This window comes from Microtus oregoni, unplaced genomic scaffold, assembly GCF_018167655.1.
Source record: "Microtus oregoni isolate MIOR12 unplaced genomic scaffold, Mior012 000022F_ref0000154, whole genome shotgun sequence".
In the NCBI taxonomy this organism is placed as follows: Eukaryota; Metazoa; Chordata; class Mammalia; order Rodentia; family Cricetidae; genus Microtus; species Microtus oregoni.
In genome coordinates, this window is record NW_024543081.1 from 12,657,291 (window position 1) to 12,798,331 (window position 141,041).

The 141,041-nt window shown below is 52.5% G+C and overlaps 4 protein-coding genes and 1 long non-coding RNA gene across 7 annotated transcripts; 1 reads left to right on the plus strand and 4 right to left on the minus strand.

Annotated features, from left to right (window-relative positions):
- Positions 1–13,521: 13,521 nt before the first annotated feature.
- Positions 13,522–20,008, minus strand: C1qtnf6 (C1q and TNF related 6). Its single transcript, XM_041672347.1, has 3 exons — positions 19,890–20,008; positions 17,516–17,765; positions 13,522–15,559 (listed from the first exon to the last, which is right to left on the minus strand). Exons 2-3 carry the CDS (start codon positions 17,757–17,759, stop codon positions 15,015–15,017), a joined length of 789 nt encoding a protein of 262 aa, XP_041528281.1. The 5' UTR covers positions 17,760–17,765; positions 19,890–20,008; the 3' UTR covers positions 13,522–15,014.
- Positions 20,009–27,542: 7,534 nt separating this feature from the next.
- On the minus strand, positions 27,543–35,012 carry Sstr3 (somatostatin receptor 3). 2 transcript variants are annotated; one of them, XM_041672613.1, is made up of 3 exons: positions 34,362–35,012; positions 33,789–33,952; positions 27,543–31,065 (listed from the first exon to the last, which is right to left on the minus strand). In XM_041672613.1, exon 3 carries the CDS (start codon positions 31,024–31,026, stop codon positions 29,746–29,748), a length of 1,281 nt encoding a protein of 426 aa, XP_041528547.1. In that variant the 5' UTR covers positions 31,027–31,065; positions 33,789–33,952; positions 34,362–35,012; the 3' UTR covers positions 27,543–29,745. The 2 variants fall into 2 exon arrangements, with proteins under 2 accessions (XP_041528547.1, XP_041528546.1); XM_041672612.1 differs by having other exon boundaries at positions 34,154–35,012.
- Positions 35,013–48,138: 13,126 nt separating this feature from the next.
- On the minus strand, positions 48,139–60,529 carry Rac2 (Rac family small GTPase 2). The gene is made up of 7 exons (XM_041672205.1): positions 60,376–60,529; positions 58,305–58,376; positions 52,854–52,971; positions 52,311–52,373; positions 51,755–51,914; positions 49,193–49,325; positions 48,139–48,811 (listed from the first exon to the last, which is right to left on the minus strand). The coding sequence occupies exons 1-6, from the start codon at positions 60,408–60,410 to the stop codon at positions 49,195–49,197; spliced, it is 579 nt and encodes a 192-aa protein (XP_041528139.1). The 5' UTR covers positions 60,411–60,529; the 3' UTR covers positions 48,139–48,811; positions 49,193–49,194.
- A 22,696-nt stretch (positions 60,530–83,225) lies between these two features.
- Positions 83,226–107,047, plus strand: Cyth4 (cytohesin 4). Its single transcript, XM_041671990.1, has 13 exons — positions 83,226–83,343; positions 88,991–89,073; positions 89,390–89,454; positions 90,537–90,603; positions 91,849–91,967; positions 92,840–92,920; positions 94,218–94,330; positions 95,858–96,006; positions 101,301–101,412; positions 103,430–103,506; positions 104,325–104,396; positions 104,763–104,917; positions 105,578–107,047. Exons 1-13 carry the CDS (start codon positions 83,325–83,327, stop codon positions 105,648–105,650), a joined length of 1,185 nt encoding a protein of 394 aa, XP_041527924.1. The 5' UTR covers positions 83,226–83,324; the 3' UTR covers positions 105,651–107,047.
- Positions 107,048–116,859: 9,812 nt separating this feature from the next.
- On the minus strand, positions 116,860–119,333 carry LOC121461141. Of its 2 annotated transcripts, none has more exons than XR_005976162.1 (3): positions 118,845–119,333; positions 118,537–118,683; positions 116,860–117,002 (listed from the first exon to the last, which is right to left on the minus strand). It is a non-coding gene; the product is annotated as an uncharacterized LOC121461141 (long non-coding RNA). The 2 variants fall into 2 exon arrangements; XR_005976163.1 differs by having other exon boundaries at positions 118,537–118,687.
- Between the last annotated feature and the right edge of the window lie 21,708 nt (positions 119,334–141,041).

The window sequence follows — 141,041 nt, forward strand, 5'->3', positions numbered from 1 at the left end:
CACCTTCTGATTGGCAAGTCCACCCTAGGCTTTGTCCAACCCTCACGGGCGATGGGGCTACAGAGAGGGATTCAATGTGCTTTGAACCCCATTCCCTGAACCCCTACTTAGGAAAAACTCAAGCATTATTAGGCCTGTGTAGAAGCTCTCCTCCACTGATGTGTGAGACTTGACCTCAGTAAACCTTGACACCAAGGACCTGCCAGAGCTCACAACACAGCAGAGAGTGCTAGCTAGGCTCCAGGCTGCTTGTTATCCCCTTGTTCATCAAGATTGCTGCAACCAGCTCACTCTTTGGGCTCAGGTACTATGAAGTGGCATGAGCCAGGAGTCCTGGAGCCCCAGACTCAAGTTTTTCTCCCAGAGATACTTGCAATAACCCTGGAACCGGCCTGGATTATCCCCCATGTTGAGGACAAGGCTATGCAAGGACATGTAGTTCACAGGGAGAGAACTGCAATGCTCTGCTCTGTCTGCACTCCAACCCCTCTATCTTATAAAAGTCAGGGGTCAAAGCTAAACTGGGCCTGGCCTACACTCACAGGGGCCAGAAGACGGGCCAGAGTAAACTGGCCTTGGACACTCTGTTGGGGAGGATGTGGCCGAGGCTTTGGGCCTGTGGTTTCAGCCTGATAGCCTGATTGCAGCCACCTGCACCTTTCTTGCAGGAAGCAGGGGGTGGCAGGTGCAAGGGGCAGGGGCGTGGGAGGGAGTGGAGAGGCTGTGGTTTGGGCTGTGAAGGCTCACCAAGCTAGCGTGGTCACTTGAGGAGGTGTTCTGTGGGCCCGAACCACCAGACCCTCTTCCTGTGTCTCTCTCAGCATTCCCCTGTCCAATGCCTGTCCCTCCTCAAGGCCTAGAGCATAGACTTACCCAGGGTCCCAGAACAGCCGTCCCAAAGATACAAGAGACAACAGTATTGCTGATCCAAGCAGAGCACTGTGACAGACATAAAGGCAGTATGTCCCGAGACAGAATATTCTAGAAGCCATAGCCTCCCTATGTAAAAGCAACTGATGTTTCCTCCACCCTTGACATTAATTCCTAACTGTGTCAAGTTTTCGTGCCTAGAGTGTGTCAGAATCTCAGACCCCACCCAGACCTGCTGAGTCAGAATCCATTATGTAGTGAGACCCCAAGTGATCTATAAACACACAGAAATTCAATCATTTAGTACTGACAACAATCTTTCAGATAGGACTCCTCATGCTGCTGCTTGGATGAGGAAACTGAGGCACAGAGATGTTAAATGACTAGCCCAAAACCCCATAGGTGGAAAGTATCAGGGCTGGGATTAGAACCAGGGCTGTCTGGCTTCAGTATGCATGGCCCTCTCTGCTTAGCCATTGCACCTTTGGAACAAGAAAACCAACGGATATTTGAGGGACCACCGGTCATGTTGGGTCTGGCCAGGCTGCTTAGCCCTGGCCTTGCACGGCTCGCTGTGGCTTTCCCACTGTTTCTCTTGCCCGTGCTTATCAAGTGAGAGTCTGACTGCGCAGACCATCAGTATTAGTGATTAACTCTGAGTTACCAATAATGCATCACATGAAAGAAAGAAAGAAAGAAAGAAAGAAAGAAAGAAATGCACTTTGCCTTGTAGTCGTTAAACCGAGAGCAAGTTCAAATTCGAACTCTGCTTCATGCTTCCTGTGTCTTCCATCCTGTCTGTCTATTGTCTGAGTCTGAACCTTTGCCTGCCTGAAGGCCATCTCATGAATCTCTTCATTCCTATGCCTATATCTGTCCCTGTGTGTCTGTGTGTCTGTCCTGTGTGATTGTGTCTTCCATGTGTTCTGTGTGTCTGTTCCTCATGCTTGCCTCTGCATTTACGGAACAGCACAGAAAACACCATGTGGGTTAGAAACGAGACTCTTTACGGAAATTTTTTTTTATTTATTTATTATGTATACAATATTCTGTCTGTGTGTATGTCTGCAGGCCAGAAGAAGGCACCAGACCCCATTACAGATGGTTGTGAGCCACCATGTGGTTGCTGGGAATTGAACTCAGGACCTTTGGAAGAGGAGGCAATGCTCTTAACCTCTGAGCCATCTCTCCAGCCCCTTTACGGAAATTTTTAACGGTTTTACAAGACATTAAGTCATTAAGACTCCAACTGACTCTCAGACAACAGACACTACTGCAAACTCACCGCTGTTTACCAACCAATATCCATGAATGGATGCATTCAACCTTTATGGTAGATTGTCGAATGTTGCTTTCAATCTCTGCACTTACTGCTATCAGAAAATGATTCACGTGCCTTGTTCTGGGATGGGGACTGGGGGCGGGGCAAGGTGTGGACAAGTGTATAACTTAAGGTCACAGCTATGCATTAGCTTAGGTTATAAAAGTTGATTGCAAAAAAAAAAGTTGATTGCATGAGAAATCCAAGGCAATCCAGGTTGTTTGTTACTTAGTCCTCTTAGAGGCAGGTTAAGCAAGCAGGCTGAGCACACAGTAGATGCAGTCTTAAGTGACTGTAAGATGTGTCACAACCTCTGGTTGTGAGGTCCAGCAAAAGTGCCAGTCTCTTAATATGTAAGAAGTATTTTTATGATATCAAATTGCCATACTGGATACTATTTTTCCTGGACACTAAAGGAAAACCTGCCTCCGGTCAGTGAGGAACCATCCATTAAGCCCCAGGACTGATGGCATAGATGGTCACGGAAGAGACCCAGGCCACCGGACCATCTAGGAGTCCTGAACTCACGTGTGCGGTCAGACAACAGATACATCAATAAATGACCACACTGGAGTTTGTATGTCCCCCAGAGGGGGCCTGGCTCATGGACAGTCAGGAAGACCCTAAGCCCTTAGGGTCTTCAGGAGAGGAGACAGAGTGACACCCGGTCTGGCTAAGTTTGATGCCTGGAGCTCCCTTCTTTCCCAGGACCAGTCCTGATCCAACACCAAACTTCCAGGGAAGACCATGCTGCTGTAAATTACACCAGTGTAAGAAGGTCATGGTGTGTGTGTGTTCTTTGTGTATAGAAGGAGGAGGCCTCTTTTGTACAAATCATTTCCATATACCCAGCCTGCAGAGGACCGCTGTGCATGGCAGCCGGCCCCCACATTCTTAGGTTCCTGGAGTCCTGCATTCTCATAATGCTGCCGCCGCTGCTGAAGAACCCTCCTCTGTTCCAAACTGGAAGGGGGTCTCTTGACTGTCCCGGCTGGGAGGAAGGCTATGGTTTACACACACAGTCACAGCAGTGTGTTCCAGGTGCATGCAGTGGGCCGTGTGTGCTATACCCAGACCCTGTGCTTCCTGCCCAGACAGTGAGGCTACCAAATGTCCCCTAACTCTACTGTCCCTTCTTACCCCAAATGCACACCTGTGATAATTCTGCCTGAGGACCTTGGGCACTAAAGGCCCTCAATAACTCCTTTAAGCAAAACTCACAGACAGGGTGGTACCAGTAGTTGTCACCAGGGGGCAGTGTGGGCACCACCCTCCTTTCCAAGCAGCACCAGTCTGCAAGAAGGAAGTGACCAGAACCCAAAGACCAGCAAGTCTATGGGGAATCTCATGGGCTAGATATAGGCCTGGGCCCAGAGAGGACAACCATCATTCTAGTTCACATAGCAGGGCAACGTGTGACCTCTGACCTTCCAAATACCTTGTCAAACCTCCCTGTCTACCCCTGCACCCAACCTCATCCCAGCCCTGAGTTCTCCCAATCCTGTTAACATCAACAGCTCCCTGATTGGTTCCACTTGCCTTTTACTAAGCACCCAGTTGGTCAGGTACTGGTAGGTGGGTCTGCTCGGTGTCTTCTTGGCTGCAGTGCCTCAAGTTCATAAGGTCTATGGATTTTCAGGTACCGAAAGCCAGGTGTAGCTCTACGTGGGTGCTCAGATTGTCCCAGCTGAAAGAATGGGTAGGCCGGAGGAAGGAGAGAAGGAAGGAAGAAAGATAAAAAGAAAGAGGGAAGGATGGATAGATGGACAGATGTAAAGACAGGCAGGTGGACCAAAGGATGGATAAATAAATGGGTAGGTAGATGAGTAGGTAGGCGGGTGGATGGATGGATGGATGGATGGACGGGCAGATGGATGGATGGATGGACAGATGGATGGACAGGTAGGCGAGTAGACAGATGAACGTACAACCTCCGTGTAAGCTGAAGAGGAATCCTTCCCTCATCCCAGGAAGAGCCTGCTGGTCCCCCTGGCAACTCCGTGCTGAGTCCTGTGGAAGGGCTAGGGGCTGACAGATTTGCAGTCTGCCTAACCAAGGCGTTCTCTTAGCGATGGGGGAGAACACATATGGAAGTTATAATGAAAACAATGTCAGTGCGGCGTCCCTTGGCCTAGATTTTTGTGACAATCCTAGTAGCAAGAAATATTAAATCCATATTGCTTGACTCTAAACCTCTCAAGACTTTAAATGAGCTAAAGTGACAGGGGAAAAAAAAAACATTTTTTAGGTCACATCTACAGTTTGGTCCTTAGAAAAATGTGGCTATCATAAGTATTAGGGACCTGGACCGTGTCTGGTTTAAAATGCATGCAAAAGCCAAAAAAATAAAATAAAGACAAATTTTAAAAAATTTAAAAAAAAAACAGAGCCTATCTGTGATGCGAGCTCATCCGGAACTGGACTGAAGCTATTCATGTCACGGTGAGAAAGAATTCGTCCGCGTGTTCACCGTGTCCTGAGCCCCAAAGTGGAGCTGAATTCAAAAGCAATGGATTGGTTAATTTGGAGAAGGGAGTTCAAGGAGGTTGGCATTTAGACTGTGGTGCAGATGTTGATGGCTGGTTTTAGGCAGCTTTGATCTAAGAAACCTGCGACAAAGAGCAGAGTAGAAAAATCACACCACCTGGCCAGAAAAGGGGGGCATTTAAAGTCCAGACAAGGAAGGGGTGCATGTTAAGAAAATCAGAGCCAGGGGCTGGAGAGATGGCTTAGTGGTTAAGAGCATTGCCTGCTCTTCCAAAGGTCCTGAGTTCAATTCCCAGCAACCACATGGTGGCTCACAACCATCTGTAATGAGATCTGGTGCCCTCTTCAGGCTTGCAGACATACACACAGACAGAATACTGTATACATAATACATACATAAATAAATATTTTTTTAAAAAAAGAAAATCAGAGCCATTAAAATGAAAACAAGTTTGGGGGTTTAAAAAATAATAACTTCTTTTTTGAAATGATAATATAATTACTTTAATTTCTCACCTTCCCTTCCCTCCCTCCAACCCCATTCATGCACCCCCACCTTGCTCTCTCTCAAATTCGCGACCTCTTTTTTTTAAAATTGTTGTTACACACACACACACACACACACTCACACACACACTCCTAAATATGTAAATGCAATTTGATTGGTCCATGTAATGTAACCTGTATGCGCAGGCTCTCAGGGCAGACCACTTGGTATTGGATAAACAGCTGGAGAGGCTCTTCCCTGGGGACGAGGATCTCTCTCTCTCTCTCTCTCTCTCTCTCTCTCTCAGGGTTCTCTGGTTGCCTGGGGACGAGGATCTCTCTCTCTCTCTCTCTCTCTCTCTCTCTCTCAGGGTTCTCTAGTTGCCTGGGGACGAGGATCTCTCTCTCTCTCTCTCTCTCTCTCTCTCTCTCAGGGTTCTCTACTTGCCTGGGGATGAGGATCTCTCTCTCTCTCTCTCTCTCTCTCTCTCTCTCTCTCAGGGTTCTCTAGTTGCCTGGGGATGAGGATCTCTCTCTCTCTCTCTCTCTCTCTCTCTCTCTCAGGGTTCTCTAGTTGCCTGGGGACGAGGATCTCTCTCTCTCTCTCTCTCTCAGGGTTCTCTAGTTGCCTGGGGACGAGGATCTCTCTCTCTCTCTCTCTCTCTCTCTCTCAGGGTTCTCTACTTGCCTGGGGACGAGGATCTCTCTCTCTCTCTCTCTCTCTCTCTCTCTCTCTCTCAGGGTTCTCTAGTTGCCTGGGGACGAGGATCTCTCTCTCTCTCTCTCTCTCTCTCTCTCTCTCTCTCAGGGTTCTCTACTTGCCTGGGGATGAGGATCTCTCTCTCTCTCTCTCTCTCTCTCTCTCTCTCTCTCTCAGGGTTCTCTAGTTGCCTGGGGACGAGGATCTCTCTCTCTCTCTCTCTCTCTCTCGGTTCTCTACTTGCCTGGGGACGAGGATCTCTCTCTCTCTCTCTCTCTCTCTCTCTCTCTCAGGGTTCTCTAGTTGCCTGGGGACGAGGATCTCTCTCTCTCTCTCAGGGTTCTCTACTTGCCTGGGGATGAGGATCGATCTCTCTCTCTCTCTCTCTCTCTCTCTCTCTCTCTCTCTCTCTCAGGGTTCTCTAGTTGCCTGGGGACGAGGATCTCTCTCTCTCTCTCTCTCTCTCTCTCTCTCTCTCTCTCTCAGGGTTCTCTACTTGCCTGGGGATGAGGCCCCGCCAGCCTTTCCCTTTCCATTTTAGCATGTCCACTGCTGTGTCTTTGTTCAGGTCATGTTTAAGCAGCCATGTTGATTTCATGGGTGTAGCTACTCTGAGGATCATGTGTGGGCCCTATCCTTCGTCTTCTCTTTGAAGGCGTGGTTGCTGATGTGGCACCTTCTGTCTCCCCCCCTCCCCCCGCAGGCTGGACCACACATGCCCCTGATCCTCGGCACAGATGCCTGTGGCTTTTCAGACTTCACTGCTGGTCTTCTGGAAGGGGAAGTGATCACAGGGACATGCCACATCCAATGAAGTCCTGCAGAGTTCTAGAAGCTTTTTTCCTGTGGGTCAAGGGGCTGGATAGCTATCGCCAGGTTTTCTTTATTGTTACACACACACACACACACACACACACACACACACACACACACCGAAATACATAAATACAATATGCTTAGTCCATATAATGTAACTTGTGTGTACATGATCTCAGGGGCTTTCTGCGGTTGGGATGGATTATGAGCACTTCCTCCTCCTTCCCTCCCCAATCCTTGGACCCCTCCTGCCTTGTTCAGCAAGTATTTACTGATGTTAAACAAAAACAGTTCCCACCTCAAAGGGAGGAAGAGCGAACTCTGGTGAGTGGAAGCACAAGTCTATAGGTGGTCAGCGTGACTTAATGGCACAGAAAGAGGAAGGTGGGAAGGAAGGAGGGGCACTGGAAAAGCAGGAGGAAGGACAGAGGTGTGGGGTGCCTCCTGAATGTGCAAGACCATTTCTAGCTCTCCGAGTGAGCCCCGTCTCCCAGCCCACCCTCTCACCCACATTAGTCTATGAGTCCCACAAAACTGGCCCTCAAAAGCGTTTGTAGGATTTCCGGACTCATCATACAGATCGGAATGCTGCTTGAACTTGCTTCCTACCCTTCCTTCCGAAAAATTCCTGCTCATCCTTCACGACTCAAATATGCGGGTGAAGGTTGGTTGCTCCCACCTTTAGCGACCCACTCTCACACCTCACACACACTTCACAGCCCTTTTGCGCCTTCCCCCGGACCTGAAGCTCTCAAGGGGCTCTGACCCACCCTGGTGTCTGGGGATGCCCAAAATGTCTTCTGGGAAATTCCAGGCTAATGGTAGCAGAGTTGAAATGACCTACTGTTCCTTCAAAGCCTCCTATCACGTAAGTGGCTTACATTTGTTGGGGTGCGGGGGGACTACAGTGTATTAATTAAGGTTATTTAAGCTGTGAATGAGAGTGGTCAACTCCCATTAGTTCAAGAGGAGAAAAAAAAACCAGTCTTGTTGGAAATGGGGGTCAAAGGGGCAGCCCCAGGGCCTTTGCCTGAGTGACAGCACCTAGCCTCCCTTCCTGGCCACAGTTCCATCAGGCCTTGCACTCAGCCCGCTAGGTGCCGGGAGCAGAGTCCCAGCTGGCTCTGTGAGCCTTAAGGTCTCTGTTAAAACCATCAGCCTCACTCTGTTCTCTGCTCGTCACATCGTCCAGCTGTCCTCTAAGGAAGGACAGCCCAGAGCATGGAGGCTTGGCTGAGAGGCCCAGGGAGAGGCCCAGCCGTGTACCTCTTCCCAGCAGCCTATAATTCCTCTAACACTGCCCCGGGGAAGATGTGTGCCCAGGAGCCACTGTATGTGTGTACAGTTGATGCAATTTAAAGGAAGCGGGGCTTCTTTCAGGTGATGGTTGCAGAGGGCTTTGGTCCATCATGGTGGAAAGCCATGGTGGAGAAGATCAGGTCATGGTGGGGAATCCGAGGTGGAGGGTCTGGGGGCAGTGGCAGGAGTGCCTGGCACTTACTTCACAGAAGACCAGGAAAGCAGAGAACATACCAGAAACGCAGGTCTTGTGACACCTGCAAAGGACCACCCTTAACGACCCACTTCTGTCATCTTACCCCCTCCCCACTGAGAGGCTCCATAACCTTGAAGAACAGCGCCACATTCTGGGGAACAAGCTTGTAAAAACTTGAGCCTGTGGGGGCCACTCAGATTCCAATCCTAGCAGCGCCAACCATACTGCTTTCTTCCACAGGCTCCTCCTAACTCCCTGCTCCTCGTTTTGACCCTGAATGCCCCGGAAGTAATCTGCTGTCTCCCTTGCCTTTCTGGAGCCTGTGTGAGCTCCTTGCTCCCACCAGCCCTCCACACTGCCTTCAACCCTTATTTCTTGTTTGTGCACAAAGGGTATTGTGAGGACCCACTTGGTGTCCCCCTGCTGCTGACCGCGGGCACCAGAGGAAGGACATTGGGTTTTGCACACTGCCAGCCCCTGTCATAAGGTCCCACAGGGGCCCCCTGACAGGTGTAGACTGTGACTGCAGACTCAGTGGACACCGTGTTTCCAGAGGACAGCACGGACCAGTCTATGGCGTCACAGTGGCTCCCTCTGTAAAATGACGATGCCTGCCTCAGAGTATGTTTCCACAGAGGGCCTCCCCAGGCTCTGTGCTTGACTTTAACCGCTGCCAGTTTCTTGTGTAGATCCTGTCGTACGGATGGGGAAACTGAGGCACAGAGCGCTCAGGAGATGCTATCAAATGCTCAGACTTAAACCCTTACAGAGCCGGGTGATGGTGGCGCACGCCTTTAATCCCAGCACTCGGGAGGCAGAGGCAGGCGGATCTCTGTGAGTTCGAGACCAGCCTGGTCTACAGAGCTAGTTCCAGGACAGGCTCCAAAGCTGCAGAGAAACCCTGTCTCGAAAAAAAAAAAAAAAAAACCTTGCAGAGCCTCGGCAACTTCATCTTAACCAGAGGTGGGTGTGTTGGGGGCAGGGTGGTTAATCACATCACTCTGCTGGGAAGGGTCGGTCAGGGGCTCCAAGGCTGGGGCAATGCCGCCTACTAAAGCTAGACTCAAGGTGGCTTCTCCCAGGTCTCCATCCCTTGGTGAGACTTTGATTTTGTTGGGGGCTCAGAGGTAAATTGTATCTTTACAATCCTATTATCTTTCCCTGCCGTTGGATTAAGTCATGTGACCAGTTCTAGCCAATGACAAGTGAGGAGCTGCTTCTGGCCCAAGCTCTTGCACAAGCCCTTGTCATGCCTGGATGAGAGCCCAGGCAAGTGTCAGGCACGCGGGAGATGACCCTTGGCCCTCAGTGTAGCCATGGAGCTGCCCTGTCTCTCAACTCAAGGCTGTTTTTGTTTTCTCTGTGTTGTGCCGGGCTTGCCTTCTTTGTACCCCCAACAAATACAGGGGTACGAAGCAAAAAACATAAAGAAAAAAGGGGTGGTCTTTGGGTATGCTCAGATTTTAATCCAAGCAGAGCCCATGGCCTAGAGGAAGGATGCGATGTCCACCCTTACAATGCCACCTACACACACACACACACACACACACACACACACACACACACCATGGAATCTAAATGCCCTGAGGTGGGGCACAGGGGAAGCAGGGCATGTCAGTGGGGGCTCCTGTCCAAGCGATCTTGTCCTCTCTCCCCAGGCTGAGCCTGGTGGGGGTTCAAGGAGAACACACACAACGTGTGCACACAGGTCTTACTTCTGAGATTCGGTGTCACTATCGGTCTTGATCAAGCCCCAGAGGAGGTGAGTAGTCGCCTAGGAAAGCATTGGCAGCACAGTGGACCTGGCTGGGGGTGGAACTGGCTCAGATTGCTCTTCAAGGATACAGTGTGGTACAGAGAAGACCTAGGTATCTCATGAGAGCTGACAACCTGAAACCGGGGCCAGCTATAAGGCAAGTGGGGGGAGAGGGGGGTGACGGCAGCCTGGAGCCAGTATTGACAGTATTGACTGGTCACTGAGCAACACATGGGTAGATCTAGCAGTTGGCACTAGGGCACTAAGGCTGCTTCTTGAGGGGCCAGGGAGAGGCAGTGTGGGAAGACAGGAGGTCAGCATGGACGACGTCGCCCGTCTTCAGTTTCACCCATGAATGCTGTCCTTAAGATGAAGATTAGCCCTTCAGAGAACACAAGCCCTGCTCCACCTGTATCAGAATCTGAGGTATCAGTACTGCCCTTGGACTAACTAACAGTCCCTGGGAAGAGGTCAGCCACCTGCGGGAACACAGGGACCCGCATCTATCCTGACCTCATCCTGCCTCTGACATGCCTGAGGGTTACTGCAGGTCTTCATCTAAGGCCTTCCTGCCACCCTGGGCCCTCTCTAGTCTCTGGTCCTTTCGGGGCTCAGAGGCCAAGCCTGCCCAGCCCCATGAACTCTTGTCCTGGAATCCGTCTTTCCTTTCTGGCTCCCTCCGCGTGCCCCACCCTTAATGTCCTCCCCATCTGCTTCTGTTCCTGGTGAGTGTCTCTGGCTCTCTCCCTTCCCTGCAGCTGTACACGTGGCAGCGTGGGGCCCACAGCGAGGGGCCTGCAGGACCAAGCAGGAGGAGCACGCTCAGCCAAAGTCATTCATCCAACAGGCATATGCTCTTCAATCAGAGCGGAGCCCCCCAACTCCCCTCAATCAGAGCGGAGCCCCCTGCCCCCCTCCACTATTGCGTGGACACAATGGGAGCAAAGCTCACACTGAGGGAAGAACTAGTCCAGACCCTGTGACAGGGAACACTGAGGCGATGGGCTCTGGACAGAGTGGTTCTCAAGGGGAAGCTGCTCCCTCAGAGCCCCGAGTCTGGCTCCAGAGCCCACAGGAGCTGGGACCCATGCCTGCCGCTTCTCATAAGCCACTCAAATGTGCTTTGTATTTTCTGGAACAATAAGCCCTCATTCCATGACCCCCTCACTGTGCACCCTCGTGAGTTCGGAAGTGGGTTTCCACTGCCGATCCCATGTGTACCTTGAGTCAAAGTCCTCAGTAGAGCAAGAAGATTTGGGATCAGATGGTAGGAAGACAATGTGGGGTCCAAAAAGACTATAAACAAATTACCCTGCATTCTCCATTCCTCCAGCCAAACAAAAGACTGTCCTGTGCAAAGCCAGGACAGACAGCCACCAGGTCACTTAGATAAAAGCCTTTAGGAATTGGGGAGCCTGGTGTACTTTGTCTGAGCTGGGCACCTGCCCGCTTTCGCTTTCTGCTTCCAGTCTTCCCACCTCCTTCAAAGTCTTGTGGGAACTTTTGTTCCTCCTCATGGCATTTGACATTCTCCTCGTTTCTGGGACTCACATACACTCTGGACCACAGTACAGGCCTCCTCCCTCAGCTGTGGATCTCTCTGCATCACCTGGCCCCAGTGAGCCGCCTGCTAAAGGTCTGAGCACCAAGGTGTACCCCAAGCCGGGCTTCACACACAGCCCCTCTCATGTCCAATCCCATCCCGTTCACTGGTTTTCTGTCTATCTGTCTATCTCTGTGCGTTTTTATTTTATTTCATTGAGACAGTGTCTGTGTAGCCCTGGTTAGCCTGGAACTCTCTTTATAGACCAGGGTGGCTTTCAACCATAGATATCCCCCTGCCTCTGCCAAGTGCTACAGGTTAAAGGCATGCACCATCATGCCCAGCTCTCTCCACTTTTACAAACACAGATCTGTCCGCAGTCCTGGCTTGAGAAGCCTACAATTTTATGAAGCCCCTACCCAAACCCCACTATGCCTACCCAGTTGGGAAAGTCTGTCACAAAGATCTAGGGGCTCCTGGAACTATACCACTGAGTCAGGGATACTAGTGTGAACATTGTTGGAGACAATCTCAAGGCCACCTCTGAACTGGGGCTGGGAGGAAGTGGGCATGGTAGTGGGACAGGAGAGTGAGGCAGGGTGCTGGCTTAGGACTGCCTGGAAATGCCTGTGGCTTTGGCTTCAGTAAGCAAGTTCCGCAGGTGCCTGGCACGAAGTTTCCACAGCTGCCGTCAGCTGACCACAAATCCTGCTGACACAGACAGCTGATCCCGGCCTTCTTTGTGTTAAAGCACATTAAACAAGCAAGGGCTTGACCAGAGCATGTTGTGAGGCCAGCTCTTTGCAGATTCCTGGGAAGCATGCAGGTATCATGGAAAGCCTCCCTTCAGAGCACTCACGGGTCCCAAGGACACAGAGCCCACTCTGCCACTGAGTGGACTTGGGTCCCAAGCAGGAGCAGATGGTGAACTCTTTGCAGGATGCAGCTTCCATGAGGTGCACAGAGAGCCACCAAACAGTGATGGTCGTACAGAATAGGGCACAAACTCCTGTCCTTCCATCCACAGCAGCAGACAAGAAGAGGTGAGGCCGGTCACTTTAACAGTACAGGCAAGGGACTGCGCTAGTCAACATAGCTGCCCCCAACAGAATATTCTCTATGGGGCAGGATGAGTGTTTTCAGCTGTTTTCTCTATAAGCATGAGACAGAGGTGTGGGACTCCGAGGTCCCTCAAACAGGATAGGTACTGTGGTTGGTACATGGTGATTATCGCCGATCGGACATGATCTAGAATCACCTAAGGCAAGTGTCTGGGCGTGTCCATGAAGTGGTTTCTAAACTAGCCTAGAAGGAAGGATGATGCCCCTTACCTGTGGGGGGCACCACTCCATGACTGGGGTCCAGGATAACGCAAGGTGAGCACCGGGCACATCTCTCTGCTTCCTGACTGCGAATATGGTGATCTGCCGCCTCCCACCCTGGCTGTCCTCTTGCCCCCCACCCTGGCTACCCTCTGCCCCCCACCCTGGCTGTCCTGTCATTCACGCCATGGCAGACTGTACCCTCCAGCCATAATAAGCCCTTTGTTCCTTGAATTGCTTCTGTCACTCTATCAAGACAGTAGCTAATACAATTGGTGCAGCACTGGGGAGTTCCGGGCTGGAACGTGAGCTTCGGGATGGTCTCTATGGAAATGACCATTGTGCTGCGGCTGCTACAGGGAGCCACACTGCAGGTGACCGACAGATGTTGTCCAAGAGGAACATGGCAACTGCCAGGCTACATGCCATCTAAACCATTGCCACCTCCACTGTGCAGGCAGTGAAGTTGAGGCTCAGAGATGGGACTTACCCAGACCCTAGCTGACTCTCAGCGGGTCCCCACTAACTCCAGGACCCTGGCTCCGGCTGTGTGAGCGACTAGAGCTGATATTTCTTTGTAGGCAGAGGACACAGAGAGTGAAGCCCTTAGCAAGGCTTTGTTTCTGTGAAGCCCTCTATCTGCCCCCAGCTGGGCCTGAGTGGCTGTCTTCCAAGGCAGGGGAAGGGCATAGGGAAAAAAGTACCAGGTTAAATTGCCAAGAGAATCCAGTAATTTTATTCACACTGGCCAAGCAGGCAAGGACAGTCAGGCTGAGTGTGGTTTATCAAACCAGCCTTCAAGCACGTGGCAGGCCTTGCCTTTGCCACCCTGCCATGGCTCCCTTGACTGTAAGCACCAGAGATGCCTGCCCAGGGCCAGTCGTGCCCTGGGTCTGCAGAAGCACCAATGGACGGAGGCCACCTTCCCCTGAGAAGCTTGGGAAGCCTACAGTGGAAGAGGGGAAGGTTAGAGGGGCCACCAGGCCATACGCTCTGGGAAAGGCATGGGGGTCTCGGTGTTCCTGCTTCTCCATGACCTTCCCCAGGGCCTGCCTTGGCAGCATGGCTCAGAGAAGGCCCCCAGGTAACCTGAATATCACTGGCTTCAGTCCCCAGACCTGCTTTGGGCTGAAACCTACCACCTCTGTCCTGCCTGAGTCCCCATGATGTCTGCTAGGGCAATACAGGCAGGTGAAGTCCTGAAACGGGAGCCACCTCCTGGGTGTCCTTAGCATCCTCATCAACCCAGTGTGACACTGGGCTTTTGAGGGGCCAAGAGGGCCAGAGAGCACCTAGTACGTGGTCTGGCCATTGCTAAAGTCCTGGGGAATCAGGCAAGGAGGGAAGAAGGAGTCTTCAAAGATCAGGGAGGAGAATGGGCTCCAATTCACGCCCAGGCACCCATTTACCCTGGGTGCCTCCAAATTCCTGGGTCTCCCCCTAAGCAAGACTATATCTGGGTTTGCTTTAACGCTGGGCATCTGGCAAGAAGGTAGAGAATCTGAAAGGGATATCATCCCTACTCCAGCACCCGGGCCACCTCGGGAGCAGTGAAGAACGGCCCATGCTGCCTAAGCACCTAGTTTAGAGGAGCACCCAAGAAGTGCTCAAGTCTTTGTACCCACTTGAGCAAACTGCAACCTCTGTCCAGGTTCCTGGGCATTCGCCAGGGGAGGGGCAGGACCTAGGTCTGATTAGCCTAGGTTTTCCTCAGGCCTGGGACTAAGTGAGCAGTCAGCATTTGATGAATGCATACGTGAACAGTGGCTAGAAAAGAGGCTGGGGGAGGGGTTGGGCCCAGGGTGAGGAGAAAACCTGAGGATGCAAGAATACAAGAGTTTTCAGCATGGTGGGGGGGAATTCCAGAATGTTTGGGAAGTCCCTAGAATGCTAGGAACGTTCTAGGGAGCCCAATTCCTCAAGCGTCGTCCATAGACCCGCGGCATCAGCATTACGGAGAAAATTGCTAGAAATGCAGAATCCTGGGTCCACCCCCAAATGCCAAGCCAGAATCTACCATACAATAAAGTCCCCGGGGATGAATAGCAGGGTGGTGTGTGAGGAGAGTCACTCTAAGTCTCTGAAAAATGCAGCCAGGAGGGGAGGGGGCAGAGACAGACTGTGATGCTAATAATCCAGCCCTGGGGGAACCTACAGGACCTGCCCTAGCCACCAGCCCTCCCCCAAGCTGCCCAGCGGCGAAACTGGTCAGGGAAGGTCAGTCCTCCGCCTTGATCAGATGGCCGCTGAAGGTAATGTAGGTGTCCACGTCGTCGCTGTAGATGGCGTTCTCCCGCTCCCGCTTGAAGAGCCGCACCCACACGTGGTCACCGGGCTCCAGAGGTAGCATCACACTCTGGCTCTGCATGATGCTGCGCTCACTGGGCTGTGCATAGAGGATCACAGCCGCCTGCTCGTTGTGGACGATGTGCACGTAGGTCTCCTTGTAATTCCAGCTGTGCACGTTGAGGCTGAAGAAGTAGAGGCCGCGCAGGGGAGCCGTGAAGCGGCCAGTGGTCATGTCGAAGTGGCCGTCAGTGTTCACAAAGACCCTGTCGAACAGCAGTGGGAGGAAGTCCTCGCTGCTGTGCAGGGCTGTCTTGCGACCCACAGAGAAGGCCGAGTAGTGCACCTGGCACGCGCTGCCAGGGTTGCCTGCCTGCCCCTTGTCGCCTTTGATACCCTGAGAGCCACGGTCCCCTCGGGGACCATCCTTGCCTGGCTTCCCTGGTGTTCCTAAAGGACCTCTGTCCCCTTTATCACCTGTGAGGACATGAAGGGGAGAAGTTAGGACAGGCACCCTGGCCTATGCTAAGCACTCACTTTTGGAAGTCACTGCTTTTGCCTGGATCCAGAAAAGGACCTGGTGTTTAGTAAGAATCTACTCCTGCCAGGCGTTTACCACCCCCTAACATCCCTCTGCAGAAGTGAAAACTGAGGCCATTTCCAAAACCCAGACTGTGTTTTGTCCAGCTCAGCCTGGGTCCTCTTTCTGCCAAGGAGGGCACAGCAGGCTTCCAGGAGGCTGCCTGCCGAGACCAGCAGGGAGGTGGGGCAAGGTAAGACACACTTTTCACCTCTAGTTAAGAATAAAACTACCTTTGCCATGGCCTGGGAATTTGGGGGTCTTGAGTGTCTGGGGTATACCTTAAAAGGACAATGTCCACCTCATAGGTGCACAGGAGTCCTCATTGGCAGGAGAGGGCAGGAATCCCCTCAGCATGGCCCAGTCCATCTCCACCATCCCTGGCAGTGGTGACCTGGTTACTTTTCCAGCCCTGGCTCCAGTCTGAATCTGAGCACAGACAGTCCCGTCCCACCCCAAAACACACCCAGTGTGCACTGAAGAGACCTGGCTCCACGTATTTCCCTGGTGAGGCTGTGGACTTCCTCAGGTTCCCTGGACCAGGTCGGTGGTGAAGCCAGTAGAGAAGAGAGTAGAGAGAGAAAGGAAGGCACAGGTCCTTGAAGGCAGTCCAAAGGAAAGGGAGTGGAGGTGCCCATGACTATGGGATGGCACCACAGATGCCACCTCCCAGCAAAAGCACCTCTCTGAGTACAGAGCTTTCAGAGCGCCCGCTCTGCCCTGCCTAAGGCCAGGGTGGCTGTGAGGAGGGGACTATTTTCCTTCTACCCAGATGCTGGCAAGAGGTCAGCCTGACCCACAAGGCTTAGGCACGGCTCCAGATGCTACCCAAGCACCTTTGGTGCTACAAGGAACCGTCTTCTTCAGAAACCTGTCCAAGGGCAACGCAGGGCTGAAGATGGACCGTCACAGCAAAGGGTCACCAGGCCTGGGCCCCTCTGCCTCCAGAGGCTAAGCTACCTGAAGTTGCACTAAGTAAGGCCATCAGGCAAGGAGACCAGGAAGTGACCTCCCCCAGGTCTAGAATGAGCGTGAGCGGGAGTCTCAGGTGTGGACTGGCTATCAGAGGGGAGTGCCCTGCTCTGTCCCTGACATGGAGGTGACTCCAGAAGACACCTACTGGACACTACTTTCCCTATCTGCATGTGGGAGGAGCGACCCAGTCACCCCCTCACATTGGGGGGTGGGGTATGGTGAGCATAGCTGGATGTCAATGGTGTGGCCATGGCCATCATGGGTCCCATCACCGGAGTGGAACTAATTCCCTCACATCTGAGGCTATATATCAGGGGGTTGCCACCCCCACTTTCACCAGTACAGCTCCCACAAGCCTTTACACTTTCACCTCTCTCCCTATCATGTGCCCCACAGGACACCAATGGAGGCCAGGTCCTCTTTCTGCTCAACCCCCCCACCCCCATCCCACAGAGAGAAACCCATATCCTGGTGGTAGCTGGTGACCCTGTGGGCCCACACCTTTCTCCCTGTGCCATCTCCTTCCACACCCCTGCTGGGAAGCCCCTTACCCTGTGAGCCTAGGCTTGCAATTCACCCTGCCAGGAGCCCCATGAACCTGCCCGGCTGGCTCTGCTGCCTGTGCCCCACACTTCACCCCAGTACCTCTCTGCTCACATTTTGGATCCCAAGGCCTTTCCCACTGAGTCCTTCACTCTGAACTCAGAACAGCACATGCACATTCTAGGTGCTATGCATATGCAGACCAAAGGCAGGCAGGGCCCAGGTAAGGCCTGCCCTGGTTTCTCCTGTCTTTCCCTCCCTCCTTCCCTCCCTCCCTCCTTTTTTTCCCTCCCTTTCTCCCTATCCCATACCAATTCCGCCAGACCACGACTCACCCTTCAGGATAGTAATGTTGATGTAGGGCCTGACCTCGGGCAGAACATAGGGGAAGTGGGGGGAAGCAGGGCCTTGGACAGGGTCAGCAGAGGACAGCGGTTCCTCAGGGTCACAGCATCGTCGGCAGCCTTTGCTGAGATGGGAGGCCACAGAGTCCCCAAAGGTGGGCTCCTCTGTGGGGACTCCAAACACAAGGGGAAGCAGGAGTACTGCCCAGAAGGAACCCAGGCTGTCTGTCCCCATGGTGACCTGGACAGAGAGACACATTTGACTCAGCGTATCCGGCATGTCAATGCCCAGTGGTAATATTATCTCCTGTAGCCAGGGCAGACCCAGTGTTATTAGCGGGAGTAGGTAGGTTCTCCTGTAACAGGCAAGTCCGGGGCCACCAGAGGAAGCAAGGCTGAGGGCACCAGACTGGCCACCGAGCCTCCTGACGTCTTTCTATTGTGACCATGGACACACGGCCTGAGAAGAACAGAGCCCCTATGGAGACCCTCAGAGGGCACACACCAGGCTCCCAGGCCTTTACTGGGGCACAAAAGAAGATGCCAAATGTCCACGTGGCTAACCAAGGAGGTGGAGAATGTTTCTTTGCCCCCTCATCTCTAAAGGCCATGGCTCTCACCACCACCTGCAGGCACCACAGGCAGTGGCTAGAGCTGGGGTTCCTGAGGATCAAGGCATTGGCTCCTGCACGCCTCTTCTGTGCAGAAGCAGGAGAAGTCTTGAAGAAGTCGGAAAATGAGACATCCTCTTTGGAATAACACAAGTTCGAGGATATGCAGCTTAGTAGGACTCACAGTTCTGGTATCTTTGTGCCCTCCACAACCCACCGATAGCCAGGAACCGCCCTGTCCTCTGCTCCTCCCCACAGAGAAAGCTCGGCGTTTAATCATTGGAAGATGGTTGTATCAATCACACAGGCCTACCAATCGGCATCTAAGGTGGTAAATTGAAATTAAGGGGTTGGGGGATCAAAAGCACTGAAAATTCAGAGGGACCAGAATTAGTGACGTTTCATCTTGGGCCTTGAACATGAAGGGGTCCAGAGTTTCCAGAGTGGGGCAGGAAGTAGGCCGGACACTAAAAAAAGAGCTTGGACGGGTGGGCAGGAAGCCCACAGTGGGCCTTTGAGGTGGTGACAGCCTCGGGGACTGGCGCCGCCTGATTATCACAGATCAGAAACTGCTATTGAAACCAGACTGGTTTTTACACCTCTGGCGTCTCTTTGTTTATTTCCTTTTTGTTCCCCGTTAACGTTTAGTACAATTCAAAAATATTTTTCTGTGGTTAATACAGGCTGAGAAGGTAAAATGATTCTTCTAGAAAGGTTTGAAAAGGGAGTAGGAGTTAAAGAGACAGAAGCTCTTGGGGCTTCTCCCCAGCGGCCAGGGTGATGACAGGAGGCATCTTAGGAGACACCCCGGTTCTAGAATGATCCTGTCCACACTTCTGGGCTTTGCTGGTTCTGCTCCACCAGGCAGGCAAACCTCTCAAGAGACCAACCACCCCTATTTTCCTTAACTCCAGGTTGTAGCAAACTCCCCACCCCTGCCTTATTTGGTCCAGAGATGTGCCCCCCCCCCTCGTGGGGGACATCTGAATAACACAAACCGTGTGACCGAGGCTTGTGGCTTAGCCCTTCTGGTCTTCACGCTCCCTCATTTGCATGAGATGCCAGCGTGTCTTCCTTGCCAGGCTATATGGATGACTGACACACAGGGAAGCTGCCTAGCTTGTCATATACTTCCAAGAGTTCATTCCTTCCTCTGCCTGGTAGCGACCTCATCCTGGTGTCTATGACTTGAAAGGCACAGAACTTTCTGGAATGTCATCATGGTTTGGAGACATTTCTGTTTCTTATTGGTCTCGCCCCTGGGGAGTCAGAGGCTCAGAGACACAGACCGGGTGGCGGGGAGGAGGCTTAGGGACGGAAGCAGGAAGCAACTCTGGCTCCCTGGAAGCAGCACTGGCAGCTCTAACTACAGCAAAGATCCCTGGCTGGCTCCTGGGATGGGGCCAGTAGGACTGTGGTGGGAAGGGAAGCTCACACTAACTGCAGAGTGATCTTGAGGGTCCCCACCATCTCTACTAAAAAGCCAGAGCCTCTTGGAGGTGGCTGAGCTCCCACTGGCATCACCCAGTAAGTCAGGGCTGAGCTGAGTGGCGAGGGGGAGCAGGAGTCACTGCAGGGGGTAGATAAAAGCCAGGAGCAGTGCGGGGTGGCAGAGAGGAGGAGATCCTCCAAGGAGCTGGCTAGGCCCAAGGGAAAGAGCTATGTGCTTGTCAGAAAGAGGGGAACAGAGAAATCTCAGACTCTGACCGCAGCCCCCAGCCCAGACAGAAGCAGAGAGGCTTCCAGCCACTCACCCTGGTCCTGCAGCCTCAAGCTCAACTCACAGACCCCGGGCGGCCTCTGGCTCCTTGGCCCATGTCTGTGATAAAAGCTTGTTGCTGGCCCGACCCCCAAGGCCTACGACTGAGCTGGGAGGGCGGAGGGATGGAGGGAAGGAGGAGGGAGCACGCTGAGCTGGCTTCCCATTCTCCACCTCCTGTTCCCGCCCCTCCAGCCTGGGGCTTGGCCTCAGAGATACTGGGATATGTTTGAACTTCCTTGGGCATCTGTAGCCCAGTCCCAGCCGTGGGACCCTGTTTGAGTCAAAGGTCCTGAGAGTTTAGACCGGACGGACAAGGGCAGGGGCCTAGAAATACTTGGGCGTGGAAATCAGAGGCAACAAGAGAGGGGGGCAGGGTTTTCCATTACTCAGGAAAAGGGAGGCAGCACAGGGAACTCCCGCAGCCCTGGTCTAGTCGGAGCCCAAGAGCCATCTGCCAAGAGCTACAGAGACAGGGAGGGTGGCATGAGGGCACTAGTGCCCATCCTCCATAGGCATAAATCCTGGTCAGTCTAACACCTAGCAGCCAGCAACACAGCCAAGCATTGCCTCTCCTACCCTAGGTGGTCTGGTCACACCCCCAGCCCAGAAGCGCTAGACTGAGATGACTTGCTCCCCTTCCTCCACCTGGAATCCTGCCTTTATTGATTAGACCTCTGGTCTCCTAAAGCCCCTGCCTCACAGAAGTAACCCCCAAGAAGCTCATAGGGGTCCTGCCTCAGTTTCCTCCTAGGCAGGCTAGGGGAATTTTAGCAAGGGCCACAGATCAGAGGCCTAGTCCTAGCTTCCTGGGGCCAGAGCCCCTGTGCAGATGATTTCAAATGTCCCTCACTCTTGGCTACCTTAATATTTTAATTTCACTATTTCCCACCTGAGTTAGATGTCACCTCTCTCGGGGACCTTGATCCTCAAAAAGTGTTTAGACCCACGATCCCCCCCCCCCCCCCCGCTCCTCCAGCCCTGGGAGAGCAAGCAAGTTAGCAGCTAGAGGGTCTTGGTAGTAATACTGCTCTCCAGATCACTACTTATAAGACAGATTGAGGTCTGGGACTTCCTGGCCCCATTAAAGCCTCCATGCTTTGGGTCCCTGACAGGGCTGTCTCTGGGCCCAGGCTTCCTGCGTGTTTAAGCAGACAATCCAACAGCATATCAGGCCTGGAAGGAGTCTCCCAGATGATCTAATCCCATCCCTTAATCAGGGACATCGTGGCCCAGGGAGCTCAAGGCTTTGATACAAGGTCACATAGCAGAGCTGAATCCAAGTTGGGAGAATGCCAGATTCTTCTAGGCTGCCCTCCCAAAATGACTCAGAGTCCTTGGGTCCAGTCAGGAGCACCGGGGTTAGGGGGCAGAAGACAGCAGACAGAGGGATGGTGGCCATATAGGGACCACCACCAGGCCCACACTGGCATGGCCTCTGTGTGGCCTTGCCTGAACAGCATTCCCAGGGCATTGAGCCAGCCCTGCAAAGAGGCTCCCCCTTCAAGCTGCAGCCACCAGAGCAAAGGGCTGAGTCAGCAGCCCTGGAGGTGGGGACAGGACCAGGCAGTCTCGGTTTTCTGGTGTAGAAAGCTGGAAAGAATGGACAAAAGAAAAGATGGATGGAATAGAGAAGGGCGGGGGGAGGCACGGTTCTGTTGGAGGCCAGCTGTGTGCCTAGCACTGGGCACCCCACTATGCTCGGCACCCCACTTATAGGGCAACACTGCCCACTCCACCTTAACAGTTGAGGTGGCTCCAAGCCACTGACTTCAGCCATGAGGATGTCCCAGGCAGGTCAGATAGATTTGAGACCGCACTCCAGTCCTGGAGTAGACAGACAGACAGACTCTGTTTAATGTCCTTCTTCAAGTTGTGAGACGTTGGGTAAGTTTTCTTCCTTCTCTGAGTATTTTGTTTGTTTTGTTTCTCAAGACAGGATTTCACTGTGTAGCCCAGGCTGGCCTGGAACTCACAGAGATCTGCCTGACTCTGCCTCCTGAGTGCTAGGGGTCAAAGGCATACACCACCACCACCTGGCACTTGTCTGAGTCTTAATGATCCTGGGCCAGACGATCTTGACTCCAGGATTGTATGAGTGTCTGGGAATAGTCAAAGGGTGTTTCCTCCTGGCTACTTCGGTTAAGCCCTGTATGCTGAGGCACGCACTCACTTTTCTCAGCACACCTGCCAGTATACCCCTGGGCTCATGCTGCCCTCCATCCTCTTTCATAAGCCTCTATGAGCAAATTTGTACCAGATCACCAAGGGCAGAGTCTCACGGTGTGAGTCTGTTTCTCTGCTCACTCCCACCCTTTCTGACTTCCAGGAGCCAGGACGATTTGCTGACTCGAGAAGTCAGCTGGGTCACTGGCAATTCACAGAGTTCAAGGTCACCGCCGAGTCAGCGGTTGAACTACTGGAGAGGAGGGCGCCACCTCCTGGGGAGAGCCAGCGTGCGGCCCAGCAGCCAGCACCCCGCCAATCCAACCTGGTTGGAGAGCTGAGGTCCTCCAAAACTCAGAAAGTAGGCAGGGCTCCTCTGACATACAGCCCCGTGAGGACAGCTCCAAATTGGCTTTACTGGGTGCCCATCTATTGAGCGATCCAGGTTAGACCCTCCAGGCCCAGTCAAAAGTGGGCAAAAAGATGACTTCAAGATCCCTAGGACCCCAGCCTGGTCTACAAGAGCTAGTTCCAGGACAGGAACCAAAAACTACGGAGAAACCCTGTCTCGAAAAATAAAAATAAATAAAAAATCCCTAGGATCCTCAACAAGGAAGCCGAAACCGGAGAGGAGCCGAGCAGAACCGAAAAGGGCCGACCAGAGCCGAGTCCAGCGGAGCAAAGCAGAGTAGAGCCGAACAAAGTCGATTTTTCCCGAGCCCAAACGAACAGATTCGGGTCCAGCCGGTTGGGATCCGACAAAGGCCGAATAAAACCGAATCTGCGCGAAGAGAGACGTGAGTGCGCTGAGGTCCAGAGACGCCCCCTGGCGGACGCAGGAACACTGAGTTGATTTGAGCGGGACTCTTTGGGAGTCCTGTGATAGTCCTGTAAAATGGGATTGTGGGGTGCACTTCAGGAATAAGGAAACTGAGGCTCCCCTTAGGCCCGAGACTGCCTCACAGGCCTCTGAGCTGGGAAGTGAAGGCTCTGAAGTTCCTTTGATGGTGTTTGGCCAAGAACACCCCTGCCACTTAAAACTTACGTATAAATTTGATTGTGTTTGCCGATTTATTGCAGCCAAAGGCCCACAGAGATCTCCCTTGTGGAGGGCTAGCAGAGTTCAGATACAACCATGATGGTCTCACAGATGGAGAAACCAAGCCAGCTTCGGAGGTGTTGACCGAGGGCGGTGGGGCGGCAGTTCCCATGAGCAAATATTGACACATTTCCTGGCCATTAGAGCAGAAAGCCAGACTGAAAAGAGGATGTTCTGTCCCTTCTCTGCAAAGCTTAAAGCACCCTGCCCCCACTCCAGGCCTCAGTTTCCCCACCTGCCGCAAGATAGTAGCAGAGGATGTGGCCAGGATCCCCGGTACCTGGATCCTAAGAGAATGAGGCATTCCCTGGAGCAAGGGAGAAAGAAAAAGCTGTTTATACGCATGTACAATTCACCCCAATTAACCCTCATGCTACAGCACTCTGGAGTGCCTGCCCAAGGCTGCAGGGTTTGGGGTGCTGGGCCTCTGGAAAGCAAATGAGGCCCTGTATGGCCTGGGTATCTCCTCTGCTATATACACTTCCCAGGGGCACTGCGTGCCACCAGGCAGCTGGCACAGGTGGTCTCAGAGCACCCCAATTCCCAGCATCACTTTTTCCACCCAGCACCGGGGAGGCTGAGGCAGGAAGATGACCCCTGTTCTCAGTCTTCTTTCTGATCATGACATTGGGCAACAACTGTGACATCCCAGATCTCCAGAGAAGGTCTTGCACGCCTGTTCTGTGAGCACACTTCTGGATATGCTTGTGCAGTCCCTGTGGGCACCAGGCACTGGCCTAAGGCCTAAGCTCTGCAAATGTTAACTCTTTAACGACCTAAACCACAACTTACCCCCGTGAGGAAGAAACTGAGGCAAGGAGAAGTTAGTCTGCTGGCTCAAGGTCAGACAGCTAGTGAATGCAGGAGCAGGGACTTAACCACAGGCAGCCCGAGTCCACACACAGCCACTCTCCTCTGCTGTCCCCTTCTTGGCTCCTAGACAAACCATCTGGCCTCTGGGTTGAGCCTTAAGCAGTTAACAGGGTCCACAAACCACATACTGCATGAGGGATGAGCAGGTTGGTTTGACAGACCTTCTAGGGACCCGGGAGGGAAGAGGCCACTAACACCATAAGGCAAATGGGCAGTGGTCTTAACCAGTACCACAGCTGGGAGCTTCAGAAACGAAAGCTTATCGTGTTGGCAGGGATAATGGTGCATGCCTGTCATACCCGCACTTGGGAAACTGAGGTAGGATTGCCATGGGGTCCAGGCCAGACTGCTCTACAAAGTGAGACTTTACCTTGAAAAAGAAAAATCAAAGACTGAAAAGATGGCATAGCTGGTAAAGTGCCCACTTTGCAAGTGTGAGGACCTGAGTTCGGATCCCTGGGGACCTGCATTAAAAAGTAGCTCGTGGTCACACGTACCTTTAGCCCTAGCAAGGGCTCCAGTGAGAGACCTTGTCTCAAAAGATAAACAAGGCAGGGCGGTGGTGGCACACGCCTTTAATCCCAGCACTCGGGAGGCAGAGACAGGCAGATCTCTGTGAGTTCGAGGCCAGCCTGGTCTACAAGAGCTAGTTCCAGGACAGGCACCAAAAAGCTACGGAGAAACCCTGTCTCGAAGAAAAAAAAAAGATAAACAGGAGCCAGGTGGTGGTGGCGCGTGCCTTTAATCCCAGCACTTGGGAGGCAGAGGCAGATCTCTGTGAGTTCAAGACCAGCCTGGTCTACCAAGTGAGTTCCAGGACAGCCAGGGCTGTTCACAGAGGAAACCCTGACCCTCTCCCCCTTAAAAAAATCAGGGAGAAATTGGGGAAGACACCCAACATGGCTTTGGCCTACACATATGATACACACACACACACACACACACAAAATCATGCACACAACATGGCCTTTGGCCTATACATATGATGCACACACACACACACACACAAGCATGCACACAAGTTTATTGTGACCCAGTTCTGAAGTCCAGAAGACCAGGACCAAGGCATCAGTCTGGTAGCTCTGCTGGGGACTATGGGTCTGTTCCAAGCCTCCTCCTGGTTTTGGGGAGTTTGGTGGCACTCTCAGTATCCCTTGTCTTAGAGAATTACCTCCTACTCTTTGTGGGAGCAGGGGACTGGGTTAAGGCAGAGTCTCACTCTGGAATAAAAACTGACCTTGAGCTTACGGCAATGATCACAGGTGTGTGCCGCCCCACCCCATCACCCTGATGACACCTCGGTGTTATCCTTGTGTGTGTCTGTGTCCAAAGCTCTTTTCCTGGGGACACACACTCTATTGAGTCCACCCTGGTTGAGCATGACTCCCTCCCCACTTACATCTGCAAAGACCTTGTTCCCAGAAGAAAGGAAACAGAGGTTAAAGGGCTGCAAGGGGCACAATCCAGCCTCCAACTCCAACAGGAGCCGACTCCCCAGGACACATGACTTTACCCTCGGCTCAGCATGGGATGTCACCTCTACCCTTCCCTCCCATGACCTTGCTGGCTCAACACACACCAGCCCCTCTGTCTGGCACACTCAGGCTCTGGCACCAGCCTCTGTGCCCACCCACTATGCTCTCCCAGTATACACATGTTCTCTCCTTCCCCACCACGCCCAAATGGTAGCATTCACAAGTGGCCACCTGGGAAAGTCCAGATGCAGGAGCCATGCCCATGGACCCCAGCCACCTTCCCTCCATAACAGCCCAGTGGTGGGCTGGCCCTCTGAAAACTCTCTGTTAAGTGAACTATGTCCGGAGAAGCGAAAAAAAGTGAAAAATGCTACACAGTAGGTTCACAGTGAAGCCTAAGGCCCAGGACACCTAATGTTGGATCTCATTTTATCTGTGCGTGCGTGCGTGCATGCGTGCGTGCATGCGTGCGTGCGTGCATGCGTGCGTGCGTGTGTGTGTGTGTGTGTGTATTATGGCACACAAGTGGAGGTCTTAGGACAACTTAGAGTCAGTTCGATCCACATGCCTCTGGAGGCCAGAAGAGGGTCTCAGATCCCCGGGACTGGTTACAGGTGGCTGTGAGCTGCCATGGCTTCCAGGCTTCTGGCAAAGAAGCAGGTACTCTCCTTAACCTGAGTCATCTCTCCAGCCACTCTCATGCCTTTTAGGTCATGCAATCTCCCACACACACAGACAACTTTATGTGGGCTCTCCGAGAGCCTGAGGGTTACCAGTAGCAGGAAGAACTGAAGGCTTTGTCAGGACCACACTTTGCTCACCTCTAAGAGCCCCCTTACAACACAGCCCTGGGTCCCTCAACTCAAGACTTTTCTTCTGAGGTTCTATGGAGCCCAGTTGTCACCTCCCTTTGGGACAGTGGCCTCCATCATCTTCGGATGAGGGGGTTTCCCATCAATCTGTAGCCTTGTCCTCTCCAGCCTCAGGCTCTCCAGACTCCAAGCTCTCCTCGCATCAGGCTGTTGCTGATGCAAGTCCCAATCCAGAAGCTGGTGGCCATGGGCTGTTGCCTGGCAACCGTCTCTGAGCGACAAGATCAAGGTAAGTCAGCAACTTCTGAAGAGGAGGACGGAGGCAGGCTTGACAGTCACTGCCTTTCTTTCTCTGCTCAGGACCAAGTCACAGGTTCTAGTCCCCCAACCCAAAACAAGCTCCTTCAGTTCCCCTCGCCTGCCCCTGGTGCATATGTTCCCAAACACAGCTCTAAAGCAGATTCCTCATGTGTGGCTCCATGACTCCCCAATGACTCCGCTCATGTGTTCATTCCAGAGACTCATGGGAAGGGCCATAGCTGCCCTGCCAGGCCCTGGAGACACAGCCCTGCAAAGTCAAGGTTTTCAGATGCAAGCGGACCCACGCGCATGCACTTCAGCATGCCCCATCAGTAGCTCCCAGTGTCAGTATGTTTGGAATCGTGGGTGCAGAAGAGAAACTCCGGCCCCTGTGGACACTTCCAGGTAACTCCCAGGCACTGGCGGGTGTTTGTACCTGCATACACCTGGTTGATAGAACACTTGGGACATATGTCTTACAACACACCATGCGCTGAAAAAAGCTACACACACACACACACACACACACACACACACACACACACTACTGCTGCTATCTGGCCTTTCCTTCCATGTGCCTGCCCCTCCGACTATCCTACTGGCCAGATTATATTGTCCATCACACTGCCTCACTTCTGGCTGGCTGGAAAGATAGACATTGACCAATTATCACCCCCATGACCTGCCTTGTTGATTGGCCCAGGAGGCCATCATGTGACTTAGTTGTAGCCAATCACCTTTCTGCTTTGAGAGTTTGCTGCTTGGATAAGAAGAGGTGTCTATTGTTTCAGGGGCTAATCTTCAGGGTTATAGACTCAAACTTTTAAGGCCATCTTATGACCCCTGAGGGACTACGAAACCATATGAAAAGAGCCACACAACTGCACAGTCACCCATCAGGACACACAGTGGAAATGACTCAATCACTATCTTTATTGACGGGAGCTGGGGTCAGAAGCAGCAGAGGATTTCCCAGTTGGCCATCCAGCTCCATCTGCAAGACGCAGCTCCCCTGCCTCATCCAGGAAGGTTGGATTGCTTGCTTCCCACCCTAGCTCCTCCTCAGAGGAACCCCAGGGCTGGGCCTCAGGCTCCACTCAGGCCTGAGTTTGCCAACTTCCTCCTCCTGGGGTGGCCTGCATTCTCTCTGACCCTTGACCTTTGACCTTCTACAACCCAGTTCTCATGAATACCTTCACCCTGGTCGCTGACACAGAGACCACTCACAGAAGGGGCAGGATGTGGGCTGAGTCTGAGCTGAGGGTACCTGTACTTTGTATCCCGTAGGTAGGCCCATTGTGGTGAACAGTGGCTTACCCAGCGTGGTTCAGTTTCCTCCTGGATTCCAGCGGACTGGTGGGCTGGGGAACCACATCCACACCGTGGTGAGGACTCTGAGGCCCAGAGAAGGAGGGCCAGGCCAAGCGGCTTGAGGTGAATAGAAGATCCAGTTTCTCAGCTTCTGGATTTGTGGGTTCCCTGAGGACCCTACCTTTGCAGAGTAGGGCGGGGGTTTAGGCAGAAACTCCAACCTCTCAAGGACCAGCTTGGTTAGGACCAAAAGGGTCATTTCTGGGAGGGTGAGGGTGGGGTCCTGGGTCAGCTTGGGGCACTGGCTACTCCCTGTGACAGTCCTTTAGCCTCTTGTCATCATCGGGAACCCTGGGAACACAGAGGAAGGGGAGGTCTGACCCTACCAGGGGCTTACCACCCCTCCCTGGTGTCCTGAGGAGCCACACCCCCTCCCAAGATCAACACTGTGGCCTGTGCCCCTCTCACCAGCGCCACAGACTTTCCAGGGGCCCCTTGCTGCAGACTCTTCCTAACACCACGGCTGCAAGGGGCGAAGCCTGCTCAAGATCACAGCCCAGTTCTGTTCTGTTCTCTCCTCTCCTCTCCTCTCCTCTCCTCTCCTCTCCCCCTCCCCTTCCTACTGTCTCGGCTTCCTCTCCTTCATCTTGACCACCTTCTTCCTTTGTCTCTTCCTCTCAGGCTGCCTGCCACATAGTCTCTGCCCTGGAGACCAGGTACCTGACCTAAATAGGGTGAGTCAGACTGTGGGTGGCCTGAGCCTGTGCCGTGTGTGGTCCCTCCCCCAGAAAAGGAATACAAAATTAGAAGCATCAGTCAGATGCAGGCCCTAGAGGGAACCAAGCAGTGAGAAACCCTGAAGCTTGGATTCTTCTTCTTCTTCTTCTTCTTCTTCTTCTTCTTCTTCTTCCTCTTCCTCTTCCTCTTCCTCTTCCTCTTCTTCTTTTTCTTCTTCTTCTTCTTTTTGGTTTTTCGAGATAGGGTTTTTCTGTAGCTTTGGAGCCTGTCCTGAGACTAGCTCTTATAAACCAGGCTGGCCTCGAACTCACAGAGATCCACCTGCCTCTGCCTCCTGAGTGCTGGGATTAAAGGTGTGCACCTCCACTGCCCGGCTCATCTGTCTCCTAAAAACTTTTTCTCTCACATGCAGGTGCACAGGAGGCCCAGCACTGAAACACTGGGGTGAGGGCCTGGAGGACATTGGGCTGTCCAGCAGGAGAGGTAGAAGCCTAGGCAGGAACAGAGTGGCCAAGGCCACACAGCAGCATGGGAAGGGCTGACCTGGGTCCTAAGCACATTCGTCCTACCATCTTACACTCCTTTGGGCTTCAGTCAAACCCCAGCTTATCCGCATCCCTGATTCCTCAAGCCCTGTTCTATCTCCCTAAGGGTCAAGATACAGACTGACCCCCCCCCCAAAGATACCTTGTTTCTTGGTCAGCCTGCTCACATCATTTTAACTTGGGCTCGGGAGAGTAATGCCCTAGTAATGATGCCCTCCAGACCCCTCTTATGACAGGGCCCATCCAGGCCTCATTATGCCAATCCCTGAATCGAAAGTAGAAAACAAGGCCCAGAGAGGGCAAATGACCTGCTAAGGGACACACAGCAAGTCCTAGAACAGTGGGGCAGAACCCAGGCCTCTGAACATTCCATCACTGGACCCGGCGTCCTCAGCGGCCCAAAGACAGCTGGAAGAGCTGCGCAAATGAAGTCACCTCAGCTTGCTCAGACCACTGCAAGTGGCTGGTACTCATGTCCCTGGACCAGGCACAGCCTCTGCCCTTCTCAGGCCCTGCTGGTCCTTTGAAGTCCTTACAGGTGGCTCAGGGTGCTAGACCTGTCCCCAATTGTGGCCTCCCGGGGTAGAAGCTGCTGCTCCTTGGCAGCCCCTGTGCTGGGCTCCTGCCCACTGGTGCCAGGCTGTGCAACCTGACTGCCTTTTCCATTCGTCTCCTTCCTCCTCTGAGCCCTCCGCTCCTCCTCTTCTCTTCTCTCTTCCTCCTCTTCATCCTCCTCCTCCTCAGTCTTCTCTGGAGGGCCAGACCCTGGCTCCTGACTCCGTATGCGACGGGACGGTCTCAGCAGGACCCTGCGGAAGCCCTGCTTGAAGCGGTAGGAGAGGAAGCCATACAGGATGGGGTTGGCACAGCTGTTGGCGTAGGGCAGTGCCACCACCAGGAAGTAGAGCCCAAAGAAGGCGGGCTCCTCGGGCAGTGGGCACACCACATTAATGATGTTGAGCAGATAGAAGGGCATCCAGCAGAGGACAAAGAGCGCCACCACAGCCACCACCATGCGTGTGACCCTGCGCTCAGAACGCCGCCGCCGCTGGCATGAAGGTGCCTGGACCCACTGGCAGGATGGTGCCCGCACACGCCGTGTGGTCGACCGCACCTTCACCACGATGAGCAGGTAGCATAAGCAGATGACCAGCAGGGGCCCGAAGAAGCCCAGTGCCGCTGTGTAGATGATGAACGCCGCTCGCCAAGCAGCCGCTGGCTCTGGCCACTGCATGTGGCATGTGCTCATTCCCCGGGGCACTCCTGAGAAGACGACCACGGGCAGCACGACCACGGCTGAGGCCACCCAGACAGCGGCACTGACTGTGCGAGCCACAGGTGCCGTGCGCCAGCGGGCCGAGCGTGTGGGATGCACCACGGCCAGGTAGCGGTCCACGCTCATGACGGTGAGGCAGAAGATGCTGGTGAACTGGTTGATGCCGTCCACGGCCATGACCAGACGGCACATGAGAGAGCCAAAGGGCCAATAGGATAGGGCATTCTGAGCAGCCAGGAAGGGTAGCCCTAGCATGAAGAGCTCATCAGCCAGGGCCAGGTTGAGGATGTAGACACTGGTCACGGAGGGGCTGGCTGTGTGTCGCAGTACTACGTAGATCACCAGAGAGTTCCCCAGCAGGCCCACCACACACACCACCAGGTACACCAGAGAGATCAAGATGCCACTGACAGCCAGCCCTGCCAGGCTAGCGCCAGCAGATGCATTGCCCAGAGTAGTGTCCAACGGCCAGGCAGAGGATGTGTTCCCAGGGTCCAAGGTTATGGGCACCAATGAAGGATAGGCAGCAGTGGCCATGGCCACGGAGAGGCTGGTCAGCAATCAACTAGTCCTGGCCTACAGGAGGAAGAACACAATGTCACTGTGCTGAGAACACTTCCTTTGTGCCACTCCACCACCGCGACCTAGAACGTGGAGACCTACTATGTGCCTGCTCAGCACTTGATGAGCATCTTGTAAACTCTGCAGTAACGTGAGGACCGTCTCTGTGCCTGGACCTCGGGGATTCTGCTGGGCTCCCCTGCTGGACTCCTGCATCACTGAGATTCATCTGACCTTGGACCATTTCCAGTGTCCCCCACCTCTCACTCCATCATCTCCTGCACCAGTGAATGAGGCATCAAATGAGTCAGAGGAGCCCAGAGTGGGTAGTCTTGTGAAGGAGTGGGCTGCAGCCTGGGAACCGGGCCTGGTCAGCAGGTTGCTGCTTCCAGAACTCCTGGTAAGAGGCTAAGAGCAGCCATTGGCTTGACCGCCCATCACTTTCCAGCCATTGAACCTTTCTGCCTGCCCCTAGCAGCTCCGTTGGATCTTGGACCCTGAGTGCTCCCACCTCCGTGCTGCAGAGTGGAACTAAGTGGAAGTCTCTAAGCTAAGAAGCTTCCCTTCTCAATTCCGTGTTGACCCACTCTGGGTCTAGACCCCTCCACTGGAAACAGAGTGCTTCGGGTATCCCAGTGGGACTCCGAAAGTAGGAGATTCCTGGGAAGGGGAAGCACCTAGCTTCCAGCATGCTCCTGAGTAGGGAGCATGTGCAACAGCTCTAAGTGCCAGGTTGTTGATGCCAAGGATGGAAAAAGACCCCTGGCGGAGGGCCTAGGCTCTTTTCTGCTACACTCCAGATTGGCCAGGCTTCCAGCAGCCTCTAAGCTCCAGGCTCAGGGAGCCCCCACGTGGTTCTCAACCTGCTGTACCCTCAGTTCTCTTGAGCTGGGTCTGGTGAATCTGGGCACTAAGCTGTGGGATCCTGTAGGGTCTTCACAGAACTGGCTCTTCCTTGCTGAACCCTGACTAGGAAAAGTTGTAGTCTCAGAAGTGACACGACCCCTGTGTCCGAGCACAAAGCATACCTGCTGTCCTCACCAACAGGAGCTAAGGAAAGTCCCAAGACTCTGGCCGTAGCTAGGAAGGAGCATGTATAGGACCTATGACTTGTCGTCCCTTTTTACAGGCTGGCAGACTGAGGGCAGGCTAGCACAGTCTCCTACCTCACTATCCTGCCGGCCTAGGCAGAACTTGCCTGGCTGATGTCTGTGCTCTTGAACTCGGGGCCATGAGCCCAAAGCCTCAGACCCATAGGAGCCTGGAGATGGGAATTTAAATTCTTGGAACACAGCCACGGCTCTCAGAGTCAGGTTTTCAGGCCTCGTGACTTTTAATCAGAGAATGTCGCAACTCCAGACAGCTGGAGTCCAACCATCCTAGGCCGGGAACTGTGGGTTCTAGGACCTCACATTTCTGCTCCCAGGGTGGAGGTGGGGTGCCCTACGTCACCCGGCCACCCTGCCCACTTGGTGTGCGCAGTGCCTCTCTCTAGCTTTCCCACAGGGTGGCGAATCAAAGACACTCAGGACTGCAGGAGAAAAGAGAGTGCCAGGCACAGTGAAGAGCTGAGAGCCAGGCAAACCTCATTTCCAGGTTTCCAGCACAGATGCCCTTGGGGAAGCCCAGGGTGTGCTCCAAGGATGGCCCCTCCAGCCTCACACAGGAACATTCATGAACCTGCAGAAGCACATGCACACATACCACACAACACACACACACACACACACACACTCGGAGAGAGGAATACAGCTACCCAGCCAAACCCTCCCCAGACTCGGGGGTGGAGCATCCCTCCTGGTACCCTGGCCTCCCTCCAAGACACCCTCCTTGCTGTCAAAGTTGACAGGCCAGGCAGGTGCCAGAACACAGAAATCACATCCTTTCACCCGGGAAGACAGACCTGCAATTTCGGTGCCGTCTTTTCTTCAAGGATCTGGGATCCTATGCCTGATCTAATTCTCCCTTGGAAGGGAGGGAGGGACTTTGCCTCTCTGTCTGGTTTATCTTTGGCACAAGCTTGCCCGAAAGCTGGGGGTGGAATCTCCTCAGGGGACTGTTCAGGAGAGGAGAGACCCACAGAGAGGATGAGTATTGTTCCCAAGCCCCGCAGCAACTATGGCTGCCCCCTCAGGCAGGGAAGATACTCCAGTTGCTCTTATTTCCCTCTCTTTCAACTCCCACCCCCTCCAGAGTACTTTCACTGAGCACTTAGTCCAGCACCCAGAGCTCGGTAAGTACTAACAGAAACAAGCATGCTAGAAAGTAGACCTCACAAGTGCAAGATGTCCCTGGGCCGAGACTTCAAACTCACATCCTGAGACCCTAGCAGAGCCCAGAAAGGAGGGATGAAGGAAGAATTTGAAGATTGGAGAGAGGTTAAGTGACTTCCGCAAGATTATCCAACTGGTGAGTGAGAAATCAGATCCAAATTCTATCCTTCTACTGAGCCTTGCTGGGTTTCCTTAAAGGCTTCCAGCTTAGAGTTGTCAAAAGTCAATGCAGACTGAGGACCCCTGGCTCTGTCATCTGTCTGCCCTCTGCACCTCTGAAGTTGGGGTTTTGTTAGTCAGCAGTGACTGACAGATGCCCTAGGCCCGGAGCCTGGCTCCCAGGAGCAGCCCCTAAGGCCCTGAGCTGGGACTCGTCCTCTGCCGACGGAAAACTGCTATGTGACCTTGGACAACTCACTTCCTTCTCGTTCTAGTCTCCTCCCACCACAATGGAGTCACGCTTACCCAGTCCCAGGGTGCTGCAAGGGTGAAGGGGGTGTGTCAGATGCTCCGCTCCCAGCATGAAGGGGAGCTCAGGAGCGCCACCACGAAGGCCCAGGAGGCTGGACAGCAGTGTGCATCTGGTTTGGTCCAGTTCCGACATTCTGCTGTACGGAGGCTTCAAGGTTCTGGAATGACGGCACAAGATGCTAGGATTAATAACCCTTCCTACCTTACAGCCCACACAGAGTTCACCAAAAGCCTCCCTCACTGCTTCCTAGAACTCTCCACCCTCTGCTAGCCCTAGTCTCAGCCCTAAATTCAACCTGGTCAGAGAAAGGGCTTAGGTATCCCACCCTCCAAGATCCCCGTGAGCCCAGCCTCCTTACCTGCCCACAGGGCAAGAGCTCCCTTTGTAGTCGCCAGGCTGGGTAACATTCTGCAGCCAGGCACCACTAGCAGACAAGCAGCTGGTGTCCCACACAGTGCCCACTCCTCCAGCGCTCGTGGACTCGGGCCCTTTCTAGGCCCTCAGCGGCCACATCAGCCCACATTGCCTCTCCCATCTGGTCCCCAGCCCTGACTTCCCACCTTCACCTCGTCCGTCCGTCATCCCCCATCTCCAGGACTCGTGGAGGGTGCAGGACACAGAATGGGGTCTTCTGACAGCACCCAGTCAGGGGAGGCAGGAGTCACTTCCCAAGGTGACAGGAATGTGGAGAGAGCAGGGGACATAAGAAGCCAATAGAAAATAAGGAAAGGGGGGGTGGGTCGGAGGTGGAGAGAGGGAGGCGAGAGAGAGAAGACAGTGTGTGGGTGGAAAGGCAGAATGAGGGGGAGTGAGGAGAGATGCTTGGCAAGGAGAAGGGACAGAGGAGAAAAAAGGAGAGGAGAGAATGGACGGATGGAGGAGCAGGGAGAGATGCAGAAAACGGCAGGGACAGAGGGAGGCAGGAGGAAGGAGAAAGAGGGGGTGGTAGGGACAGTGACAGAGAAGGATTGTGCCACAGATGGTGACATGGAGAGCCAGCAGAGGGGGGAGCAGGAGGGTGCAGGAGGGGCCAGGAGGAGGGGCTGAGGGCCGGACAGTAGGTGCCAGACTGAGAGGGGCAGCAGGTTAAGGGCGGAGGCCGGTAGAGGGAGAGGCAGATCCCGTTACCGAGGAGATTTCAGCCACCCACGCTGGCCTTGGCTCCCGCAGGGACTTGGAAAAAAGAGGGGAGCAGCGGAGAGGGGGAGCTGCCTGCCAGAGGCAGGACAGCCCCAGATCCCCAGGATATACTCTGTGAGGGAGGGGGCTGTGCAGCAGATGAGGAGGGAGGAGGCAGGATGGGCACTGAGATGCAGGCTCCGAGCCCACAGCTTTACTGTTGGGAATCCCAAGGGCAATGGGACAGGTCCAGAAGAAGGCAGCTAGGGGCTGTGGTCCTGGGGTCAGTTGGATCTGGACAGAGGAGCAGAGAGATGGAATAGGAAGGAGGTATTTTGGGCTTTGAGAACCAAGAGGCAAAAGTCAAAGATATACAGTGGGAAAACAAATTCCTGCTCTTTGAACTGATACAATTTGAAATATAACAAGTGGACTTGAAGACAATTGTTCTTATCGACAATAGACATATCGCCTAATGAGCTCCATGGGAGGGGGATATCTGACTCTGTTGGAGCATAAAGGTGGTGGTCCCCAGCGTCAGGTTGTTCACCTGACTAAGCCATTTGTTCTCGATTGGTGAAGTGGACAGACCCAAGCAGTAAATGGTGGCAATCTGTGGCCACTGCTGCTCTAAAGTGGACACAGGCTCTGAGCAGCTCCGGATATGTCCTCAGAGTCCAGGGTGAGCCTCCCGAAGAAGCTGTCTTTCTCCGCTCACAGTTCCCCATGGCTCTTCAGTGCCGTCACCCACAGCCTACTCCCCCTGTTGCCTGCTAACTACAACTTCCCCTTGGCTCCCTGAGCTCTGAGCTTATCAACCTCATTCATCCATCCATCCATCCATCCATCCATCCATCCTCAGACACTGTTGTCTCCAGTCTTGTTCCAGTCTCTAGGAAGGAAAAGGAAGAGGTTAGCCCTAAGCAGACAGTCCACACCCCACCACTAAAGGATAAATCCAACTTCCCAACCTTGGCTAGGACCAAAAGGAAATGGGGCAGGGACAGAGCTAGGAACCACGAGGGTGGGTGAGGAGCTGGCATCTCACCAAGCAAGGATCTAGGCAGGCAGTCATAGTGAAACCTGGGGAACTTATGGTCAGCTTGGGATATGGTCCTCTCAAACCTGATGAGCCAGGAGCTTCTGAGAATGGAAGAGAGGGGCTGTGCCTTGATTGAGATTTCCACACTTCTTTATCTGTTGCCCTGAGCCACATCCATGGCAAGGGTAGGAGCAGGAGGCCAGTCAGAAGCCTCGGTGTCTTCACACAGGCTGTACCTGCAGCTGAAGTACTGATTTTACCCCATCCCCATGAGTGGGGAAAAAATGGTCATTAAGTTGATAGTTCTCATCCAGGACAGGGAGTCTCACTCCCCAGACTTCCAGACTCTGTCCTCATAGCCGTGATATACTTCATGATGACTCATCTGAGGATGGGGCATGAATGTTTTCTGTACTGGACTGTCAGTTCCCCCAAGGGACACTTCTATCCAGGTCCCCAAGGTGGCCCTGGGCTGGCACCAGCCTGGCACACAGTAGGTATTCATCCCATGACTAGTGAAAGAGGATGGAAGATGGACGCATGTATGGACACATGAATGAATGGATGCATGCATGCATGCATGTATGAATGGATAGATGATGGTGAATACATGAATGGATGATGGATGAATGGATGGATGATGGATGGATTCTTTCATGGATGCATGAATGGATAAATGATGGGTGGATACATGAATGGATGATGGATGGATGGATGATGAATGGATGGATACATGCATGCATGGATGCATGAATGGATAGATGACAGTGGATACATGAATGAATGAATGAATGATGGATGGATGGATGGATGGATGAATGGATAATGGATGAACTCAAGTTCATGGGTGAATGAGGGGGAATGAATGGATAGTGAGTAGCAGAGGGACAAGGGACACCTGTTTTCTGAGAGTACACTGGAATAACGAGAGGGGGTAAAAGGCATCCTATACAGCAGAGTGGGGTCAACCCTTCTCTAGGAGACTCCTGCCAGCAAAAGTGACCTGGGGCTCCCATTGAGCCCAGAGAGGGGAAAATACAAGTCAATGCCTAGAGTTCTGGGAGCAGGGGACACTGGGAACCCAGAGACACTCCAGAGGGATGGTCCTCCCCTGGGGGATTGAGGTTCTGGAAGCCTGTGACTCCAAGTCCCAAATTCCTGACCCCAGGCTGGACCTGACCTCCAGGGCTGTCAGGGTGTAGAAGCTTCCTGGCTGAATTTCCCAAAGAAAGGGCAGCGCCAGGCACCCCCATGTGATTTTGGCCTTGGCAAAAACCATGGTGGTGTCTCCACCCTCACACTAGAGGGCTCCCATGGCCAGCAATAGTGCCTCTTCCATCAGACAAGGGAGCCCAGATCCAGGCTCTTCTCCCTGGGAGCCAGAGAAAACCCTCCCCTCTCCTCCCTGACGGTGCCTAGGCAGGAACTGACCATGGGGCCAGGAAGATACCTAGCTACCAAAACAGGCCCGTCTTCTAAAACATGAGATGCCTTCCTGGCCCTATTTTCACTTCTTCACTAATATCCCCATCTAGGGTGTCTTTGAGTTTGTCACCTGCTGCTGGGTCCTTACTGGCTGTGTGACCGACCATCCCTGAGCCTCCTCCCCAGCTCCTATGTCACAGGGCTATGCAGATAGCAGGATGAGCCACCCCTCCCACCCCCAAGATTGCAGCAGTTCTTGGGAACCTGTCACTTCTGACTTCTGACCTCCTCCGTGTCAGGGACCTGAGGACTGTGGCACTGGACAGCGGGGTTTCAGTCCCAGCTCTGTCCCCAGCTACATGACTGCAAAATCCCTCTTGGAACTTCAGTGTTCTCCTCCAGTAGAGGCCACTGCACCACCCAGCTTCAGGGGATCTGACCATGATTGGCCGGAGTCTGTCTGTCTCTCTCTCTCTCTCTCTCTCTCTCTCTCTCTCTCACACACACACACACACACACACACAATCTGTCTCTCCTCTCTCACCTGGCTGACTCTCCAGCATCCTTCTACACCAGCCTTCGTGGGATTCTAAGCGTGCACCCCCCCCCCAGCCCCGCTGGTATTTCACGTCGACTCTTTTTTTTTTTTTAACTAAAGGCACTTGAAAATCAAGGACACCATGACCTTCCCTTCTCCCTTTGAAAGCAGGGCCTGAAGGCCACGAGAGGCACCTCCCAGCACCAGGAGGAGGGTAACTGGCTTATTACCAGGCACAGCTGGGGAGGGGAGGGTCTACAGAGCTCACCTTCTATTTAACCCTCATCTTCCCATGCCACAGTTGCCACACTCTCTACCCAGCCCATGAGCACATGAACTTGAACTTTATTGCCCGTGGGAGAAGTGAGACGGGGGACGCTCCTATACCACGCACATTGGTACCACTCACATGCCTGTCTCCTCTTAATCTGTCGCGTGTCTATTTCATTCTTGGCATGGTCGAAGACCCTTAGACAGCAGAGTGATATCAGTCTGCTCAGGAGGGACGGTGAATCTGTGAAAATTCTGAGTCACAGACTGACTCCTCATGGCCACCTGTCACTCACTGAACAAGTCCCTGCCTCCGTGTTTAGTGCTAACCTGCCTCTGCTGACCTGTTCTTTCATTTCACCCCTCCTCTTGTTGCTAGTGCAACTGAACCTCATGAGGGCCCTGGGGCCTTTGCCCAGGCTGCTCCCCATGTCTCCCCTGCTCTGAGGCATGCTTCCTCCCCTGGGCCTCCTTTTCATCTGTAATGCAACTATTTTTCATTTCTAATTAGTTCTTGCATTCTTCAAGCATTATCTGCAAGCATGTTTCTGAATCCTGTTGTACTAAAAGGTTATAAATGACAAGATGTAGCCGCCCTCCAGTGGCCCCCTTACCGCTCCCCAGTCTGTCTCAGAGGCAGCGCTGACATTTAGTTATGTTTAAACACCCACACTTCCTAAGCGTCATTGTACTCTTTCTCCAACACCCCCCCCACCAACACACATGTTGCATTTTTGAGATAGGGTCTTACTATGGAGCCCAGATTAATGCTGCATCCTCCTGCCTCAACCTTCCAAGTTTGGGACTCCTAAGTATGGGTCATCCCACACAACAGAGTTGTTTGTTTGTTTGTTTGTTTGTTTGGCTTGTTTATTTTTTGAGTCAGGGTTTCTTTGTAGCTTTGGGGCCTGTCCTGGAACTAGCTCTTGTAGCCTAGGCTGGCCTTAAACTCACAGAGATCTTCCTGCCTCTGCCTCCGGATTGCTGGTATTAAAAGTGTGCGCCACCACTGCCTGGATCAGGTTTTTTTTTTTTTTAATGTGCTTTATGTGCTTGAGTTTTTGCCTGAAAATGTCTGTGTACGATGTGCATGTCTGATACCAAATGGGGCCAGATGGTTGCTAGCCACCGTGTGTGTGTGTGTGTGTGTGTGTGTGTGTGTGTGTGTGTGTGTCTAAACTCCAGTCCTCTGGGAGAGCAACCATTGTTCTTTACAGTTGAGCCATCTCTCCAGCTCCCTACGCAACAGAGATCTTGATTTCTTCCTCTTGTTCTTGCTTCCCACCCTCTCAACAATCTTCACTCTTTCAGTTGCTTACTTAAAAAAAAGAAACAACAACATACTTTTCAGAGGCTTATTATTTCCACATGACCCTGCAGTGCCCCGAAAGCCACGCAGCAGAAGCCCCAGAGTCCAGCTGTAGTGAGAATTTTCTTGGAGATCACCAAGTTGTTTCCCCCAGTGCTAGCTGTCCCCTGGGCTAACCCCCTGGGACTGTGTCTTCATCAGAGTGGGTTGTTTCAGCTTTTCCCCAGATTTTGTCTGCTTTCTGGAGTTCCAGGCTTCCCCTCTGGTGATCTCTTACTTAGGAGGAGTGTAGCCCCTGGAAGACGCGCCTGCCTGGAACGCTAACACCTTACGATCACAGACAGCCAGGGTGAGTGTTGTTTTTGAGGCCTGGCTCATGGATGCCACCTCTGGGTGGGCTCTGACTTCTGCACTGCACCCATTCCCACTCCACAGCACATGCATTTCTATGTGTGGTCTTTCCCCTTAGTTCCTCTTTGTCTTTGACTGTTATGAGGCACCAGCTCCCTCCACCATGCCCTTTCCTCCATGCCCACGTGTCTAAAAGCAATGGAGTTGGCTGATTATGGGTTGAAACCTCTGGAACCACAAGTCCCAATCTACCATTCAGACCCTAGGCTGTTCACTTAGACATTCTGTCACTACCACAAAAGTCACACAGAAAGGCTAGTGCTGAGAAGTGAGGTGAGTTCTCTGACAGTTCTTGGCCGTGTGGTCCTGAAGGCTTCAGAACTGGTTTGTGGGAGGAATTGGAAAAAAAAAAAAAAAAAAAAAAAAAAACTTGGAGACATAGGCTGGTGGAGCCCTGGAATGCTGCAAGCAAGAGCTAAGTGGGCCATTCCGGTTGAACCTCAGAGAACCAGAATGCAATCAGGATGTTCCGCAGAACTGTGAGTGGATGAACCTTTTCCTCCCCAAGTTGCTTTGGTCATGGTGTTTACCACAGCAATAGGAGCCTTAATTGGGATAAGTTGGTACCAGGAGTGGAGTGTTGCCTTGACAGACATGACCATGTTGTTTTGAGTGGGACTGTGAAGGACTTTGGAACTCTGGGCAAGAAATCCATTGAGTGTCAAGAGCTCAGTGGGCTGTTCTGTAGGGGCTTGAAGGGAAGACTGTTGAGGGCCGTGCAGACGGTGGAGGCCTGACTTGTGATGTGAAGAGCAAAGCAGACTCTGCTGGGCCGTGTGTGTGAAGGATCCGTGGCTCTGCGCTGTTGGGGCTAAAGAACCAGCTGTGATTATAAACAGATCAGAATTAATGAGCGGACACCCTCTTGGAAGTGTTTCCTGAGAGCAGGCGCACCGGGTCTGTGTTTCAGAAGTCAAGGTCGAACCCTGTGATAGCAGCCGAACTTGGTAGTGTGAGAGTCACCCAGACGGTATTGGTTTTGAAGACACGAAGGGGTCTTGAAGGGCATCTGAGGCTTGGCTCTCTGTGGCAGGGCTGGAGTTCCTGAAAAGAGCCCAGGAAAGGCTACTGGTGAACGTGCAGCCCAGTTGCAGCAAGAAGCCCCACCATTCTGGGAGAACCGGTCCCGCGGGGTGATCACCAAAAGCAGCAGCTGCAGCAAGGTGTGGTCAGATGGGGCCGACAAGATAAGCTGTGGAGGCTGCAGAGGGCAGAGTCAGAGACGCAACCTAAGGCCCGTGGAGGAGCCCAGAAGATTGTGTGTGAATCCCTGGTAATTGGACATTGAGTTATGTAAACTTTAGGAGCTTGGTTTTGCTTTGTTCAAATTGGGACTGTGTGCTGGTTCTTCCCTCTTGAAGTAAGAAAGTACTTTATTTATTTTTGATTTTATAAGAACCCACAATTGAAAGACTTTGGATTATAAAAAGAATGTATGTTTTAAAGAGACTGAATATTATTTTTAACTTTTTTTAGATTTATTATGTGTATAGTGTTCTACCTGCATGTATGCTTGCACACCAGAAGAGGGCGCCAGATCTCAACACACTTATTACAGATGGTTGTCAGCCACCATGTGGGTTGCTGGAAATTGAACTCAGGACCTCTTTTTTTGAGTGTGTGGTATTTCAAGACAGAGTTTCTCCATAGCTTTGGAGACTGTCCTGGAACTCGCTCTGTAGACCACACTGGCCTCAAACTCACAGAGATTCACCTGCCTCTACCTCCCAAGTGCTGGGATTAAAGATGTGTGCCACCACCACCTGGCCAACCAGTGCTCTTAGCCTCTAAGCCATCTCTCCAGCCCCAAGAGAACTTTGAATTATTTACAATTTTAAAGACTGTGGGACTTTTAAATTTTAAAATGTTCATATTGTAATGTTGATATTAATGTGTGATCTTGGGAAAGAACAATAAAAAGGCTATGGTCTGGCAGTGATGTGTCAAGCTGACAATAGGTCAGTAGTACTGTGTGGTTTTATATCAACTTGACACAAACTAGAGTTATCTAAGAGGAGGAAACCTCAGTTAAGAAAAAATGCCTCCATAAGAACCAGGTGTAGGACATTTTAGTGACTGCTGGGAGAGGGACCCAGTGCACCTGGGTGGTGCCCTTCCTGGGCTGCTGACCCTTGGTTCTGTAAATCAGGGTGAGCAGACCATGAGGAGCAAGCCAGTAAGCAAAACTCCCCCCATGACCTCCGCATCAGTTTCTGCCTCCAGGTTCCTTCCCTGCTTGAGTTCCTGCCCTCACTGCTTTTGATGATGAACTATGAAAGTTTTATATGGAACTATGACTGAATAGCCCTTTCCTCCCCAAGTTGCCTTTGGTCATGGTGCTTCATTGTGGACAGAGCCAGTGCCCATGAAGGTTCAGATGGGACATGAACACTGCTGTGAACTGGACCATGCATCATTAGTGTTTCCTTACATCAAAGAACCTGTCCCTGCTTCCCTGAGTCTGAGACTTTGTTAGACTAAGCTTAAAGGTGATGGACTAATTAGTATGACAGAGGAAATTTTAAGGCATTTCATCATTTAGATTAGCTAGCTGCTTCTAGCCATACTGATGGCAAGAATTTGGAGAAGAAGGTTTGGAAAAACTTGCAGGTTGCTCAAGATAGGAGTGGTTAAAGTTGGCTCTAAGTGAGGAATAGATTGCTAAAGAGGTTCACACCATTAAAAGGGACTGGGAGACACAAGCAGAGGATCTCTGAGAGTTCGAGGCCAACCTGATCTACAAAGAGAGTTTCAGGACAACCAGGGCCACACAGTGAGACCCTGCCTCAAACAAACAAACAAACACCAAAAACACCAACAAAAAGGAAGCCAATACCTTGTATCTGAGTAGTAGGGGAAAAACGCCTTGACACCATCACAAGAGTGATCAGACCTCACCTATTGACAGAGTCTAGGCTGTAAAAATAAAGCTCATTTAAAAGATTTTCCCAGGATTCATTTCACCAAACACATCTGCCCAGGCACACAGAAGCTCCAGCTATTGCTTCAAATGATTGCAGATCTTGTGCCATTCATATGACACTGGCTTCGCAGGCACGTAAATTGGAAGAGTTGTACAATCATGGAGGCATCCAGCCAGAGTTGAAAGGAAAGCTCAGGAGGCCAGGTGGAGAGTGCCGGAGTCAGTCCCTGGGAGGGCAATGTGTGAAACTGAGGAGAAACTGAAGGTGCAGTAAAGACCATGGGGAGCTGGAGAAGCCAGAGGCGTGGGACAGCTGCCAAGGAAACCCACAGCCAGTGAGCAGAGCCAAACCTGCAGAGAGGCCGTGTGCAATATACCCAGCAAAGCCAGAGTGCTGGGGTCCAAGCTCACATTAAGTCACCATGTACCCTGGATACAAAACGTGGATCTGCAGGATTTGATGGTTGCCCTGTTGGGTCGATGGCCTCACACCTTCTTTCTAGTCTCCTGTTCGCTCTGGAAGAGTGAGTGTGTTTACTGTGTGGTTTTTTTGTTTTTTTTTTTTTTTTTTTGATTTTGTAAATCTTCCTTGACTTTCAGCCTCCGTTTGAACTTTTAATCAGTGTTGAAACCGTTGAGGTTTTTGGAGAAAGCCTCGGTGCGATGCTGGGTATTCACAGGGCAGCCGTGTTGTGTCCAATGATCGTCTTGCAACTGTCTTCATTTGGAGGTTAAGTGTGGCCTCAGGAAGTGTGTTAGGCTGTCAAACATGCGTGGGATTGAAGAGGTTAATCTTGATTGTCAACTTGATTGACTTGAGAGACACCTAGGACATTAGTAGAGAACACCCTGGGTGTCCGTGGCCATTTCTGGAAATGGTTAGATGATGAGCTTCTGACTTAACCACAGATTTAATCCATTGAGAGTTTACTTCCAGATGGACTGTTGGGGAGCAGAATTGTGGAAGGTGGAGCCCAATCTGAGGAAGAGGGTCTCTGAGACCTTGTCTTGGTCCTGGCTTCTTACTGTTTATCTCTTTGCTTTGCCGGCTGCTGAGATGAGCAAGCTGCCCTCTACCGGGTCCCTCCTCCATGATGGCCCATTCTTGCTGTGGTCCTAAAAGGGAGGAATCAATCCACCACCTGCCAATGCCTCTGAAACCTCAGGTGGAAAGGACTCTTACCTCCTTTAAACTGTGTATCTCGGGGTTGGAGAGATGGCTCAGCGGTTAAGAGCATTGCCTGCTCTTCCAAAGGTCCTGAGTTCAATTCCCAGCAACCACATGGTGGCTCACAACCATCTGTAATGAGGTCTGGTGCCCTCTTCTGGCCTGCAGGCATACACACAGACAGAATATTGTATACATAATAAATAAGTAAATAAATATTTAAAAAAAACTGTGTATCTCAGGCATTTTTTTTTTTTAATAAATGGAATCCAAATCCACACCTCCAAAATCCAGTGCTGACAACTCACCCTGGCTCCTTGCAGCAGGCACTCTCCCTACCCTGCGGTCTCAGCCCCAGCAACCACGCACCCCGCCCCCCACTGCCATAGAACTTGGGAAAGCCCTGCCCCCAGCACCTCTGAGCTCCAGTCTCCCGCCTCTGCCTGCCTCAGTCATTATTGCTGGTTGTTTATGAATAGGACTTTGCCTGAGTGCTTCCCCTAGACTGGAAGTGACCAGGCTGTCTTGTTCTGTGTTACCACTAAGACCCTAGTTAGTGCTGGGCAGAAGACTTCAGTCTTGGGAACAGGTGGACCAAGTGTGAGCTGAATTTGTTTCCACTGTGAAGACATCGTCCTAGCTGCTCTGAAGTGATGTCACATCCACAACATGAAAACAAGAACACCGTGCACGAGGGATGAACAAGTGAACCGTCGCTTGGCGACCACCCCTGCTCCAGATTTCAAAAACTCGACTCCATGCATGGCCCAGCAGTGTTGGGCTCTGCTGTCTAAGGAGAAACACGTGGAGTGGACCTGGACACAGTGAAGCCCTCACCCGGAGGGGTTCGATTGTTATGTGGCATGACTGACTGTGACAGGAGGCTCTGGGAGCAAGACTGGTGAGGACATTTGCAGCAGAGGAGGTGGAGATTTGGGGTTGGCTGGGAGACGTCCGGCACGTGGTGAAAGGAAAAAGCAAGGGATCAGAACACATAAAGAATGACGTCAGAGTCCAGATACTGAGTGTCAGTGCCAGTAGGGTATATGGGACTGAGAGCACAGGGGGCATTAATACAGAGGGGCCATTTCCCCACTCTCTGGTGACATGGGACCCTCCTAGATGGTCTAGGAGCTCCTGAGGGCATGGTGCTGCCCACAGACTCCATGACAGCCTGCTAGATGAGTTCAGGTGCCAGTGAACGATGGGTCTTACACATTTCTTAAGCAGCAAAGTATAGACGACACTTAGCGTGGCACACTGTGTCTGTGACAAGGCCCAGCGCAGGAGGGGCAGTGCCATCAGGGGCTGTAATTAGGGGACACTGGGGTGACAATCGTCCAGACCTGGCCAGTGAGAGCTGACGTGAGACTATGGGGCTAGAAGATCCCTGCTTTGGAAGAAGGAAGAAAGCAGCCGGGTGTTGGGGGTGGGGAGTAGCTTCAGAAGAGGAGGTCCGGTCAGGCAGGCTCTTGCCTTGGCACCCCAGCCATGATGTCCTGGGTGAGAGGGCTGAGCCCTGGCCCCTCTCAGGCCACACACCACGTGAGTGGGTGATCTGAGAGGCTGCGGGAGTAAGCCTCACTCCAGAGCCTACCCAGTGCTTCTTCCTGTTTCAAAAGATGTTCTCTTCCGCTGTTCACGGTACGCCATTTTCTGTCCAAGAGGCCTCTGAGTCTCAGCCTCTGAGCTCAGGGTCCATGGCCTCAGCCAACAGCAAAGGTCAGCAGAAAGTCCCATCAACTGTGGTAAAAACAAGCACGTGGTCCCTTCGTCCTCCATCCCCAGAACGAGGCTGACTGAGGCTTTTGGGCCCCAGGTTCAATTTATCCTGTCCCCCGTTCTGAGCAGCTGGCTTCTGTTTATGCTGTGGCTTCAAGCTCACAAGATGGCAGTAGCTGCTCCAGACATCCCATCAGAGTTCCCAGCACAGAGGACCATGGAGACCAGTTCTGTTATTTCTCTCCCCAGAAGCCACTTCTCTGACCGACTCTCCTTGTGTGTGGCTAGCCAAAATAGTGTGACCTCAGAGCCCCGAAGGCTGAGAAAACAAGTATATTTATTTTAAATATCTATTTTTTAATGGTGTGTGTGTGTGTGTGTGTGTGTGTGTGTGTGTGTGTGTGTGTTTGAATGAACATAGGTGCAGGTGCCCACATCAGATCCCCCCAGAGCTGGAATTAGGAACAAAACTTGGGTCCTCTGAAAGAGCAGCAAGCACTCTTAGTTGCTGAGCCGTCTCTCCAGCCCCTGAAAACAAGTGCTCTGTCTCATGCTAAGCACGCTACTGCCCTGCCTCAAGCTGAGATTCTCTAAGCATGGAGAGCAGAATGGTGGAAGGGAGGGGTGCGGGGCAGGGGAGGGTGGTCAGGCTGCTTTTTCCATCTGAGCACTGACTGCTAGGCTTTCCAGGGCCTGTTTCTTCCTTTGCCATGACTAGCAGCACCCCATGTGACATGATGGGGACTGAGATTACATGTGGGGGTGGGGGAGAGGCGTAGTGGTGTTTTGTATCATTACCGTTGATGTAAAGGCAAGGGCCCCAGGGTGGCCCGGGGGAGCTGAACACCCACTGCAGAACCGCATCCCAGCACAGGGTGTTTAAGGAGCACAGGGTCAGGGCCCAGGATGGTGGGCAGGTGAGCAACAGACGGAGAAGAAAGGTCATGGGAGTGTTTCTGGTGTGTAGGGTTTTCTAGGTTCTTGGTCTTGTGTTTGGGGAACTGAAAGAAAGGCTTACACAGGTTACAGAAGTAACAGGGACTTGATTCTGAGCCAAGTGAAGGCGGAGATGAGAAAGAAGCAAGCTGAGGGCGGACGGGTGAGTGACAGCGCTCTCAAAGGCTCTGGGTGAAGCCCTGGGAGGCTTTTATGCAGTCTGCAGGGAGAAGGGGTTTCACTACTCAGGGCCATAGTTTGAACGATTCTGTGTTTTGATCTACGGATTTATATCACGGAAGTCTTTGCTCAGTATCAGGCACAGAAAGGAGCCGGGAGCTAAAAGAGGCACCCTGGGACTCTGGCTAACTATAGGGGCACCCAGACCTTAAACATGCCAGCCTGACTGGGTGCAGGTCCTCCCGACCATGTTGGAGCACCCAGCAAGTGTGGATTTGAATCTTTCTTTCTGTGTCGGGGAAATACATTGAAAGATCGACCTCACATGATCGGAGCTCAGAACAGTGGCTTCCCCTGCTGTACCCAGCCCTTCTGGAGGTGGAGTCCCTTAAAGGGGGGTGCTGTGGACTGCGGGTGGGGGTTGGGACTCTAGGAGACAGAACATGGAGAGACTGGGCACTCCTTGGCAGGAACTGGTCTTCCAGACTTTCAGGGTGAACCATCTCTTCTCAGTCACTTAGGGTCTCAGGTCCTGGGGGTGGGAGCGTCTGTGTCACAAAATCCCTGAAACTATGGTAGCACTTGATGGTCAGTGGAACTGTGCTGGGAGGACAGGGGATCTCAGGCAGTGTCATGCCCAAGGTGGGACTGTCTCAGGGCCAGGCCCTGGGGTACCTGATACGGGCACCTCCTCAACTTCCATAGCAGCCTAAACTCCCTACCAAGAATTTCAACATTATCCAGGCATGAAGATAATCTCTTATAATCCCAGCACTTAGGAAGCTGAGGTAGGAGGATAGCCAGTCTGAGGTCAACTCAGGCTATAACAAAAACAACAGGAAAAAAAAAATCTGTTTTTCTTAGTGCCAGCTGGGGCAGGAACCAGTAATGGTGAGATGGATATTTACCATATGGTTCTCTGGCTTCTGAACACCTATCCAGTTCTAGAAAGGTTGTTTTTCTTGAGAACACATCCTCTCCACCCCCACCCTGTACCCCAGCTTCCTGGGGGTCACCTCTACTCCTATTTCTTGTGATCACAGTTTGGCGTCCCTCTGACAGACAGCTGGTGGAAGGCGGGCCTAAGACAAACTGGTCCAATCAGAGTAACTCTTCCTTCGAACTTTGCCTGAACTTGGAGCTCAGAGGATCAAGCCCTAAGAGTCAACAGCTTGAAAATGGTCAGCCAGCAGCAGACAGAGCCAGAAGGGACAGGAAGGCAAACTCCGTGGCATCATTTGGACCCCTCCGCCATGCCTTGAGCAAGCTGCACCCGAAGTCACAGCAATTCTGACTCGAATCAATATATTTATTTTCTGCATAAGCAAGAGAGCTGTGTTTTCTATCTGCAGCGGTTTGGGTCCTGGCTGGCAGGGTGAGGTGGACAGTCCAAGAAAATACAGCTCAGGACCCTTTGGAAAGAGTAGGAAGTCTTGAGAGATGGTAGGGGTGGGCTGAGCCCCTTGCTTAGCTGGGCAGACGAGAGATTTACAGCAATAGATTTGCTCTATGGTTTTCGGAAAAAAGGAGAAGAGAGGAGCAGACTCACGCATCTCTCCCTCTGGTTCAGGGGAGGAGATGACGCCCACAAGGCAGACCAGGGGTATTGGAGCAGGAAACCCTGTCCCTGCAGACACACAGTGGTGGGAGGCCGTGGAAACCAGAAGCTTCGAGAGGGAAGACAGGAAGGCCTGGATCAGGTGGGTGTATGACACTGTATGACATGAGGATGACTGACTGGCTGAGTCTTGGGGCTCCCCTCTGGTCCCTGGGAACACGGGAGCATTCCAGGTAGGGCATGGCCTGTCAACATTCTCCCATCCCAGGGGACCTCCACTGAGGAGATAGGCAAGTTCTGCAGCTGTCTGGGAAGAAACGTCACAGGGAGGGGACAGCATGTCCCATCAGCGCATCATTGGGCTTCCTTCGGTAAGGATCCTGGAGGGTCAAGATTGGGAGGACTGGGGTGAGACCTGGAAGGGACACAGGAAAAGGTCAGTATCAGGGCCATCCAGGCCTGCGGCTCTTTCCAACCTCTGCCTTCCCCAGGGCTGCCCCCCCACATATCCTGCTGTGGGTTGGGTACTATTGGGATTCTCTGGTTCCATTAGGCTTTTGTGGCCAGGATGGGCTGAGTGAGAGCCTGGCAGCCCCTGTGTTCTGGCTTGAGTCACTGGGCAGGTTCTGGCTTCCTTGGGCTGTGTCTATCAGGAAATAAGCCCCACACATAATGGGGCACCTGAGGCTATTTTAATACCCATGGCCCTCTGTCCTTGTCTAATGCTGCTCTCAGTGACCTGAGGCCCAGGCCCAGGGGCAAAGTGCCCTTCCAGCAGCAGAGGAGAGGTGTGTACCCCTAGAGCAGGCTGCAGGGGCGCTTCTGCTGCCGTGTGGGCTGTGGACACAGGACGGCCCGGATGGCCTCATCGAAGACAGTCTTCAGGCCCCGTTGGGTGAGCGCAGAACATTCCAGGTACTTCACTGAATCTGAAAAGGAACAGCAGGGAAGCGGGGACCTGAGTCATGGAGAAGCATCTGTGTCACCCCAAATAGGGGGCATCGCCAAGTGGGAGTGTCACCCAAGTGGGGATCAGCCTCTCTGTACCTCAACTTCCTCCTGCAGGACTCAGTGAGGAAGGTGGAGGCCCCAGGGCAGGCCAGACTCTCTAGAACAAAAGGCCCTTTGCTTGGAAAGTGGGCAGGTTAAAGTCCTTCCCGTGAAAGGACAGGACTTGCTTCCATGACCAAATCTCCCAGTCCTTCCACATGAAGCTGACACCTCTGGGCAGGTCAGAGGACACCCCAATATATCTGTCATTTAATCAGGAAAGGGCTGAGGACACCCCAATATATCTGTCATTTAGTCACAACCCGACATATGAGGAAATCAAGGCGAACAGAGGCAATGAGACCTGCCTGCCCCCGGGCAGCTCAGTGAGAGGAAGAAAATAGAGAACCCATCTGAGCCCTCAGAAGACTGACCCCTGGGAGGAGTCTACATGACTTCCTGTCCCCTGCAACTTGAACACAGAGCCCTAACACAAAAGATCAGGAGATTTCAGAGCACTGAGGGAGGAAAATGGAAGGAAGGGGAGCCAGGTGCCCTTGCTGGTGCCCTCTGCTCTTCTCTCTGGGGCAGGAACTTCTGACAGAAATAAGGAAACAGTGGCCCTCCCTATCCCAGTGATCCGAAAGGCCCAGAACATAACAGGGATGAGGGGTCCCCACTGGAGGGGAAGTCACCAAAGCCAGGGCTTGGGAGACCAAAGGCAGCAAGAAGGAAATGGAGCTTCAGGGAGCCAGACACTGGTCAGTCACACCTGTGCGTTTCCTGTCCCTGGAACATTCCCAGGACACTCTTTTATCACCGAGAAGATGAAGCCAGGGTCCTGGCCTGGTCTCTGACCATTATTCCAGAGGGGGCTCCTGGCCTCTGTTCCTTGGGGCGCCCAATCTCTGTGACCAATAGTGAGGCACTCTGAACCCAGGCTCCTGGAGATTAGGCTGGGATGTTCTCAAGGGTAGCTGGAAGAGAGGGGCTCTCAGTCCCTTACAGAGAATGAAACAGCCTCAGGGAGAAGAAGAACCACAAGCAGAAGGACACACATACATGCACATACATGGACACACATGCACACATACATACACACATGCACGTACATGCACACATACACAGGACATGAAGGGAAGATGGACATGTGTCAGGTGTCTGGGTAGAATGACGGGGTAGTTCAGGGAGAATATGATCGAGACACATTGTTTACTATTATGAAACTGTCTAAGAATAAATAAAAATATCCCGCTTTTAAAAGACATATAGAAGGGAAAGTGAGCTGGGCACCAGCGTTCTTACTCTCAGCTCCCTTGCTGTGGCTGTTAACCAGCTGCCTCAGGTTCCTACAACCATGTCATTCCCACACCATGAACTTCACCTTGACAGGTGGGGGAGCAATTCTAATGCACCCCCAAACCATGCAGACCAGTTTGGGAATAAGTTAGTTAAGAAGACAAAGCTGGAATATGTCCCTGACATTTATGAGGCTAGAGCTAAGGGCCCAGGGTGAAGCAGCAGAGAGGCCCCTGGGGAGACAGCCATGACAACCAGCTAGTCACAGGAAGGTTGCGGTTACTCTTCCTGTAAAGAGCCCCTCCCCCTATTTCCTGCAGAGGAAGAGGTGCAGGGTTGGGTGGAGGCCAGACCTAGCTGGCGGTTCTACCTCAAGAGGATACCACCATGGGAGAGGCCAGACCCAGAGTTAGGTCTCCTGGGGATGGAGAGCTTAGCCAGGGCAAGGTGTCCCCACTCACCCAACCAGCAGCCCTCTTCCAGCTGCTTTCAATTGCAGCCACCACCTCCCCAGCTGAATGACCTTAAAGGGTCAAGCCTCCTCCGCCTGGTTCTTGGAGGCACACAGTGACTGGTGGCGAGTCAGAATGAGTGGAGTAAGGGAGGCCAGGCCAGGCACAAAGGAATGAGTCACCCTTCAAGTCCCCAGCAGGGACACCTTCTGCAGGAAGCCTCCCAGAAACAACCCAACCTGACTTGGCTGCCTGTGCTCCAGTCAGCCATAGGCTGTGCCTTCCTCCTCTGCTTCAATCTATTCCCATCAGTCCCTCGCTTCAGGGTCTAAACTTGGCTGACGCCATGACCAGCTAACACAGAATCCCCCTGTGCAGTGCTGCTCTTGGGACCTGAGAGCCTAGACACCCAACATGGCAGAAGCCATCATTACCGCTACACCTTCCCGTCAGAGAAACACGAGCACAAGCACAGAGAGGCCAAGTAACCAGTCCAAGGTCACACAACCGGTACAATGATTTGAAGCAAGCCAGAGTTCGACACACAGCATAACCCTAGGACAAGGGTGTTCAGGCACCACCCCCAGCCCTCAGCCTCCCCTTCTCTGAGCTCATACCAATATCCTTGGCCAGTGCCAGGCCTTGTGGGTAGGTGATGGGAGCCAGCTTCTTCTCCTTCAGCTTCTCAATGGTGTCCTTGTCATCTCGCAGGTCCAACTTGGTACCCACCAGGATGATGGGAGTGCTGGGGCAGTGGTGTCGCACTTCAGGGAACCACTGGCAGGGGTGGGGAGAGGAGAGAGAGCAGAGGGAAGTGGGACATAAATCCCCAGGGCACCAGGCAAAGGGAGAAAGAGGGTCACAGGGTACAACAGGAGCTGAGCAGGCATGGAAAAAAAAGGCAAGATTTTTTTTTTTTTTTGGAGATAAGAGTCAAGAGAGGTGGTTGTGTATTGATAAGAGGGGGCACGAGACTGGGCAGGGAGAGAAACAGGGAACAGAAGCAGGCAGAACGCTTCCTGTCCCAGCCCAGGGAGACTCTCTCCTCACTGGCCCTGTGGGAAACTAGTGACCCTCTGTCCTGGATTCTCCTAATCCAGAGTGGACCTTAACAGCTCACCCCTCCTTCCCTCAGTGCCACCTATATGTGTCCCCAGCCCCCTTGAGGCTCACCTTGGCTCGGACATTCTCATAGGAGGCCGGGCTGACAAGCGAGAAGCAGATGAGGAACACATCCTGGAGACAGAGCAGGGCAGGGTTCTCAAGAGGGAGGCCAGAGAGTCCTGTCTGCCCACCCCCTCAGCCCTCTCCCTGTATGCCCCAGCTCCTGCCACTGCTGTGTAACCCTCTACCTGGCAGTCTGACCCTCCCTTTGCCATGGTGGGTAGAGAGCCCAGATCCATGGACCCAGAAGACACAGAACTATCTGCAACAGGTCTCCTGCCCACCCCAGACCAGACACACTGGCCTGGCTGCTCACACAAACCATGGTAGTTTCTGCCTGTTGAACACTGAGAAAGGCTGGCATCTCAGGGCATGGATACTGGGGGCAGCAGGGCTGAAGGAGCACAGTTTGGGGAGCATCGTAGCTCAGCTCTGCCCTACAGGCCTCAGAAGGAGACTCAGGGTTGAGCAGGTACAGCTGGCAAGAAGGTCATGGGCAGCAGATGGAACAGGATCAAAACCCGGACCACAATGAGGCACAGAGGTGCGCACCGTCTGCGGGTAGGAGAGCGGCCGGAGGCGGTCATAGTCCTCCTGGCCTGCCGTGTCCCACAGCCCCAGGTTCACAGGCTTACTGTCCACCATCACATTGGCCGAATAGTTGTCAAACCTGTGGGAAGCAGGAAGGACCAGGTCAGCCTCAAACCCAGAGCCCCGCCAGGACTTCCAGCACAGGCCAAGGCTGTTCTCCTCAGAGCCATAGGACTAGCCCAAAGTCACACAGCACTGTGCCGCTGGCTGTGTTCCCAACTGAAGGGCACCATTAAAAACACCCCAAAGACAAGTAAACAAAGAAGAAAATGCATCTCGGTCATTTTCCTGCCTCCACTCGTCCTCAGGAAAGGTGACTGCTGGGTTGTGCGCCATGCACCCAAAGGTTAACGAGAATGGACATTAACCTTCCTCCTGTGCTGTGCACCTAATCGTCACAATGTCTGCTGAGTGACTGACCATTGGTCCCTCATTTGAGCTGGGTCCCCCTGAAGCAATCCCTGAGTGAAGGAGGCAGAGAGGGGTGCACTCGGGAGGTAACTCCAGGAAGCTGTCAGAGGGAAACAGGAAGGAGACAGAAAGTGAGAGCCAATGAAGATGCTAGTGAGCTGATGCCCTGCCAGAGCCATCTGGGAGATGAAGGGACCATGTCCTGAGCCTTCTGGAAGGGCAGGAGCTGCAGAGGATCCGCTGTCTCACTCCTGTGATGAGTAGCTGCGCTAGGCCCCTTCTAGAGGACAGACAGACAGATATCAGTTGTGAGCCTGTGGCCTTGCACTGGTGTAGGTCAGACACTGGACCAGGAGCCCATTGAGCAAGTGTTGAGACAGGGAATACTTGGAAGCCCTGGGAGAGCCCAGCCCAGCTCTCCACGCTGAGTGGAGGGGGCTTTAGGGAGTAAACCCCCACTATTCATACCCCTAGGGAAAAGAAGCAGGCTTGTTGGTTGGGGCATGGGGCCAGGATCAGAAGGGTGTCATGACCCCATGCGAGGCCACACAGCCAGTGAGTGACCAGCCGACGGGAGAAGCTGTGTCCATGTCCAGCAGACTTGCCGCACCCTGTCGCAGTTGTGCCTCTAGGGACACCTTCATTGCCTGTCTATGTGAGCTAGGCATCATCTGACCTCCTAAGTCCAAGCACGCACCCGGTCAAGACCTGGTCCACTGAGACCTCGAGCTTCTACCTTCTCCATCTGCTCTTCCCTCACAAGGCGGGCTTACACTGCCTGGCTGCTGAGCTGGCCTATGCTCACCACTTCATCCTATCCGAGTAGTTCCACCTATCCTTAATTGCCACCCATCTTCCCCAGGACTCCGTGTCACTCCCTGGAACACCCCAGGGAGATTTTTCTGTCCCAGCCAGGTCAGCCCCATTAACAACACCCCTTGAGGGAGGGGGGAATCCAGCTTGTCCCTTTCTGCCCTGAGACCAGTCCAGGATAGACAATTGACACATAGTAGGTCTGCTCTGTGCCTGTTCTGGGAACCACTCCTGTGAATCTCGGAAGAACATTTTGGGAGGCAAGGCTGGCCAAGGTAGGAAGGCAGGTGCCTGGGCTATTTGGGGCCCCGATAAAATGGAGAGATCAGGACCTTCTGTCTTCCCAAGATGCCTTGCAGCAAAGTCATCTGTCTTTCTGGGTCTTCTGGGCTCAAAGGGTATTTTCTCTTCCTATGGCATCAATTTGGGGGCAATAAAATGAACAACATAGGGGTTGATTCAGTCCAGGGCAGCTGTCTGAGCTTCGAGAAGGGCAGGGTTCACCCTGACCTGGCTGTATGGCTCAGGGACAGCCAACTAGCTTTTCTGGGCCTCACTCTCTTCCCCATTGCTGGGGTCATTATTGGGTTTCAGTGAGATGGGAATCATTCAAATCATCCCACTGAGAGTGTCTAGGCTTACTATCAATGTCTCCAGTTTCTCCCCACCCAGCCTCACCCTAGCTGCTGAATTCAAGAAACATGACACATACTTGGACTATATCACACTTTCCCTTCGTCAGACGTCTTTCATGTACATCACTGTGGCTGCTGTGACCCCTTTTCCTAGATAGAAGTAGGTTCATGGGAAGGAGTGGATTTACCCAGGATTCCCAGGCTGGTAGGCGGCAGGGCCAGGCATCGGGACTTGTTCCCCAGTTCGGAGAAGCCACTGTGGTGAGAGTAGCTGCTGGGCATGTTATGAGATAGTGAGGATGGGCGGGACAATTTTCACCCAACCTGGTGTTCTGTGGCCTGACCTCTGGCTACAGGCCAGCCCCACCCTGAACACGGAGTAGGATGTGCAAGGGGCTGCACACCTAGGTCACTTGGCTGCTGCCCACTGGAGGCCTGGTGTCATGGTGGTCAAGGGAAAGCCAGCTTGGTCCTACTGAGTCACCAGAGCCAGGGACATCAAGGAAAGCACAGACTAAGTCCCATATAACCTTATCTCAAGGTGATCTTTTCCCTATGGAGCTGAACCTGCACCACCAACCCACAGCAGGGCAAAGCAGACTCCACCCACCAGCCAGGATGCTCTGCCCACTGCCAGCAGCAGCAATGAGATGTTCTAGAAACTGGCACTCTGTTCTAGAGTCAGGAGTGAGCTAGCTACACCAGAGCCCTGGTCTCACACAGCTCTGCCCCAGCCCTGAAGAGTTCTCAATGGGCAGGAAAGAAAGTGGGAGGAAGAGAAGGAGGAAGCGGACTGCTGCAGGCCAGGAACGCTGTCAGGAAGGGAGGCATGCTAGGGGTCTCCCTGGGGGAGAGCAAGGAGTTGAGAGAGCCCAGGGATCATGGGCTGAACTCTGGAGGAGATGGGACAGGTGAGGTGGAACTTGGGAAGTTTTGATACCTCCTTCTACTGAGTTTTAACCACAAACGGGATCCACCTGAGGTACTTAGGCCAGGCTGTGGCTCTGCCTAAATTCTGCTTTTAAAAACTTATCTACTCGAAAAAAAAAATGACTTTAAAGATGTGCAGTGGTGGTGCATGTCTTTAATCCCTGCACTTGGGAGGCAGAGGCAGGCAGATCTCTGTGAGTTCGAGGTCGGCCTGATCTACAAATTGAGTTCCAAGACTGTAAGAACTGTTATACAGAGGAACCCTGTCACAAAAAAAAAAAAGCTTATCTATGGAAATTTATTTTAAAATAGAAAGATTTGCCTAGGGACTGGTAAGCACCACATAAAACCAGATGTGTTGGTGCACACCTGTAATCCCAGCACTCCAGCGGTGAAGGCAGGAGGATCAGGACTTCAAGGTCATCTTCATCTCCTTAATGAGTTTAGACTAGCCAGCCTAGACTACAAAACAAACAAAAAGAACCCCACAACTTTTACCTGGAACCTGGCTGTTGGGGAGACAGAGACAAGAGGATAGCTATAAGCTAGAGGCTAGCCTGGGCTACATAGTGAATTCTAGGTCAGTCGGTGTTATAGTATATACACTACCACACAAATGAAAAAAAAAGTCAAAGGTTATGCAGGCTTTTGTTGGACCATCAGGAGGTAGCCAGGATTGGAGCCCTTGTCTCTGTGCCTGATGGCACGGGGCAGCTGTCATGTTTCTGTGCCCATAGCACTCGGCACAGAACCACTCTCAGGCAGGTGTCACCATCTGAGAATATGTGTGCCAACCTTGTTGGCCACGGGTTCATCTCAGAGAAGAAAATCCAAGAAGCAGTTGGCACCAGCCGCCACCTACACAGCAGCACAGGGGGACTGATAGGGGACAGACCTGCAAGCCGTCAGGCCCCATCTGGCTGACCAGCACTGAAGCCCTCAGGACATCGAAAGCCTCTGGTCTCCACCTCCCACCTCCTTGCAGGGAAGCTGCTGCACAAGGCTAAGATCTCCCGGTCCAGGGCCTGTCTCTTGTAGAAAGGGAAACTGAGGCTCGTGGGCTCAGAGGGAAAGTGATCACTTTGAAATCCTTGAGCAGGTGGGCCCTCCACCATAGCCAGGGCGAGTAAAGACAGAATAGGGTCTTGACTCAGGGACAAGGGCAGGGTCAACATACCCCGGTGACAGAGGCCTTCAGCCAGAATCCCCTTTGCTCCTGTTCTTGCTCAGGTCTAACCCCAGCCCTTTCTGACTTCCAGGAGCCTTAGAAGCCTGGTGGCAAAAGCCATTCCACTTTGCACAGTGGGACAATTGCCAGTCTTCATTTATATTAGGATACAACTGGGCAGAAAGCAGTGCCCAGTGTCTACCCAGCCCTTCTGGCTGCCCTTTTCTGGGTCCTCCCCCAGCAGGTGACAGAGACAGATGAACCCCTGTTTCTGAAAGTGAGCTCCATACAAGCACGTGGAGGACTTGGAGTGGAGTCTTGGTTTGGCATTAGTGGGGTTGCTGGCTCCTCTGATGGTGTGGGGATTGGGGGTGACTTTAGACCCCTCTATATACCCTTGATGCTCCAGGCAACCCTCCCCCAGCAAATAAAAATAAGGGCCCCAGTGAGGCTCTGAAGCCCAATAGGCAGAGTATCCCTAGGCAACAAGCCCCTTAGCTGCTGTGAGCTATCAGGATATTGTAACACCCCCTTCCCTCAAGGACCCAATGCAATCACGTACCAATGACATCCTGTACCAGGCCACCAACTGAAGGCCTTCTAAGTAGATGTTGCAGTTCTAGCTAGTTAGTGTGATGGTTCTCCTGGGCCTTGCCACCTCAAAGTACATACACCGCATATGAGACCTTGTGTATAGTACACTGTGTGTCAACCACCATGTAGAGAAGGTAGGGGAGAACCCAAGAAAAAATGCATGGCTCCCTGACCTCCATAGGCTTATGATCTTGGGAGAGATTTGGCAAACTCCTCTGGGGAATGACAGACCTTTAGGCTGGACCAAAGTCTTCCCAGGAGGGCACCAAAGATGGGCCTGGAGGGTGTAGACATAAGGTTGAGACAGGAAATTACCACAGACACAGGAAAAGCTGGTGCAAAGGCCCTGCCATAGAATTGCCTAAGGAGTGTTGGTCTAAAAAGCAAAACAGTGGGTAACATCTCTAGGAGGGACAACTGAAGGAGACCCGGAAGAGCCTGTGCAAGGTGCTGGGTAGCGTCCCTGTGAGTGGTGGGGTGCCCTGGGTTCTTTCTGACACCTGTGGACTGCCCCTTGGTATCATGTGGCAGCTGGTGGCAGCATCCTGCACCAGGAAGCAGGCCTCCCACAGACTGCAGCTGGCACTGCCCCACCCCGGTCATTTGGTCCCCAGACTCTATGCTACCCTCCCTCCACGCTCCATCCGCACCACATTCTCCTCCTGGCCAGCGAAGGGCATCTTCCCTTCCCACAGTCCCTCTTCCTGGAGCCTCCGCCTCCCTATCACATGTCGCTGCATTGGCAGCTGGACCACAGGCCAGCTTCCCCTAGATGGAGTCTCTCTAACTTTGCTAGTCTGCCTGACTTCAGGTGTCCAAAGCGGGCAGCCCGAAGAAGGGCCTGAAGCAGGCGGAACTCACACAGTGGGGATGTATTCTCCAGGGAAGGCATTGGTGGTGTAGCTGATGAGCAGGCACGTCTTGCCCACGGCTCTGAAAGACAAGAGACACAAAGCAGAAGAGACCAAGGTCACGGGCTATGCCTGAGACAAGGGGACATCTGAGCCCTTACCCAGGCTCCCATCTCTGGGCCTCAGTCTCCCAATCCCAGACACCCCATGGCCGTGTCCTTAAGCCCCTGCAGTATCCATAAACATCCAGATTTCAATCCTGGCAATGGGTCTGGGCCCTACTTCCGGGGAGAGCTGCGGAGCCGAATGTGCCCCCTGTGTGTTGGGTGCAGGTGATAGACAACAGACAGTCATGGGGCAGAGGAGAGGACCCTGCTGGAGAAGGCTGTCACACCCCTGGGCTCAGATCCCACTCCACCATCTACCATCTACACAACTTTGGTAAGTCACCGAAGCTCCTTATGCCTCAGTTTCCCCATCTAGACAACAAGGACAAGTCTGTCTTCCCAGTGAATTAAGTGATACTCTGAAGACTCTGAGCCCAGTGCCATGGCTGCCACAACAGCCAAAGTCTGTAGGGAATGCCCCTAGCCTTAGAATATATGGGGCATTTTAGCCAGAGGGGCCTGGGTTCAAATCCTCTGCACTCTAAGGCAGGTTACTCAGTTTCTCTGAGCTTTCAGTCTTCCCACCAATAAAACGAGCCCCGTGATGGTAGGCAGGGCTGGTGGGAAACTAAGTTAGACAGAGGGCCATGACCCAATGACCACACACAGTGAGCAACAGAGAAATGGCACAAATAGAGATGACCACCATTTAGGCTGTCTCCCTTTCAATCTGGGAGGCTACCCAGGTCATTTAGCAGGAAGCCGAGAGGCCAGAGGGACAGCTCTGGGCCTTCCCCGGCTCTATTCTGTTAAGTCACTTCCCACTCTAGGAGCCTGGCCTACCTTCCCTCCCCACCCCCCACATGTCTGCCCTCAAGCCCCAGGCTGCCACCAAGGTAACTCTGAATGAGTAGAACCATTGGCTTCCGGCCAACCCCCTCTCTATCTCACTCCCCCAGAGCAGACCCAAAGCAGAAGTGAGCAAGGCAGCTGTGGCAGATAACGGCTGGCTGACTGCTGACACCCCTGGAGCAGAGACCGTGATAAAGTCATCTGAGTGGTAGATAGTCTCTGCCCCCAGTGAGACCAGCAGAGCCAAACCAGGAAAGATCCCAAGGCTTCGGCCACTCCCTCTTTTGAATTGAAGCTGGGCATCTAGAACATACCAGGACCGATCTAGCGAGACCCCAACATGTACCTGAGGGCTGCACCCTAATGTGCTGGAATACCTGAGAAAATGACCCGCTCACTGCACTTGAGGAGATTGAGTACTTGGGCCATGATAGCCTGTGGTCCCTCCCGAGGCCTGACAGTGGATATAACCCCTGAGCTGGGGTGCAGCCAGCCTGCCCCCTGGAAGTCCCCACCATCCCCCTTTACCTTCCTCCTTCCCTTGCCCTTACCTTAGCTTCCTCTTGCTCCCTACCTCTTCCCCACCACATGGAGTAGAGTCACACACTACAGGCAGGACAGCAAGGAACCTGTCTCAAGCCACCCCAGCCCTCCCCTGGGGCAGAGGCCTTGGCCCAGAGGACTGGGTGGTAAGAGTCAGAAAGAGCGGAAAGTCTCAGGAGTTCCCCAGCCCCAGCAGCAGCCAGTCAGGCACCAGAGCCCAGGTCAACCTGGAGAACAAAGGTTCAAAGGTCAAGTCTCTGATTTCCCTACCTCACATCTGCACCCTGAATGGGAACCTGATTCCCGGTCCTCATGGGAGGCCTGCCCCAGCTCTCAGGGTACAGGCAAGGAGCAGCACCCCACCCCCAGTCCCAGGCCCTCCACCCAGGTGGCTTCCGGGGAGGGAGTGGACTGAGGACAAAAGAGCAGTCCACGTCCACCCCAAATGCTCCTAGTGGGCCCTAGGAGATGAAGTGACTATCCCCAGGACCTCCTGGGAGACCTGAACCTGTGAGTTTGCCAGGGAGGGTCTCAGGGACATCCTGGGAGGGGTGGGAGACAACGCAGTCAGGCACTTACCCATCACCCACCACCACACATTTGATGGCTTGCATTGCACCCGAGACCCAGCAGCCAGTGATGACACTTGGGAACCAGGAGCGTTGCTGTGGACACCAGCGGTATGGAGTGGCTGGGAGGTGCCCCGCACTGTACTGAGGAGCGACACCCCAGCTCAGGAGGCAGGAGGAAACGGAAGAGGAACTTACCCAAGCTGCTGCCCCACAGCCTTGAAGGGGTGGAGCATGTGGTCTGGAAGAGGACCTGGGGCCCCTCAGGTGCTAGGTTGTGCCCTGGCCACCCATGGGCACCTGACCCAGGCTTCAACAAAAACCCGGACACCCTCTGGGCTTGGAGATTCACTTCCTGATCTAGGGTAGCCTCAGAGTTGATCTCTAAGAATCTGTGTCCTCCCAAAAGTCAGCTGGCCTAGATGCTAGGTGTAAGCCCTTAATGAGTGCCTACTATGTGTCAGGCATTGTGTTGGGAGCTGGTGCCTCTAAGATGCAGGAAATGGGGCTGTCCTGGAGTTCCTAGCCTCTAGAGAGGCTAACTGCATCACAGGTGCCGCGGCCATGGGAGAGCTACCGGGTGGCCTCAGAGTCACCAGCAGGGAGAGCTGGTGGCTGCAAAATGTGACACCCTATGGAGGATGCTGTGGGGCGGGCTGTCTAAGCAGGGGCCAGTATGAAAGTAAAAGGCAAAGGCGGGGGACAGACAGGAGGAGAAGAGGAAAGAGGAGGAAGAAAGACAGGGGGGGGGGAGGCAAAGGACGAAGGGGCATCGAATGCAGTAGACAAGCTCACAGAAACTTGGCAAGCCATTTGTCACAACATGGTGGCTCACGCCTGCAACTCAAACAAGCTGAGACAGCAGGATTGCTGTGAGCTCGAGTCTGGGATACAGAGTGAATTCCAAGCCAGCCAGAGCTATATAGCAAGATCCTAGCTGGAAAACTGCCCCAAACAAAAAACCCTACCAATAAACTGATGTGGCCTTCTCGCCATTTTAATTATATCAACTGATTGCAGGGACACTGAGACACTTGCCAAGTATTTAACATTCATGTTTGCAGGTGTTCTGTTGATCATTCGTGTTTGCAGGTGTGTTGCTGATTGTTCGTGTTTGCAGGTGTGTTGCTGATTGTTCGTGTTTGCAGGTGTGTTGTTGATGATTGTTTGTGTTTGCAGGTGTGTTGCTGATTGTTCGTGTTTGCAGGTGTTCTGTTGATCATTCATGTTTGCAGGTGTTCTGTTGATCATTCGTGTTTGCAGGTGTGTTGCTGATTGTTCGTGTTTGCAGGTGTGTTGCTGATTGTTCGTGTTTGCAGGTGTGTTGTTGATTGTTCATGTTTGCAGGTGTGTTGTTGATGATTGTTCGTGTTTGCAGGTGTGTTGCTGATTGTTCGTGTTTGCAGGTGTTCTGTTGATCATTCATGTTTGCAGGTGTTCTGTTGATCATTCGTGTTTGCAGGTGTGTTGCTGATTGTTCGTGTTTGCAGGTGTGTTGCTGATTGTTCGTGTTTGCAGGTGTTTTGCTGGGCATTTGCATTTGTAACTGTGTATTGGACTTCTAAGTTTCCTGTTGCATAAGTTGCCTATTTATGTCCTTGTCTATTTCTCTGCTGAGCTACTTTGTCCCCCTCTCTTTGGAGAAGTTCAGCGTTTGACTTTCAAGTGTAGATTGCTATAAACATTGCCCAGCTCATTTCCAGTCTTGGGATTGTTTTGTATAAGCTATCATATTTATAAATGTTTATTTGTATGTGGTCAACTTTACATTTTCTTCCCTAATGACTTATACTCTTTGAGTCTTTCTTAAACATTCTTATTCTATGAGTTCGAGGTCAACCTGGTCTACAAGAGCTAGTTAGTTCCAGGGCAGCTAAGACTGTTACACAGGAAACCCTGTCTCAAAAAACCAAAAAACCAAAAACCAAAAAAAAAAAAAAAAGCTATTCTATTAAGTGTGTAAGGTGCCTGTCACACATGGTGACCTTTACACATGGAGTGGATTTTAAATGATACAAGGACTGCTTTTAGTTTTTGTGGGATGTTGATTTGATCTCACTAGTGCTTTCTAAGTTTCTCTTTCTATCCCTTTGAGGAAATACTTTGACCAAAGCCACTTGCAGGGGAGAGGGTTTATTCTGGTTCATGGTCGAGGTTAGAATCCGTCACGGAGGGGAAGTCCAAGCTTCAGGAGCTCTGTATTCCACCTGCAGCTGCGAGTGGGCCGGACGTCTTTGCAACATTCCATCTGCCTGCTTATTTGTGTCCTCACTTTCTCCTTTTTATCTTTTAATAAAATTCTGCCATTTCCTCCCAGAAAGGTCATGCACATTTTTCAAAAGATTTATTTCTTGATACCTTATTACTCTCAGCACTATTGTAGCTAATAATTTTCAAATTGAATTTTCTATCTGCTCCCTGTATGTAGGGGAAATGTCAGCTTTTGCGTACTGGATTTATGCATGTGGAAAACTTGGCGAAAATCTCATGGCGGCTTTTTAAATTTAAAAAAAAAAACAATTATTTGTGTGTGTGTCCATGCAAGCAACCTGTCAGGCTGCATCTGTGGAGGCCAGAGGAAAATGTGTGGGATCCTGGGGATCAAACTCAGGTCCTCAGGCTTGGCAGCAAGCCCCTTTACTCTCCAAACCCTTCCACCAGCCTTTGTCACAGCTCACTCTGGGATTTGCTAACAAGCCTGGCAGTGATTTGCAGTTTGTCGCTAGTAAAAGAATGACAGTATTGTTTCTTCTCCTGGTTTTATAATATTAATTCCTTGGCTTGACTGGAATCTTCATAGAAAGCCCGCGTAAGCCTGCGGTGTCAAACATGGAGCCTCAGTCCCGGCTTGAAAAGATTCTTCTGACGTTTTAATATGAAACATAGGAGGCCCGTTGCCCATTAAAGATGCTCACCGCTCTTCTCCAAAACAGCGGCTTTGGGTTTTATTCTCTTTAATCTTACTGAACACTTTTCCAGATGAACAGAGATGTTATAGGTGACAATGATGTCTTTTTTGAACCCTGTCACCCTGCTTAGTCAGTCCTGACAATATGCAGACTGTCCCCAGCCATTCTCCAATCCATGCGACCCTCTTGCTGTGCTTCCACATTGAGCTCACAGGGGGGAACATGTACACGCCAGTGTGCACACACATATATACACGTGTACACACTTGTAAATGGAGGCGGAGCTTTTCTTTCGCCTCAACAACTCAGTCCCTGTAACGGCGTAAATGAATGCAGACAGATTGTAAAAATATATACAGCTTTAATGGGGAAATAGACTTACAGAACCACCGTTCCTGCCGAGACCAGGAAAGCAGAAGTGAGCGCTGCTAGCGTGCTTGCTCGCCAGATTTATAAGTAAACATTAGCCCGAGGCGAACACGCCCCCTAAGGGGCGGGACTTATCCCTACAAGTCCCAAATAAACACACAAAAGCTTAATATTAAACATAATTCTTACTTGATAACTGTTTTGTTATATGTAATTTTACTATGTTAAAGTTAAAGCCTTCCTTTTGGGTGAGACAGAAAGGTGGAAATGCTGTGGGATAACCCTTCTGTACACTGTGAATATGTATTACTCTCATTGATAGATAATAAAGCTGATTTGGCCTATAACAAGGCAGGAAATAATATATTTTATTATAATAAAATAAAATCTGATTTGGCCTATAATAAGGCTAGGCAGGAAAGCCAAACTGAAGATATATAGAGAAAGAATATATCAGGGTCAGAGAGAGATGAGCCAGCTTCAGGGGAAGCAAGATGCTAGAGGACAGGTAAAGCCATGAGTCATGTGGCAAAATGTAGATTAATAGAAATGGGTTAATTTAAATTGTAAGAGCTACTTAATAATAAGCCTGAGCTATAGGCCAAATTAATATTAAGCTTCTGTGTGACCAGGCAATTAGGACAAAAGAAAACTCCAACTCCATTTACACACACTCACACCTGCATGCACACACATGCGTACATATTCACATGTATGTGCACATACATATACACAGGTGTACACACACTCACACATGTAAGCACACACACTTGTACACATGTGCATGTGCACATACAGATATTCACATGTGTACACACACAATTTACCAATTTCGATATTTTTATAAGCTTGTGATTTTCTTTTTCATAATGTGCCACTTGAAAGTGTATCATTCATGTGCACAAGTCCAGGAAAGGCTGCTGCCTCTCTGCAATACTTTACTTACAGAATACCATGCGCCACATCCTGCTGACTCCTGTTGGGGTGACAGGCTTGAGTGCTGGCTTGTGGGGTTTTTAATAAACAGACGTGAGTTGACGCCACACCATCTACCATCAGAGATGCTAGCCTCGCCTGTCCGTCTTCTGTAATGGCACAAAGATAACTGTCTGGCTAGTCCTTGCTACCAAGGCCAGGTATGGAATCTCTGCTATGATGGTAGCCCCACCTGAGCTCCGGTTCAGTCTTTGCTTTCTAAACCCTGAGGTGATGTCATTAGGCACACACAACCTTAGAACTGTAGCATCTCCCTAAAAATGTTCACCTTAAACAGCCAGTCTATCCCACATCTGGCCAGAGCTGATGTTCAAATGTGGAAATAAGAGGTTTAAAAACATCATTTGGGGCAAAGGAGATGGCTCAGCAGGAAGAATCCTTGCCACACAGCAGGAGAACCTGGACTTAAATCCTCAGAACCCACATAAACGCCAGGTGGAGTAGGGTGACGTCACAATATAGATGTTCCTACTATGAGATGGGAGTGGAAGCAGGAAGACCCTGAAGCTCGCTGCTAGCTAGCCTAGACAAGAGACTCTGCCTCAAAGCAAAGGGGAGAGGAGGATTGGCTCCTGAGCTTGCCTTCTGACCTCCACACGGGCACCATGCCACATGTGTGCTTCAATAACACACACAGTATAAGATTAAAAGATAATAAATAGGGCTGGCAAGATGGTTCTGTGGGTGAAGGTGATTGCTGCCAAGCCTGATGATCTGAGTTCAATCCCCAGAACCTACACATGGTGGAAGAAAAAAAAGTGACTCCCAAAAGTTGCCCTCTGACCTCCAAACTTGCACACAGTATTCACAGGTACACATATAACAAATAAATAGTTTTAACTTTTCTGCTTTTATGTACATTGGTATTTTTGCCTACGTGTATGTCTGTGTGAGAGTGTCAGATCCCCTGGAACTGGGTCATTGTGAGCTGCCATGTGGGTGCTGGGAATTGAACCCAGGTCTTCTGGAAGAGCAGTCAGTGTTCTTAACCATTGAGTCATCTCTCCAGACCCACACATAAATAATTCAAATAAATCATTTTAAATGTAGTAATTAAAAAAATACCCAGGTGGTGGTGGTGCATGCATTTAGTCCCAGCACTTGGGAGGCAGACGCAGGAGGATCTGTGAGTTCAAGGCCAGCCTGGTTGACAGAGCTAGTTCCAGAACAGTCAAGACTACACAGAGAAACCCTGTCTTGTAACACCAATAAATAAATAAATAAATAAATAAACTTTTTTTTTAAAAAAAAAAAAAAAGGAAAGCTAATCTATCTACCTAATCTCCCCTAATCCTGATGGGTGTGTGACAGAGTTAGGGCTGGGCAGAATATGGACTAGGATCCTCTCTGCCTTGAATGATCAATCCACAGGATCGAGAAAAGGGGAGGGGCAGCTCTGGGCAGACACCAGTGTGGGAGGCTCTCCCCCAGAGTGCCAGCTGTTCCTCCTCACCCCCTACAGCTCCATGGGCCTCCCTCAGCCACTGGGACAGTCCAGACAGTCTTTCCCTCCACAGCTGAGCAAGAGACCCACTCAGGAGGCTCCACTTAGTACAACCAGGGCTCAATGAAGGGACTTTCTCCCGGGAGATTTCCCCTCCCCTGGTAAGAATACAGGCCTTCTCTTCATCGGTGACTTTCCTGACCAGAAACCTAGACACGCAGAATCACCAGGGTCTGATGTCCAGGTCTTGGGGCCCTCTCAGCAGTTAGCTCCCCTAGCCACCTCAGGTAGATGGACATGAATGGACTGATGGATACACAGATAGATAGATGATAGACAGATATAGATAGATAGACAGACAGATGGATGGATGGACGGATGGACAGACAGACAGACAGAAGATAAATAGGTAGGTAGGTAAATAGGTGATAAATAAGCAGGTAGGTAGGTAGATATGTGGATGGAGGGATAGATGGAGGTATACATTTGGATATGTTGCATTATGGTGTGTATGTATGTATGCATACATGCATAATGTATCAGATGGATGATGCACAGATGAATGAATATGAATGGATGGGTAAAGCAATGAAAGGATAGACTGGTGTACAGATGAATGGATAGATGGATACACAGATGGATGTATGGATAGCAAGATAGATATATAGATACATAGATGAATGGATGGATGGAGTCATTCATGGATGGATGGACAGAGATGGATGAATGGATAGATACCTGCATGGGTGGATGAATGGATGGATGGATACACAGGGATATGGATAGGTGCATGGATAGATGGGTGGATGGATGTGGACGGATGGGTGAGGGAAGCTCCCTATTGGCTGCATCTGCTGCTCTAGAGGTTTCCAGTGTTTCTCTCTCTCTGAAACTGGTTCAGTGTGGGGCTCTGAGACCTCTCCTCACTCAACCTTAGGCACCCCATTGGCCCTTCACACCAGTCTTCAGCTCATCCATCCCGTTAAGAGCACAGTCATTCCAGCACCCTAACCTCCCCAAGCAACATAAAAGCTTTTAAAGCGTTAGCTACCATTCAGGTATTTCCCTATTATTTTTGAGTGGGAATTATCTTCGCACAGTCCAAACTCAAAAGTACTTAAAGGGCTTGTGTTAGGAATGCCTTCCTGGAGCTGGAGAGAAGGCTCAGGGCTAAGAGGGAAGACTGGTCCTGCAGAGGACCGAGCTCAGTTTTCAGCGCCATCAAGTGACTTCAGTAACCCCAGCGCCATGGCGTCTCTCCCTCTTCTGGCCTCCAGAGGCAACTGCTTTCGTGTGTGCCTACTCTGCCCCACATACACATAACTTAAAAATAATAAAATCTTCTCAAAAGAATGCCTCCAGCTAGAGTCCCTGTTATCTGGGTCCCATCATCAGGTGACCTTCACGGCTGATTCCTCCAGTCCCATCTAGACTAATCTAGGAGAATAACGCATTTTTTATTTCCTCTCCCGTTGTCCTCTGTCCTCGGCACCTCCTTGGTTTCCATTAATTATTCACCCTGAACTTCGTTCCCTATTTGTGAATAGCTTCCTCTCTTCCCAGCACCAAGTACCGGCGTGGGAATGTCTGAGGAGTTCCCGCTGGGTGAGGAGGTGGATTCCCCGCCTCTCTCAGCTGCAGGGCTACAGCTCTGCGCGTGCGTATGCTGGCAGGCGTGGCTTCTGGAGGCTGCTTTCCCTCCACCTTCAGGGTCCTTGGATTGGATGGGGGAGGAGGTCTAGACCCTTGTTCTTGACCGCCCTGCAGGACTCTTTCAGATCCTCGCAGGCAATGCCTTAGCCAGCTCCTCCTTTTCCCTCTCACCAACTAAAGGTCCAGGCACGACTGTTTTTGACAGTCGGGCAGGCAAAAAAGAAAGAAAATACGAGTGGGTTGATTGTGATTTGCATTCGGCTTCCTCTCAGCTAGCATCTTTCCAGCCAGCTTGGAGCTCACCCAGTTTCCGTCCTCCCCCACCGCAGTGTTCTCTTCTGCTTTGCCCTTTATATCTTTTACGTTGGTGCTTCCCACTGATTTTCTTACCAGGGAAATTTGCTCCTTCCCTGGGGAGTGACAGGCACGGTTCTAGCTTTAGCAAGTGTGGGCTAGTTACCTATCTCTTCTAGTTACCTATCTCTTCCTTTAATGGTTTTGGGAGCTTCCCCGATAGGCTTCTTCTGCATTCTGGGCCGTGTTTTAGAAGCATCCTTCTGTTACTGATTCTCCCAGGTTCCTGGTTTTTAACATTTCACACTCGCTTGCCTGGGACAGCTCATATCATCCATCCGTGTGGAGCGCGTCCTACTTCCTATTTTTCCAGATGGCCTCCCATTAGCCAGCCGTTCAGCCTGGTGATGATGTACGTCTGTCTCCACAGTGACACGCTTCCTGCCTCCTACTAAACCATGTTTAAAGTCAGGCTGGCCTGGGCTATCTTTCTTCACACTATTCGCCTGAGTCCCAGCACCCAGGACTCTCAGGGTCCTTAAAGCATCTCTTCTTAAATATTTCATTTCTTTTTTTTGGGGGGAGGGGACAACGTGTCCTCATGAAGTCCAGGCTTCAAACTCATGATTCTCCTACTCAGTCTCCCAAGTGTTGGGGTTACAGATGTGTACCACCACACATGGATATAAATATTTTTAGGAAATCTCTCTTTTCGCTGTGCCCCTCAAAATGTCATCAGATAAAAGCAAACACTACTCCTGCAGAGGACCTCAGCTGGGTTCCTAGGATCCACATCAGGTGACTTACAACCATCTTAACTCTCTCTCTGGGGGATTCAGTACCCTCTTCCGACTGCCATAGATACCTTCATCCATGCACGCACATGCACACAGGCACGCACAACACACGGGCACACTATTTAAAAACAATAAGCAAAACACCTTTAATTGGGAATGAAGCTTTTCTGTGAGGAACGTGGGGAGGGCTTGGTGCTGGGGACGGTGAACTTTGAGTTTTCTGGGCGGTGAGCCTCCCTGTGAAGGCTGCCGTCAAGATCGTCAAGATCGAGCGCTGCTGGATTCTGACCCCATCAAGTCTTGCAACTGACTGCTGCTGGGCTTCCCTCCACTGGCCTCTAGCCAGACCGTGAGACAGGTCCTTACCCAATGGTCGGCCTTTTCCCAGCAACCGTGTCCCTACTTCCTGCTTACTTCTCCAAGAGAGTTTTCTAACACCCTTGCTCACCTCTCACAGAAGAAGGTGGCCCGGGAGCAGCAGCCCCACAGGAGCCTCAGGAGCGCATTGTACCCAGGAACCGTCTAGATTTGCCTGTGTGCAGAGTGGAGGCCTGGTGCCTGCACCTTCTCCTTCCCTCCGACGGCAGGAGGTCTCTGGTACTCTCCGGCGTCCCACTGGGTCCCTCCCTGGGGGGGGGGGGACTCGGAAGACCAAAGGGGAAGGGGCCTGAAGGGAGAGCTTGGATTGGTCCCCTGACAGCACATCCCTCGTGCACTACGTAGCTAACATGCTGTGTGCGTCTCCTGCAACATATTTAACCAGGGTCGTGCAGGGTCCATTTACACAAAGCGACATCTCTGCCCCAGGGAGCTCCCTGAGAGGCAGACAGACATTACAGTAGGTTAATCTAAGGAACCTCACTGGGTAAAGAAGATGGGGGAACAAGCTAACGAAAGTGGGGATTCGGCTGGAGGTCTCGGGTCTCTGTAGGTTGACCAAGGATGCGGTGCGCCTGGAACGACTCGCACAGGGTGCACAGTACCAGGTCCCAGAGGCACACTCTAGATGCTTCTTTGTATTTTTTTTTTCCTTGAGCGAAGTGAAAAACCACAGGATGTGAATTCCACTGGCGCCCTCTGGTGGTCAGATGAGGAATAGGTTTGGGTGGGTTGGGGCAGAAATAAGAAACTGGCCCAGACTGCTACAGGATGGGTAGGGTTGAACTGCGACCCACGAAGAGATGTGGAGGGAGAGTGGGTGGTGTGGACAGACTGGAAATATGTAGTATAGAGTCTATGGGACTTGATAGTAGTAAAATCTCTAGTGTCCAAAATGCCAGGCTCTGGCTGGGTACAGGCGCTTACTGGCAAGCTTGATTACCCAAGTTCCATGACCAGGACCCACACAGTGGGAGGAAGCAGCTGACTCCTGCACACGTGCGCCCACACAAACACAATAAATAAAATGCAAAGTGTGCTATAAATTTTTTTAATGTCAGGCTCATCGTCCTTAGCAATGTGGCAGGTGCTGGCATGCTGTCCGTAGATCTTTATGGTACAGTCCCCCCCACCACATGGGGAAGAGGCAGGAGGGTAGTCGCCAGAAGACAGGAAGCAGCCTTCCCCAGGTGCTGACCTGGCAGAGCCCGAACTTCCAGCCCCCAGAAACACAGGCTGAGTTTATAAGTCATTCAGTCTGCAGCTCTTAGTCACTGTGACCAAACAAGACAGAGTGAGGACCGACTGGCACTTTAGCTGACAGGCTGTTGATTGATGGTTGATTGATGACTGATTGATTGATACCGTATAGTACAGCATACTGGTATAGTACTCGGGGTTTACTGTAACCCACAGTTACAGTAAGGGACGATCAACAAATAAGAATGGGCTCCACTTGCCCAGCTTGTTGGAGTCTATGTACACACTGTGACATGACAAAATCAAACTAATAATCGCCCACATGGTGTTTTGTTTTGCTTTGTTTGCAGGAGGTGAGAACACCAGCTCTTGGCACGGTCCAGATACACAGTGCAGGCTGCAGAGCACCCTCTTCCGCTTCGCAGGCCTCACCCCGCTCGACCCGAGCATCTGTTCCCAGCTCTCAGCTCTGTCTTGGCTGTAGCGGATGGTTCCTGACTGCGGATCTGTGACCAGCTGTCTTTGCATCCTTAGCGAGCATATGAGGAAGTGAATGTTGCTGGATCATAGAGTTCCATTTTTAAGTTTTGAGGAAGCCCTGGGCTGTTTTCCACGATGGCTGCTCATTTGCATTCTCACCAGCACTTCAGGGCAACCTTCCTCTCATCCTCCACCACAGATCCTCTGCAGGCTGCCTTCCCAGTCTGATGGCCACCCTTCTGAGAGAGAAGAGCGTCTCCCTGCAGCTTTCATTTGGATTTCCCCGGTGACTTATGAAGATGAGCTTTGTGTTCAAGTGTCTGAGCCCATTCTTGTCTTGTTCTGAGACGTGTCTGCTCGAGCCTTTGCCAGCTTTAAGATCAGATTGTCCTCCTGCTCTTGAGTTGGGTTTGGTCTTTATATTTCCTGGATAGTGGCCATCTGACAGATGTGTGTCTTATGAATCAATCCAGCTGCGTGAATTCTCCCCATTCTGGCTCTGTCACCTTCTGATTCAATGCATCCTTAGATCTTCCTTGCAGTTGTTCTGTCTTTTCAGGACCACATTTTAAAACCATCAATGCACAGGGCGATGCCAGGGAACTCTCTCCCCTTTTCTCCTAGCACATACATCTACAGTCCTACTTTCATAGCTCTTAACCAGTTGTGTGAAATTCTACTCTTTATTGTTATTTTATGTGCATTGGTGTTTTGCCTATATCTGTGTCTGTATGAGGATGTCACATCCCCTGGAACTGGAATTAAATTGCAGACAGTTGTGAGCCATGATGTGGGTCCTGGGAAGTGAACCTGGGTCCTTTGGAAGAGCAGCCAGTGCTCTTACCTGCTGAGCCACCTCTTCAACCCCTACTCTGTGCATGTGAACATCCAGCACTCCCAGTATCATCTAGTCGAGAGACTGCCCCTGCCTCCTCACGTGCTCCTGAAAGCCGGTTGGCTATAGATGTGCGTACACTTATTTCTGGGCTCGCTGCTGTGTCCTGTTGGTCTGTATGTCTGCTTTTAAGCCAGCACTATACAGTTTTGACCACAACAGCTTTGTAGTATGTTTTGAAATCAGTTATTGTGATGTCCACAATTCTTGATGTTCAAGATTGCTTCTGCTGGGTATGAGGTTCAGCACTCGAGAGGCTGAGGCAGGAGGATCACAAGTAGGAGGGCCTTTCTGTACTACATAGTGGAAGTGGAACCCTACTGTGTGTGAGCGAGAAAGAGGTTGCTCAGCTAGTCCACTCCAGGCTGTTTCATGATTCCATACGTATTTTAGTAATTTTCATTCTTGTAAAAAATAACACGTAAATTTTGACAGGATCACTACCGAATCTTTAGGGCACTTTGGTTAGTGGAGGCATCTTTGTTTGATTGATTTTGAGACAGGGTCTTGCATAGCCTAGACTGACCTCAAACTCCCTATATAGTCAATGACCTTGACCTTCTGACTTTCTGCTTCCACCTCCCAAGTGCTGGGATTGCAGATGCGCACCACCCTGACTGGTTTATGGGAGGTAGGGATGGTTCCCAGGTCCTTGTGCATATCCGGAGAATCACTCCAGCGACTGACCCACGTGCCCAGGCCATCCCTGGCATTTTAACAGCAGGAGAACGGAGTAATGGCTCAGCAGTGACCCTGGGCTAGTTCTCTACTTGCTGTGCCTTCTTCCATTTCTTTCCTGACCCCAGAGACAAAGATCCGCAGAGCTCCCAGGTGGCCCCATCTCTTAAAGGTCCCTAACATGACCATTAGAAGAACCTCACTTCCAACACACCTCACACATTTTACAGAGAAGCAGCCCAGGCCTCGTCTCCAGGTCCCTTTCCACTGCCAGTCACCCGCAAGGCTTCCCAGACCAGTGACTGTAAGTGGTGGCAGGGCTGAAGCCTTGACCCAACTTGACTAGTGTCTTACAAACGGAGACAGGAACACAGACAAGCACAGAGAGAAATGTCTGTGAGGTTTGGCCTTGGTGGCCCATGCCTCTCATCCCAGCACTCGGGAGATAGAGGGAGAGGATCCAGAGTCCAAGACCAGCCTTAGATACATAGGCAGGGCAGTCTCTGGAGGGAGGGGTAGAGAGGAAGAGAGACCAAGTTGTAAGCATGTGAAAACCCAGGGGAAAATCACAGAGCAAAAGCCACAGAGATGCCCAAGACAATCCAGAACTGTTGATGACTTAGTGGGTTAGGTGACTGCCATCAAAGCTGATAACCTGAGTTCAGACTCTGGGAGCCACATGGTAGAAGAAGAAAACCGACTCCCAAAAGTTGTCTGCCTTGACTTCTGTATGTGCATTGTGATACACCTGCACATACACAGAAACAAACACACACACACACTATGCTTAGGGGAGTGCACTCTGGGGCAGGCCTCCAGGGAAGCTTCTAGAACACCATAGGCTTGACCAAGGGAATTATTGCCAAGACATAACCAAGAAAGGAAAGAACAACGGTCAAGTCACCACTACCGCTGCCACCCAGAGGCTGGACAATGCCACCACTGTTTCTGTCGCTTGTCCCTCAGAAAGCACATGACCTGGTGCCCAGTGCTGCCACCTACTGTCACCTCTTTTCCACACTCACAGACCCACTGGCTAGCCACTTCCCCCAAGAGCAGCCAAAGCACCCCCCTCCAGTATACAGCACAACCTACCGAGAGCCATAGCTGCAAAGGATACAGGACACAGCATTGTGAGTATCAAGGCCTTGGCCTCACAAGTCAGGGTGTCCCCCATCACTCCCTGGCTGTGTGATTCAGGGAGAATCATAGAACCTCTTTCAGGCTCAACCCTGCTCACAGGCTGGATGGGGTACCTGCAGGATCTCAAAGGGAAGGGCTTTGGGAGGAGCCAGCCTAAGAGAGACTTCTTGACAAGGCAGGTCCTTATTTGCCAGCAGGGGAACTAGAGGTGTAGATGGGTCCTAGAGCCTGGCCTCTCAGCCCACTTCCTTTTGAGACTCATTCCTCCCTCCCTGCTGAAGTCACAGGCACACACTGACCTACACGCAGGTGTACACGGAGGTCACCGCTTCACCACATGGTTTGCACAGGTTGACCCACCCACTCTTCCCCCTCCTGTGGAGGCCATCAGACCCCCTCCAGCCCACAGCCCCTTCCCAGGTTCTCCCCAGGGAATGGTCGTTGCTGTCCTCTGCTACTGCCCCACGTGGTGGTGGACTAACCTGAAGACTGTCTGCTCCCAGGGTGGGGTGGACCTCACTGCACCCCTGGTCTCCCATGTGACCCAGATCGGTGTCACTCACCACCTGAAGAACCTGAACACAAAGTTTTGTCCTCTGGTAACAAAGAGAATTGCTGGCTGTAGGCATTTGGAGGGACTAGAGAGGGGAAAGAGAGAGCTGATGGCTGTCAGTTGTGCCCAGGAGCACAGGAATGCTGCACAGGTGACTTGTACCCCCGATGGGGCTTGTCCTCACAGCTGAAGTAAGGGGCAGTTGACCACAGAGGACAAGCCTAGAACCACAGTGGCCTATGGACAGACGGGCAGAGAGGGAATGAAGTGGGGCGGGGGGGGGGGGATTGACAAGAGATGAGGGAGGGGGGAATGAGAGAAGATGGAAGAATAAAGGAAGGTGGATGGGAGAAGGGAGGACAATGGAGGGAGGAGGGAAAACGATGGATGGGAGGAGGGAAGGGAGATGGGGGAGCAGATGAACTTCCTGGAGAACCATCCCTGCTCTCCATGTAAGGCCTTTGCATTTTGACTATACCAGCCTTTCCAGCTGCCCTCTATGGGGTGTGAGGGTGGAGTGTGAGTGACCCCAGGGGAAGCTAAGAACTCAGAAAGTGATAAACAGTGTCCATACCATACCATTAACCACCAGAAGTAATGGTGGGGGGCGGGGAGTCAGAATAAATAAAATTCTGAGTAGAGATAGAATCTGACCCAGAACATCAAAGGCTTACATCATCCGTTCCTGTCAGACCCAACCTCCCACGCCTGTAGGAGGAGTTTCTCTACACACCCCTGCAGCTCCTGATGCCACACTGCCCTCAGCCCCCAATGCCCTGCACCCTTCACTCTGAGACCAGCAGTGGAGACTCAGGGAAGATGCATAGAGAAATCAAGGCAGAGGGGGAGCCCAACCCCAGGACCCCTTGGGTGAAGCTTGAGGGACCCTCAGAGGTGGGCATCACCCTGGAACCCAAAAGTATTTCTGAGTGTGGTCCCCACTTCCGTCACACGAGGGCACCAGTGAGCTGGCTGTGCTCAGAGTAGACTTCCTCTGCCTCCCTGGCTTCCCTCCCATCAATTCCTAGGTGCCCACAGCGCCCCAGGCCCAGCCCTCCTGCTGCAGCTGGCTGTGGTTGGCTATCTGTTGTGTTCCGTGGACATTGGTCGCAAGATTCCTCAGAACTCCCCTTGTTAAGATAATCACCTCCCCCATGGGGCTGCTGCCAGTCATTACTCTCACAGAACAGGAAGCTGGTACCTGTCCTCAGAAGCTGGAGCAAGCAAGACAAGAGCAAGCTTTCCATCCCCAAAGTCCACAGTTTCCATAGCACCTCCATGCCCACCCCAAGACCACAACACACATGTAGCCCAGGCTAGCCTCAGACTCACTATGTAGCAGAGGATAACCTTGAACACTTGATCTTCCTGCTTCCACCTCCCAAGTGCTGGGATTACAGGGTGCACAGTCACACCCAGTTTCTGGGGTGCTGGGATGTAAACCAGGGCTTTGTTAACACAAGGTAATCATCCCACCCCTGAGCCATGTCTGCAGCCTGCGGTACCTCCACTTTGTACAGCAAGACTAACAAGCCCGGCTTTCGCCTTGCTGCTAGGACAGAACCGTGGTGGAGGCCTGGGATGTCTGACCCAAGTCCCCAGGCCGTCTGGAGTCCTGTGAAGCCCACAGTCTCCTGAGGGCCAAGTAAGGATGACTTCCATCCACAGGTAGGTCATGAGCTCCCGTCCCCCATGATGCTGAGAGTGCAAGAGATGTCCCCACCGCCATATCTGTGCCAAGGCTGTGGTGGACCCTGTTAGACCAGGACGGTGTTTCTCAACCTGTGGGCTGTGATCCCATTGGAGGACGCATGTCGGATATTTACCTCTCGATTCATAACAGTAGCAAAATTACAGTTATGAAACAGCGGTGAAATGATTTCATGGCTGGGGGTCACCACAGCATGGGGAGCTGTTTCAAAGGGTCACAGCATTAGGAAAGGTGAGACTCACTGGCCTAGGGTGACAGAGACCTGGGTAGCTGTGGTTCTCAGCGTCCTGACAGTCCGGCAGACACAGAGACAAGGGTGAAGACTGCACCGAGCAAAGAACCCGAGGCCCCAGAGGAGGAAATGAAACCTGACTGGGTTTGGCAGCGCTGAGCAGAGCCCGCACCTCGCTTCCTCGCTTCCTCTTCTTGTGATTATGAAGGAGACACTTGGGCAGTTGTCAGGGCCCCTCCCGTGGGCTGCCCCGGCCTTAGAGGACTACAAGCTCACCGCCTTCACACTGCCTTAATTATTTCCTGTATAAAATGCAAAAGCAACTAGACCACAGTTTGGGGGTGCAGGCCACTGTCGTGAAGTCAAGACACCAGAGCTTGGTGTCACTGTTCACAGAGCACACACAGTCCAGGCATCCTGCTTGTTTTCTCCTTTTCCTGCAATCCAGGATCCTGAGCCAGGGAATGGCGCCACCCACGGTGGGCAGGCCTTCTCACTTTAATTTACCTAATGAAGGTAATCTCCCACAGGTACAACCGATGGTCATCTCCTGTATGCGTTTAGAGCCCATCAGCTTGAACACAGATCTCAACCATCACAGTCTACCTTCTCTCCACCCCTGGGTAGGACTCCCTCCACCCAGCCCTGGCTAAGGCAGGCTTTACAGTAAGCAGGAGCTGTGGAACCAGTGAGGGCATAGAACCCCACCTCACACCAGGAAGTGTGAAGCCTATGGCTTAGCTCCTGGTGCAGCCCAGGGCCATGTTGGGAGGGAACGTCACTACCCCCAAGTGAGTAGGGAGGAGAGCCCAACCTTTTGAAATCACCCCTTGCCTTTTGCTGGGGTGGAAGGTGGCAGCTGTGGGCTGCAGGAAACCATCCAATAGACATTCCACATACCACATGCAAAGAGCTAGCGGGACAGTCCCAGAGCCTACAGTGAGGAGTGGTGGAGAGGGCAGAGGGGCTTGTGGTGGGTGCGGAAGCCAGGGAAGGGATTTCATTCTGTTCCCTTTGTGGGAACTTGTTCTTCAGGGCCAGCAAGAGGGTGCTTGCTGCCAATCCTGAAGGCCTGAGTTTGAACCTCAGGACCCACGTGTAGAAGGAGAGAACTAACTCTTGCACACACATGACTAGGCACTCCCATGTTCCTCAACACACATGCTCAAAAATAATTGAAAATGTAATAGAGTTGTGTTTGTTTACATTGAAGCAAAATAGGCATAAAATTGACCATTTTTACCAGTTTGAGATGCGTCCTTCCTCACCAGGAGCATTTGCAGCATGCACCACCGCTTCTAGCCCACTCTAGAATGCTCTCCATCCTTCAGAACTGGCATTGCATTCATTAAACAGCAGCTCCCACCCCTCCCCTGGCCCTGGCAACCATGGATTCCCTCTGTCTCTGGATCTGATGCCCTCGTGACCTCCTGCAGTGGAACCCTGCAGCCTGGCCTCTGTATCCGCCTTACTTCCTCAGCCTAGTGTCCTCATGACTGATTCATACCGTAACCCGTGACAGGATGCCTTCCTTTTTGGGGGTGAATAATATTCGGTTAACTATGTGCGTACCATCTCCTACAATTCATACATGGCCTTATTTACCATGGATGCTTGACTCCACCTTCTGGCTACTGGCTACTGTTAACACCTATGGAGTTCTATTGTGGTTTCAAGTCTAAATAATCAGATTTGAGTTTTAGAAAACCACTTCAGATACTGTTGGGGGGGGGGAGGCAGGATGGGATGGGGCAAGGCTAGTAACTAAAGGGCTGCTGGGGGCTGTCGCAGCTGCAAAGGTGGCAGTGGTCCTCAGAGGTGGGACAGCAGTAATGGCAATCAAATTGTGTCCTAGTCCACTCTATTTTACTTTTGTTTAAAGTTTATTTTTATTTATGTGTGTGTTTTGTGTGGCTATGAAATTGTGTGTGCAGTGCCTGAAGAGGCCAGAAGGGGGCGCCACATCCTCCAAAACTGGAGTTTCGAAGGGTTGTGAACTGCCATGTGGGTTTGGCAGTCAAACTCAGGCTCTCTGGGAGAACATCCCAGTGTTCTTAACTGCTGAGCCACTGCTCTCTGGCTGGTGCGGCCACCCCACTGCCAATGCATTCTGTGCACACTGCCCTTGTGTGGTTAATCTTTGTCTTCTCGTTTTCTCTTTGCCCTGTGTCATAAATTCTGAGGAGAAATATTTGAACAACCAAGACGCTAAGCGCTGGAACTGCTGATTACAGGGTAAATAGCAGGCGGGCGAGCTCTGCCCTGAGCCTCTTTGCCAGTCAGCTGTTCCTGTGGCTTCTCACAGCCCAGTTCACCCGACGGTCTCCAGATGACATTGAAGTGCGGCCCAAGGGCTCCCTAATCTTGTTCTTTAATTAAGAGTAGATGATGCTCATTGCAGAGAGACGGTGTGTGGGTCTGGAGAGTTCTAGAGGACTGGCCTAGGAGCTGAGAGTCGATTGCATCTCAAGGACACTCCAGCTTAAGGACAAACGAGATACCGGCCCTGAATAATAATGACCTGCTGAGAGCCTGCTGCCCAATGTTTCCAGGCCCCCTCCTGGCACTCCAAGAGAACCTTCTGCAGACCCAAGCCCTCTTCAATGTTCTTTGTTTGAGAGGGGGCAGCCTCTTTTGTTCCCATTTTCTGAGGCCCTTGAGTAAACAGGATCCCCCAACCCCGACTTCATAGATATGTGCTGAATGATCACCAGACTCAAGAACACACACATGCTGATATCTGGAACATTGGATTCGGCCCCCCTTGTCTCTGCCAGCACACTTCATCTAGCCCCCTTTTTCTTCCTCTTTCCTTTCTTTTGATTCTGAGAATCGGCCTCCCTGGGACCACACCTCCCACATCCACAGAAGCCAGTGACAGGAAATTTGGAGGCAGCTATGCCAAAGAAAGGGGGTGCTGCAGCTGACCTTCAGATTTGCCTGAGCTTCCTGGCAGCTGAGGCAAAAAGGGAAACAGAAAGTGGCTCGGTTCTCCTTACTGCAAAAGGAGAAGCACGCCAGAGCCTCGGTGAGGCCAATTTCCCAGACAGCATGCTACAAGAAAGTCTGGTGTGTGTGACACCGGGTGATGTCATACCTCTGACGTGTGACACCGGGTGATGTCATACCTCTGACATGTGACACTGGGTGATGTCATACCTCTGACATGTGACACCGGGTGATGTCATACCTCTGACATGGCACAGCTGTGGTTTCCTTATGTCTCCAGTAATTTCATTGCCGAAGGCTACAGCCCAAAGTGCATGCTGTCATCTCCATGGGGACAGGAGGACATTTTGTCACTTGAGTCCCAACCATCCCAGCACAGGGGTGAAAAAGCCATAGACCACCTTCACAGGGTTCCTATAGGATATGGCTGTGGCTAGAGGAGTCCTCTGCCCTGACTAATTTTCCTAAATCCCATCAAGGGCAAGCAAGGCCCTATCTGTGCCCAGGGATGGAGCTCCCTGGGAGCCCAAGGAGGGCACAATAAAGACAAGGAGCCAGCAGCATGTTATTACGGCTCCCTCGCCCCCAAGATTCAGTGAGATACTGCTGCTTCCCATTATAGAGAGAGGAATGCTGGGCCTGGAGGTAGTCACAAAGGCTCAGAAGCAAGGAGCTGGAGCTGGAGCCTGGAAAGTGCTCAGGGTCCCATGAGCTGCAACTGCCACCAGCCACCAGCCACCAGCCACTTCCTCAACCCTCCCCAAACAACCGGAGTTGTTCCTCCCAGGAGCAAGTGTTGGCCACCAACTGTAGGTCTGCCCTACTGTCAGGGACGTGGTGAACCCAGCAAGGTCCTTGTTCTGTCTTTCGGACACACAAAAGACACTTGTGTAGCGCTGTGCTCCAAGCGGTAGAGCCGCCATGCTCTTCAGATCAGCTGTTCCTGATAACAAAAGGCCCTGGCGGCTGAGCTTGTGGACTGATAATTCCATCATGGAAGGAGGCATGAGGGGGGCCACTCTACCCTCACCTGAGGTTCCAGCCACTCCTCCCAAGTGCTTGTGGAGAATCCTGCCCTGAATGCACATGGCCCTGGAATCTAGGCAGATGCTGGAGTATATAGAATGGGGGGGGGGGGGAGCCGGGTGGTGGTGGCGCACGCCTTTAATCCCAGCACTCGGGAGGCAGAGGCAGGCGGATCTCTGTGAGTTCGAGGCCAGCCTGGTCTACAAGAGCTAGTTCCAGGACAGGAACCAAAAGCTACGGAGAAACCCTGTCTCGAAAAATTAAAAAAAAAAAAAAGGATTAGAATGGGGGGGGTGGAAAGGACTCCATCCACAGGCAGCCATCCTCCGCGATGGATGAAGACTTTCAGTACAGATGCTTTGGGTCGCCCTGCAGACAGCCCCTCACCCAGGCTCTGCAAGCCCAAGAGACTCAATGGTTCTCCAGGAAGAACTTCGGGGAATCATATTTTGGTTTGTCTTTGGGACCACAGGAGAAAGGGGGTAGATGTTTCTGTCTTCCCAGAAGGAACTCTGGCATCAATTCTCACGTGCAGTGGGACCCCTGGGGCCCTTCTCATGCCTGGATGTTCTTCCAATCTGCCGGCCCAGGGCTGAGCCCAACATGGGATCCCTCCCCCATAGCCCAGACCCAGTGATGGCCCAGGGGCCCTCCTCTTAGGAACTGTGTGACACTTCACCTTTCTTCTTTCTTAAAACAGTTATATTTGTTATTCTGTTTGTGGTGCGGAGGGAGGGATGCATCCTCACTCGTGAATGTCAGAGGACCACTCTGTGAAGTCAGTTCCCTTTCCACTTTTCTGTGGAATCTTGGCTGTTAGTTCAGATCATCCAGCTTGCACAGAGCTATTTTGTGAGTCTATTTATTTAAGTTTAATATGTTGGGTGTGTGAATGTGTGTGTGTGCATACATGTGTATGCACGGGTGTGTGCTCGTGCAAGTGGTATTTTCCTCATTCTCCCTCCACCTTGTTTTTTGAAGCAGGGTCTCTCTCTCTCTCTCTCTCTCTCTCTCTCTCTCTCTCTCTCTCTCAACCTGGCACTCACTGATTCAGCTAGGCTGGCTCATGAGCTCTGTCTTCACCTCCCAGAGCTGGGGTCAAAGATGTACAACATCATGCCTAGCTTTTACATAGTATGGTGGATTGATGCAAATGGCCCCATAGGCTCATATGTTTGAATATTTGGTCCCCAGTGGATGGAAGACTGGTACCATTCCCAGTCTATCTGTTTCTCTCTGTCTCTACCTCTCTGTCTCTCTCTCTGTTTCTGTCTCCCTGTCTCATACCTTGATACTTGGGAATCAAGATGTGAGCTCCCTGCTGCTCCAGGCTATACCTACCTGCTGCCATCATGATGGTGATACTCTGGAACCAAAGCCCAATCCCAATTAGACACTTTCTTTTATAAGTTGCCTTGGTCGTCTTCTTCTTCTTCTTCTTCTTCTTCTTCTTCTTCTTCTTCTTCTTCTTCTTCTTTCTCCTCCTCCTCCTTCTCCTTCTCCTTCTCCTTCTCCTTCTCCTCCTTCTCCTCCTCCTCCTCCTCATCCCCCCTCCTTCTCTTCCTCATACCCCCTCCTTCTCCTCCTCCTCTTCCTCCTCCTCTGCTGCCACAGCCACCAAGAGAAGTGACTGACATAGGAGATACAGGGTATCTGGGAAACCAGAGTGCTGCAGAGCCCAGCCCGCTCTACTCCATAAGCCAGTGGAGTGCCCCCTGCTGTTGATCAACGAAACTGTACCGTCCCCTCTGCTAGCGTCTGTGGGTTAAGAGCTCAGACTCCAGGGGCAGAATGGCACCTCCTTTCATCTTATTTATTTATTTGTTTGTTTTAGTGCAGGGCCTTGGATATGCTAGACAGGTTCTCTGCCCATGAGCTATGGCCCCTAACCCTCTTTTTGCTTCTTATTTTAAGATAGGTTTTCACTAAACTGCCTGAATCAGCCTTGATATTTCAAACCTCTGCCTCAATCTCCCAAGAAGCCAGGATGACAGGCCTAGACCACTAGGTCAGAGAAGTGTATTACTTCAGGAAGGAAGTGCCTGTGGGCTCTGTATCTTCCGCAATACCTCCCCTCAGTCGGTTCATTCATTCATTCATTCATCCTCACTTGGACACTCCCATCCTTCTCCCATTTGGAGAGATCCTAGTTCACAGAGTAAGCCCAGACGTGACTTGAACCCCAAGGAGTGAGCATTCAGCTGATAAACATTTCCTTGTGCCACCCCCTTTCCCTCTAGGATTTGAACCAACATGCCAGAAAAGAGCTAAGCAATGAAGTTGTGAATTTCCATCAACAATGGGGGGAAGAAACTAAAGCCCAAAAGGGAAGCATTTCTTGAGCACCTACTGTGTCCCAAGAACCGCACACTGCCCTTGCTAGGTTCCCAAGACTGAGTGTGGCCACTCCCTTCACAGACAAGCAAAGTGAAACTCAAGGCAGATGCACGGCGGCGAGCCCAAAGTCACATGAGTCCCGAGTGGAGGAGCCGAGAGTCAGACAACCGAATCTGGCCTCAAAGTCACACGGAAGAACTGAACAGATTTGATGGTGAGTTTCCCAGCAGCCTGGGGAGAAAGGGAAATTAGATACTTCATGAGATGGGGAGGGGCCGCATGTCTTTGGAGGGAGGGAGCTGAATGAATTTGTCTTTTCTCGGGTGAGAATTGATGAGGAATTCAGGGAGGACCCTAGAAACGGGATATCCTTTAGCTTGTATATAGGGAGGTTGCTGGGTAAAAGTCCATTCATCCCCAGAGAAGATCTAGCTTCAGCTCCTTCTTCCCCTGTGGCTAAATGCATATGTGTGTGTGTGCGTGTGTGTGTGTGTGTGTGTGTGTGTATGCACGTGTGTGCGTGTGTGTGCATTTGTGTGTGTGTGTGCAGGTGTGTGTATTGTGTGTATGTGTCTACATGTGTGTGTGTGTGTGTGTGTGTGTGCGTGCGTGTGTGTGCGTGCGTGTTTGTTTACCAGGTCCCAGCCCCAGGTCTGTCTGTCTTCCACTACTCCACTTTCTTTAGTACTCAGATGCCAGGGTCCCAGCTAACTGGCGAAATGCAAATGTCTTTAGGAAGTGTGTGCTGTGTCAGGAGCCTGCGCACAGACCCCTGTGGCCAAGGCTGGCTTCCTCCCACAGGGTCTGGGCGGGGCGGGCAGGAAGGTGTTGTGACCAGCCCTGTCGGCCACCCACCAGAGCAGCAGCTGAGCTAGCAAGACAAACAGCTGGACCGCCTTCCCCCAGGGCTTCAGAATGGACCTGTGTCATGCAGGTAAGTGAACGGGGCCCAGCCATGGGCCTCAGCATTTCCTCCTGCAGAACAGGGAAGCAGTGGTAGCCTTGCAGGGAGGGCCCCGGAGAGCACAGAAGTAAAACTGGTTTTAACCAGTCCCAAACATCAAATCCTGTGTGCAGATTGGAGACCAGGCTTGGCTGCTGGTCCCTGGGTCCCACAGGGATCTGAGTGGTCGCTGACCTCCTGGGTCAGCTCCGGGATGGAGGGTAATGTAGCAAGGGGGGGGGGGTGAAGAACGAGACAGGAGGACATAGTGTAGGGAAGAGGGCATTGGGAAGCCTTGAGGGGACACATCTTGAGCACAGAGAGGGTTCTTAGGTGTTCTGAGCAAGAGTGTTCAGGCAGAGGGAAGAACTTCTGTGAGGGCCCAGAGGCAGCTGGACAGAATGACCTCTGGTGAAGGTGGACGCTGTTGGTGGTGAGATGTGTCTGGATGGTGCAAGGGCCTGCAGCACATTTTCTGCTCTTGGGTCTGGTGGCCTTTGGTAGAGTCTGGGCATACTGCCCGGAGGAGTAACGCGGACAATGAGGCCCTAATGCAGTAGGCGTCATTTACTCAGTAGCCAGGGTGCTGGGTCTAAGGGAGAGAAAAGAAGGAGGCCGCAGAGTTGGTACAGGCGGGACAAGCTAATGTGGTTCTTGAGGGGCAGAGACCAGGGCTATGGAAGGAGCCTCAGAAAGTCCCCCCGGAGCTCTGGCTTCTGAGGGACGGCAGTGGCTATCTGAGCTGGGCTATGTGACTCTGAACTGGCCTTTCTCCAAATGAAACCTAACCGCCTAAGCCCTGAACAGCCTGGCACCACCCACAGGCACTGGGCGTCCCCAGAGTCTAGGCCTAGTGCTGGGGACTCATCAGGCTCTCCCGACAGCCATTCATTTATGGACCAGATACACGAGACTGTAAGAGAACATGGCTCTGGTCACCTTGCCCACGGCTCTCGCCGCCTCTCTGGGGTTTTGTGGGAGAGGGGAAGGTGCGTCCAGTCCCTCAGAGAAGGCAAAGGGACACCAGGTGACAGGCAGGCTCCGCCCAGGTCATTCAGAGTCCTTTACTCACTGGGGTCCTGACATAATGAGGTGACAGGACAGTCCACACTTGGTGCAGATAAGGAACCTGAGGCTCCCAGAGGGGAGCTAAGGGTGCGGACTGGCTAGGCTCAGGTCATAAGGCCAATAAACAAGAAGAGCCTAAAAGAAGGGCCTGCCTTAGACAGGGGCTGCAAAAGGCTGGGGTGCCATTCAGGCCGGTCTAGATACAGAAATGGACAAGGCCAATCTGTGGAGGGTTTGGGGTTTCCGTGAATTGGTTTGTCTTTTGGTTCATTCTTTTTCTCATTCATTTTACCAACAGCCCTGCGATGCGCTTCACGGCATTCAAGGGTGTTGGGCGGACAGAAAGGGGACTCTGACCTATACCTGACCTGGCACAAATGGGCAGAGTGAGAAAAGGGGCTGGGGACTTCCTGGAGGAGGCCTCTGGGAAGGGGGCGGTCGTTCTGTTTCCCAGAGCAGGTCCCACAGAGTTCTACAGTGGCGGGGGACTCCCCTCAGACTCACTGTCTGTGAATGGCTGACCCTTTGTCCTCCCAGCCCTGTCTGCCTCTGAGAATGAGAAAATCTGCCCCACAAGCCCCAGGGCTGGGCCTCTTCCCTCAGCAGGCCTTGGTTTCCTTGTGATGTTTATGGATAGGATGGTGACAAGGACTCTCTCAGGCTGCCCCACCCCACCCCGGCTCCTGTTGTGGACCTGTCATGAAGGGAAGCAAGTCAAATCCCTCCCTCCGGGCCTACAAGAAGGTGAGCCCTGAACATGAGAAAGCCCTGCCTGATGAAGGCCTGCCGTGAGCAGATGAGGGCAGGTGGCCTGAATCTAGAGGCCTCTGGCAGGGAGAGGAAGCTGCACTAGTGTCCCCCGTTTGATACCCCTCAACCCAATGCCCCTCAGGAGCACCCTCCCTGTACCCCCTCCCTGTACCCCCTCCACCGACAAGGGGAAGTGGAGCCAGCTGTCCTGGAAGCAGGGTTGCAGACACTAAAAATATGATGGAAAAGAGGAAGGACAAGGGGGAAGTGGCGAGGAGCTGGAGTGGTGGCTTCAGGGCAGTGGGCATCGGGCACTCACTGACCTGAGACTGGTTCACAGAAGACAGAGCAAGCAAGGGTGAAGGGTTACAGGAGGCTGGGAGCACAGAAGGTAGAGTGGGCAGGGGTGAAGGGTGATGGGAGGCTGGGAGCACAGAAGGTAGAGTGGGCAGGGGTGAAGGGTGATGGGAGACTGGGAGCACAGAAAGCAGGGCAGGTAGGGGTGAAGGGTGATGGGAGGCTGGGAGCACAGAAAGCAGGGCAGGTAGGGGTGAAGGGTGATGGGAGGCTGGGAGCACAGAAAGCAGGGCACACAGGGGAGAAGGGTGGCGGGAGGCTGGGGAGCATAGAGGGCAGAGCAAGGGAGAAGGGTGGCAGAGGCTGGGGAGCACCATGGGAGGATCGGATACTCATCCTATGGTGATATGTCTGTATGTTTCTAGTGTTTGTACTGCTTCAAAACAGCCTCTCCCAGGACCCTCACCCGTGCCTGAAACCCACCCTTGGTGGGTCACATCAGAGGCCCCTGTCTGGCAGTCTACATTACCCCCGATCTTAGATCCTTAGATCTGAAATTGGGGGGCGGGAGGCTCTGTGTTTTGATGAGTGACGTGATAAAAGTCAGAGGGTCCTTGTGGCCCACATGGCCTGTGTCGGGGCAGCAGCCCAGAGATTGTGGTTCAGATGTACCTGAACAGCTGAAACTCACTGGAGACAAGACTTGGGGAAAGGGGACAGTTTCCTCAGAGGGTCCCTGAATACTTTGCCACCACAGAGCCTGAGTATGGCTGAGAGGGCAAGGTTCAGGCCACCCCTCACTGCCCCTACGCTGCCCACTCCCCTAGGAATCCTAGTTCCTTGTATCTATTTCCAACCCCTCCCATGCCTCAGTTTCCCTCAAAGGAGGTCCTGCTGCAGGCTCATTCCTGCATCTTCATCATTTTCACGCTGTTGCGATTGGCACAGGGTCGGGACACCCAGGCTTATGGGTTTCGCAAGGTTACAGGAGGGTTGGCGGTTCCAGTCCCAGGTGGGTGGAATATGAATCCCAGCCCTGTCACCATCCAGCTGTGCCAACTGAGGGAGGCCATTGAACCCCAAGAGTATCATACATAGGAGGAAGTTAGAAACCCCTTCTGCAGAACAGTGGGGATTGAGAGATAGAAGAAGGCATACAGTGGGTCCTCAATTGAAGAGCAGGCTTGGGGAGCACCCAGAGCTGGCACGCAGAGGGGGGCATGGTGGCATTGGAAAGCCCAGCTTCCACCTCGGTAATCGGATGATGGTAGAGGCCATGGAAACAGAAGACTGACAGGACCTGGTTATTGGAGCGGGGGGAGTCAAGGGCTAGACAGAGGTGGCATCAAGGTGCTTGAGGTTGAAATGCACCCCAAAAGCTCAGGAAGAGGTTGAGTGGACGGGAATTCTCAGAGTTGTTTGGGACCCAGGCGGTGCTTGCTGGCCAGCCAGTCTGGGTTTGTGAGAGACGCTGTCTCAAAGAAGGAAGATAGAAAGTGTCTCTGTGCAGGTGGGCACACATGCTCATTCACTCCCCAACACAGATATGCACGTGCATACACACACACACACACACACACACACACACACACACACACAAACCTGCCTGACCTGGGCAGAGCTATGTGTCTGTAACCCTGCTGGAATCCCACACTGCCTCTTCCCAACTGCGTGACCTGGAATATGTCACCTCATCTTCCTGAGTTTCTGTGTCTTAAACAGAAAACAACTCCCTTTAAAAAAAATCCCAAGGATTGGTTTCCTTGGCTGTTCGGGAGCTAGGATTTCAATGAGACTGTGTCATACTCCTCTCTGGCCCGCCTGGAACAAGACCTCTAGCCTTTCAGGGATAAAAAGAAAGCTCTGTCAAGCCTACCAGGGCAGCACTCTTGCCTAAGGAGCCCTGCAACCAGCTGCATGTGTCACAGAGAGGGGTGACAAGCATCCTGGAGGGGCCATCCAAGTAGGGGACCTTCTCCGCTGCACCGTCGTGAGGCTGCCCCATTCTTGTCACCAGCAGGCCTTGGTGGTGATAAGTGTGGGGACAAGCAGGTCCCACTGCATGCGACCTTTGCTGCAAAAGAGGCTCTTTGGTTTCACATGGTGTGTGAAAGCCCTTGGGAAAAGGAGCGGAACTACCCATGTGTGCCTGAGCCTCTGTGGACTCCAGCCAACATGAATGGCAGACCAGGATGGAGCTCAGGGGTCGAGAATCTGTCTGGCATGTTCAAAGCCTTTCGTTCTATCCTTAGCAATACAAAAATAAAAATAAAAGACTGAATAGTCTTTGCTAAAGCAAACATTCAAGTCCATGGACCTTCCGGAGAAATCGTGGCACAGGGCCAGAGTCCGCTGTTGCTTGGTTGGACATTGATGGGTGGTAGTCAAGGAACCCAGGAAGGAGTCCAGCTTCCTGTCACACCATGTGGCTACTTCCTTCGATGTGCCAGAACCAAGGTGGCCCAGTAGGAGGCTGGTGAACCAAGTGACTAGGTCATTAGTGGTGGTGTGTTTTCATGCCCTTCCTGCTGCCCGCCTGCTGGTGACCCTGTAACTCCATGCCCACCTTCCTCCATAAAGTTACCCATGTCTTCTCCCTACTTGTGCCCCCATCTTTCTACTGTCCTTTCTCTTGGCTTTGGCTTCCACTAGTCACTGCTGCCAGGAATTCAGGGGTGCCCTCTCTTCCTGAACTATAGGACGTGGTGACCAGGTGCCCTGACCAAGATCTTCCTCGTGGTCTTTCTGGGAAGCCTGGAGCTCCTTAGCTGCCCACATTGCCCACATTGTTGGCCATGGTTTGCATTTTCCTTTTCTTTTTTGAGACTGAGTCTCACCTTATAACCCAGACTGGCATCAAACTTGTAATCTTCCTGCCTCAGCTTCCTAATGTCATGATCACAAGTGTGAACTGCCATGCCTGGCTCTGTGGAGGTTCTGACTAGAGTGTGGTAGGTAGAATGGGGAGCATTGTCCTGGTGGGGGGGTTCAGGGTCATACTAGCTCCAGGACCACGGGTCTCACTTTGTTTTGGGGGTCAGTAGGATAGCACAAGATTAGAAGCCTGTCCAATCCAGGGTCCCGGCAGGCTTCGTGGCTTCGCCCCTGTGCAACCTTAGTCATTTTATTTCTCTTTTCTGAGTCTCAGTGTCTGAGAGCAGAAATTAATGCCCCCCAATTCTGTTTCCCTTGTTACAAAGTCAGGACAACAGGAAAATCCCATAAAGCTCGTTTGCCAGCCTCCCTTGCAGCTAGGTGTGGCCTGGTGACCCCACAATGGCCATGGGAAATATTTCTTCAGGGAGTGAAAGGAATTTTGGTGGAGAAGTAGGGCTACATAAGTGGGGAATTATGAAGGAGACATATCCTATCTGGGCAGGGATGACCAAGAATGCCTGTCAGTGCTGGTAGCATCCAGTCAGGCCCCAGGGGTAACAGCAAGTGTCATACTAGCTCCAGCGCCATGGATCTTCCCAGGAGGAGCCCTGGGATACAGAACCAAATGATCCTCCTCTCTCCTCAGATCTCGCCGAGCTCAGCAGTGGGGAGGCCAAGGAACTACAACAGATCAAATGGCACCGGAAGCAACTACTGGAAGACATTCAGGTGTGTGCACACGTGCTCACATTCATAGACCCACACACCCTCACACTCAACAGACTCATACATGTTCACGCTCGCACACACACACACACACACGTCAAGTGAGGTCACAGGGACTCCCACTCCTGAGGCGAGGGCCGGTGGAGGGACAAGGGCACACAGAGCCATTGAGCTCCTGCTCTCAAGGGGAAAGGGGACAGGAAGGAGAGGATCCGAGAGGGTTGAGTGAGGCACAAAGGGAGAGGCCTGAACCCCAGGCAGAGTGGGAGCTGCAGGGCCATCCTGACCTCCGGGCCACCCCTCGCATGTGTGTCCACAGAAGCTGAAGGATGAAATCGCAGACGTGTTCGCTCAGATTGACTGCTTCGAGAGCACCGAGGAGAGGTGAGGGGCCCAGCCTGTGGGAAGACAGTTCCCGGGTACACTTCAGTCCCCATGTGCCATGGACGGTACCACAGCTCCATCGAGACTGTCTGAGACACTCCCCACCGACTCCCAAGTGACCTCCATCCTCTCTGCCTGCACCCCACCTCCCCATACAATCACCCTACACATTATTGATCGGGGCAGCTGGAACCAAATGAGCAAAGAAACATCCCCTTGGATGAGGGTGAAGGAACACTGGTACCTGGGGACCAGAAACCTGACCTGGAGTAGGCTCTACTTCTCCCCCATCCCGAAGTCCCTCATCCCTCACACAGGATGGCTCCTGCTGGCTCTTTGTCCTAGGACAGGGCTGTCTCCCTGGGCCTCAGTTTCCCCATTTGTATAAGGAGGTTAGGTTCTCACACAGTCTCCTAGACCACAGCCTCTCAACACTGTAAAACCAACACAACAACATTTCAGCTACAAACTGGGAAAAAAAAAAAACCCTCAGTGTTTTAAGTAAGTTTACCTTTGTGTTGGGGGATGTTCATAGCTCTCCAGGGCCAAATGTAGCCAGGTGCGGCCAGTGGGCTGGACACGCCCACTAGAACTCTAGGACACTGAACTAAAGAACTACACATGGTTTTCCGGTTCCCTGCCCCACCCGCGAGGCCTCTGCCTCTCCACCATCTCGTGCCCATGCCCGTGCATGTATGCACATACGCATCCTCTGGGTGAGGGCAGCAGACGGTTCTTACAGAGAAGGAAACTGAGGCCTGAGAGGGATGAAGCGACTCGCCTCTAGTGGCCAGGTCCCAGAGTATAACAAGACTTATGCTTGGAAGCAGCCTCTGGGGCCCACATTCTCGCTGGTCCCATCATTCCCCAGCCTTTTGCATTCTCCCCAATGAGCTCTGCTTGCAGCCCCACCCCTCGATGCCCCCCACCCCATTCTTGCTCTCCCAGGTGGTCCAGACTCAGGGGCTGGGGCTACATGTCAAGTTCCAAAGGCATGTTGACCTTCCCGAGGAAGGTCCCCTGAGGTCTTGTGGGGGACAGCAGCATCCGGAGCCACCATGCTTGTATCTCCCTGTTCACAGCCGGATGGCGCAGAAAGAGAAGGAGATGTGTATTGGGAGGAAGAAATTCAACATGGACCCTGCCAAGGTACACATCCAGGGGAGGGGACATGGATCCCACTGAAGTGGGCATCTGGATGGCCAAAGGAGAGGGACATGGGCCTCACCAATGTGCACAGCAGAGCTAGAGGAAGAGGCTGCCTTTTGGGTACCTTTGCAGCTGATCCCACAACCCACCCAATAGAGCAGACAGCTGAGAACCCCTCGGGGCCAAGACTTTGGTCCCCAACTGAGGCTTGTCTCTGTTCATTGCACAGCACTGCAGCTCCAAAATGGGAGGCTGTGAAGTCCCCCCAACTTGGACCCATTCCCTTTCTTCCCTGGCCCTATGCCCTCCTCTGGAACAGGCTTGAGCAGTGAGGCCCTTAGATGGCAAACTCTGTCCCTAGCATGTCTTCCAAGCCCCGGCTACAGAAACACATTCTAAAGCTTGGTTGCTCATGATCTCAGAGCCAGCCTGCAGCCCTTCCCTCTGCCAGATAGCCATGGGCTTGCTCTCCAGAAGGGACAGGCACAGAAGGAAGCCACACACTGAACCAGGGCAAGGGTCCAGGCAGCCACAGGGAATGCCAAGCTCTGGCTAAGACTACTCAGCTGCACACAGTCCCCTGGCACAGCCCTGGACCACTGCTCCCCTTACTGGCCCTCATACAGACATGCACATATGTTCCCAGCTCTGTCAGCCATCCATCTAGGAGCAGCAGGGACACAAGGAGCCAGAGACTACCCCATGTCCTCCACACATGGTGGAAGATGACTCTTTGAGCCTGGGCAGCAATGAGAGGGGCTCAAAAGTCTATCATACGAGCAAAGCTAGCTTCAAGGTGACAAGAGGCAAGGGTATGCCCTCCCATCTCCTAGAGAAGGGGTGTGAAGGTCATTGCCATGGAAGCTGGCTACCTCCCAGGTGGGGTTTGTACCATCTCCTCCCCTTCTGATTTAACTGGTTTGTGTGACTTTTACAGAATGGGCACCGACTGCTAGTGTGATGAAATGAAACTATTTGAAATAATATGAACTTGGAGGAAATAAAGGAGAGGCTGAATCACCGAATCTTAGCACTGCAACTCCTGGCAACCGCGGGAGGCTGTAGTCTAAGCACGCCAGGCTGGAGGGACCCTGGGAAGCACATGGAACAAACATGTGTCACTTAGCACAGCTCCAGAGATGGGGAGGTCACCACCTTCCAAAGGCAGCTCTAGGGCACCTCTCCTCCCCGGGGAGCCAGGGGCCTATGCTATTGGGGCACACATGGTCTCTGTGTCACCTCCAGGGCATCCAGTATCTCATTGAGCATAAGCTGCTGACCTCTGGTGTCCAGGATATCGCCCAGTTCCTGTACAAGGGTGACGGCCTCAACAAGACAGCCATTGGCACCTACTTGGGGGAAAAGTAAGAGGACCCCACACAGGGAGTGGGAAAGTGGGGGTGTGTGGGTGGAAGTGCCACTTGGGGTGCTTGGAAAGAAAGCCATCATGCTTAGGACTTGAAATGAGCACTGGCTCCAAGGCTGGACCATTCATTCATTCATTCAGTATGCTGTTTGCGTCTCCTGTGATCTGAGCTCCCTTCAGAATGGCAGCTATAGAGGAGATAGAATAGAGAATATAGAATAGAGGAGATGGTCAAGCGCCTGTCTTCAGGGACAGGAACTTCCTGCAAGAGAGAGGGACAGAAATGAGCTCTGTCCTGTACACGGAAGGCAGAAAAGAGGCAAAGACGGGAGGGTTCTGAGCTGGAGCTCTGGTTTCTGTTCACGTGGAGGTGGGGGCAATGCACACTGGAAGATTCCAGGCAGTGAGAGCAGTCAAAGCAGAGGCCCTAGGGCAGAGCGGCTCATCTCACAGCAGGCTGAAGAGAATGAAGGAGTGTGAGGGAGGAAGAAAGGAAGGGGATGAGGCAGGGGGATCCGTGGAGACTCTGGACAGGAGCACCTGACTGGCAGAAGGGCTAGGCCACAGGTGAGGAGGCTCAGGAGTCACCAGCCCTTTTCCCGCACTTTCTGGGTGACGTGGCACACAGGTTCCTGACCTGAGAGCTGGGGGGAGAGGAAGGAAACAGAGAACCCTGCTTTTCCTGCAGCTGATGAGGAAACTCGGATGTGGGGGTGTTCAGGGACTTGAGCAGGGTCACCAGGCAGGAAGTGACCAAGGGAGAACCTGACTAAGAGGCCCAAGAGGTCCAAACCCAGAGCTTACCGTCACCCAGGGCTGATTGTATGTGTGCAAGCTGACAAGTGTTCCCCTTCTCCTGTCCCCCTCAAGGGACCCCATCAACTTGCAGGTCCTACAGGCCTTTGTAGACTGCCATGAGTTTGCCAATCTCAACCTCGTTCAGGCCCTCAGGTGAGTGGTAGGGGTGGGGGTGGGGATCCAGCCCAGGGCAGCTGCTTCTCATTGCTCTGTCACCATTATTAAGGCCTGAGAGACTTGCAACCGCCTTTCCTCCCGGCCATCTGGGGACTCTAGTACTGCGTTCTAGCACTTTTTAGACTAGCACAGGTACATACCTGTGCCCAGCTCCGTGTAGAACGTGGCTGCTATGACTTGTGACTGCCCGATTCCAATGCTCACCACTATTTGTGTTTTCACATCCATGGGCCCAGTGTGGAGCCCCGAGTTAGCAGCACAAGCCCCAAACCATAATGTCCTCATTCCCCATGTGACCCAGGGCAAGGCACAAATAAGAAACCTCACAGCTGGATGTGGTGTTTCACACCTGTAATCAAGGCACTGGGAAGTCTGAGGCAGGAAGATTGCTGTGAGCTCCAGGCCAACCTGTGCTACGTAGTGGGTTCCAGGCTAACCTGGGCTACCCTCTCTTTAAAAAAGAAAAGAAAAAAGAAAGAAAGAAAACAAGACGCAGAAAAGGAAAATGAAGGCAGATTCCCTGAGTCAAATCAGTACCAAATCCAGAAGGCAGAAGGACTAAATGAGGAAGGACTTGTCACCAGCCATTGCTGGTCACTTCCACGAGTCAGTTGTTAAGTCTTAGTAAAACTTCAGGTTGTTTAGGGAGTATTTTTTTTTTTTTTGGTTTTTCTAGACAGGGTTTCTCTGTAGCTTTGGTGCCTGTCCCGGAACTAGCTCTGTAGACCAGGCTGGCCTCGAACTCTTAGGGAGTCTTAAAGCTGCTGCTGAGAAGGCTTGGATGTCTGCTCCCAAGAGAGTCATTTGATCTGGGCTTTGAATGAAGAGGTCACTAGCATCCATCCAGAGAGTATGGCTTCCTGGAGGAAGAGTTTAGGAAGCACTCATCTCTAGCCATTCATTCATTCATTCTTTAACTCATTCAATAAGCTTTTGCTGAGCAGATTTTAATTGACCTGTGGAGACAAGAAAACTTAGCTGACACCAAATCACAAGCTTCCAGAACTGGGGGAAGATTAGGTCCCAGGACAGGGAGACCCTTCTAGGAGAGTCGCTGCCCAGGGCCCCACAGCCAGAGCCTATTGCTCTACCCCAAGTCTCTGTAAGAAGTGTGACTCCATGTCCTCCTGTGCTCCTGGCCCCTTCACATCCAAACCCACCTTCCCTGTGTTGGACTAGAGGAGGTTCCCATTTGCAGGGGCAGAGGCAAGGCACTGCCTGGTATCACTGAGAGCCCCCAACTGCTTCACTGACCATGGCCCTGTCTCCCTAGGCAGTTCCTGTGGAGCTTCCGGTTACCTGGTGAGGCCCAAAAGATTGACCGCATGATGGAGGCCTTTGCTGCTCGCTACTGCCTCTGCAATCCAGGTGTCTTCCGGTCCACAGGTGACAAAGCTCCTCATTTTCTCTAAACACATTAGCCATTAGTTCAGGTCCTTACTAAACCCTCACTGGGCACGGACTCCATGCCTGCCTAGAGCATGAGCCTGGGGAGAGGCAGCAGGGAAAGACAGACCAGCGTGTGGGAGTGTGGAGTACAGGAAGGCTTCTCAGGGGAAGGCTGGTCTGGGTGAGGCTCTCAAGAATAACTAGGAGTTCTCTAGGAACTTACAATAAGGGAAACATTTTCATGTCTCACTTAAAGGGCCCAGTGCATCCTTGGAAGGGCAAATAAGGGGCAAAGAGCAGAGCAAGTGACCAGCAGGCTCAGTCACCCCCGTCTCCAAGTGTAACCACATATTGGGAGAGGGACAGGATGAGGAAGGGGCCGCCACAGCCAACTGGCTGTGCCTCTTCTTTTGGCTCTGAAGCTACCACACAGCAATAGAGAAGGTTCCGGTTTTCGCAGCACTTTTATATGCACAGGGCCTTTGGATCCTCTTGTCAGGAGCATCAGATCCCAACATCATTCTCTAAGCTCAGCAGCAGATTGTCCCTGGTGAAGCGTGACTCAGAGTCTGACAAGAAGCAACTTGTCCCAGGGCAGACTGTTCCCTTTCTGCTGTGCGGAGGGCAGAAGCCCCTGGAGCTTCTGCCACACTTGGCCACAACCTAAGAACTGGCATTTGCTTGCCTGCAGGTTTCACACACCTAAACCCACGATTATCTGCAACTTCCAGGGGTGGTGGCATCCATCTCTAACATCAGCATTAGGGAGGCTGAGGCAGGAGGATCGCTGCCAGTTCAAGGCCAACTGGGTTTCAAGTGAGACCCTCAGTCAATCAGTCTGGGTAGAATGGAAGGCATTTTAATCAGCCAATCAGTTTGTCACTGTGTGACCTGGAGCATATGACTCGCCGTCCTTGTGCCTCAGTGTCTTGTCTTTAAGATGGAGGTGTAGTCCCATCTGTCTCCGAGGATAGGCCTGGGGGTGCTGAGAGCTGAGCACACTTCGGGACCACGGCTGTGGGAGGGAGAATCATTGCTTCCTATAACAGCAGCTTTCAAGAGTCACATGAGCAGGCTGAAGGTCAAGGGGTTGGAACTGGCCCCCTCAGGTTCTGGATCCTCAGAAGACCCAGAACGGCAGCCACACCCCCAAGCCTGTGGTCTGACCTATGGGGCAGGCTGCTGGCAGCGTGACCCACCAGGCAGCTCAGAACAAGCTACTAACTAGCAGGGCAGCTAACAATGAGCTCCCGTTCCCAGGAGGCAGAGAACAGAGTGGGCGGGCCTGGAAGGGCTGCAGCTGATGGCAAGCTGGATCTGAAAGGGAAGGAGGGCGTAGCCGCAGGGGGGCAGAACTGCAGAAGCTGCAGCTGAAGTTTGCAAGGGTGGGAGGGGGAGGCTGGGCCCTGAATGTCTGCCAATGTCAGCCAGGGACAGGGTGAACCTTCAGGGCCTTGCTAGGACTGGGTCAGAGGAGGGGACGGTAACCTGGGCCTGGACGGTGACCAGTGCTAGGTTCCACAGACACCTGCTACGTGCTGTCTTTCTCGGTCATCATGCTCAACACTGGCCTACACAACCCCAACGTCCGGGACAGACCGCCCTTCGAGCGCTTCGTGTCCATGAACCGCGGCATCAACAATGGCAGCGACCTGCCCGAGGAGCAGCTGAGGGTGAGAACACTACCATCTTACTGGTCCTCTGGGAGTCGCACCCCTCCGAGGCAGAGCCAAGGCAGAGGGCATGAGGGTCCGCCAGGCTAGTCGCTGTTGGGTGGTAGGCCTTCTCAACATGGCCTCATCTCTACAAGGATAGCTGCAGGTGGACTCCAGGAAGTCCTCCTATACAGAATTTGGGGAACTCTGGCCAACCGCTATTCATACTACCCCCAAAATGATACTTCGGGCCGGGAGTGAGGTTCAAAAGCATGCACAGGCCTTAGGATCCATCCTGAGCTGCCCCCTCCCAATAAAAGGGGACAGTGCCTCCTAAGGTCAGAATCCCAGAGTCTCTGCAAGTCAGGAGGAGAAAATGCTTGGCTGGGGTCCTCAGAGGAAGACAGTCAGTCTCTCACAATCCCCACTAGCTCTACAGCAAGGCTAGGCCCAAGCCTCGTGTTCCATTATCCCAACACCCCATCTCACTACACCGCACCAAACTCTGTTCTGGGCACAGGGACCCAGGATGACTCTATGCTGGTCCTGCCTAGACCAAATCGGAGTTTTAATGGGAAGGGATCTACACATAAATTGCATCAGCAATCAGCTCTCTAAGTTCACTGATGTCATTCATACTGACTGTGGGAGCTTTGCTACAGAGAGATCTTGGGGGACAGGCAAAGGTGTCACCCCAGAAACTTGACCAGAGCTGGTGACTTCCGCACTGGGCGTAGACACCCGGATAAGATTGTCTTAGGGTTTCTATTGATGCAACTGAACACCATGACCAGAAAGCAAGTTGGGGAGGAAAGGGTTTATTATTTGGCTTACACTTCCGCATTGCTGTTCATCACTACAGGAAGCCAGGACAGGAAGTCAAGCAGGGCAGGAACCTGGAGGCAGGAGCTGATGCAGAAGCAATGGAGGGCTGCTGCTTACTGGCTTGCTTCACATGACTTGCTCAGCCTGCTTTCTATAGAACCCAGGACCACTAGACCAGGGATGGGCACCACCCACCATGGCTTGGGCCCTCCCCCATTAATCAACAATTGAGAAAATGTCTTACAGCTGGATCTCATGGAGGCATTTCTTCAACTGAGGCTCCTTTCTTTCTGGTGACTCTAACTTGTGTCAAGTTGACATACAAAACCAGCCAGTACAAGAGTCTTCCTGGGGAAGCAGGGCAAGGGCATTCCGGAAGGAGAAAGCAGGGTTTAGCTGGGAAGGGTCAGCATCCAGTATGATCCCCTGAGATGCAGTAGATGTGAGTGAAGGCCAGCCTCAGAAACACAGGGAAGCCAATGGTTGGCAACACCAGATGCTTGGCCTGGTGAGAATCAGTCATACCGTTCAACAAGGAGAGGCACCCTGGTACCCAGAGCACCGAAGTCTCCCCAGGATCAAAGTCATCAGCGAGGTGAGCAAGGACATAGCCCCAGATCAGAGCCATCCCCTCAGCCCACAGAACATGGGTCCTGCAGGAGCCACTCTGCGTATAAGGATTGCTACAGCACCACCAGAGCTCTGAGCAGCCCCATCTCCCCTATCGCCTGCTGAGTAGCCTTGTGTGGTTCCCTGGGGTTCAGTCCACTGTGCCCTCTGAGAGTGGGGGTGATCAACCTGAATCACGGCTGCTGTAAGCAGTCTTTTTTTTTTAACATTAAGGGTAGGGTCTGCCCTGTTTAAACCCAGACATAAAGGCAGCCCGTGTCATCAGAAAGAATAATTCAGAATGTGCTGGCATTGCGGCTCAGCTGGTAGAATCCTTGCCAAGCATACACAAGGCCCTGGGTTCAGTCCCCAGTATAAAAACAGGCTTTGTAGCACACACTATAATCCCAGCATGGAGGAGGCAGGAGGATCAGGAGTTCAAAGGCATCCTTGGTTACACAGAGAGTTTGAGGCTAGCCTGGGCTACAGAAGATGCCATCTCAAAGCAAATAAGTAAAAAAAGAAGTCAAAAAACAAAGAGAAAAATACAAAAACAAAAACAAAAAATCAAACAAACAAAATCAGCCTGAGAGCAGGCTATAAATACAGGCATTTCATCACACTTGGGGGCGGAAACAGCATGCGTCTGACATGTGCCCTGAACGTGCAAGGCCTCCCGCTGACTGCCCATTCCTACCTTCCACCCAGAGAGCCTCCCTCTGCATCATCCCCTCCTCATGTCCTCAGGCTGGGACTTTCTTGCAGGTGGCCTACTGAGTCATCTCCATGTAGCTTCCGCCCTGCCCAGGAGGCCTGGGAAGGGCCCCGTGCCCTGGTCAGCAACACAAAACCAGGCAAAGAGCAGAGCCAAGCAGAGCCTCAGCCAGCTGGCTGCCTGTCTTTCAGCTGGGAGCTGGACTCTGGAAGCCCTCAAGCAGGGATAGCATGGGGAGTGGCTGGTGGACCAGAATCTCCCCCAGCTCTGTCACAGAGTGCCCAGGCCTGCTCTAAGAACAATCCCAGGTTTTCATAGGCAGCCACATGGACCCAGGATCCTCTCACCTTCTCCCTGGCTTCATTTGAATATTTTAGAAGCCAGAACCCAGGGTCATATTATCCCGTTGCAGAAGTGAGTTCTCCATGGACCTAGGAAGCTCCAAAATGCATTAAAGTGCACCAAGAGGCAGAAGTAAATTTACCCAGATATATATCCCAAGAGGTCACCCCAAGGTCACACAGCCCCTGAGGGTGTCCTTGTAGGATAGACTATGAGAGATGTATTGTGGCTACAGAGGACAGGCAGGCTGGGACACAGTACTTAAAAGTACTTAAAGAGGGAATGAACCCCAGCTCCTCCCTGGGCCATTCTGGGCCTCCCTGTCAGAGCAGGCCGTGTCCTAGGAATGCTGCTATTGTCCCCCCCCCCCCATTCCCAGGGTCCAGCTAAAGTCACAGGGCACCACTGGAGGTAGTTGAGCTGAGGCTTCGTGTTTGTAATAAGAGAGTCCCAGCTGCTGTCTGACTCTGGAGCTCTGCCTCCTGCAGAAACTAGAAGGTAGCATCTTGAGGACAGAGGACCTGAGCATGCTACCTCTCCTGTCACAGAGGAGGACCTGAATCCACAAGGCATATCCACTGATTTCCAGGCTCTTGTGTCCTGGAGCAAAGAACTGGGCCAGGGACACAAGGATAATGGGAGAGATCGGGTTTATTAAGGAAGAAAAAAGCATTCTGAGAAAGGAGGAGGGCTGGAGAGCTGAGACAGGACTGAGAGTCATGAGCTGCCGGCCACTGGTCCTCATCCTTTGGAGTCCCTTTGGGGTTCCTCACACCTTCTCCAGCGTTTGGAGATGGGGGTTCTTCTATGTGTTCTGTCCCTTACCTGTTGCCACAGTACACATGTGAAGGTCATACATAGGACGACTTGTGGGAGTCGGTCCTCTCCCTCCAAAGACTCCAACTGAGGTCATTAGGCTTAGCGGCGTCTCCACCCACTAACCCATCTTGCTGGTCCATCATATGTAAATTTCGATGTCTCTTTCTTCACGCCTTTCTGTCCTGCCACACTGGATGGAAGAATCACAACTAATATCACTAAAAAGAACAGGGATCCTTTGCCTTTAGACTGTTGGCTTTGGGTGTGGCTAGATCTGGGAGCTCGGTCCTGCACAGTGGTTATCTCTTAGATCCTGGCTACTGCAAAGATACCCAAGTAGGTCCAGGCTACTAGCTTCTCCCTGCAAAACTAAACCCCTGGAAGTAAGTCCTGTTGACTGGTTGGGGTCATGTGTCTCTATCTAAATTAGTTTCTATAGCACACAAGCAGAAAGGCTCTAAACAGCCAAAGGGAAGTGACTGTCCTTTCCTGGAACCTGGGGATGAAAGAGGGTACCCAATTCACTGACCAACCTAGACAGAAAGAGAGGAGAGGGGATCCTGGGACAGGGCCCCAGAGCCCAGGGAAATGGGCCATGCTGTACACCCAGGGCCCCGAGAGGTCTCTATGCAGTGGTTTGTTCGGTGACAATGACTTCAGGGTGTTTTCAAGACACAGGAAGTATGGGGGTGCTGCTGTTTCGTATGCACCATGATACTGTGACCACAGAAACTTCCAGGTACCCCTGTGGGTTTAGCAGAGGCTGAGGCCCTGTCTGCCACCCCGACGCCTCCTCAGGCCTCCCTAATACTTGTCTGAGCTGGCAGCTCAGCTACTGTTCAGGCCTTCCTGTCTTGGATACTCATTGTACCAGTCAGCCCCCTGGGGATTCCTAAGGCAAAGCCTGCTACCCCCGCAACCACACGCTCCCCCCTCCACCCCAGCCCAAAAGAAGCTGGTCCCCACTTTTCTCTCACCCCCACACCACAGTGAGATCGAGAGGGGACGTTAAAGGCTTAGCTGGAGGGTGCTCCAGCCCCACCTCCATAGACTCAGGAAAACTAGCATTAGGTCTTCTCCACGACCCCTGGTCAAAGGACAGGATGGCAGTAAATAGTGAGAGTCAGGCATTCATTCATCTGCCAACCCGTCCATCTACATACCCACCCACCCATATATACATCAAGCTGTGAAATCACCCATACAGTCCTAGGAGACATCACTGCAAAGCCAGATGCATTGAGAGGTAATGGCTGCACACTGCCGTCTGGCTTTAACAAGCAGGAGCAAGTTAGAATGTTAGAAGTCCAGTCCCAGCACTGGAGGAGACCAGCGCCCCAAGAAGGTTCAAAACACTCTGGGGGGTCTGCACCCACACCTTTCCCTAGGGTAGGAGCCATCTTATCTCTGGCTTGCATACCTTCCCTGACAGAGAGCGCATCACCCTCCAGGGTCATTCCTTGTATATTTAAGCAGCTTTTTATGGTCATCTATGAAGGACTGAAGTCAGCTCTTGGGGGGGATCTCTCCATCCCAATCCCTGTAACCAGAGACCATCCTGGATAGTAACTATGGTCAGCACCCCACTATAGACCTCCCCTGCTGGGCCTCTGGGCCTGAAGCTGTCAATTCCCTCCTCTCCAGGGTCTCACCTATCTTCACCCAGCATGTGTTATCTAGAAGGTTCTACTGTCTACCTAAGTAGAAGAGGGGCATCTCCCATCATGAGCACTGCCTGAAGTAGTCCCTACTCCAGCTATTGTGGCCGGGGAGGGTGGGTATATGTGTCTGTCCCCATGTGCCAACCTAAGGCATCCACCTTGTTCACTCTGCCCTGAGGCAACATGGAGGGGAGGGGACACAAAGGTGTGGGTGTGGCCAGTGCAAAGGAGAGCACCAGTTACCTGAGGGACAGGGAAGGCTTTCACAAGGCCACCCAGGCCAGGCGGCCCAGCCCCCAAACCCAGTGGACTGAACCCATCTTTCCTGTCTTCCTGGACAGAACCTCTTTGACAGCATCAAGAGTGAGCCCTTCTCCATCCCTGAGGATGACGGCGGTGACCTCACCCATACCTTCTTCAATCCTGACCGTGAAGGCTGGCTACTCAAGCTGGGTAAGACCTCTGTGCACACACTCTGATAGGTTCACTTGCACACATGTGGCTGACACACGCACATATACCTCAAGAGGGAACCTGTGCAGCGCTCGGTTACCTGACCCCCAGCCCAGTAGTCTGCTTGCCCATTCTACCTTTCCTCTCACCACCCTCCCAGTCATCCAGCTCCCCGCCCATTGCCCTGCCCATCTGCTCATCTTCCTACTCATCCATCCACCTAGCCAGCCTCTCATCTGTCTACCTACCTGTCTCATCGTCTACCCAGCTATACACTTATGTATCCATCCATCCACCCACCCCTCCACCCATTCGTCCATCCACTCATCCATCCTTCCACCTACCCATCTACCTATCCCACACACCTTTTATCCACCCATCCATATTTTCACCTGCCCATCATCCCTTCATCCATCTATATGCTCACCCACCCATACACACATAAAAACACCTACCCTCTTCCCATCCTTCTGTCTTGGGATGCAGGTAGTGGGGGAGGCTGGATGTAAGGGAGCAGTGAGAGACAGGGGCTCCATGGACATCTCTGTTTCCTCCCAGAGGGATGGAGAGAAAAGTCTAGCAGACTAGTAGCCTAGCAGGACTGCTGAACATAAGATGCTGGTCCTCCAACAGCCTGACCTTTGGGTGGCCATTCTCGGGAAGCCAAGACTCGGCAAGGTTAGGGCAACTTCTCAAGGCCGCACAGCCAGAAAGTGTCACATTTGGGGCAGCAGAGGGCTGGATGTCCCTGAAGTAAGAGGAGGGGGAGATGGGATGTAGCTCAGACAAAGGGCCATGGGAAGTGCAGCGGTTGAGGGAAGCAGCCAGCCCTGCCTCCTCCAGGAATACTCCCAGGATCCTCCCCAGCAGGACCAGGCAGCCAGGGACTGCGGGTCTTCCAAGGCGGGTGAGGAAAAAATGCCTCATGTTGGGGGAAGGGCCTCAGCTAGGCAGCCTCCATCACTTACCGTGTGCCTAGACTATGGCAGACTCACCCTCATCCCAGATGCCCCCCCAAGCCTTCTGTCCGTCACCGTACCCCAGTCTCTCCTCCTACAGGCCTCAGGACCTCCTATGCTGCCCCAGACACTAGCTTCTGCCCCCCCCAAAGTACCTCCAAGTCACAAAGCCGGTCAGCAGCAGGACACCAGAGCCTCATGGCCGACCCCACTAGCCACTCTTCAGCATCCGTCTGCATCTGGACAGTGGAGACAGTGACCCAGAGAGTACCAGCCACATAGCAGCATGGCTGAGAGCTTGGGCTCCAGGGCAGTGGCGCTGGACTTTGAATGGACAGGACATGGACACATGGCCTAGCTTTTCCTAGCCTTGGTTTCCTCATCTATAAAAATGGGATCGCCATTGGCCCTCCTCCTTCTGGACGGCCACAGGGATTCACTTCCTCATTTTTTCCCATGCCTGGTGAATCAATGCTAGAATGCTGTGTCAGCTACTGTTTCCAAGGCTGCAGCAACACACCTAACAAAATCAGCTTAGACGGGGAATGGTGATTTGGCTCTGAGGGAAGAGCTCCTCCTGGCAGGAACTTGAGGTGGCTGATCACATCGTGTGCACAGTCAGGAAGCACGGAGCGATGACGGCAGTTTGGGACCCCAGCCCCTGGGATGGTGCTGCCCACATTGAAAGTGTGTCTTCCCACTTCAGCTGACTCAATCTAGAAACTTCCTAACAGACAGGCTCTGAGGCTTACTTCCAGATGGTTCTAGAGCCTGTCACCCTGACAGTCAATGCTAAGCACCATAAAGACATAAAGCAAGCCTAGGTCTGGGTGGCTTCTGGTGGGGGTCAGGTGACAGCGACCTGGGAGAGCAGGGGACAGTGCCACTGTCCCCTCTATCTAATCTCTGAGAACCCAAATACGAGCAAATGGGGTGATGGGAGCCACTAACACTTAGAGTATAGAAAGGATGGATCTGGAGGCTCGGGGAATGGGGGGTGCGTGCACTATAGCCCAGGAGAAGGAAGATTGACCTACCGCACTGCCGGCTTCTTTCAGGTGGCCGTGTGAAGACATGGAAGCGACGCTGGTTCATCCTCACGGACAACTGCCTCTACTACTTTGAGTTCACCACTGTGAGTGTGGGGGAAGGCGGGACTGGAACACAACCAGCCACGACAGGCCCTCCAGCTCCTGCCACCACCTGAGAGTGCCAGGCTATTTCAGAGTGCTGAGCTCCTCTCTACTCCCATTTCCCAGATGAGGGGACTGAGGGACAAAAAGGAGGAGGGGCTGGGCAAGAGGGAGCACTCACTTAAAGTTGCATTCCCTGGGCTGGGGCTGTAGGTCAGGGTTAGAGCATGGGCCTAACACATGTGAGGCCCTGGTCAAATCCCAGCACTGAAAAAAAAATACTTGTTCAAAGTTGGATATATCACCTAAAGGTTAGGCATGGGGACTCATACCCATAATTGCCGCACTGAGAAGGCAGAGACAGGAGGGTCCTAACATGTTCAAGGCCAACCTGAGCTACACAACAAGACTCTTTTTTAGAAAATAAATAGATCACTAGATAAATAAATATACAAACAAATAAATAAATAAGCTGAAGAGATGACTCAGCAGTTAAGAACACTGGCTTCTCTTCCAGAGGACCTGAGTTCAATTCCCAGCACCTACATGGCAGCTCACAACTGTCTGTAATTCCAATCCCCGGGTAGGGGGGAATCTGATGCCCTCTTCTGGCCATTGTGGGCACTGCACACATGTGACGCACATGCATGCATTCAGGCTAAACCATCCATACACATACAATAAAAATGAAAAAAATGTTTAATCTCCAAGATCCCAAACAGGGCTCTTGTGCTGTGTCCATCTGTGGCTGGGTAGTCTGGAGAGATGGTCTGGGGAGGCCCCAAGCTCACATATCCTGTCCTTGATGTCATTTCCTCAGGACAAGGAGCCTCGGGGGATCATTCCTCTGGAGAACCTCTCTGTGCAAAAGGTGGATGACCCCAAGAAGCCGGTGAGAGTCCATCTGGGGATTTCCAGTACAGGGGGAAGGAGCCCACAAGGTGCCCTCCACAAGGCGGGGCTATTCTGTAGGGTCGCTCCTGGAGATTCGGAAGCAGGACGGTCAGTGTCATTTTAGCGGCGAGTCTCAGTTGTCTTGTGGGGTTGGACTTTGGCACTAACTGGGGGACTCTTAAGTCACAGCTCTTTTCTGATTCTAGGGAGCCTGGTATATAGTAGGTGCCTGGTGTCCTCTCCCCCTGAGCGTTTGGGGAAGGGCATTCCGTGGGAGTGCTGCTCTTGCCTCTGTGGTCCCCCACCCCCCAGGGGTGGCCTAGCCCTGTCCCCCAACCTTGCCCTTACCTGGCACTTCCCACAGTTCTGCCTGGAGTTATACAACCCCAGCTGCCGGGGCCAGAAGATAAAGGCATGCAAGACTGACGGGGACGGCAAGGTGGTGGAGGGGAAGCATGAGTCCTACCGTATCTCAGCCGCCAATGCCGAGGAGCGCGACCAGTGGATCGAGGCCATCAGGTGAGGGCAGCCAGGACACTGAACACTTCCTGTCACCTTCCTGCCTCTTCGGGGTCTTCTTTCCTTGTCTGTAAAGAAGCAAACGCCAGGTCTCCCTCCTAGTGGCCGTTGGTGGGTGAGTTCTTGCCCTAGTCTCCATGTCACGCCTAGGGAACAGAAGAAAGATGCCAGCTTCATGGGCACAGCGGGAGGTCCCGGCACTTGGTCCTTGCTAGGAGCTCAGTCAGAGGGGAGACTTGGGCAAGTGGTAGACCTGTCAGCTAGAAGACAGGTGTAGCCACTGAACAAAGACCATGTCCTAGGACCTGGAAGAACCAGAGGCGCAGAGATGGCAGAGCCTTGCTCAGGGCCACACAGTGAGGGGCCCAGCTGACTTCAACACTAGCTCTCTTGCTTTTCCTGGTTCTCTAAAGGGGCCAGAAAAGGAGTCTTGAGGGGAGTCTCTGCTGGGCTCTCACCTCCAGACTTGAGATCTTGCTCTTGCTGGGCCTGCCTAAGGGACAATGTTATTAGAGCAGGATTTCTCTACATCAGTCCCTGGCCTTTCCGGTGCAGCGGGGTGAGCCATCACCTCTGTGGGAGCCACACACCCCAAACCACAAGTCCAGAGGTCCTACGCTCCAGCCAACCTTGAAATCTCATTTCCTCCCATACCCCTAGGGCCAGCATCACCCGTGTCCCCTTCTATGATCTGTTGTCTGCTCGGAAAAAGAAGATTGCCAGTAAGCAGTGAGCTTCTAAGAGGTGGCTCTGGCAAGCCGCTAGGACCTGTGGTATCTGGAGACACACCTCTCACCCACTGCACCTGATCCTGCTCACAAACCTACCCCTCCTCATCACTGGAACTGGCTATGGGGGATGCAGAACCTTGGATGGCACAGAGCTCACAGGGAAGCCCCTGATACCAGGCTGTGAGCCAGGAAGAACCTCTGAGGCTCCACCCTGGACTACTGCAGCCCAGGGTAAAGATGGGGAGATGAACCAGCCCAAAGCACACTACTGGTGTGTCCCGCCCTCTCCCTCTGCGTCAGGAGGACCATGGATTCCCTGGAAGCTTCCAGTTCAGAGGCATCCCACCCCTCAATTGGGCCAGGCTCTCCCTGACAACACCAGGTATCAGCCTACACCCAAATCCGAGCCTGGAGCTTCAGACACACCCTTCTGCTGAATCACAGCCTTCTCTGGGTCTTACAGAAATTCAGGGTTTGGACAGGAAACATCTTGGCCTTTGGTCAGCTTGACTTCTGGGGGAGCTGGGACACCAGGTGACTGAACCAGACAGACTGTGCTGGAAGGTTCTGAGGACACCACTGTCACCATTCTCAAGGCCTTTGACATGAGAAGAGGCGCAGGGGAGATCCTCTAGGCAGTAGCAGTATCTGTGGCTGGCAGATCTGAGCTACAGCTGAGAGAAATGGGAGAGGAGGAAACGCTGTAGGCTATACCCACCAGGAGGGCTGCCTGCAGGCCTTGGTGAGCCAGCTGGTAGCAGGGGACTCACACTTGAACAGACTCTTGCCCATGGCACCACTACTAGATGCCTGGCCAGCAGAGCTAGGGTAGTGAGGGGTTACAGACTGGGCCCTTGCTCCTGCCTCCTGCCAGAACAAAACCAGCTTTCCATGTGCAACAGTCCCCTGTGTCCCCACGGAGCCCTCACCTGGAGGAGGCTTCTTACCCAGAGCACGTGTTTGAGGAACGCCCCATCCAGGGAAAACTCCTCAGAAAAGTTGCAAAAAATGGGGCTTCCTCTGCTCTGGGCCAGCCTGGGCTCTGAGCAGGAGCAGCAGGTGGCCAGGCTGCCTCATCCCCCCCGAAGCAGCCCACACGTGCATACTTCCCACAGGGTGTGTGTGGCGGGAGGGGTGAGACTCCTTGTCTCTGATGGGCACACCCTGGGAGCTGGGGCACCAGCAGACAAAGCCACCTCAGCTGCCCCCATTTAGGAGTTAAAGGACCCTAAAGTATTCCTCTGCCTCTGGCATGTGTTGTGCACAAAGGCTGTGGGACCTTTGTTGTCCCCCTGCCTCCCTCCCATCCTCAGCTTCTTCCCCAGCACCAAGGTGGTGGGGGCGGGGTCATCAGTTTATTTCATGTCCTGACACTTAGAAGCATGAATAAAGCTCATGATCCAACTCATGGGCATAAAGCTGTCCTTCTGCAATTGTGTCTGTCATCGCTGACCCCTCCCTGGTCCTCCCCCCATCCAGGAAGAGTGAGCACCCAGGGGTCCCTAGAACCTTATTTTCAGGATGCTGGGGTGCCAGGCTGGGCAGAATTTCCCCCAGGATTTGGGCTTTCTCTGGGCTTCTTCGGGGCAGGGTAAGGGGCTAGGCTGAGTTAATTCTGCTATGGCCAAGGAAAGATAGAATTTTCTAAAAGGCAGCGCTGTCTACAGATTGAAGAGCTGACATGGAAGACAGGTACTGATCCCCCTGCCTCTGGGGGGATGAAAGTACAGGCCAGCTCAGGGACCAGTGTGGGCAGGGTTGTGTAACCTTTGCTGACTGTCTTCCCACAGATGTTTATATAATGTCCCTGCTGTGCCGGGCCCTGTCCCAGGCACTGGCAGGCCAAGCCAGAATCCCTGCCACCTGAGCTCATGATCCAGCGCTCCTGAGTCCTAAGGCCACCTCTTACCTCCCTCTCACAGCCCCTGCCTAAAATCCCACCATTAGCGCCTTCCTTGAGGACCCCTGTGGCTGAACTAGCTCAACTTGCCTGTTCTTTTTTTCTTTTTGCCCATGTACTGAGTACCTACTGTGTACCAAGATCTCTGTAGCAAAGCCGGGGGGGGGGAGGGGGTCCAAAGAGCCCTGTGACCATAGTCACATCCTTGCCCTCAAAACAAGTTCAAGTCTGGGGGCCAGAGCGATGGCTCAGCATTTACGAGTACTTGCTGCTCTTCTCCATTCTAATGGGAGAGACAGGTGAGATGGGCCCAGACTGGCATGTGCAGGGTCAGTGCAGAACTGGGCCGGGCCGACGAACAGTCCAAGAGGAGGGTACACACAGTCACCTCATCCTGCCAGACTGTGACTGAGTGCTTGCTGAGCACCTGGCACACACCGGGTCCATAATAATTGTTGCTTGACGGAAGCTACTTGATTAAATACAAAACAACAAAGCACCAGGCCTCAGCATCAATAGGTTCCAGGGTCTGGCGGCCCCTGAGATTCTGAGACCAAGAAGATAGCTATTTCAAGGGACAGGAGAAGGCCCAGGACCACATCATTCGTTGGGAGGTCCCTCCAACTCTGGTCCAGATCTCGCTAGGAGAGGGTGGCTGTCATCCCTTTCGGCTTCTTGTAGTACTAAATGTGGCCAGCAGGGAGCGCTCACCACACATGGATGAGCACTTTCCTCCACAGCTGGAGGGACAGAGTTTAGACCCCTGACCAGCACAGAACCTGGTGTGGGCATGGTGCGTGGGGAGGCACCTGGTTGACTAGGGCCTGTGGCCTTAAGCAGTCATATAAGGGCCTCCTTCTCCCTCACAGGGACTCCCTGCCTCTCCCAAGGTTGTCCTGGCTGTGCCCCTCAGAACAGACTGCCACTTCTTTGGATTAGCTTTTCCTCGCTGAGAACACTTTTAATAGCACTAACCTTTAATGGAGATGTCTAGGCAAGGGGTCTCAGGCATGGACCTGGTGCAGCTTCTGCCATAGGCTGGAGTGGTGGGAGTGGGATGGCAGCAGGTCTCTGATTGTCACTTACTGTGAGAGGCTGTAGGGGCAGCCATGAGAACCACTCAGGAGGGCTGGCTCTCTCCATGTCTTAAGTAATTTCTTCAGCATTCAGAGCCTCAGACTGCCCACTTGTAAAACGAGAATAACTGAGTATATATGAAATGCTCAGTACAGCAATATACTTTAATGGGTAAAAGCACTTGCCACCAAGCCCAAGGATCTGATTGAGATCCTGGGGACCCACACTGGAGAAGGACAGACCAATTCCTGAAAGTTGCCCTCTGGTCTCTATATATGCTGTGGCAAACATACATGCATATATGTCCAAGAACACACATGCACACATGCACACATGCATACACAGAAAGCTGAAAACAATGGTGTGCAGCTCCTTGGAGTTATCTTACATGCTGTTTATTGCATTGCTTGCATGCTGTCATGGGAGACAAAGGGGCCCTGGAGGAGAGGAGACCCTCTAAGGAAGGGAAGGAGGCAATCAGGAGGCTTCCTGAGAGAGGGGCCATGAAATACAAGACCAGTAAAGGCCTGGAGCCCTCCAGCCAACCTGACCTCTAAGAGACAGGATGAGATGAGGTGTTTGGGGAACTTCCCTGGGCCCCCACACAAGCCCCCATGGGGCCAAGAGGGCACTGGGTCACAGGATAGCCAGGGTCAGGGCTGAACTGTGCCAGATGTTGCTAATCCATGCATCCATGCCAGGCAGCTGCTAGCTACAGGAAGCTCTGAAGGGCTCCAGGACCGCAGCTGTTGAATGCAGGCCAGGCCAGCATGAGGAGGCCTCGCCTGGCCCAGAATGCTTGGGAAGAGAGAGGAAACAGCAAAGGGACCACTGCCAGGAGCCTGGGGTCTGGAAGTCTCTGCAGTGCCCAGATGTCAGGCGACAGGAGCTGGGGGCAGGCAGCCTGGAGTTGGAGGCAGGTATGAGAGACCTGAAGAAGTTGATTTATTAGGGACGATGAAAGAAGCTAAATATGTTTGCAGCTCAGCGATGACTCAGGCGTTCCCCAGGGGTTCTAGAGAATGAGGATCAAAGAACCAAAGGCAAAGCCAGGTCCCTCCTCCCCTCCCTGCAATAGAAAACAGCCACTCTGGCCCACAAAGCCCAGGCACCAGCTGACCTCACCCAGAATGGCTGAAGGAAGACCCCTCAGATAGAGAGACAGTTAGGTCCAATCCTGAATTTTCTCCAAACTGCTGTGTGATCTTAGTGCAGTGGCTGACCCTCTCTGTACCCTCCTTCACCAGAAAGCACCGATTCCACAATGGACCAGGCCCCGCCTCCTTCTCACCCCATTGGCTTCTCCCAGAGGCTGATGGATGTTTCCTTTACCAGAAAAGCTCCCAACTGCTCTCCAGGAGAGAAGTCAGACTCCACAGAACCTGCAAAAGGGAGGGCGGCTTTTCAGTGCCAAGCTGCAGGCCTGGCACTGGGACCCAGGATAAACAGATGTCACAGGGATGGAAGAGCAAGAAGGGAGTGGTTGCGGGGACATCCCAGCCTGCAGGAGTACCCTAGGAAGTGTGGAAATCCCCCAAACAGCAGCTAGATACAGGTGAGAAATAGGGAGTAGTTTGGTGGACAGTGGGGACCTATCTTAGAACAACAGGATATGGAAGCAACAGAGAGGCCTGTCTAGCCAGGCGTGCACAGCCTTAGACTGTTGGGTAGTGGCCAGAGTCTCTCTGGGGACGCTCCATCAAGATGGATTGAGGAAGACACGGGGAACTGGCAGATATGTAAGGAAGCTGGTGACTGGGCTGGGCAGCAGCCTGAATGTCAGGGGGCCTCCAGACTCCCCAACAGCTTGGTACAAGGATAGGTTCAGGATGAACAGGTCAGTCAGTGGAGGGAGCTGCAGGTTCCCGTATTGGGACTGATACCTAGGCTAGACCAGAAGCCCTCCACTTCCTTTGCTGTACCCCCTTTTACCTTTCTGCTAGTCCCCTCTTGACCCTGTCCTGTCTCCCTTTCTTGCTCATCCTGCCCTGGCCCAATGGCATATTGTAAGTAGTTGCATACCTGGGTTTAAATCCTAGCTTCTCAATGGCCGTGTGGCTCTGGGCCATATCAACTCATCTCCTGCCACTGGAAGCTGGGGATTCCCCACTGTAATCCTGGGACCCAGAGCCTATAGCTGGCCTGCTGGCTCAGGACAGCCCCAAGGAAGAAGTAGATTTTCTAAGGGTCTCAGAAGTTCCTGGCCCTTCCTAAGCCCACTGGCTTCTCTGTGATGTAGCCTTAACAACTTTGCCATAATGATCCTAGAGAGTCCCTTGATTTTCATTTTCTTACTTAGGAGAATTGTTTTGTGGTTTTGGTTGCTTGAAACATTCTTACAATTCTAGGCAGGCCTAGAATTCATGGGCAGTGCTCCTGCCTCGACTTCTTGAATACTGGGATTACAGTTATCTGAGACAGGGCCTCACTCTGTAACCCAGGCTGGCCTAAACTCATCGTGATTCCCCCTCCTCCGCCTCTGAAATTCTAGGGTTCCCAGTATGCACCTCCTCACTCAGCCTCCCCTTCACTTCTAGAAGACCCAGTGTTCCATAGTAGGCACAGACAGCCCAGCCCACCTGAGTCAGCACTGATGCCGCGAGCACATACCAGCCACTCGGCCAGGGCCTCTGTCAGCGTGTCCTGTTCCTCCTCCTGCATTCTCCAATGCGGGGACAGTTATCCTGTGCCATAGAGTGCCAGTCCAGCTCTCCAGCCTTTCTCTTGCCCCAATAATGTGGTCATAGCTCAGTTTCTAATGCAATAGCATGGAGGTCTGGGGCTTCCCTCAAGGAGGGTGAAAGCGCTGTGTGGCTGGCTCCAAGGCACTCCATCCCATCTCCTGTTTAACCAGAGCCTCAGCCAAGGGTGTGTTAGCCAGCAACAACAGCCTGCTTTCCTTCCTTCCTTCTTTCCTTCCTTCCTTCCTTCCTCCCTCCCTCCCTCCCTCCTTCCTTCCCTCCTTTCTTTCTTCCTCCTCTCTTCCCCTCCTCCCCTTTCTTCTCTCCCTCTCTCTTCCCTCCCTTCCTCCTCCTTCCTTCCTTCCTCCCCTCCTCCCCTCCTTTCTTCCCTCCCTCCCTTCCTCCTTTCTTCTCCTTCCTTCCTTCCTTCCTTCCTTCCTTCCTTCCTTCCTTCCAGAGGAAACAAAAGCTCCTCATTGTTAAGGCGCCAACACACAGGCACCCTGGAGGAAGCCAAATGCAGAAGATTGCTCCATCTTCTGAACACATTGCTTCCTCCCAGCAGCCCACAGAGAGACAGGACCATTCCCATCCAAAGGATGACTGTTGGGAATGGATTGCTTAATACAACGGTGCCGGCCAAGTACGGGCTGGGAGGAAGCTGAGGGTCAGGTCCCAACCTCCACAGCCTGCCCATCCACTGAGGCTTAAATCTATCCATCCCTTCTCCATAAAGCAGTGGTTCTCAACCTTCCTAATGCTGTGACCCTTTAATTCAATTCCTCATGTTGTGGTGACCACCCAACTATAAAATTATTTTCATTGTTACTTCATAACTGTGATTTTGCTACTATTATGAATTGTAATGTAAATATCTGTGATTTCCGATGGTCTCAGGCAACCTTTGTGAAGGGATTGTTCAACCCCCACCCCCACAGGGGTCGTGAACCCATTGCCATAAACACTATCCCCTGAGTAAATAAAGGTCCAGAGAGGACCCATCTCTGCTGCAAAGAAATTATCATTTTAATAAAATATCCACCATCCAAAAACTAATGACATCCTCCATTGAGAAAACTGGACAGTGTAATAGAGAAGAAAATAAAAGTCATGAGACTTTAGTACAGCGGATATTGCCAGCATTTCCCAACCTGTCCAGCACGCCCACATGTGTAGCAAGTTAGATCTCCAAAGTGGTACCGCAGATACAATTTAGTGGTCTGCATCTGCTTTAGTCCTGTGATGTTCCCATATCCCACAGGACCAGCCAGTCAGGGCAAGCGAAGGCATCCTTTAGTAACAAGCCCTAAGGCTTGCTGTTGTGTAAGCAATTTACTGCCATACGAGCGATACAATGTTCCATCCTGGAAGGCAGCTCCTTAAGACACAGGTTGTTCTAAGCGATACAATGTTTCATCCTGGAGGTTAAGACACAGGTTGTTCTAAGTGATACAATGTTCTATCCTGGAGGGCAGCTCTTTAAGTTCAGAAGTAGGAAATCCCTGAAACCAGCCAGATTCCCTTGCCCCCCCCCCCCCTTCAGCATCTCTCAGCAGTAAGGACTGCCCTCCAAGCTGAGCTGCCTAAAAGAGGCAGGTAAGTGACTGGAAGAGACTTAGCCCAACTGAGCTACCTGGAAAGGACCCTCTCAAGCCCGACCAGCTGCCTACAGACTGTGCAGTGTGTTCCAGGTTGCCAGCTTTTGTGAGCTGTCACCCGTGCTGGGATGGGCTTTGGTGAGGAGGCTGTCTTTGAGTCATTTCTGTCCCTATAAGTAACTCTTCACCCACACTTCTGTAAATAAACGCAATAAACTCATTGGCTCACCAACTGGACTAGACTTTGGTGGTAGTCTTATTTTGATCTGTCTTTGGTTTCCCATCTGGGATGAATAGGCCTTTGTCCGCATCTTCACAGGAACAGTATCACACAATACTAGTAATAAAGGGTGTGTCTAATGCTATCATGTAGGGAGTAGAATAAAGGTCTCTGTCACAGGAATTCAGGGACCCAGTCTGACTCGGTGCCATCCTGGCACAGACCACCAGGAGCGCTGTCTGAGAAGGACAATCATTCCCTATCATGTTTCACCAGCAACGGAAGGTCATATGGTCACCTAGCTTCAAGAGGAGTGAAGTACCATGATACTCCCTGCCCAGAGGGAGGACAGAATGGAACAATTCTGCCTGCAGCATTACCAGTGCTTCCATGTCGGGTGGCCATGTGTCCGCATTTGCTCAGGACTGAGGTGGTTCTAGGATCAGAATGCCCTTTGATAACCCTGGGAAAAGCCTTGGGCAGAACTGAAAATCACTGTGCCGTACTGTACAGCCTTCACAAACTGCCTTTTTACTACACAGCAACCAAACTACCCAACCCATAGCTCTCACGGCTGGAGACTTCAGTTGCTTCCAGTATTATATGTTTCTAAACCCAGTTCCAAGGTACAGAGATGGCTCGGCAGGTCAAGGGACCTGCAGGAGAAAGGGAACTAAGATAATCAGGTGGACATTGTTTAACCCCTGTTGCATACTCCCCCAGAAGGCAGAGGGAGCTGTCCCAGCCACATCACCCCAATGAGAGCTTGAACAAATAGATGTGTGGCCCCAAGGTTTCCTCTCAAGTCTTGGGCAGAATCTACCAGTGTGGTTTCTAACACGTTCCTAGGCCACGTTGAGGGTTCTGAGTCTAAGACCACACTTTTGAGATCTATCAACTTAGCCATTCTATGCCACCTGCTTGTCACCTGACAGCTGATGGCGAGGTGACTCATCCCTTCTCAGTTTCCTCACCTGTGAGTTGGGGCCCGGCTGGGAAGTAGCACATGGCAGGCTTTGAGGGGACGCCCAGGCTTGTGACGAGCTGTTGAAGACAGTGAGTGTTCTTCAGTGGTAGATTAAATAACTGCATGTTTTAAAATATTTGTTCATTTGAATGGAATTACATTTATTAAAATTTCCATGGCTTTCAGAGCTGAGTGGGAATGAATTATCTCTGTGCCGTGGCTAAGCGCGTGCGTTTCCTCTCACGCGTGAATCACCAGCTCCTGCCTTTTGCCCGTTGTCTGCAGAGCCCCTGCCCTTCCCCACCTGCTTCATCCAGAGCAGACAACCCACCCCCACAGTCTTCCTGCTTGCTGAGATGTGCCCAGAACAGAAAGCCAAAACCACTCACCCCGCTTTTGCGTTTATTCCCTCTGTCAAGGTCAAGCTTAGTGGAGGACTTGGTCCAAAATATGACAAAAAGAAAGAAAGTGGGTTTGGAGGATAGTGCTTCCTGCTTCATGATGGCTGAATGGGGAAGGGGGTGCCCTCTGACTCACTCTAAACTATCTGGTTGTGACAGAAGACAGGGTCAGGAAGTGGGGTCTCTCCGTTCTACACCCACCCCCACATTAGGCTCTGCCGTATGCTGCCATGTGCCCCTCCCCACTGGAAGGTTTCTGGGAGGTCCCATTGCCCACTACCAGCTGGAAGCAGGGGCACAGGCTTTAAGAACAGTCCCCAATTGCTCACATTCGGAAGACAGAGGCAGGTAGATCTCTGGGGGCTCTGGTCAACATAGTGAGGTCCAGGCCAGCCAGAGCTACAGAGTGAGACTGTCTCAAAACAAACCAACAAAGAGACAACTGGCCTCATAAGCCAGTATGGTGCTGCACACCTGTAATCCCAGGAAACAGGAGGTGGTGGAGAATCAGAAGTTCAAGGTCACACTTAGCTACATAGCAAGTTCCAGACCAGTCTGGGCTAGAGGAAACCCATCTCAGAACAAACCAGAATGGTCCCAGTTTTAGACAAGCCAGTTGGGTTAGCTGAATCCCATGAGCCTTGACTCTTTAGGTCCCTGTTCTCTTGTACATACTATGTCTAAGGGGCTGGAGAGATAGATGGCTCAGTGGTTAAGATCACTGGATGCTCTTCCAGAGGACACAGGTTCAATTCCCAGCACCCATGTGACATCTCACAACAGTGTTTGCAATTCCAATTCCAAGGAATGAGATACAATGTCCTCTTTGGCTTCCGCAGACACCAAGGGAGATAAACATACAGGAAAATTGCCCATACACATAAAATAAAATAAAATAAAATAAAATAAAATAAAATAAAATAAAATAAACAAAACAATGTCCAGGTCAGCAGGAATTAAATAGATCACAGCTACCACAGCCGCTAAGTGGGGCTTGCTGCTCTGTCCAGTTCCGTTCCGGGGGTGATGGCCTTTCCTCTATTTGAACTGATAATGGCCAACCCTCCAGGCAGGCTCCCACAGGGTTCCCTGAGACGCTGCCACCGCTGCCACCGAGGGAGTCCGGTGTTTAAAAGCATTTGAAACGCCACCCAGAGGCTACAGAGAGGGTAGGATGCTATTCTTTAGTCATTAAGGAAGACAACTGAAAAGATGGGGGACTGAGGCACTCGGGAAGCAGGCAGTTTCCTCAGGCACACCCCTGGTGAGAGCTCACAGTGACCCTGCAGGTGGAGGAGTCTTGAAGCTCTCAGGTCTTCCCACTGGGGAGCCGTTGGGGAAAAACCGTCTTCTAGATGGGGGACTCTGGGTTGATTTTCCTCTCGGTGCCTTCTGACTGAGCTGGGTATCCTAAGAGCGGGTTCATGTGCAGGCATCCCAAGGCGGGAGAAGGAGGTACCCAGTACAGACAAGACTAGGGAAGGGGACTCAACTTTGGACAGCACTTTGGAAGCCAAAGACACTTGCGGACCACCATCCAAGGAGCCCCAGTCCTGTTGCCAATTGCCTTAGGATAACCACCAATCAATCATTATTTTTATAGCTGGGCGGCGGTGGTGCACACCTTCAATCCCAGCACTCGACAGGCAGAGACAGGTGGATCTCTGTGAGTTCTAGGCCAGGCTGGTCTACAGATTGAGTTCCAGGGCAATCAGGGCTACACAGAGAAACCTTGTCTTGAATAAACAAAAACAAATCATGCTTTTTTTCCCCCTTTTAAGACAATTTGTTCATTTGTTTGCTTTGGGACAAGCCATCACACTGTATAGCTCAGGCTGGCCCCAAGCTCACTGCATAGCCCAGCCTGGCCTTGAATTCAAAGCCATCTCCCATTGCCCCAGCCTCCCAAGCAGTTTCTTTCATTTTATTGCGTTTATTTGGAGGGGGAGCCACAACCCAAGGCCAAGCTTTGCTTTGTTTTTTTTCTTTTCTTTCCCTTTTTCTTTTTAGACTGGATCTCACTTGCAGGGAGCCAGACAGGATCGCCATTACAAGATGGCGCCGACATCCTGTCTTGTTGGAAATAAACAACTCCATATTTGGCTATGCCTTTGAGAGCGGCGTGTCCCCCGCTTCCCGCATGCGCAGTGGATAAGGGTCCTTGAGCCTATCCCAATGCGGTCTGGTGTCAGCTGTTGGTGGCAGCCAATCACAAGGCGACCCGTGTGCCAATTCCCTATTTAAGCAGCTGCCTCAGTGCCCTCGGCCCCTCGCTTCCTGCCCCTCGTTTCCTGCCCCTCTCGCTTCCTGCTCCCCATCAATCAAGGGCACTCCAGTAAAGCGTGATCTGAGTAGAATCCTGGTGTGGTGGTTGTTCTTTCTCGCTGGTCGAGAGGTTCGCCGCACTCACTATGTAGCCCAGGCTGGCCCCTATTTTTCAGTTAGTTCTCCTGCCTCAGCCTCTGCGTGTTGGGATTACAGGTATGCACTGTTATGTTCATCTCAGATGTCTGTAAAGAGAAAGAAAACAAACATTTCCTGCCTTGTGGAATTTGTATGAGATTGGGCTTTCTGTGTTCTAGCTCGCACCGGAGTGATTGTTTTGCAATGCAGTGGGTGGAGCCCAGGGCCTCTGTGGTGCTAGGCTGCCACTGCCCACTGAGCTTCATCCTCCTCCCCTGCTACACACACACACACACACACACACACACTCCTTGGCTGTGTTTAAATACAGCCCATTTGGTGGTGGTGGTGTTTCCATGATAATAGCCAAGCTGGGTAGTTTAGCCCACAAGGTATAACTCCAAAATCCAAAATAAGAATTGTCCAGTCCTTTCTAGAATCTGGCTGCCATCCCTCACCAATGGCATGAGTGGCTCATTTCCAGCCTCAGTTTCTCATCTGAACAAATGGGAGTGCTGGTTAATGAGGGTTAAGCGCGAAGTCTGGGAAAGAGCCCAAAACTGAGCCCTGTGTGCCTTCAACACCACCCTTGAAAACACCTGTGATCTCTAACAGGTGCCAAGCACCCGCTCTTGGGTGGCCCTCACTCCCCACCATTGCATAGGGGTGAATATCTTTGCTTTCTCAGTCCCTGCTCCCTAGTTCCATCATCTCGTGCTGAGCCTCCGCCGTAACATATCCCGTCTATGGCCAAGCCTAGCTACCTTCATCTCCAGCATCCAGCATGCATTTCCTGGATGGTGTGGTTGTGAGAGGCCTGGCTGGCTGCCCTCGTCTCTGCTCACGGCTCTTCCTTCTCGTGTGTCTCTTGTTTTGGTGGTAGTGGCGGCTAGCTGGTGTTATTTTGCTGTGATTGCTTTGGTGGGACAGGCAGAGTCCCATGGAACCCAGGCTGGCCTCGAACTCGCTGGGTAGCCAAAGATGACTTGGAACTCCTTGGCCTCCTGCCTCTACCTGCCTAGAGTTGGAATTATCGGCATTTGCCCCTACATCTTATTTATGCGGTGCTGAGAATTGAACCCATAGCTTCACACATACTAGGCAAGGACTCTACCAGCTGAGCCATGTGTCTAGCCACTTTCTTTTACATCCCATACTCTCAAGACAGGTGGCCTGCAGGCTTCTGGCTCCTTTCTCCCCTTCCCATGGAGGCCACAACCTCAGTCAGCACCTAAATGTCCAATACAATCTTTCTCTGATCTAACCACTACAGTCTGCTCTTCCTGTGCAGTGGATGGGTCTTTGTCCTTGAATTCTCTTCCTTATTCATAGTCCAGCGTGGGCCCACATCATCTGCTTGCCCCTCCCCCAAGTCTCATAGCAAGCCCCAAGTCCTGGACACCTTTATAGATCTGCCCCAATCTCACGGCTGCCCCTGGTGAAATCTTGCTGTCTTTATGAATATGCATGAGCCTCTCCTGTTGCCCTTATGAATATTCATGTGTATCTACTGGTGCTCCTGTTAGCCCAGGGAGCACCAGGACCTGAATTGGTTTTTCTGAACCTTCAGTCCCAGCAAAAGTGTGGACCAGACTTAGCTAACTATGTAATAAATGAAAGCCAGATGGGAGTGGCGCATACCTGTAATGCTGCATCCCAGAGCTGAAGAAAAATGTGACTTGGAGGCCAGCCTGGGCTACAGAAGCAAGGCAAGCACTCTACCAACTGAGCCTTGTCTCCAGGTCCTTCCTTTTCCATCCCACACTCTCAGGATAGGTGGCCTGCCCCCTGTCTCAAAAAGGAAAAACTAAATGAAAAAGAATGAAATAAGTAACGAATACAGCTAGGATCTCCACTCCCCTCTTTGGCTCAACAACCTTCCGAATCTCCTGATTCCTGCTCTGAAGGCTCAAGCTCTATGCCTATTGTCCTTGTTCACCTGTTTGTACCTGTGGGGGCTGTGGTCCTCCTTGGAAGCTTCGCGGCACTTCAGGAATCCAGGAATATCAGAGAGTACGAGAATATAGAGACTCTGCCCCCATGTCAGAATGTCAGGATGTCAGGCTGGGTGGATTCTGCCAGCTCTCCCACTAGGGATGGGCCTCACCTCCCCAAAGAAGACCAGGAGGGCCTCCCTGGCTGCTGGGTTTGATGAGCAGAGGTTTGAAGTTCCGGGTTGGCAGTGTTCAGCAGCAGTGTGATGTGTTGTCTGGCCCGAGCTGGACTAACTTATCCTTCTCCGACCCCAGATTGAGGCTCAGGCAGCCACCCCGGAGCACCCCCACAGCCTCCTCCCAGCCCTCAGCCTAACCTCTCTGCCTTGCTCCTTCACCCGAATAGCTCCTGCAGCTCGCCTGCGACTAAGGCCGCTGTGGGTAGAATGCCAATGAGGCCAGGCCTAAAGCGCCCATCTGGAGACCAGAGACCAGGCAGAGGTTTAGAAGGAAGAGGGTGAGGAGGCAGGGCCAGGACAGAGGGCAGGGCTGGGGTGGGAACCACAGTCCAGGAAACAGGTTGGGACCAGGACCAGGCTCACTGTAAAACTACCCCCAAGGTCAAGAAAGGAGACAGGGGGGGGAGAGGGGACTGTCCCAGAACGGGGGGGGGGGGACTTAGGGGTTGGGGAGACAGAGAGATGCAAGAGTATAAAAAAGCAAAGAACCATACCAGTGCCTGAGTATACCAGCCTTCTTCACCTGTGGTTAAGGAGGCTAGAGATTCTGCAGGCCTAGGCAGAAGAAAACCTATTCCAGGCCTGGAGGAAGCAGGGCAGAGGTCAGGATAATTAAGAAAGCAGGTGTGGCCAGAGCACACAAATCAGAAAGACACCAGCCTGCCATGCTTACTGGCCCAGAGTCCTGCTGGTCACCCGCCCTGCCTTTACCTACCCTGGTGCCCTGCCTGATCCCCTCCCCTCCCACCCCACCATTCTCTCAGCCAAGATGTATCCTGCTTTATCCATCTCTCCAGCCCAGCCTCCCTCAGCAGGGACTCTCTCTCCAACCTTAGGGTTCCATGCTACTGCCCTGGTGTCCTGGTGGGCCAGGGTATAAGTTGTTCCCACTAACTGTTTTAAGACCTCACAGTGCCTCCCCAGAGAAGCCTCTGGGCCTACTGGTGAGGCTTCTAGGATTGGGACGTGCCTGGGTCAAGTTCAGTTCAAGGCCCTGGGACTCCAGCTGCACACAGTAGGTGCTTCACACACGCCAGGGCCTTCCTCCTGCTACGTCATAACGTGTGTGCATAGCAGGTGCCAAAGATGGCTCTTGAGCTGAGCTAAGGTGACTCCTTTGGGGAGGCATAGGTGCCACCGCTGTTGGTGGTCTCCCAGGCAGTCCAGCTTGGGAGACAGCTCATGCTCCTTGAGTCTGCAGCTGGGGCAATCAATCGGTTGCCATGGAAACCAGCCACGAATCAGAGGCAGGCACTTCTTGGCTAAGCCAGCACCACCTACCCACCCACTCAGGCCTGGCTGCGAAGGTCCCTCACTTGGATCTGATGGAGAAGGTACAGAAAGGGAAGGAGTTGGGCTCTGATATAACTCGGAACTTCAGTATGCACCCTCAGACTCTGCGACCCCCAATGACTAGGTGGTATCTTGCGGGGACTGACCCTCCCAAGTAGTCCCCTCCCCTCGGGTTTTTACAAGGCTCACCCCTTACATTGCAGCAGCAGTTCTCAACCTGTGGGTCATGGGGGGGGGTCGAATAACCCTTTCAAGAGGGTCTGTATATCAGATATTTACATTATGATTCATAACCATAGCAAAATTATAGTTATGAAATAGCAATGAAAATAAGTTTATGGTTGGGGGTCCGCACAACATGAGGAACTGTATTAAGGGGTCGCAGCACTAGGAAGGTTGAGAACCACTGCATTATAGCCATACCTGTTGTTACTTAGAGCAAGACCTGAGGGGAGGGGCCCTGGGCCTGTTGGGCAGAAGGGAAAGCTGAGACACAGTTCGGGAGTTCTGGCAATGTAGGTCTAAGCCCTCTTCCTGAGCCCCAACTCCCAGTCTCCCCTCCCCAGACGGAGAGATGAAGGCAGTGAAAAAGGAGGGGACAGAGGAACTCTGCCTTCCCACCAGATCAGAACTTGAACTTAGAACTTCCTGTTCCCATTCATGCTAGGCCTACCAAGGGCCATTAGCCAAGCCTGTGGGCCTGCTCCCTCCTGCCCACCCACGCAGCTGCAGCCTCTGACTCCAGCAGAGAGGCCAGAACTGGGCAGAGCCCTGGCTCCGTGTCAACCCAACCAAGCCCAACCCTAGGCTCCTAGCTGGGAGAAGCCCGAGTTTCTCCGTTTGCAAAATGGGAGTGATTGTCTCTGCCTCACTGAAAAGTAATGAGAAGCCAGCTCAAGGGCAGAGAAAACTTGACACGGTATCAGGAATGTCATCTAGACTTCTTGGACATGAGCATGAGCATGAGGCCAGTTCGCCCACTCAGAACCCAAAACTGCCCCTCCCCAACACGCCCACCTCGCTGGAGGGGCAAGAAGATGAACACTACTACTATCCACAACCAGCCAGGGACAAAGAGAATGGCAGGTCCGTGTAGAGATGCCCAACAAGACTCCAGGCACAGCTAGCAAGGGGTCCGATGCTACGCGAGTCTGTCTGGTTGCTGTTGTTATGCCCAAATCCATGGGGTCCCCACAAAAGCCAACAAAGGAGACTGAGTCCCATATGTAAAAGCAAAGAGCCTTTATTTTAATCGAGTTTGCAAACTCGATATTGGAATAACCAGAGAGCCCTGAGCTCAATTAGAATTGGGTTTATATAATAGTAAAGGTGGGGTTCAGGACCCCTGATTGCCTGACATTTGTCTAGGGGTGTCCTGGTGAGGTGTGCTGGCAGGTGATCCTATCTGGCATTTCTTTTGAATGGTCTGCTCTTGGGTGGGGGTCAGGTAATCTCAGCTTGTGGGGTTTTCCTGCTACCAGGTATTGCTTCAGGGTAAACTACTGAGACTCAGGCCTCTTATTTAAATTTACCGATGGCCAGAGTCCCAGGTGATAATGGTTGGAAGTAAAGGACTTCCTTCGGGTGACCTGCCCAGACTTAGACTATCATGGCTGGCCCCCACGGCCACCACTGCTGGGAGGGAAGTTCAGTGGAACAGGATAACAGACTCCTCGAGAACTGCAGAGGGCCCAGCACCGTCACCGCCACCACCGTCACCAGGGAGCAGGCCAAGACCTTCATCCTAAAATCCATAATCCCAACCCCAGCTCTGTCTGCTGGGATCCAGAGTCTGTGGCCCAAGCCTTGCTCAGCAGGGTGCTCGGGCCCAGTCCCACCCTAACTGACACCCCTTTCCTCTTCCCCTCAGCGTGGACCTACTACATTCCGGAACAGTGAGAGGCACATTTTCAGGGCATGGGGCAGCCTCACACTGGGTTGTCCCCTTCTTAGCCATGAGGCTGGCACAGAGACCTGTGGATTTCTCATGGTCGTGCCGCTGGTAAATAAATGGCAGAGGCAGGGTTTGGACCCAGGTGTGAGAGGCTTCAAAGCCAGTCTCTAAGGAAGATGCTGGGGTCTCCTTCCTGGGGCTTCGCTCCCTCTCTTCCTCCCTGTGGCTCCCGGAGAGCAGGATGAAGCAACAGGACCCAGCTATCCTCTCTCCAGGTCCTGCTCCTTTCCTTCAGAAAACAAATGGATACACCAATTATACTTTAGTCTTTGCGGGGGGCGGGGGGAGTGTGCTGACTGGCACTCCGGTAGAAAGCAGGTCTGTGATCAGCCCCAGGGCCAGGTGCCCTCCCCAGCCAGGGCACTTTTCCACATTCTAGAACCTCCCGTGATTAAACACTAATTGCTGCCACGCTCTCAAATTGAAGACTTTAATTTTCCCCCGAAACGAAAAGTACATTTCAATCAGTTCCCTCTCCCAAACCATTCCTCCTCAGGAGCTAGGGTGGAACACAAGCCCCCGGGGACCAAGGAGGAAGCTCACACACACACACACACACACACACACACAGCTTGCCATCCCCTCCCCCTCTCCCCTTCCCCTGTCTACAGCAGGGTCCTAGGCACTTGGAGTGTGGGAAGAACACTAGAGAGGCCCAGGAGCTGTTGGAGGTAGCACATACCTGGTACCCCAGCATTTGGGAGGCTGATGCAGGAGGATTGCCTTGAGTTTTAGACCAGCCTGGGCTACATAACCAAAAACATCACCCCTGGCCTCTAAGAGTAAATCTGGGCAAGGGATTCAACAGGACAGAGAGGCTGGGCCCAAGATCCTCTTCTGTCAGGGCCGAGGCTGAACCCTGAGTCAATACCCTGGGGTCCTTTGTTTTGCCCTTCATAGGAGCAGTTTCTGGGCCTGCAGATTCCCTGGGGTGGGGGTGGGGGTTGGGGAGCGAGTGTTTTGGTTCACATTGGGTGTGAGGAGGGGTCAGGAATGGGCAGGGTGCTGACATGCAGCTAGGGTTTGAAAACTGCTAAATTGGGGGACGGGTGTGAGCTAATGTGGACACAGAGAGGGTGAGTATACACCCCAAGGTCACATAGCAAATCAGAGGGTCAGGCCTGATGGAGGCTAACAATCTCTTCCTTTTCTGGATATTTTCAGAGAAGCCGGTGAGCAGAAAGAATGACAGGGCATAATGGCAGGTGCGCAGGCCCAGCTGTTCCAGAGGATGAGGCAGGAGGATCCCTGGAGCCAGGAGTTTGGGAATTCTTCTGATTTTATATGCTGTAGGCATCAGAAAATTAAGAGGGCTGGGAAGTCCTAGTGATTTCTCCAAGGTCTCCAGCATCAGCCACAGCAACGACTGACTGGGCCCCTGCTAAAGACGAGACCATCGTTCAAGGCATTTCACCTTCTTCCTAATCTGGTTCTCTTGCTCCTACCCAGTTCACAAACAGGAAAACTTCCCTGCAGGAATCCAAACCTACAGTGACTCTATCAGACCACTGGCTAGGACCAAAGGTGGGCTAGCCCAGGGCCCAGCTAGGACCCAGAATGGGTGTGCCCAGGACTCAGCACTCAAAAGCTGTGCTCTCACGCCTCAGTGAAGCTGTACTAGGGTCAAGGGGATCCCGGGACCTCCACAGGGAAGGACAGAACTTTCATATTCTGATACCGTCTGCCCCCCCCCCATGCACCCATTTTCCAGACGGCACATGCCAGCTCCAGTGGCCTGCAGGGGAACTTGAACAGGGATGGGGCAGGTGGGGTGGGAGGTATGGTCAGCCTGGTGCTCTACTCCGAGGAGAGGAGAGGAGAGGAGAGGAGAGGAGAGGAGAGGAGAGGAGAGGAGAGGAGAGCCCACCCACCTCCCCACCCCCAGCCATCTCTCTTGCTTTTCTTTTTCATCCCTTGCCTCTCTCTGGACAATTACCCTGACTGTGCTAGCCCACACCATAGGTGTATTGTGACGGCTGAACATCCTGCCGCCAGGCAATGTGACTCCAGACCAGTGACTTAACCTCTCTGGACTTATAGTAGTGTTCTTGGTTGTTAACTCAATGCTGGTCGGGAAACTTCCCTGGAAGTCCCCAGTGATAGAAGGCTGCTCTCTGAGTTACAGGGGAGAACATAAAGTCCTGTTTGCTTTTCTTCTGCCTGTGTTTGTTCCTTTCTGCGAACACCTTGGAGGGGAAGTCGTTGGCAAAGCAGGCTGCCTCCAGGGAGGGAGTCTGGTCCCTGGGGGAGGGGAGGGGAGCCTCCGTATGGCACACACTTACCTTTTAAATATTGAATGCATAAGTGCGCCGGTAATTCCAGCGAATAAACAAATAAAGCGCAAATGTTTACAAAACGCAACTTTAAAAATAACACCAGTAACAGGAGGGTGTGAAGATGAAGCCAGGTAAAGGGGTCCTGTGAAAGAGACCACACCCCCTCCAGCTCCCGGTGCCCCATCCTGGGGTGCAGCACCCGTCACTTCCTTGAAGAATGGCAGGATCCATTACAGGGAGCAGCTGATCCTGTCACTGGCCCCAGGACTTGAGAGGGGATTCCCAGTCCAGCTTCAGGGGTCGGCAGGTCTAAGCCCACAGAGGACCTCAGAACCCTGCCCATTACCCAGCAGGCCCCTGGTGTATACACATCTGCTCCAACATCACTGGAATGATCAGGGGGCTCTTGAAGTCATCAACCGTTCCCTCCCTCATCTCAGTGGTCCCTCCATCCAGCTCTCCCTTCTTAATCTTGCCTGGCATATCCTTAGAACCTAGTACCTGCCAGTGGCCTGAGAGTGGCAGGCAGGGCAAGCTGCCCCTGCCTTAAGCATCTCCCAGGGCTCTGGATAGGGAGTTTCAAGACGGGCATGGGCACTTTGGGAACCCCAGAAAGCCTGCCCAATGGGTGGGGCTAACTGGGACCCCAGCACCTCCAGGCCTCTGTCCAGGCCTCTGTCTCTGAAGATCATGCATAGCCTGTTGCTAGCTCTCCAGCACTCATGGGCCTGGTCTTTTAATCTCAGGAACCATCCCTCTCTGTCTGGAGAGTTGGCCAACAGTTAAGAGTAAACACTGCGTTCCTAGAACACCTGAGCTCAATTCCCCGCACCCACCTGTAACTCCAGCTCCAGGTGACAGGAGACAACACTTCTCTTTTTATTTGTATTTTTTTTTATTGATTTTATTGAGCTATACATTTTTCTCTGCTCCCCTCCCTCCATCTGCCCTCCCCTTCAACCCTCTCCCATGGTCCCCATCCTTCCAATTTACTCAGGAGATTGAGACAACACTTCTAACCTCCATGGATGACCCCACTCACACATACACACACATAAAAAATATTTTTAAAGAATCTCTCAAAGAGTCACAGGCTTAGATTGACACTTGGGCCTGTTACTTGGCCCTGGAGGGCATTCTTTCACTGTCTACAAGAGTTTGTGCCCACAACAGCTCCTAGAACCTGCCCATTGCTTTCTCTGCCTCTCTGACTTGGAACGTTCTTGAGGGTCCAGCCTCACCCATGCCTGCTCTCCTCTCCCCGCTGGGGCTGAGAGCCATGCCTTTGAAAGGGACTCTGCAGTTTGCAACCCCAGTTCAATCCCCAGTCGGGACCTGGAGGTCAGAGAGATCCCTGAAGAGTAAACAGTCTGTCCCCTCAGCTGAAGAGGGCCTTGCAGGGGCCAGGCCACACTCAGGGAGAAGTGGGCAGCATCCAGAACAACAGCCCTCGCGCTGTTTCTGGCAAGCAAGACTGGCAGAACCGGTCTGCGTAGCAGCTGAAGACGCCTGGGCTTGGAAAGCAATTTCTTCCGGCTCCATATCAATGGTCTCCTGTGGGGTTGGTGCGATGGGCAAGCAGGAGGCCCTGGAACATCTTTGCCCCAGAAGAAGCTTGGCCAAGTCTACTGCTGCTCCCACCAAATGCACCATGAGGTTCTATGGTCTTAGACTATGGTGATGCCACTTGCTCTTTCCCAGGACATCAGCTAGTCTCTTTTTAATTCCTGTGTTGCTAGGTACCTCAGCTTCATCCGGTGGTCTCCGTTTCCTGGTATGACCCAGTATGCGGCTCCTGCGGAGAAGTGTCTTCTGGAAGCACGGTGTGGTGGTACTGTCCACACCTCTCACTTGGGCCCTCTCCAAGTGGTGACCTGTCCTTCAGAGAGCCTTGGGTGTGGCTGGCACACTCAGTCTGCCACTCCGTACACTGGGCTGTATGGAATCCCAAAGAACAGCTGAGTAGCTAGCCGCTTTTACAGTTCAGCATCCGTGTCCAGCACCGTCCCTGGGTACAGCGACCCTTGTCTTCAGCCAGTCCCCACTGAAGGGACAGATCTGCAGGGGTGTCACTAAGCCTATGGCAGGACCTGCTTGTGAGTGGACACATGGACACACCACACAGACACACCACACAGACACACCACACACCACACACACACACACACATGTTCCTTTGTCGAATGACACCTTCCCTGGTCAGAGGCGTGACTTGTTAAGTCCCTCAGCTCACACTGCCAGCACAGTGAACGCTTTGTCTTGTTCTGAATGGTTCCAACTCCCAAAACACACACACTCTTATGTGTACTCATGCACACATGTGTACGCACGCGCACACACACACACAGATGTGCGCAAAAACACAGACACACTTACACAAACCGTGCACACACACTGAGCCTCAGAGGCCCAGACGGGGGAGTGGGGGTGGGAGGGTGTCAGGCAGTGGAGGTCACCTGGAGGCCAGGACCACATCAGACTCTTTTTTGCCTGAGGTGTCCCCTTGGGCCATGCCACTGACTACCAGCCTGTCCCCTCCCTTAACAACACAGCCCAGGAGAAGTGATGTCAGCATAGCCTCGGGCAGCCTGCAGGGCCTGATCTCAGGGAAAGAGACACTGGGACCAGCAAAGAGGTGTGACCACCCTTGCTTCTGTCACACGCCACCTGGAGAGGAGGGAGCGACTCCTCCAACTTCTAGTGTCAGCTGGGGCTCAGAGCAACTCCTCCTCACAGCTTCTGTCTCTTCTCTCAGCACAATGGGGCATGGCAGGCACACAAGGGAGCAGAAGAAAGGGTGCAGGAGGGACAAGCAGCTTAGGGAAGCACCAGAGTTGCTCTGTGCCTCAGTTTACCCATCCGTTAAAAGGGTTCATTGGAGCATTCACTGAAGTCTGTGATTCTACTTTGGGGTGGAGTTCCTGGAGAGGAGCATTGTTTTTGATGAGTACAGGGCTTGGCTGGGAATCAAAGAGGTCTCCAGAAATGTCACAGATGGCTGCCCAATACAGTGAAGGCATGCCATGCCACTGAAAAAACCCCAGGGTGGACTTTTATGCGCGCGGACGGACACACTCACACACACACACACACACACACACACACACTCACACACTCACATGCTCCTCTTCTGCCCTTCCAGGGTTAGCCTGGTCACTTGTCACAACAGGGAAGAATGGATAAGGCTTGAGGGCTGGCTGGAGTAGAAAGGCCTCTCAACCTTGGCCTTCCTTGCCAAATGCCTGGGTACAGATGGGGCATTGAGGAGGAGCCAGGACCCAGTGTGACCTGGAGGACTGGCAGAAGGCAGAGTTAGGGTGGTGGCAGGGTGAAGAGTGCTGGGCACCCAGGGTTGTCACCTGATTGGAAAGCGTGTACACAAGCCCCTGGGGATCAGAACCGTAGGTGTGAACCCAATGAGGTACGGCAAGCGGTCACCAGCAAGGTCACTAGACTGAGAAGGGCCTGGGGGAGACTTCGAAAAGTCACTGTGGAGCTGGTCTACAGGGAGGGGGATAAAGACAAGAGACACAAAGAGAGAGCCAGGGAGAAGAGGGGGTGATAGTTAAGGAGAGTCCGCCAGCAGTGCTGGGCAGCATCTTTGGTAGAAGCGGGGCACTATGGAGACTATGGAGAGAGGCTGGAAGCTTGAAGGTCCCCCACTGATGCTCTGCTTGCTCCTTTGGGGTGTGGAGAGCCTGAAGAACTTAAGGGCGCTCAGTCCCTGCTGTCCCATTGACAACCATTTTGTATTGCTGTCCAGAGCAGTGGCAGGTTGTCACAGCCCTGGCCTTCTATCCCTGCCCATCCTGCCACACAGTCATGGGGTCAGGGAGTTGGGCACACTTTGTTCGGCTCATACCCTGCATCCCTGGAACCCAACTAAGTGAAAAAGTCCACAGATTTGGCACCTAAAGTGGTACAGCCATGTAGCCTAGGTCAGGTCAGTTTCCAAAGTGGATGATTTCGCCTCTGGGTTTTGCTGAGGATAACCCAGTCTGGAGAGGATCCTGGAGCTATTTAGCCAGGAAAACCTCAACCACTCACCCCGTCCCTTCTCTAAGCGTTGCCCGTGCCCAGAACTGACTCAGAGGCCAGGAACACTGATTTCTCTGATGACTTCCTCATCTGAAAAATGAGTCAGCACAGACAGATCCCCACCCTCAGAATAAGGAAGAGGCACAGATGAAACCACGAGGGGAAACTCTGCCACCCCCCAAACCCCTCTCCTCCCCCATCCCTGCCACCCGCAGGCCGGAGCTCCTGCCAGACGCGGGCTCTGCTACCCGTCTTTGAGATCACCTGTCTAGAGAACAAGACACCAGTCCCACTTCTAGCGCTCTTCACGCCCCTCACCCCTGATGGAGAGAAGCCTTGGGACCCCAGAGGATAGCTAGGCCTACCCTGAAAGCCCCATGCTGCAGAGACGGAGAGACAAGGAGGAAAACTGCATTTCCTCCCATCTGTCCTCGGCTCACAACCTTTCATGGCTCCCTGTTGTCCCGCAGACAATCCATCCCTTCCTTCCCAGGCATTCCAGGATCCCCTTCAGGGTAGGCCCGGCATCCGGCATCCTCAGAACGCCCAGAAGGATGAGGAAGGAGGGGATTTCCAGGCTGACTAAGAGGGTGATGAGAGGGCGGGCCCCTTCCAATGCACCTGCTGAGGGTGGCAGTCCCTCCAGGCCCCACCCCCGGAGCCCCTGGGTTTTTTCCACTTCGATCTACTTGGATTCCGCCAGGGCCAGGGAGCCCAGGACTTCAGTGTTGATTTGTCACAGGAGATTATTGGCAGCAGGGTCTGTCACCTGCACAATGAAAAGAAAATGAACCTCTCATCAGAGGAGCCCTCCAGGGTTCTGGGAGCTGGGGTGCCACAAAGTTCAGGGAGGAGAGAAGATGGAGGGACAACACTCAGCTACCCTGTGCCAGCATGGCCCTGGAAGACCAAGGTTCCCCATGCAGGAGGGAGACCGAGGCACAGACTGTTTGAGAGTAACCAGGGGTCCAAAGCTAAGAGGCAGTTTTTCTGGGGCCCCTCCACTTCTGAGTGCTAGAACAACGGGGTTAATCACAAAAGATGAAAGTATTGACAGATAGCCCAAGGCAGGCCCATTTCACTGCCAAGAAGACTGAGGCCCTGGGGCAGTAGAGACTAAGCTTGGTCTGCTTCTCCTCAGGTATCCTCCCTTCCTGTCCAAGGATTCTCTGAGGTGGGGCAGATGGGGGTCCCGAGCCCTAAGGACTCATCATACCCCCTGCTGCCCTATTCCAGTGCTGGGCTCTGGAGTTCCAGCTCTAATTGGCTGGCTTCTAGACAGCCTGCTCTCCTGAGCCTCAGTTTCCCCACACGGGTGGGCAGTCTGCCAGCCCATTCCTTGGCGTACTATGAGGATGGCCTTCACAGAGAAGGGCATGCTACCAATCCCTGGTCCAGGCCACCTCCAATAACTGCTCTGCCTTGCTCAGTTGGGCCCCTGAGGCCCTGTTTCCAAGGCTCCTCATCCGCCCCCACCTTGGCCAACTTCCCCTCCTGCTGCCCCCACTGCAGTGCACACCCTTCGAGCTGCCTTGCTCCCTCCCCAGTGCTCGATGCTCAGCTGAGCAGTATTCAACACCCACGGCTGCCAGCCAGAGCTGAGCCAGACAGGGAGCAGGTGGGGCCTGCACTACTGCCTCCCCTGGCTCAGAAGCCACCAGTCACAGCCCACTCCAGCCTCCCACCTCCCCAAGGGCCACCCTCTCCAGCCCAGGTCCCTTCTATTCCCCACAACTGCCCTAACCTCTAAGTCTCCCCCAACCTGTTCTGGCCTCTTCCTCTCCAACCTATTTCTTGGACTGTCCAGCAGCAGCAGCAGCTGCAGTGGTGGAGGAGGCAGTGTTGGGCAGGGAGGGAGGGGCCAACAGGATGGACCTCCCACCTGACAGGGCTGAGAGTTCCATTCAACTCCTACAACATAGAGGTTCATCAGTGACAAGGCCAACCCCTGCAGAGCTCTGCCCCCAGACCCTGAGTGACACCCTCCTAGGACAGACACATTCCTAGACTGGGCCAGCTGCCCCACATCCATCACACACACACACACACACACACACACACAAAGATGTTGGAAGGAAACGGGAAGGAGAGGAGGCCATACACACTCAGGGTGCTGAGAAGTCCATCCTGAGAGCTCACATCCAGGAGACCTTGTCTCCCTGAGTCCTCGATCGCCTCTGCGCCCACTGTGGCCACATGGTCAGTCACTGTGATTCTTCCAGAGGACTCCTGATGCCTCCCCACCATCCAGGAAAGGCTAGTACTTGTCCTCCTCCCTCCCCGGCCCTTTCCCTCTCCCCCTCCCTCCTTCCTCCTCTCATTTCTCTTTGGAATCGCTTCACCAAAAGTTCATTTTGAAAGAAATCGATTTCCAAGCTCTCGGAGATGCAATTTGGTTTTTCATTTTGAAGATATGATGGTTAAGGAAAAGTTTCAAGACTTAATCACCGTGGAAGGCAAGACTTGGGAAATAAAAGAATCCTCTGCCCCCAGCCAGGGTGATGGGCTGCAGGCATCTTCTGCTATAACAGCAGAACACAGGTATGACAGGCAACTGTTGCCATGTGATACCAACAGGCACACTGTACACTCATACAGCTGCAAATATACACATACCACACGTCTACCCACGCTCTCATACAACCACATAGAACTACATGCATATACATATGTATGCACACTCATGCTCTTACAACCACACACGCACACATGACATGCACACAAATGCAAACACATATGCATACATATCCATGTACTCGCACAATGACAAACGTGTCAAACATGTACATACATGCAATCCATGTACTCCCACAACCACAACACACACCTACACTCATATTAATGCATACAAGCACACATACATAAGTAAATGAAAGTATGCAAACATATGTATTAAATTCCAACTTTCGCTGGGGAGCTGATGCAGGAACCCAGCCCTGAGTTTCTCTGAGGGGGTCGACCTAAGATCTGTTCAGCGAACGAGGCCCAGACCAGCACAACTTGGTCGCAGCAACCATGCTCTCCTGGGCACAGGATAAAGCCATGTCTGAGGTCCTGTGCTGGAAAAAGAAGGCATAGCAACCAACTGAATCCTGCCTCCAGGAAAACACATGAGCAGAAGGACACCAGAGTAGATGTCCTAGCAGTCAGGAGACAGGACCACATTTTCTTGGTGGGGTGGCATCAGGAGGTTTCATGAGGAGGTGTGGTATGAAACAGAGCCCTGAGGTCATTGATATAGCTCCTAAAGACTTGGTTCATGGGCTGGAGAGATGGCTCAGTAGTTAAGAGTGTTGACAGCTCTTCCAGAGGACCCGGGTTCAACTCCCAGCACCCACATGGAAGCTCACAACTGTCTCTAACTCCAAGATCTGACACCCTCACATGGACATAGATGCATGCAAAATACCAATACAAAAAAAATAATAAAATAAAATAAAATAAAATAAAGATTTGAGTCACTCTCAGCTACCTCTCTTCTTCTCCTGGGCATGTGACCGAGCTGGAAGACACATCATTGGGCCCTGCAGTCCTCCAGGTCCTCCAGCTGCTCTGGCCCTGCAGCTTCCTCACACAAGGAAGAGGCTGAACTGTAGTATCAGGGAGGCTGGGCCCAGACCCCAGGCTGCTCTTTGCTGTTTAGCCAGAATCCAGTAAGGGTTGTGCACTGTGAGGCTCAGGACAGACCGGCAGTGGAGGACCTCATCCTGCCCAGCTCTCTCCCTGGGGGCAGGTGGAAGAAAGAGGTTGGAGCACGTGGTATTGCCCCAGGGACCAGTCAGGTCCTCGGCCCAGATTCCTCCTTCCTGCCCCAGTTTGGGGCCACTGCATTGGCAGGACCAAATCCGGCCTACTTCTCCAGGAGGCCTGGAGATTCCTGGGAGGCCCCAGACCTTGCCCACTGCCACATTTAGCCTCCCCTCCATGTTGAGCTCACACAAGGGCCATCGTCAGCTTGGCACAGGGTCAGTTCAGCCCAAGGGTCCTGCTCCATCCCAGGGGAAGGCAGCCGCCCCCCACCCCTTGAGTCTGAAAAGCAGTATGGTTGGCTTCTGTGCCCTTGTAGGTATTCCATCCTAAATCCCACTCTCCCCACTACCCTGCCGCTCACCCCCTCCAGCCCAGAACATTCCCACTCATTGCCTTCAGGTCGGGCAGTGGCCAGGGAGGCGGAGTCTCAGCTTTCTGTCTGTTTTGAAACAGTCTCCCTAGATGGGCCAGGCTGGCTTTGAACTTATTTCCCATGGTCCTCTTGCCTCTGTCTCCAAAAGACTGGGCTTATAGGTCCATACAGTCAAACCCAATGAAACACAGCCCTTGAGATTTTTGTTTGTTTCAAAGTTAGGGGGTAAGCCCTAGGCTGTGTGCGTGCTTAGCAAGTGCCCCCCAATCCAAATCCAGATCTTGAGATTTTTGTCTCCCCGACCCTTTTTGTTTCTTAGGTAGGGGTTGTGAGGGAACCAAGAACAAGGGCTCACATTGTGTCTTAGGAATTTAGGCTGGCTTTGAACTCACAACAATCCTCCTGCCTCAAGCCTCCAGAGGGCTGGGATTACACGTATGAGGCGTCACACAAGCATGCTACAACACTCATTCAAAACTCGAACCTGAGAGTGCAGTGCCTCACAATGGCGAACACCTTTAATCTCAGCACTTAGGAGGCTGAGGCAGGAGGATCGTGAGCATGAAGCCAACCAGAGCTACATAGCAAGAACCTACTGGGGGCAGGGTACTTAATAATAAAGCTGCCGCAGGGGTATGTACTTCCTGAAAACAGCAGGTTTGGTGGGTGCATCTCTGGAGTCCTGGGAGAACCAGAGAATCCTAGATCTCAAAGACAGTGCCCACCAGAGGCCTGCAGGCAGCATCTAGTAGGCCAAGGGGACAAGTGTGGACTAAGGGGGCTGCTCTTGGGACAGATGCAGCATCTAGAGGTACCCTTGCTAGCGAAGGGACACCCAAATCCCAGCTGGTAGAAACAGGACCCTTGGGAGCAGTGGTGGAAGGAGACCCAAGGTGACGGCACTGTCTCTACGTGAGCAGAAGCAGGACTGAGTCTATGGGGCTTGGTTCTCCTGCATTAGTTACATCTCTGCCACCTGAGTTCCCAGACTGGATGAGGTCCCTCTTGTCAGGAAGCATACTTTGCCATGAGGGGACAGAGTCCAGTGCCTGCAGCGGGCACAGAGGCCTAGGTGAGTTCTGAGTCCTGGGGACTGAGAGGCGCAGCTCCATGGAGAAACTTGAGCAGATCCAAGCCCCCCTCTTCTTCCTCCCTTCCTATCCACCTCGGCTCTCTCCCTGGGCTACCTGCCAGCCCCTTCCCACCTCCTGGGCCCTGAGCCCCAGTAGGGCTGAAAGTGTGTGATAACACGGCCCCCAATCCTATCATTAGTGCTAATGACTTCAGTCAGCGCCATGGTGGGTGGGTGGGTGGGGGTGACACATGGCCCACCCCAGCTGCACAGACAGTATCAGAAATGGCAGATACTGGTGGGGGGATGGTTCAGTCCCTACTGTGCTGGCTGTGTACATGAGCATCTGAGTTATAAGAAGCATAGCACCTGGTACCTGCTATCCCAGAGTGGGAACACAGAGACAGGAGAATCCCCAGCGCTATTGGCCAGCCAGTTTAGCCAATTAGAGGGCTCCAGATTCAGTGAGAGACCATGGGGGGGGGGGGGGGCGGGGGAGTAAGAGTAAGCTGGAGAGACGAGATGGCTCAAAACATTAAGAATCCATACTGCTCTTATAGAGGACCTAAGTTTGGCCCCCAGAACTTTTGTCGGGTGCCTCACTGCTGGCTGTAATCCAATTCCACAGTTCCAACACCCTCTTCTGACCGCCTCGGACACCTTCACTTATGTGTGCACACCCCTACACCCACAGAGACACACAAGCACAGTTAAACATCAAATAAAATCTCTCTTTAAAAATTGAATGTAAAAAGCCAGCAAGACGGCTCGGCAGGTAAAGACACTTGCTACCAAGCCTGATGACCTAAGTTTGAGCCTTGGGACCCATTTGGTGCAGGGAGAAAATCAATTCCCACAAGTTGTCCCTCTGACCTCTACGCTCAGGCCATGGTGTGTGTGCACACATATACAATAAACAAGCAAACAAAAAGATTTTACTTTATCAAAAAAGATGTTTATTATTTTTTAAAACATATATGATATTTTGCCTGCATGTATATATGGCCTGGAGACATGGCTCAGTGGTCAGGAGCACTACCTACTCTTCCAAAGGTCCCGAGTTCAGTTCCCAGCAACCACATGGTAGCTCACAACCATCTGTAATGAGATCTAGTGCCCTCTTCAGGAAGAGACCTGGTCAGTCATCCTCATCAACTTAGACCATGAAACCTGATATGGACAAATTCAACAGAACTGCCATATACGGGCTGCCCATGCATGCTTCACCACACACGGGCTGCCCATGCATGCTTCACCACACACGGGCTGCCCATGCATACTTCACCACACACGGGCTGCCCATGCATGCTTCAACATTGCCAAGGCATACATTTTAATTTGCAATTTCATGTGTGTGCACCACATGAGCCTGGTGCTTGTGCAGTCCGGAAGAGGGCATCAGATCTCCTGGAACTGGAGTTTCAAACTGCTGTGAGCTGCCATGTGGGTGTTGGGAATCAAGCCTGGATCCTCTGCAAGAGCAACAAGTGCTCTTAACTACCGAGCCAACACTCCAGCCGTTGCTTTTCTTATGTGTGTAGACATGTGCACCCACATAGAGGTGCCCTCAGAGGTACCCTAGAGTTGTTACAGGCAGTTGTGAGCTGACAGACAAAGGTGTCAGGAACTGAACTCAGGTCCTCTGCAAGAGCAGTATGCTCTTAACCAACTAAGCCACCTCTCTAACCCATTTAAAAAAACATAAAGCAGTGAGCATTCAGGAAACCATCTGATTTCAACCTCTGGCCTCCGTGAGCCCATACACAGGCACACGCTCACACATCAGTCTGGATGCCAGTTACCGCCGCTGTGGCCACAGAATGGAGGCAGGCAAGCAAGCAAGGTGGCATCTAGAACTGTCCATGACCAGGAATCTCGTTAGACACATGCCTCTTCCCCTCCTCTATGCCCTTTGCTCTCATGCCCACCCTAAAGTCAGAAAACCGCTCTTACCTCTGATCCTGCCTTCCTTCCTGGGCTGTGTGTCTGCAAACAAGCCACTGCATCTCTCTGGGCCTATGTTCTTGTCTAAAGGCACAGCAGCTTTTCTTGGTTCCCTTCCAGCCTTCCCAGCACAGCCCCCTCTGTGTCCCCTCACTCCCTCTCTCCTCCTTTCCTTCCTCCACTTCCCCCCTCCTTTGGCTCACCTCCTCTTTCTCTCCTCCTCCAGTTCTCTTCTCCCCTCCTCCCACCTCCGTCTCCTGCCTCTGTCCCAACTCCGGCAGCCTGCTCTCCCTGTCAATTAGCTGGCTCTAGCAGCAGACACTGAAAGTCAGCTAGAGCACCCAGCTGGAAAATTGGGTGTCGGCAGCAGTCAGGAATACTGATGCCCCACCCTGCTGGCTGGGCCTAGGTCTCTCTCGGAGACAAACCGGATGCCGGTGCTGACACTCCGCCCCCATCTTCTTCTTCCCATCCTGTCCAGGGACAAATCCTGCCCACCCTAGCTCCTCTCCTCTTCCTTGAGCCCATCGGCCAGGCTCCTTCTGTGGGTCTCATTGGCTGCCTGGCCCCACAAACCCTGTTCTGGTGGAAGGCCCCATTTAACTATGGCCAGGTCTGCTGGTTCCCTCCTCTTCAGATCCTCCCTCCCTCCTCTGGGAGGTACCAGTCTCTCCTTCATCCATCTGGTTTATGGCCAAAGTCAGCCAGCATGTCTACTCTTGGGGTATCTTAGTTTGCTTTCTATTGCTCTGATAAATACCATGCCCAAAAGGAAACTGGGGAGGAAAAGGCATATTTTGCTCCCATGTCCTGATCACACTCCATCCCTGAAGGGAGGGCAGGGCAGGAGCTCAAGGCGGGAACCTGGATGCAGAAACCTAAGCAGGAGCCATAGCGGAATGCCGCTTTCCGGCTTCCTCTTCATAGCTCATTCAGCCTGTTTTCTTATAGGACTCAGGATCGCCTGACCAGGGCTGGCACTGTCCATAGTGAGCTGGGCCCTCTCGTAGAAATCAGTAAGTAAGCAAATGACCTACTGACTAAATGACCTACTGACCAAATGACTGCAGGCCAGCGTGATGGAGGTAATTCCTCAGTCATGGTTCCCGTTTCCTAGATGGCATAGCTTGTGTTGACAGAAACAAAACAAACAAACAGAATGAACCAGCCCAGGGTCCTTGCATAGCTTCACTCTGAGTAGATGGCCACCCAGTGCCAGGAGGCCTTTTAGGTCCCCCGGCCAGTATCCCTGCTAACAATGCCCTGGACTGCCTAGTCCCCATTCCCAGAGAGGGAAGGCTGCCTGTCTACCCAGGCCCCGGGGCCACCTAATCCCACCTTAAGACTCCTGAGCTGGCCACAAGGGAAGACATGGGTGGGCTGGATTGAAAACAAGCCCCGTGGCTGCCTGTGCAGTCTACTCCCCATAGTCCTGCCTCATTTAATTCCTGACTTGGGATGGGGCAGTAGGGAGCATGGTCCACAGGCAGTGTTTTTATGGCCTGTCCCGAGTATGCCATCTGCAGCAGGTGTGAGCCACAGGGTTCCAGCAGTGACTCCAGCACCTCCAGGTACCATCTGCACCCAAGCGGCATCGGGTGTGGACTTGGAGACACCGCAGAGGAACCTCACCCAAACCTCCTCCCTCGCTTCCTACGAACAAGTGGCTAGAGAAGCAGGTAGGTCTCCACCTACGTGAAAGAGGGGAGGGGAGAGGCACACCCTGGAAAAGGCTCCGAGGCTGCAGAACCTGCAGTTGTTTGAAAGACTCTGGCGCCAGGAGACGCCTGTCCAAGCCACTTCCCTGTGAACTTCCTGAGAGGTGCCAACAGGCTTCAAAGGGCAGAAGGAGATTTTATTTGACAGACAGTGTCACCATGTAGCCCAGGCTGACCCTGAACTCAGACGGTCCTTCCTCTTCAGCTTTTCTAGTACTGGAATTAGAGGCGACGGTCACACCTCCATTTTATTTTATTTATTTATTTATTTTTGGTGGATTGTTGTTTCCTTTTGTTTTTCTTTATTTTTTTTTCTTATTTGGTGTGTGTGTGTGTGTGTGTGTTCTTTTCTGAGGAGCACCTTACTGGATAGTGCAGGATGGACCATCCTGTCAGCAATCTCAGACTCCTACTGGGACCACAGGTCCCAATTTTCGTTTTGGGTTTCTTTGAGAGGGTGTTCTTTCTGTTTTGGAGTTTTGTTTTTTGTTGCTGCTTGTCAAGACAGGGTCTCACTATGTAGCTTTGTCTGTCCTGGAACTCATTACCTAGACCAGGCTGGCCTCAACCTCACGCTAGGAGTTTTAAATCCCCTTGATGTTCTGGCTACCAGCTTGCAGGTATGGTCATCGGGGGTTGAAATAGGGTGCGAGGCATGATGGACATGGCTGTTGGTTCTCCTCAGCTCTTGGAGTTTTGAGACTGACCAGGTTGGCGAAGGGATGTGAACCGTAGGGTTCGGTGAGGGGTGGAATTTGGGAAGGGTGGGGCTGGGCTTGGGAAGGGATGGGGAGGAGCAGATACCCTCATAGGTCTGTCTCAGGGTGGTACTGTCCACCCTCCAAGATTAGCCTTCAGCTGTGTTTTTGTCTGTTCCTTATACAAAGAGTGCTCACTTCCCAGGTGTAGAAGCTTACAAAGCCCTTTCTGGACTCAGCAGGTAAACTTGTCACTGCCAAGCGTCATAACCTTTGATATCCGAGACCTGCATGGTAGAAGGGGAACAGACCCCCCTGCCCCCGCCACGCGATCTCTGAACTCCACAGGTGTGCCATGGCATATGCATGCCCATAGACATACACACACACACACACACACACACACACACACACACACACCATACCCCTTCTTGTGTCACCTGAGCCTGGAAGTCACCAGGGCCAGGAAAGCGTAAGGGAAGATGGCCCTCTGGGGAATTACATTGATTGTATTCATGGAGTTGGCAAGATGCGTCTCGATTGTGGGTAAGACCATTTCCAGGGTGCCCTGGACTGTTTGAGAAGTCAAGCAGAGCACTAGAATGCAGGCAGCATCCGCTGCATTCTTTAGACAGCAGATGCGATGCTCCCGCTGCCCTGACCACCCCCACACGGAACTGTGACCTGAACTCAGCCCTTTCTCCCTTAAGTTACCTTGTCCCAGCCACAGGAAAAGTAAGGCAAAGAGACTTACTCAGGCCATGCAGGATGTAGCCATGCAGGGAACAAGAGGAAGATCTTAAGGGACCGGGGGGGGGGGGGGGGGCAAGGGGCCGGGGAGACGGAGAGGAACATGAGATGCCAATACAAAGGTCATTGTGGAGAGCTTCCTGCTCCTTGGGGCACGGGGCGTCGTGGGGAAGGGATCCAGAGTGGCAGCATGCTTCCTAGGAACTGTGGGCTACTGGGCACTTACGACCTAGGCAGGTCTCTCTGTGACAGGAGTCACCACAGGTACTTCCTTCCAGACTACCCAGGCTGGAGACTCCATGGCGCCTGCTGCAGGAGTATCTCAGAGTGGGTGAGTAACCAGCGACAGTCCTCATCCCCTAATGACTACAGGTCCCTAGGGTGCAATTACTGCACTAAACACTCCCGTGGAGCAAAAGAGCTCTCTGAAATAGCAGTCCTATAGGGACCATGGCCACATCCACAACCCAGTGACAACCGGGTCCACTCTGGGCCACCTTAGCTCTGTTTTTCATGGTGACTCTGGGCAACTTCCCTTCTTCTGCCTTCATCTTTCAGATGAGGAAACTGAGGCACAGGTGCCACACACTCCAGGGGAAAGGCAAGGCATTAACCACCCTGACACGCTGTCTCCAGACACAATCTTTTGAATGTCTGCCAGTCCTTGTGAGTTAAAGCGACAGATCACGGTCTTTCGACATCCTCTACCAGTCAAGATAAGACATGGGCACTGGGCACGAGTGACTCACCCTGAGGGGAAAAGGTGTTCCATTGCTCTGATCTTGTCTGCTTGCTGGGATTTAGAATCAGACCGAGCTGTCTGTGGGCCCAGGTCCCAAACTGAATAAAAAGTAATCTGATCATAGGAAATCTCCCATTCCCTGCCCCTGACTGCGTATGTAAGGCAACCAGATTTCTTATGCCCCTCCCACCAAATGCAGCGCCCCCATCCCACGACAAGCTGTTGAACCAAAACCCTCTCTCTCTTGTATTTCTTCAGACATCGGTGAGAAATGTGTCACAGAAATCGGTTCCAAGGGGTGGATGGCAGTTAGAACGCTCCTGGGCTTAAAGAGCTGGCTGGGCAGTTAAGAGCGCTTACTGCACCAGGTGGTGCGCTCCTTTAGTCCCAGCACCTGGGAGGCAGAGGCAGGCAGATCTCTGAGTTTGAGGCCAGCATAGTCTACAGAGTGAGTTCCAGGACAGCCAGGGCTAAGAGAAATCATGTCTCAAAAAAACCAAACCAAAACAAAACATCACTGCTCTTGCAGAAGACCTGAGTTTAGTTTCCAGAACCTACTCAGTGGTTCTCAAATAACCGTGGGAGATGCGCACAGTGCACAAACATCCCTGCAGGCAAAACACTGATAACTTTAAAAAAATGTCCCCTATAGCCACAGTCCCCAACATTTAAACACTCGGCCCCCAGTTAATGGCACTGTCAGGGGAGGTTTAGGACGTGTGGCCTTACTGAAGGGACAGGCTTTGAGAAAAAGCCTCACCTACATTCAGTGTTCTCTCTTGCTGCTCTGACTGCTCCTTGCTACCATGCCTCCACTCTACACCATGGCGCCTTCTCCCTCTGGAACCATAGGCTGCCTTTCGTTCTGTTTTATTACAGCAACAGAAAGGGAAATCAGCACAGCACTGCTGTGATAAGGCGCGGTGGCCCTCAGGCTTGTGGAACTGCTCTGTGGGAGGAATGTGGAAGAGTTGGGAAAATCGGGCTAGAAATGTCCTTGAATACTGTGAGCAGGGCTCTGGGGGAGCTGGGAAACTGAAATGCTGAAAGGCAGGCGAGCAGTAGAGGCCTGGCTCATGAGGGTCCAGGAGGAACAAGTCAGGGATTCAGATGGGGCCATTCATGTGATACTCAGGCAGAGAATCTAGACGCATTCAAATAAAGTTGAATTTGAACATTATATTATATGGCGGGGTATGTAGGGGGGGTGTGTGCACACAGAGGCCAGAGGCATCAGATTCCTGGGAGATTGTGAGTCACCCAGTGTGGCTGCTGGGAACTGAATTTGGGTCCTCTGCGAGAGCAGCACAGGCCCTCAACTGCTGAGTTGTGTCTCCAGCCCCTGGAGTTGAGTTTAAAGCTGGC

Excerpts from the sequence above, each read along its gene's own strand:
- Cyth4 (XM_041671990.1), top strand. Across the intron at positions 92,921-94,217 it reads AACCTCGTTCAGGCCCTCAG|GCAGTTCCTGTGGAGCTTCC; the intron begins GTGAGTGGTAGG and ends CTGTCTCCCTAG. Across the intron at positions 96,007-101,300 it reads TGCCCGAGGAGCAGCTGAGG|AACCTCTTTGACAGCATCAA; the intron begins GTGAGAACACTA and ends CTTCCTGGACAG.
- Rac2 (XM_041672205.1), bottom strand. The coding sequence starts at position 60,410 with ATGCAAGCCATCAAATGTGTGGTGGTGGGTGATGG. Across the intron at positions 52,972-58,304 it reads GGAGAATACATCCCCACTGT|GTTTGACAACTATTCGGCCA; the intron begins GTGAGTTCCGCC and ends TGCTTCCCACAG. Across the intron at positions 51,915-52,310 it reads ATGAGAATGTCCGAGCCAAG|TGGTTCCCTGAAGTGCGACA; the intron begins GTGAGCCTCAAG and ends CACCCCTGCCAG.
- Sstr3 (XM_041672613.1), bottom strand. The coding sequence starts at position 31,026 with ATGGCCACTGCTGCCTATCCTTCATTGGTGCCCATAACCTTGGACCCT.
- C1qtnf6 (XM_041672347.1), bottom strand. The coding sequence starts at position 17,759 with ATGGGGACAGACAGCCTGGGTTCCTTCTGGGCAGTACTCCTGCTTCCC. Across the intron at positions 15,560-17,515 it reads CAACATTACTATCCTGAAGG|GTGATAAAGGGGACAGAGGT; the intron begins GTGAGTCGTGGT and ends ATGTCCTCACAG.